The sequence below is a fragment of the Aegilops tauschii genome, chromosome 2 (genome assembly GCF_002575655.3).
Source record: "Aegilops tauschii subsp. strangulata cultivar AL8/78 chromosome 2, Aet v6.0, whole genome shotgun sequence".
Lineage (NCBI taxonomy): Eukaryota > Viridiplantae > Streptophyta > Magnoliopsida > Poales > Poaceae > Aegilops > Aegilops tauschii.
In genome coordinates, this window is record NC_053036.3 from 572,587,204 (window position 1) to 572,731,382 (window position 144,179).

At 44.3% G+C, this 144,179-nt stretch overlaps 4 protein-coding genes and 1 pseudogene across 4 annotated transcripts; 2 read left to right on the top strand and 3 right to left on the bottom strand.

The window, feature by feature from the left end:
- Window positions 1–11,259: 11,259 nt before the first annotated feature.
- Window positions 11,260–15,843, top strand: LOC109765339 (uncharacterized). Its single transcript, XM_073509046.1, has 5 exons — window positions 11,260–11,587; window positions 11,737–12,034; window positions 12,133–12,372; window positions 12,479–13,055; window positions 13,365–15,843. Exons 1-5 carry the CDS (start codon window positions 11,263–11,265, stop codon window positions 15,813–15,815), a joined length of 3,891 nt encoding a protein of 1,296 aa, XP_073365147.1. The 5' UTR covers window positions 11,260–11,262; the 3' UTR covers window positions 15,816–15,843.
- Window positions 15,844–76,728: 60,885 nt separating this feature from the next.
- LOC109768954 (uncharacterized) lies at window positions 76,729–86,499 on the top strand (annotated as a pseudogene).
- Window positions 86,500–87,360: 861 nt separating this feature from the next.
- On the bottom strand, window positions 87,361–88,526 carry LOC120973745 (uncharacterized). Its single transcript, XM_040399789.3, has 3 exons — window positions 88,130–88,526; window positions 87,859–87,985; window positions 87,361–87,756 (listed from the first exon to the last, which is right to left on the bottom strand). The coding sequence occupies exons 1-3, from the start codon at window positions 88,265–88,267 to the stop codon at window positions 87,692–87,694; spliced, it is 330 nt and encodes a 109-aa protein (XP_040255723.1). The 5' UTR covers window positions 88,268–88,526; the 3' UTR covers window positions 87,361–87,691.
- Window positions 88,527–88,650: 124 nt separating this feature from the next.
- Window positions 88,651–90,854, bottom strand: LOC109768953 (transcription factor GTE7). The gene is made up of 3 exons (XM_020327688.4): window positions 89,411–90,854; window positions 89,146–89,311; window positions 88,651–89,043 (listed from the first exon to the last, which is right to left on the bottom strand). The coding sequence occupies exons 1-3, from the start codon at window positions 90,590–90,592 to the stop codon at window positions 88,979–88,981; spliced, it is 1,413 nt and encodes a 470-aa protein (XP_020183277.1). The 5' UTR covers window positions 90,593–90,854; the 3' UTR covers window positions 88,651–88,978.
- Window positions 90,855–94,122: 3,268 nt separating this feature from the next.
- LOC109768952 (probable nucleoredoxin 1-2) lies at window positions 94,123–98,453 on the bottom strand. Its single transcript, XM_020327687.4, has 4 exons — window positions 98,098–98,453; window positions 96,307–96,792; window positions 95,724–96,212; window positions 94,123–94,953 (listed from the first exon to the last, which is right to left on the bottom strand). The coding sequence occupies exons 1-4, from the start codon at window positions 98,389–98,391 to the stop codon at window positions 94,288–94,290; spliced, it is 1,935 nt and encodes a 644-aa protein (XP_020183276.2). The 5' UTR covers window positions 98,392–98,453; the 3' UTR covers window positions 94,123–94,287.
- Between the last annotated feature and the right edge of the window lie 45,726 nt (window positions 98,454–144,179).

Below are 144,179 nucleotides of genomic sequence, written 5' to 3' on the forward strand. Positions count from 1 at the left end.
CCATAGCCATTCCGAGATATATTGCCATGCAACTTTCCACCGTTCTATTTATTATGACACGCTTCATCATTGTCATATTGCCTTGCATAATCATGTAGTTGACATCGTATTTCTGGCAAAGCCACCGCTCATAATTTTTTATACATGTCACTCTTGGATCATTGCACATCCCGGTACACCGCCGGAGGCACTCATATAGAGTCATATTTTGTTCTAGTATCGAGTTTTAATTCTTGAGTTGTAAATAAATAGAAGTGTGATGATCATCATTATTAGAGCATTGTCCCGTGTGAGGAAAAAAAGAGAAAGGCCAAATAAAAAAAAGAAGGTCCAAAAAAATGAGAGATAAAGAGAGAAGGGGCAATGTTACTATCCTTTTTTCCACACTTGTGCTTCAAAGTAGCACCATGATCTTCATGATAGAGAGTCTCTTATTTTGTCACTTTCATATACTAGTGAGAATTTTTCATTATAGAACTTGGCTTGTATATTCCAACGATGGGCTTCCTCAAAATGCCGTAGGTCTTCGTGAGCAAGCAAGTTGGATGCACACCCACTTAGTTTCTTTTGTTGAGCTTTCATACATTTATAGCTCTAGTGCATCCTTTGCATGGCAATCCCTACTCCTCGCATTGACATCAATTGATGGGCATCTCCATAGCCCGTTGATTAGTCGCGTCGATGTGAGACTTTCTCCTTTTTTTGTCTTCTCCACACAAACTCCATCATCATATTCTTTTCCACCTATAGTGCTATGTCCATGGCTCGTGCTCATGTATTGCATGAAAGTTGAAAAAGTTTGAGAATACTAAAGTATGAAACAATTGCTTGGCTTGTCATCGGGGTTGTGCATGATTTGAGCATTTTGTGTGACGAAGATGGAGCATGGCCAAAGTATATGATTTTGTAGGGATGAGCTTTCTTTCGCTATGTTATATTGAGAAGACATAATTACTTCGTTAGTATGCCTGAAGTATTATTATTTTTATGTCAATATTAAACTTTTGTCTTGAATCTTTCGGATCTGAACATTCATGCCACAGTAAAGAAAATTACAATGAAAACTATGTTAGGTAGCATTCCACATAAAAAATTATGTTTTTATCATTACCTACTCGAGGACGAGCAGGAATTAAGCTTGGGGATGTTGATACGTCTCCAACGTATCTATAATTTTTTATCATTCTATGCTATTATATTATATGTTTTGGATGTTTAATGGGCTTTAATATGCTCTTTTATATTATTTTTGGGACTAACCTATTAACCGGAGGCCCAGTGTCAGTTGCTATTTTTTGCCTATATCAGTGTTTCGTAGAAAAAGAATATCAAACGGAATCCAAATGGAACGAAACCTTCGCGAGGATCTTTCTTGGAACAAACACAATCCAGGAGACTTGGAGTGGAAGTCAGAGACGCAACGAGGCGGCCACGAGGTAGGAGGGCGCGCCCAGGGGGGTAGGCGCGCCCCCTCCCCACGTGGGCCTCTCGTAGCTCCACCGACGTACTTCTTTCGCCTATATATAATCTTATACCCTGAAAACATCCAGGGGAGCCACGAAACCACTTTTCCACCGCCGCAACCTTCTGTACCCATGAGATCCCATCTTGGGGCCTTTTCCGGCGATCTGCCCGAGGGGGATTTGATCACGGAGGGTTTCTACATCAACACCATAGCCTCTCCGATGATGTGTGAGTAGTTTACCTCAGACCTTCGGGTCCATAGTTATTAGCTAGATGGCTTCTTGTCTCTCTTTGGTTCTCAATACAAAGTTCTCCTCGATGTTCTTGGAGATCTATTTGATGTAATATTCTTTTGCGGTGTGTTTGCCGAGATCCGATGAATTGTGGGTTTATGATCAAGATTATCTATGAACAATATTTGGTTCTTCTCTGAATTCTTATATGCATGATTTGATATCTTTGCAAGTCTCTTCGAATTATCGGTTTAGTTTGGCCTACTAGATTGATCTTTCTTGCAATGTGGGAAGTGCTTAGCTTTGGGTTCAATCTTGCGGTATCCTTTCCCAGTGACTGTAGGGGCAACAAGGCACGTATTGTATTGTTCCCATCGAGGATAAAAAGATGAGGTTTATATCATATTGCTTGAGTTTATCCATCTACATCATGTCATCTTGCCTAATGCGTTACTCTGTTCTTATGAACTTAATACTCTAGATGCATGCTGGATATCGATCGATGTGTGGAGTAATAGTAGTAGATGAAGAATCATTTCGGTCTACTTGACACGGATGTGATGCCTATGTTCATGATCATGCCTAGATATTCTCATAACTATGCGCTTTTCTATGAATTGCTCGGCGGTAATTTGTTCACCCACCGTAATATATGCTATCTTGAGAGAAGCCACTAGTGAAACCTATGGCCCCAGGGGCTACTTTATATCATATAAGTTTCTGATCTACAATTCTAGTTTACTATCTATTTTATTTTGCAATCTTTATTTTCCAATCTATACAACAAAAATACCAAAAATATTTATCTTATTATCTTTATCAGATCTCATTGTTGCAAGTGGCCGTGAAGGGATTGACAACCCGTTTATCACGTTGGTTGCAAGGTTCTTGATTGTTTGTGCAGGTACTAGGTGACTTGCGTGTAGTCTCCTACTGGATTGATACCTTGGTTCTCAAAAACTGAGGGAAATACTTACGCTACTTTGCTGCATCACCCTTTTCTCTTCAAGGGAAAACCAACGCATGCTCAAGAGGTAGCAGATCCCATCTCATATTTCATGGCCTCAAGCCATTTTGCGGAATCTGGGCTCAGCATCGCTTCCTCATAGTTCGTAGGTTCGTCATGGTCTTGTAACATGACTTCCGGAACAGGATTACCGTACCACTCTCGTGCGGACCGTACTCTGATTGACCTACGCGGTTCGGTAGTAACTTGATATGAAGTTTCATGATCATCATCATTAGCTTCCTCACTAATTGTTGTAGGAATCACTGGAACTGATTTCTGTGATGAACTACTTTCCAATTCGGGGGAAGGTACAATTACCTCATCAAGTTCTACTTTCCTCCTACTCACTTCCTTCGAGAGAAACTCCTTCTCTAGAAAGGATCCATTCTTAGCAACGAATATCTTTCCTTTCAGATCTGTGATAGAAGGTGTACCCAACAATCTCCTTTGGGTATCCTATGAAGACACATTTCTCCGATTTGGGTTCGAGCTTATCAGGTTTGAAACTTTTTCACATAAGCATCGCAACCCCAAACTATTAAGAAACGACAGCTTAGTTTCTTGCCAAACCACAGTTTATATGGTGTCGTCTCAACGGATTTAGATGGTGCCCTATTTAACATGAATGCAGCTGTCTCTAATGCATAAACCCAAAACGATGGTGGTAAATCGGTAAGAGACATCATAGATCGCACCATATCTAATAAAGTACGGTTATGACGTTCGGACACACCATTACGCTGTGGTGTTCCAGGTGGCGTGAGTTGTGAAACTATTCCACAATGTTTTAAATGAAGGCCAAAACTCGTAACTCAAAAATTTGCCTCTGTGATCAGATCGCAGAAAGTTTATTTTTCTTGTTATGATGATTATCCACTTCACTCTGAAATTCTTTGAACTTTTCAAAATGATTCAGACTTGTGTTTCATTAAGTAGATATACCCATATCAGCTTAAATCATCTGTGAAGATCAGAAAATAACGATACCCGCCGCGAGCCTCAACACTCATCGGACCGCATATATTAGTATGTATTATTTCCGACAAGTCTGTTGCTCGCTCCATTGTTCCGAAGAATGGAGTCTTAGTCATCTTGCCCATGAGGCATGGTTCGCAACCATCAAGTGATTCATAATCAAGTGATTCCAAAATCCCATCAGCGTGGAGTTTCTTCATGCGCTTTACACCAATATGACCTAAACGGCAATGCCACAAATATGTTGCACTATCATTATCAACTTTGCACCTTTTGGCATCAGTATTGTGAATATGTGTATCATTACGATCGAGATTCAATAAACCATTTATATTAAGTGTATGACCATAGAAGGTTTTATTCATGTAAAAAGAACAATGATTATTCTTTGACTTAAATGAATAACCGTATTGCAATAAACATGATCCAATCATATTCATGCTCAACGCAAACACCAAATAACATTTATTTTGGTCCAACGCTAATCTCGAAGGTAGAGGGAGTGTGCGATGGTGATCTTATCAACCTTGGAATCATTTCCAACACACATCGTCACTTCGCCCATAACTAGTCTGTGTTCATTCTGCAACTCATGTTTTTAGTTACTACTATTAGCAACTAAACCAGTATCAAATACTGAGGGGTTGCTATAAACACTAGTAAAGTACACATCAATAACATGTATATCAAATATACTTTTGTTCACTTTGCCATCCTTCTTATCCGCCAAGTATCTCGGGTAGTTCCACTTCCAGTGACCATTTCCTTTGTAGTAGAAGCACTCAGTTCCAGGCTTGGGTCTAGCTTTCAGCTTCTTCATGAGAGCAGCAACTTGCTTGCTATTCTTCTTTGAAGTTCCTCTTTCTTTCCCTTTGCCCTTTTCTTGAAACTAGTGGTCTTGTTAACCATCAACACTTGATGCTATTCTTGATTTCTACCTTCGCCGATTTCAACATCGCGAAGAGCTTGGGAATCGTTTATGTTATCCCTTGCATATTATAGTTCATCACAAAGTTCTAGTAACTCGGTGATAGTGACTAGAGAACTCTGTCAATCACTATTTTATCTGGAAGATTAACTCCCACTTGATTCAAGCGATTGTAGTACTCAGACAATCTAAGCACATGCTCACTGCTTGAGCTATTCTCCTCCATCTTGTAGGCAAAGTACTTGTCAGAGGTCTCATACCTCTCGACTCGGGCATGGGTCTGAAATACCAATTTCAGCTCCTGGAACATCTCATATGCTCCGTGACATTTCAGAACATTTTTTAAGTCCCGGTTCTAAGCCGTAAAGCATGGTGCACTAAACTATCAAGTAGTCATCATACCGAGCTTGTCGAACGTTCATAACGTCTGCACTTGCTCCTGCAATAGTTCTGTCACCTAGCGGTGCATCAAGGACATAATTCTTATGTGCAGCAATGAGGATAATCCTCAGACCACGGACCTAGTCCGCATCATTGCTACTATCAACTTTCAACTTAGTTTTTCTCTAGGAACATATCAAAAATAAACTGGGAGCTACATCGCGAGCTATTGATCTACAACATAGTTATGCAAATACTATCAGGACTAAGTTCATGATAAATTAACTTCAATTAATCATATTACTTAAGAACTCCCACTTAGATAGACATCCCTCTGATCATCTAAGTGATCACGTGATCCATATCAACTAAACCATGTCCGATCATCACGTGAGATGGAGTAGTTTTCAATGGTAAACATCACTATGTTGATCATATCTACTATATGATTCACGCTCGACCTTTCGGTCTCAGTATTCCGAGGCCATATCTGCATATGCTAGGCTCGTCAAGTTTAACCCGAGTATTCTGCCTGTGCAAAATTGGCTTGCACCCGTTGTATGTGAACGTAGAGCTTATCACACCCGATCATCACGTGGTGTCTCAACACGAAGAACTGTCGCAACGGTGCATACTCCGGGAGAACACTTATACCTTGAAATTTAGTGATGGATCATCTTATAATGCTACCGACGTACTAAGAAAAATAAGATGCATAAAGGATAAACATCACATGCAATCAAAATATATGACATGATATGGCCATCATCATCTTGTGCCTTTGATCTCTATCTCCAAAGTACCGTCATGATCTCCATCGACACCGGCATGACACCATGATCTCCATCATCTTGATCTCTATCAATGTGTCATCACTTGGTCGTCTCGTCAACTCTTGCTTATGCAACTATTGCAATCGTATAGCGATAAAGTAAAGCAATTATATGGTGCTTGCATCTTATGCAATAAAGAGACAACCATCAGGCTCCTGCCAGTTGCAGATAACTTCAACAAAACATGATCATCTCATACAACAAATTATATCTCATCACGTCTTGACCATATCACATCACAACATGCCCTGCAAAAACAAGTTAGACGTCCTCTACTTTGTTGTTGCAAGTTTTACGTGGCTGCTACAGGCTTAGCAAGAACCGTTCTTACCTACGCATCAAAACCACAACGATTTTTCGTCAAGTTTGTTGTCTTAACCTTCAACAAGGACCGGGCGTAGTCACACTCGATTCAACTAAAGTTGGAGAAACAGACACCCACTAGTCACCTGTGTGCGAAGCACGTCGGTAGAACCAGTCTCGCGTAAGCGTACGCGTAATGTCGGTCTGAGCCGCTTCATCCAACAATACCGCAGAATCAAAGTATGACATGTTGGCAAGCAGTATGACTATTATCGCCCACAACTCTCTCTGTTCTACTCGTGCATATAACATCTACGCATAGACCTGGCTCGGATGCCACTGTTGGGGAACGCAGTAATTTCAAAAAAAAACCTACGCACACGCAAGATCTATCCAGGTGATACATAGCAACGAGAGGGAAGAGTATTGTTCACGTACCCTCGTAGACCATGAGCGGAAGCATTATGACAACGCTGTTGATGTAGTCGTACGTCTTCACGATCCAACCAATCCTAGCACCGAAGGTACGGCACCTCCGTGATCTGCACACGTTCAGCTCGGTGACGTCCCACGAACTCTAGATCCAGCTGAGGTCGAGGGAGAGTTTCGTCAGCACGACGGCGTGATGACGGTGATGATGAAGCTACCGGTGCAGGGCTTCACCTAAGCACTTCAACGATATGACCGAGGTGGAAATCTGTGGAGGGGGGCACCGCACACAGCTAAACAATCAACTTATGTATCTATGAGGTGCCCCCTCCCCGTATATAAAGGAGTGGAGGAGCGGAGGGTCGGCCCTCTCTATGGTGCGCCCTAGGGGGAGTCCTACTCCCACCGGGAGTAGGATTCCCCCCTTTCCCTAGTTGGAGTAGGAGAGGAAGGAAGGAGGAAAGAGGGAGAAGGAAAGGGGGGCGCCGCCCCCCTTCCCTAGTCCAATTCGGACCCAAGGGGGAGGGGGCGCGGCCTGCTCTCGCCGCCCCTCTCTCTTTCCACTAAGGCCCAATAAGGCCCATATACTCCCCGGGGGTTCCGGTAACCCCCCGGTACTCCGGTAAATGCCTGAACTCACCCGGAACCATTCCGATGTCCAAACATAGGCTTCCAATATATCGATCTTTATGTCTCGACCATTTCGAGACTCCTCTTCATTCCCGTGATCACATCCAGGACTCCGAACAACCTTCGGTACATCAAAACACATAAACTCGTAATATCGATCGTCATCGAACGTTAAGCGTGCGGACCCTACGGGTTCGAGAACTATGTAGACATGACCGAGACACATCTCTGGTCAATAACCAATAATGGAACTTGGATGCTCATATTGGCTCCAACATATTCTACGAAGACCTTTGTCGGTCAAACCGCATAACAACATATGTTGTTCCCTTTGTCATCGATATGTTACTTGCCCGAGATTCGATCGTCGGTATCATCATACCTAGTTCAATCTCATTACCGGCATGTCTCTTTACTCGTTTCGTAATGCACCGTCTCGCAACTAACTCCTTAGTCACATTGCTTGCAAGGCTCATAGTGATGTACATTACCGAGAGGGCCCAGAGATACCTCTCCGATAGACGGAGTGACAAATCCTAATCTCGATCTATGCCAACTCAACAAACACCATCGGAGACACCTATAGAGCATCTTTATAATCACCCAGTTATGTTGTGACGTTTGATAGCACACAAGGTGTTCCTCCGGTATTCGGGAGTTGCATAATCTCGTAGTCAGAGGAACATGTATAAGTCATGAAGAAAGCAGTAGCAATAAAACTGAACGATCATTATGCTAAGCTAACGGATGGGTCTTGTCCATCACATCATTCTCTAATGATGTGATCCCGTTCATCAAATGACAACACATGTCCATGGCTAGGAAACTTAACCATCTTTGATTAACGAGCTAGTCAAGTAGAGCCATACTAGGGACACTCTGTTTGTCTATGTATTCACACATGTACTAAGTTTCTGGTTAATACAATTCTAGCATGAATAATAAACATTTATCATGATATAAGAAAATATAAATAACAACTTTATAATTGCCTCTAGGGCATATTTCCTTCACCAATTACGTTTTTCCAAGTTATCCTTAGTCCGCACCACCTCCTTGTGAACAAACCACACAAAGACTTTGATTCTTAATGGGACTTTGATCTTCCAAACATGTAGCGATTTTGGAATCAGACCAGAATCAATTAGGTCCAAATATATATATTTCACTGAGAAAATGCCATTCGTAGTTAATTTCCAGTGAATACTATCAGACTCATCAGAGAGGTTAACATCCATCAACCTTCTGACCAGATATAGCCATGCTTCCTACTGGTCTCCTGCCAAAGGTCTCCGGAATTGAATATTTAGAGGGTTGGACTGTAACACTATAGCAACGTAAGCCTCCTTACGCTATATAATGTTATAGAGAGATGGATATTGAGTGACCAAAGGCATCTCCCCTAACCACGTATCCTCTCAGAATCTCGTCGAATTACCGTTTCCAATGGTGAATTTAGTTCTATGGAAGAAAGCTAATTTCGTTCTCATCAAGCCTTCCAGAAAGGTGAATCACTGGGTGTGATGGTAACCTGGGCCAAGGTCTTAGATTCTAAGTACTTATTACATAAAATTTGTATCCATGTGCCTTCGGTTTCCACAAAAAGCCTGTACAACCATTTACTGAGCAGACATCTGTTCTTTACCTCTAAATTCTCAATCCCAAGACCACCCTGGTCCTTCCGCCTACAAATGATGTCCCATTTAGTAAGCCTGTACTTCCTCTTTATTTCATCACTCTGCCAAAAGAATCATGATCGATAGAAGTCTAGTCTTTTCCGTACCCCTACAGGTACCTCAAAGAAGGACAAGAGGAACATCGGCATACTCGTGAGCACTGAGTTTATTAGTATTAGCCGACATCTGTATGACATAAGCTTTCCCTTCCAGCATCTTAGTTTCTTTTCAAATCGAAATCTACCTCGACGTGAAGAATATTACAGCCCATCTCATTTGCCAGTAGTAGTCCGTCTCTTAATCCTCAGGCTTCTGATGTGCTGCATATTCTTCAAAGGTGATGCCACTGCATGAGGCTGCCAAGAAAGAACCCATGGTGTCCTGAACAATAGCTCTAGTGCTACCTGATCCACTATCACCATCAAAACCAGCATCAATATTAAGCTTTACAGTAGCCTTGGGTGGTTTCTGCCAACCATGCCTCCTGAATTTTGCATTCTTCGGTTTTGCCATCCGTTGGAGCAGGCCTTTGGGTTCTCAAGAAAGTTTCTAGAATCCACATCCTCTTTTGTCGTAGCTTGACGGAGGTAGGGCTGAGAACCTTCCCTATCACAAGGTCCCGTCCATCGTTTTTCAGGATCATGAACAATGATTTGAAGTACCCGGGCAAAAAGAAAAATATTTCTTGCTTCTTAGGATGGCCCTTCCTTGTGATGAGTCTCTCGATTCCACAACAATCAGATCTGCCAATTAATCATGAGAGGTCATACCACCAATCTCCGTGTCAATTGATGCATGCAATTTATTGCTTTTCCTTTCAGCGCAAATGCGGGAAAGCATACATAATAGAACACCCAAGTCATGTATCCCCTATACTATTACTGATACACCACCTAAAATGGGTTTTTAGGGGTAAAGACAAGTTTATTTATCAAAACCATAGAGTGTGTGATACAATTCAGATCATGTGGTTGGCCAAAACACATGTGGCTCCCCTGACCTAAAGATTTGGCTAGACGATGTGCTTCAACATTAACAACATGACCTTCGAAAGTAAAATTATAATGATAGAGCTGCTTGAACACTAATCTCGCTAATAATGACACCGTAGATCCCTCAAGTTGTTGAAAATATGCCCTGCAGGCAACACTAAGTGTATTGTTTATTTTTCATATTTATACTCTATCCTATAACTTCTATGGTTTTTGAATATGTGACTCAGAGGAAAACCATAAGCACGTATAGAGTCGTAAACGGTAAAACTGGATTCCTAGTCTCGCCTCTAGGACTAACTCAAGTGTTGCATGATGGTTATGTTTGACTAGTATCCGTAGAACCATGCGAAGAAAAAATTGTTCACTTTTCAAGCCTAGACTAGGCAGAGAGCCCAGGTCACAAACCAAACAACCCTGTGTGCCGCCAGCTATGCACATTTGTAAGCATTGGGATCCCCTCCGGTAGGTGTCAGGTTCTCGGAGTTTGATCTTTTGTGCTCTCGGTCTTCTTTATCCGTCGATGTGTTAGACATAAAACCTTCCGTTAACATAAATTGGATCTTGAACTCTTAACTATACCACCAAATGCGGAAATAGGGGTACTAAGCAAACTTGGGTGAGTCACCACGGGTGCAGAGTAAATAACATAAACCTACCACGATGAAGCTAGGGTTCCAAAAACTACCACTTTAAAAAAAATCCAAAAGACTTCCACAAAGTTGGTTGGTTGTTTAAAAAAACATTAATGACCGATTCGGTTAAAATTAACCATGTTTATGATAGGTCGGGCCCGCATGTTTTCTTGACCTTTAAGTCTTATGTTATAATAGGTTGGCCAACATGCAACCTTCTTCTTTACCCCCCTTCTTCTCTAGCACTGGTGACCCCATTCTCCTCCGGCGTCGTATCAATGGCCGTCATCAAGGGGAACCGCGTGAGGCTGTCGGGAGGGAAGGCATGCCGGGGAAGGAGCTGCACTTGATGTCGTTGGGAGGGGAGGATGAGCTCATCGGCTCGAGCCCCGGCAGCATAGTCGCGTGCATCTGTTGTCCAGTTATCTCGGGATTTGCTTTGTATAAGAGACGGCCTCACTACTATCGTTTGGCTGTGTACTTTAATATGTGCTTTATTTATGGAGCGAGATCGAGAGCTTGTTTTGTACGGGAGACTTTGGAAAATCTTGACATAATCTTTGTTGACCATTTTTTATTTCACTTTGTTTGATCTGGTATACTTTGTTCAATAAATCAAAAAGTCAGACCTCTCAGCTTTTATTTTAAGTCCTACCTACCGGCTAGGCGGCTACCACATTGTATATCATATTGTGTTACTTCTGTTCCGCTTGGCTGCCCCTTCACTGTATTCTCCTCCATTGACCATCGTTCAAACTGCTTCTGCTGGATCTGATGGAGGCCGCCGCGATTGCATGGCTGGTGCAAACCACCCTTGCAACCCTCCTGATCGACAAGCTGGACGAGTGGATTCGGCAAGTCGGGCTTGCCGATGACATTGAAAAGCTCAAGTTAGAGGTCAGGAGAGTCAAGGTGGTGGTCTCTGCTGTGAAGGGTGGAGCGATCGGGAACGAGCGGCTGGCTAAATCTCTCGCTCTTCTCAAGGAGCGGCTGTATGAAGCCGACGACGTGGTGGACGAGCTCGACTACTACAGGCTCCAGCAGCAGGTCCAAGCAGACCCAAGTGTGCTAGTTCCTTCCAACTTTGTTGTTCAAGGAGGTACGTATATATATATACTACCTTAAAGATCTGATCTAAGTGGTTATAATTATTAATTTGATCTTATCATCTTGCTTCAAATTTTCCTTTTGTTCTTACCTGATCAAGGACCACCGTGCTTTGCTGGTCCATGTTTTCTTTTGGGACAGTTACCTCGGACGAGCCTGAAGTTATGGCTGTAGCTGAGCGAGTCAATGACATGTCAAGGGGTGATGATGATGCACAGAATAACAGTGTTCGCAAATTACGGTCTGCAGTATGGAAACACTTTGAAATCACAAGAAAAGTTAACGGAAAGCCTAAAGCAGAATGTAGACACTGTAGGAAAGAGTTTAACTGTGATACGAAGATGAACGGGACATCATCTATGAAAAAACATTTGGAGAAAGAGCATCCCGAGACTTGTACCAAGAAACCTCCTGGAGCACATCCGCCGAACCCTTCAAGGTACCTAAATGAGAAATGCCTTGCATGAGCACATTCTTGGAAACGGTTTATATACTATGTCTGTTTATATCCAACCCAGCATCTTTTTCTTACTGCAGCACCAGTGAACTTATTGTTACTGGCAGCTCATCCATGAGAAGAGGAAAGAAACGATGGTCCAAGGCATGGGAACATTTTGATGACATAGATGAAGAAAACAGAGGGCCTATTGCGAGATGTAAATATTGTCTCACTGAGATCAAGTGCGGAACCAAGAACGGGACATCAGGAATGCTCGCCCATAACAGGAAATGTAAGAAGAAATCTGCACTACATAACCAGCCACCAAATCCGTCACGGTATGTAAAGAATCTATACCTTCCATCAACACATGTTTAGAAGTCATTAACTAAGATCGATCCAGCTCTCGTTCTACCAGCCAACTCAGTCTTTTTCTTCTTGCAGCACTCGTGATGTAATAGCAAACGTGACACCCATTGTAATCGGCGATCCTTCTAGCAGAAAAAGAATGAGAGGTGTTGAGGAGCCAGCACAAATCACCTCAGCTGACACACACACCAATTGGGACAAAAACGAATTATCCAGTAGGATACAAAATATAACTAGTCAGTTACAAAACATCCGAGGGGAAGTGGGTGAGGTTCTCAAGCGACATGAATCGGACTCTCCTTCAAGTTCACATCCGAGTGGAGGCAGCCCACATCCTTTGAAGGATAATTATGATGATCTGCCATACCATTTACAACAATGTTTCTCATATTGTTCTATATTTCCCAACAAATATAGGTTTCTTGGTAAGGATTTGGTCTATATTTGGATTTCTCAGGGATTTGTGAACTGCACCAATTTATCTAAGAGATTGGAGGAGACAGGATGGGAATATCTGGATTATTTGGTGAGCCGGGGATTCTTTCAGAAAGTTGAAGAACATCAGGAAGAGGAAGCAGACGAAGAAGAATTGCCTCCAGGTGGCCAAATTTGGTATTCCATGTGTGGTCCCACGCACGCTTTTGCGAGGATGGTTTCAAGGACTGAATGTGCAACTATAGATGGTCTATAGTGGAATAAAATGTTGCCAACCATACATCATTTGTCAATATTAACTGATTCGGCATATATGAAAGATCAGCATGGTAACATTTCTCGTAATGAGCAGTTTGAAGAAATTTTTACAAATACAGTTACATCAGTTAGCAAGTTGAGGACGTTGTTGTTACTTGGGCAGTACGACTCTTCCTTCTTTCAATTGTTCCAAGATAGAGTCCAAAAGGCACGTAATTTACGCCTGCTGCAATTGTCTGCAACAACTACTGGTTTTATTTCCTTCCAGTGTGATTTGGCAACCCATGCACATCTTCGTTATCTGAAATGTGAGCCTCAGTCTGATGGGCTGGACGGGGCTTCACCAAAAAAAGTTACTGGACTTTTTCATCTTCAAGTATTAGATGTTGGCTCATATAACGACCTTCACATGTGTGATGGTATTAATAGTCTTGTTAGCCTGCGACATCTTGTTGCAGGCAAGGGAGCATACTCTTCCGTTGCGAGCATTGGTAGTATGACATCTCTTCAGGAGCTACATGATTTTACAGTTGAAATTTCTTGCGGATTTGAAATAACACAGCTCCAGTTTATGAATGAGCTTGTACAACTTGGGGTGTCTCAACTTAATAATGTCAGAACTCGGGAGGAGGCATACGGAGCGAGATTGAGAGCCAAAGAACACTTACAAAAGCTGCACTTGTCCTGGGACGGAAGTGGCACAAGTTATGAACCTTTTATGGAGAGAGCAAGAGAGGTGCTAGAGGGCCTCGAACCACATCGAGACTTAAAGCATCTCCATATATCTGGCTATTATGGTGTTACCTCCCCAGCTTGGCTTGCAAGCAATATCTCAATTACCACCTTGCAGACTCTTCACTTAGAATATTGTGGACAATTGCAAATACTTCCATTTCTGGAAAAAATTCCGTTTCTAAGAAAACTGAAGTTGAGTAACCTGCCGAAAGTAAAAGAGGTACTGGTTTCTAGTCGTACATTGGAAGAGCTAGTTTTAGTTCAAATGATGAAGTTGCAAAGATGTTCCTGCACTTTTGTGGAGGGTATGAGATCTAGCTTAAGGACACTGCAGATTGAGAAGTGTGAAGCACTGAGGACGTTTGATGTTTTTATGAACCATCGTGAATTCATGATCGAACAACGGTCATGGTTGCCTGGTCTTACAAAACTCATAATCCGAGATTGTCCTCGTTTGCAAGTACTAAAACCTCTTCCACCTTCAAGCACCCTTCATAGGTTACTCATCAGTAGAGTTTCCACATTTCCACGTATGGAAGGTTCATCCAGGGAAACGTTACACACGTTGCATATTGGGTCTTTTGCTGAGGCTGATTCGTTCTATTATGAATATCCAAGCAAGTTCTATAATGAATCTTACCATGAGTTCAGTATATTGGATGATAAAATTGTGGCATTCCATAACCTAACGAGCCTCAAGTCCATGATAATATTTGGTTTGCAAAATCTGATGTATATTTCGTTCTGTGGTCTTAGTCAGCTTGTCTCCTTGAAGAGTTTGGAAATATACAAGTGCAAAAATCTTTTCTCTTCATATATTTTGCCAGAGCATGACATGCCAGCTGCAAATTTTAATCTATTCCCGTCTCTTGAAAGTCTCAGTATCAAGTCATGTGGAATAGCGGGGAAGTGTCTATCTCTGATGTTGCGACATGCGCCACGCCTAGAAGAATTGATCTTGGAGGAGTGCCCATATATAACAACATTGTTATCGATAGAAGAGGAAGAAAACAGTGCACCAAATCTTATCCCAGACTGGGAGTACTTGTCATCAGGAAATCTACATGATGCATTGACAGCGTTAGCTCAAGATGGACTCTTGCGCGTTCCATTAAATCTCCTGTCTTCTCTCAGAAGGGCAACTTTTCAGGATTTCCCTCGTCTAACATTTCAAGGGAGCAAGAAAGGATTCTCCGGATTCACCTCCCTCGGGAAGCTAAATATCTGGGGATGCCCGGAACTGCTCTCGTCTTTGGTATATAAAGATGGAAGTCATGGCTGGGCTAATGGGACATGGCTCCTCCCAGGATCACTTGAAGAGCTTCACATTGCTAACTATTCCCAGCAAACGTTGCGGCCCTGCTTCCCCAGTGACCTCACTAGGCTTGAAAAATTATGGGTATGGAGAAGCCCAGGTTTGGAATCTCTACAGCTGTGCTCATGCACGGCACTGGAAGAGTTGGAAACTGGAAACTGTGGATCGCTTACCACACTAGAGGGATTGCAACACCTTGGCAGCCTCAGGTATTTGAGTCTACACAACTGCCCTGGCTTGCCTCCATATTTTGAGAGCGTTTCAAGGCGGCGGGGCGATGAGCTATGCTGTCGTCTAGAAAGGCTTGACCTCAGTGTCACATCTGTCCTTACCACATCATTCTGCGAGCACCTCACCTCCCTCAAACTCGTAGAACTTCGAGAATTGGTGCTAACAAGTGAGCAAGGGGGAGCGCTTGTGCTCCTCAGGTCCATGCAAGAGCTAGGATTTTATTGCTGTTCTGATCTCGTAGAACTTCCTGCGGGGCTGCACACTCTTCCTTCCCTCAAGAGGTTGGAGATACTTTCGTGTCCGGGCATCTTGAGACTGCCAGAAACAGGCCTCCCACTTTCGCTTGAAAAACTGGAGATCCTGTATTGCAGCAAGGAGCTAGCTGATGAATGCATGCTCCTAGCAACAAGCAAGCTAAATGTCAGAATTGTTCGATAAACATGTTTCTGCATGCACAGCGTATACACCTGGGTTGTTTTTCAGGTATGAACTTGTGCCATATATATATTACTCCCTCCGTTCACTTTTGTAAGTCGTTTCAGACAACTCAAAATGAGCTGCTTTGCACATTGTCTGAAATGTCTTCAAGGTCTTATAAAAGTGAACAGAGGGAGTACCATTTTATATTGGGAGTTGACATACTACCTAAATATACAGTGTGCTCGTTCTAAAACATGGTGTGTTTGCAGGAATCCAAGCCGCTTCATGTTTCGTTGTTGGTTCAGTGTGATGATTATTCTCATCTCCTTGACTCTAGGGAGAACTACAAAAAAGAAGCGCAGATGCATTGGGTTGTTCTGTCACTACTTTGTTTATTGGCCCTTTCCAAATATTCCTTGCTACCCCATGCTCCAGGCTCATACGCACTGCAGCTACAATGCGCTTCGGAGATCAGAATCCTAGCTCTATGTGATGAACAGATCAGATAAACATTTTGTGGTCGACAGAGCTCACATGTCGCAACATCAGAAATCAGGATGGATTCCAAAGCAGACACCTAAATTCTGTACATAGATTTGAATACACAAGGTTGCAACCTATTGTTTTGTTGCTGATTACTAATTCTTGATGTGATACAGATGAATATTGATGCTACCTCTGCCATCTCTCTGTGTGTAGTACCATCTTTTCTCTGTATGTTCAAAGTATTACTCTTTTTAGTCTGTTTGTGATGCTGGACAAGTCATGTTGTACTTCGAACTGTGCATGAATAATTTTGCTCCTGATCTGGATCACTTGCATCAAGTGGTAGCTTGCTTTGATGTGTGCATTAAAAAAGGATTAGAAAAATGTACATTATACCTGATGGCGTAATAAATCTTCTCTGTTGTGCTCTAGTTGTTGTCGACTCTGCTCATCGTTTTCAGACTACCTGAGCTGGCCGGCCTGTGAATGCGCTAAGCAAACAAATTTTCTCGTCAATGAGAGGCACAAGTAAATGGCAGGACAAGTTAACTTAATCCAAGGCAACCTGCACATCTCAGAAACAAGTACTCACTCAAATCATATACTGTTCAAGTAAGACGCTACAGGAAGTTAAGCTAGCCATCCTCTGAAACCAGCATAGGATGCTCTCTTAACTCAAATCATACGGTTAAAGCAAGCTCCTCTGCAATGCAAGAACTTCAGTTCATGGAGAATAAACCGGGAGCTCGACAGTACCGCTGGATGGTGAGGAGCCACTGCCCACCAGAGATTGGTAGGTTGCGGTTGGATCTGGCCACAGCGCCTCCGCACCGACGCCCAGAGGTTCGACAGGGCTGCGGGCGGTTGGCGAGCTCGTCTGCGAGGCGTTCACTGAGCGCACTGCCATCACGGCGGGCCAGCCCCCGCTGGCAGGAACGTCGGGCATCCCGAGCGGCGGCGTCTTGCAACTACCGGCGCGTGGCGTGGGAGGGCAAGCCTGAAATGTTTTTAAAAAAAATTGAGGGTAAATGGGCAGGAGTCCCTTCCGGGACATCCGATAAAATTGGAACGAAACTAAATGGGCCGGACATTGGCACAGGCCATTATATTTATATAATTTTCTAAAAAAAGTATACATATTAAAAAATATATTCAGTATTCACTTTAATACTACTCAAAAAAGTAACCACTTTAATCAACGACATATTAGTGAATAATTTAACAGGTCAATAAAAATGTTTCATCTCATATTTAATTTTGTTCATACGAACCTTAGAATTGTAAAAAAGTGTTCAAAAACCCATATTATAAGTGAAATAATGTTTTCCTTCTAATTTGAAAATATTCATTCATTTCAAATATATAAGTTTTGCATATCTTAAAAAATTGCTTAAATATTTCAGACCAAAATGTCCGTATGTGTGAAAATTAATGTCGACACATCTATGATGAAATAATAGTAAAAAATGGAAATAAATAATAAAATAAGTCAATTAATAGAAAAAAGGCTCATGTCATAACGATAAAAATAGAACACTAAAACATAAAACTTTAAAATATAATGTGAAATTTTTAAATTGAAGAGGAAAAGAATAAAATATAAGAAGACATAATAAAATAACGCGACTGCTAGGCGCCGGCGCACCGGCCGAAATTTTGGCCGTCGACTGCCTAGCGTTCGATCGAGCACGCATTAAGGGCCTCGATTAGCGCACGGGCTAGGCGCATTCGTCTTCCACCCCATGGCCCACACAGGCTTGGAGAAAAAAAAACACCTCGTCCCCCCAGCTCCGGTCGCCCTCGCGCTCGCCCCGCACTTGCCATATGCAGCTCCGCCGCCAACTGCATATATCTGCCGCCGGCCAGACGCAGCTCCGCCCTCGTCCCCTCCCCCTAACCCCGGCCCACTTGCAGCTCCGGCGATTGATGGTCGCAACACCTCGTCCCCCCAGCTCTGGTATGCACTAGGAGTCGTCGCCGACGATGCCATTACAGCATTGCGCAAGGACATAGGGTTGTAGCTTTTTTACTTTAGCGGTTGCAGCAAAACACAACTACGGTTCCAGCTCTTCTAATCGTGGTTCCAACTCGGCCTGGTAACCGGCGCAGATGGCCGCGACCATGGATGAAACTCCATCGTGGTAGCCATTGCAGCTCGCCGCGGGCGCAGTTGCAGCACGCCGAGTCGTGGTTGCAGCCCCCCCCCCCCCAGGCCACAATCCCAACTCACGGTCCCCATCGGTTCCAGCAAAAATGAGTCACAGTTGCAGCTCCCCCGCAAAATGGTTGCAGCATCAAGTAGTCGCCATCGCGCCTTGCCGTCGAGATAGTAACAAAAACAATTGCCGGTTGCATCTCGCCGCAAGCTACTTGCAGCTCCTCAGTACGTCGGTTGCAACCCCAGCCGCATGAATTGAACACATGTCCTTGGTTGTAGCATTCGTCGTCGCCTGCTGTCGTCTATGGTTGTAACATTCGCCGTCCAGGATTGTAGCATATGTCAAAGAGCTTGTAGCTTCTCCATACTTCAATTGCAACCCTCGTCATCGTTTCAGCAAGAAAGATGTTTGTTGTCGTTGCAGCAAAAATCTACAGTGTTTGCACCCCCGACTTCAGGAGGTTCCAGCAAAAAATCACCATGTTTGTAGCTCCGACGCCGCCGCGTTCCAGCGCACGGCGCCACATCTCCAATCCTCGGGTTGCCGGCCGCAGCTCCGGCCGTCGCAGCTCGCATCGCTTTGCTTGCTAGTCGCAGCATCCAGTGCTCGGTCCCCTCGAACGCGGCCATGGCGATCGCCCCCAGCCGTCATCTCTTTGCACGAAAAGCAAACGGATTCGTTCTGTGCTGTGGGCGCGCGGCGGCGCGTGAGGTCGCTGGGCGGTGATGCTCGTCGGCAGGGAGGGGGAGGATGAAAGGAGGAGGTTCGTCAAGCGGTGGAAGAAATAAGAAGATAAGGGAAAGGAAAACAACGAAGGCGAGGATGTGCGACAAATGCAGGATCCATGTGGATCGAACGCGAGTGACGCGACCGGCCCAAAGCTTCGGCCGGCGCACCGGGAGGATGTTGGAGAACGTAGTAATTTCAAAAAAATTCCTACGCACACACAGGATCATGGTGATGCATAGCAACGAGAGGGGAGAGTATGTCCACGTACCCTCGTAGACCGAAAGCGGAAGCGTTAGCACAACGCGGTTGATGTAGTCGTACGTGTAACGCCCACGATGCGGCTATATCTCCCACGTGTCGAGGCACGACTTAGAGGCATAACCGCATAGTGGTTTTGTCGCAAGAAGGGTCATCTTCACACAATCCCATGTAATGAACAAGAATGGGATAAAGAGTTGGCTTACAATCGCCACTTCACACAAAACATAAATAAATATCATACATCATCCAAAATACAAGCATATAGACCGACTACGTTCAAAATCCAGATGAAGACAAGACAACCCCAAATGCTAGATCCCCGATCGTCCCAACTGGGCTCCACTACTGATCATCAGGAAAGGACACATAGTAACGAGCACGTTCCTCGTCGAACTCCCACTTGAGATCGACGCCATCATCTGCACTGGCATCGTCGGCACCTGCAACTGTTTTGGTAGAATCTGTGAGTCACGGGGACTCAGCAATCTCACACCCGCGAGATCAAGACTATTTAAGCTGGTAGGGAAGGATGGTGCAATGAGGTGGAGCTGCAGCGGCAAAAGCATATATGGTGGCTAACTTGCGCAAATGAGAGCGAGAAGAGAAGCAACGGAACGGACGTCAACTAGCAATGACCAAGAAGTGGTCCTGAACACCTACTTACGTCATACATAACTCAGACCGTGTTCACTTCCCGGACTCCGCCGAGAAGAGACCATCACGGCTACACACGCACTTGATGTATTTTAATTGGGTCAAGTGACAAGTTATCTACAACCGGACATTAACAAATTCCCATCTGCCTCATAACCGCGGGCACGGCTTTCGAAAGATAATACCCTGCAGGGGTGTCCCAACTTAGCCCATCATAAGCTCTCACGGTCAACGAAGGATAAACCTTCTCCCGGAAAAACCCGATCAGTCTCGGAATCCTGGTTTACAAGACATCTCGACAATGGTAAAACAAGACCAGCAAAGCCGCCCGAATGTGCCGACAAATCCCGATAGGAGCTGCACATATCTCGTTCTCAGGGCACACCGGATAAGCGAAGCGTACAGGTACCAACATAACCCAAGTTGCCAAGGGACCGTCCCGCATGGTGCTCTAGTTTGGACCAGCACTCAGAGGAACACTGGCCCGGGGGTTAAAATAAGATGACCCTCGGGCTCGCGAAAACCCGGGGGGAAAAGGCTTAGGCGGCAAATGGTAAAACCAAAGTTGGGCCTTGCTGGAGGAGTTTTATTCAAGGCGAACTGTCAAGGGGGTCCCATAAATCACCCGACCACGTAAGGAACGCAAACTCAAGGAACATAATCCCGGTATAACAGTAACTAGGGCGGCAAGAGTGGAACAAAACACCAGGCATAAGGCCGAGCCTTCCACCCTTTACCAAAATATATAGATGCATTAATTAAATAAGAGATATTGTGATATCCCAACATAACCATGTTCCGACATGGAACAAACTTCAACTTCACCTGCAACTAGCAACGCTATAAGAGGGGCTGAGCAAAAGCGGTAACTTAGCCAAACAACGGTTGCTAGGAAAGGATGGTTAGGGGCTGACATGGCTGAAATAGGAGACATGATATAGCAAGTGATAGGTAGCGGAGCATGGCAATAGAGAGAACAAATAGCATAGCAAAGATAGAAGTGATTTCGAGGGGTGGTCATCTTGCCTGCAAGATTCTCAGAGTTGTCGAAAGCTTGATCCTCGTAAGCGTACTCGACAGGTTCCTCGTTCACGAACTCGTCTCCCGGCTCTACCCAAGATAAGAACACAAACAAACGGAACCACAATCAACAACGAGAAATGCACAAGCAACATGATGCAAAACATGTATGATATGCGAGATATGATATGTGATGCATATGCGTGCTCCGAAAGGAAAATGATGAACATGGCAGTAACTTGGCAAACCAAGCATGCCACTGGAAAGGTGAGATGATTTCGGTCGAAATCGATATAAAGATCACCGGAATCGGATGCACGGTTTGCAAATGGCAAGCAAAACAAGTGACACGAATCTGCGATAAACAGCAAGATAGCACTTAAAATGCAACAAGTAATAATGCTACAGCACCCCAAAATAGCAACAAAGCACATGGAAGTAATCTACAGGAGATGCTTGACAAAAGATAAACACTGAGCTATGGCTAGTTCACAACATATCAAGCTCAAACAAGCATGGCAAAAGTGCAAAAGATTACAGGTTCACAGACTTGGTGAAAAACTGGACATGGCAGAAATCAGCATCAGGTAGCAATGTTCAGAGCATGAAATCAACATGCTACAGGAACTTAACATAGCAAAACAAGGCATGGCAGTGTTCTACTAAATGCACATGACAAAAGTCCCTTACTGACCATAAGCCAACAAGGACCAGAAGATATGATGGCAAGCATATAAACATAGCAAGTTCCGTTATCAGGTTTCAGACTTAGCAGAAAACAGAGCATGGCAGAAATATTAATATGTAGGCCTCTTTGTGAGCTTGATGCACTCACTACAGAGAAATTCATGACAAACCAAGCATACCTACAGCAAGATGGCATGTTTATGAAGCTAGCCATGGCAAGAACAATTTCATAGCATGTATGGATCAACTACAATAAGCTTGGCAAAAATGCATATCATGTTAAGAATCTGCCAGGAATATTTTATAGCAACAGTAGAGTAAGATTGAGTCATGCTATGGCACTCCATAATTGCAAACAATTGCAGGAATGGATCAATTACAACTATAGCTACAAAACATCCTTACTGAACATCTCCAAAATATGAATGGATCTCTCTGTAGCATCAAGTTTACATGGCAACAAAATTACAGCAGACAAGGACTTAGAGAATTCACTGTCCCTGAAATCAGAAATATTACGGGGTCTACTTTGCATGCTTGTGCTAGTCACCACAGAGACCACACAACTACATGGACTACTCCACTGGAAAGATGGCATGGCATACTTCAAAACACATGTAGAGCTCATGCCCAAAAGATGCACAGATTAAATGATACAAAAATGACAAATCTCCAAGTTCTGTTAAGAACCAGAGAATAACAGTAACTAGCTCTCTTCCAATGAAGATTTGGGTATCAAGATGACCTCTAATGAACATGGTGCAATACAACAAAATTAAGAGCATCATGAGGCGAACAATTTGACATATTACACGCGCGAATTGGAGCTACATGCAAGAAGTTATAGCATCGGGAACAGGAGCACTTGCTGAAAAAGTTTCATGACTTAGAGAAAAAAAGGGGGCGAGAAAGTCAACGGGCACGTGCGTTCCAGATCGGATCGAGGCTCCTCGAGCTCGACGGCGCTCGGGCTGCCGGCGCTCGCCGGAGGGAAGGAGGAGGCGAGGCCGAAGGAGAGGAGCGCGGCGGCGGGGAGGGACCGGTCGCCGGCGGGCGGGGCACGGCGGGGCCGGGCCAGTGGCGGCGGCGGCGGCGGGCGGCTCGGCGGCGGCGGTGATGGCGGCGGCGGCGGCCGGCGCGGGAGGCGAGGCGGCGGCGGGCGCGCGCTGCGCGGGCAGCGGCCATGCGGGCCGGCGTGGGAGGCGAGGCGGCGGCGGGCGCGCCCTGCGCGAGCGGCGACGATGCGGGCCGGCCGCGGGCCCGCGGGCCGGCGGGGTGGAGAGGCCGGCGGGACACGTGGCGCTCAACGATTGGACGGGGCGCGGCGGCGGACGTTGTCCGGCGCGGGCGGACGCGTCCGGCGCGGCGCGGAGGGAGGAGCTAGGGTTCGTCTGTAGTTGTAATTCGGGATGCCCACCTATTTATAGGTAGAGGGAGCTAGGAGGCTCCAAATGAGGTGCGGTTTTCGCCCACACGATCGTGATCGAACGACCTAGAGCATGGAAGAGAGTTTGGTGGGTTTTGGGCTGGTTTTTGAGGGGGTTTTTGCTGGATACTCAAATGGACTTTGCGGATGCCCGGTTAACCGTTGGAGTATCAAACGACCTCCGAATGGAACGAAACTTGACCGGTAGTGTCCGGGTGGTATATTAAGGCCACTTGACAAGCCTCGGTCCATTCCAAGAAAGTTTGACACACGCACACGAAAAAAAACTAGAGGGGTGCACCGGAGGAGATAGGAGCGCCGGATTGGAAAACGGACAACGGGGAAAATGCTCGGATGCATGAGACGAACACGTATGCGAATGCAATGCACATGATGACATGATATGAAAATGCATGACATGACAAAATACAAAACGAAAGACAAAACCCGACAACGGAGGGAAAAACATATCACATAGCCGGAAATGGCAAGAGTCGGAGTTACAAATATGGCAAGATACATGCGGGGTGTTACAACACTCCACCACTATGAGAGGATCTCGTCCCGAGATCTAGGACTGAAAGAACTCCGGATATTCGGAAGGGAGATGGTCCTCGCGTTCCCAGGTGGCTTCCCGGTCGGAATGATGCGACCACTTCACTTTCAGGAATTTGATAGACTTGTTGCGAGTCTTGCGCTCAGTTTCTTCAAGAATAGCAGCTGGGTGCTCATGATAAGACAAATCTTCTTGGAGGTCAATCTCTTCGAAGTTGATAGTGCACTCAGGCGTCTTGAAGCACTTGCGGAGCTGTGACACGTGGAACACATCGTGCACGTTCGCGAAGTTGGAAGGAAGCTCAAGTTGATAGGCGAGGTCGCCTCTTTTGCCAATGATCTTGAAAGGACCCACGTATCTAGGGGCAAGCTTCCCTTTGATACCGAAGCGATGAGTGCCTTTCATTGGAGAGACGTGGAGGTAGACATGGTCTCCGATCTCGAAAGCCAAATCACGATGCTTACTATCATAGTAGCTCTTCTGACGCGATTGCGCGGCTTTGAGATTATCACGGATGACTTTACACATTTCTTCAGCTTCAGTGATTAAGTCATTGCCAAGAAGTTGGCGTTCACCAGTCTCTGACCAATTGAGAGGAGTACGGCACTTTATGCCATATAGAATCTCGAATGGGGCCTTGCCTGAACTCGCTTGGAAGCTGTTGTTGTAGGAGAATTCAGCATAAGGAAGACAATCTTACCATTTTATGCCAAAGGAAATGACACAAGCCCTGAGCATATCTTCAAGAATTTGATTGACTCGCTCGACTTGGCCACTAGTTTGAGGGTGGAAAGCTGTGCTGAAGCGAATGTTTGTGCCCATGGCCTTCTGGAAGGAGTCCCAGAACTTAGAGGTGAAGATGCTTCCACGATCTGAAGAAATCAATTGTGGAATGCCGTGCAAGGAGACAATTCTGGAGGTGTAAAGCTCTGCCAGCTGAGCTGCTGTGATGGATTCTTTGATAGGAAGGAAATGAGCCACTTTAGAGAGCTTGCCAATGACAACGAAGATAGCATCATTTCCGCGCTTGGACTTGGGAAATCCAGTCACGAAGTCCATTTCGATATGATCAAACTTCCATTCTGGGATAGCAAGAGGTTGGAGGAGACCAGCTGGTTGTTGGTGTTCTGCTTTCACTCTTCGGCAGACATCACATTCATTCACGAATTGAGCAATTTCTCGCTTCATTCGGGTCCACCAATACGACTGCTTGAGATCATGATACATCTTCGTACTTCCAGGATGAATGGAAAGGAGAGAATTATGCGCCTCGTTCATTATGACTTTCCTTAGATCACCTTTCGTAACCACAATCCGGTCCTCGAAGAACAAAGTGTCTCTGTCATCAATGTGATAGCACTTGTATTTAGAAAGACCCTTGTCGATACCACGTTTCACCTTCTTCACCATGGCATCAAGGAGTTGTGCCTCACGAATTTGATCTTCCAAAGTAGGAGATACTATGAGGTTGGCAAGAACGCCTTGAGGAACAACTTGGAGATTCAGTTTGCGGAAAGCTTCACAAAGATCCGGTTGGAAAGGCTTGAGAATTAAGCTGTTGCAATAAGCTTTCCTGCTTAAAGCATCTGCAATGACATTTGCTTTGCCTGGAGTATATTCGATACTCGGATTGTACTCTTGAATCATTTCGACCCATCGAGTCTGCCTGAGGTTGAGGTTGGGCTGAGTGAAGATATACTTGAGACTCTTGTGATCAGTGAAAATGTCCACTTGTCTTCCCAACAAGAGATGTCTCCACGTAATCAATGCATGGACAACTGCCGCCAACTCAAGATCATGAGTGGGGTAGTTCTTCTCGTTGGGCTTCAACTGCCGAGAGGTATAAGCCACAACTTTCTTCTCTTGCATTAACACAGCACCGAGACCTTGGAGAGAAGCATCACAGAAAACTTCATACGGCTTGGATTCATCAGGAGGAGTCAAGACAGGAGTTGTGACTAGTTCCTCTTTGAGAGTGTTGAAAGCAACGTCACACTCAGGAGACCAGACATACTTCACATGCTTCTGAAGGAGGTTGGAAAGAGGTTTTGCAATCTTGGAGAAATTCTCAACGAATCTTCGGCAATAGCTTGCAAGACCCAGAAAACTGCGGAGCTGCTTGACATTTTGAGGAGGTTCCCAATCCAGAACTGCGGACACCTTCTCGGGGTTAACAGCAATGCCCTTGGCAGAGATGATGTGACCAAGGAAAAGAACTTCATCGAGCCAAAACTCACATTTAGAGAACTTCGCATAGAATTGATACTCTCTGAGCTTGTCGAGCACCAATCGCAAATGTTTGGCATGATCCTGCTTGTTCTTGGAGAAGACCAAGATATCATCGAGATACACCAGAACGAATTCATTGGTATAGGGGTTGAAGATGAAATTCATCATCCGAGAGAACACTGGAGGAGCATTGACAAGGCCGAAAGACACGACAGTATATTCATAAGAACCAAAGCTTGTTCTGAATGCTGTCTTGGGAATATCTTCTTCACGAATGCCAATCTGATGATAACCCATACGAAGGTCAAGCTTCGAGAATACTTTAGCCCCTTTGAGTTGCTCAAATAGCTCATTGATGTTGGGAAGTGGATACTTGTTCTTGATAGTCTTCTTGTTCAATGGACGGTAGTCGACACAAAGTCGGTCCATGCCATCCTTCTTCTTGACAAAAAGAACACCACAACCCCATGGAGAAGAACTCGGTCTGATCAAACCCAGACGTTCTTGTTCATCGAGCTGCTTCTTCAATTCCTTCAGCTCGTTAGGTCCAAGCTTGTATGGACGCTTGCAAACGGGTTCAATGCCAGGCTCCAGTTCGATAACGAACTCAACTGGCCGATGAGGAGGCATACCCGGAAGCTCTTCTGGGAAGACATCTTGATACTCGCAAACGACTGGAATTTGAGAGATGGCATTCAATTCGCCCTTCTCATTGAGAGAGAAAAACCGAATGGTTTCATCACGAGCGGCATAGATAATCACATCCTCAGACGAGTGTGTCAATTGAATTTCCCTGGCAGCACAATCAAGTTGAGCCTTGTGCTTAGAAAGCCAGTCCATCCCGAGAATAAGATCAATATCCGAGTCACCAAGAACAATTGGAGAAGACTGAAATTTATAGTCGCCTATCTTGATGGAAACATTCGGAACCATCGAGTTGGCCCCCTTGACAGTTCGCCTTGAATAAAACTCCTCCAGCAAGGCCCAACTTTGGTTTTACCATTTGCCGCCTAAGCCTTTTTCCCCCGGGTTTTCGCGAGCCCGAGGGTCATCTTATTTTAACCCCCGGGCCAGTGTTCCTCTGAGTGCTGGTCCAAACTAGAGCACCGTGCGGGACCGTCCCTTGGCAACTTGGGTTATGTTGGTACCTGTACGCTTCGCTTATCCGGTGTGCCCTGAGAACGAGATATGTGCAGCTCCTATCGGGATTTGTCGGCACATTCGGGCGGCTTTGCTGGTCTTGTTTTACCATTGTCGAGATGTCTTGTAAACCGGGATTCCGAGACTGATCGGGTTTTTCCGGGAGAAGGTTTATCCTTCGTTGACCGTGAGAGCTTATGATGGGCTAAGTTGGGACACCCCTGCAGGGTATTATCTTTCGAAAGCCGTGCCCGCGGTTATGAGGCAGATGGGAATTTGTTAATGTCCGGTTGTAGATAACTTGTCACTTGACCCAATTAAAATACATCAAGTGCGTGTGTAGCCGTGATGGTCTCTTCTCGGCGGAGTCCGGGAAGTGAACACGGTCTGAGTTATGTATGACGTAAGTAGGTGTTCAGGACCACTTCTTGGTCATTGCTAGTTGACGTCCGTTCCGTTGCTTCTCTTCTCGCTCTCATTTGCGCAAGTTAGCCACCATATATGCTTTTGCCGCTGCAGCTCCACCTCATTGCACCATCCTTTCCTACCAGCTTAAATAGTCTTGATCTCACGGGTGTGAGATTGCTGAGTCCCCGTGACTCACAGATTCTACCAAAACAGTTGCAGGTGCCGACGATGCCAGTGCAGATGATGGCGTCGATCTCAAGTGGGAGTTCGACGAGGAACGTGGTTGTTACTATGTGTCCTTTCCTGATGATCAGTAGTGGAGCCCAGTTGGGACGATCGGGGATCTAGCATTTGGGGTTGTCTTGTCTTCATCTGGATTTTGAACGTAGTCGGTCTATATGCTTGTATTTTGGATGATGTATGATATTTATTTATGTTTTGTGTGAAGTGGCGATTGTAAGCCAACTCTTTATCCCATTCTTGTTCATTACATGGGATTGTGTGAAGATGACCCTTCTTGCGACAAAACCACTATGCGGTTATGCCTCTAAGTCGTGCCTCGACACGTGGGAGATATAGCCGCATCGTGGGCGTTACAAGTTGGTAATCAGAGCCATCCCCGACTTAGGAGCCCCCTGCTTGATCGAATCGCTGACGTTGTTGAGTCTAGAACAAAAATGTTTTGAGTCTTAGGATTATATATATCGGAGAGTAGGATTCTTTTACTCCTCAGTCCCTTCGTCGCTCTGGTGAGGTCTCCTGACGTAGAAGTTTTGACTACTCTCTCCTCAAATTTCACTAAAAAAAATTTAGGATCACGCGGGTATCTTGGAATCGTTCCGATCGATTTGTGACGAGAACATTGTTCTTGGTGCCTCCTGTCATTTAGGGGTTGTGGCAGTGTCCCGGGGAGTTGAGCTCCGAGGTGTTGTCGTCACAATTTTATCGTTGCAGTTCTGGAATACCTGAGTTTCGCCGACATCGAAATCTCTTTTATGCAGTTGTTGGTGAGATCACCTCGACGCCACCCAGTACTGGGGCGGGAGTTCGGGAGTATTGCCATAACTTGTATAACGGATGTTTTTCGAAGGTTGAGGTAAACGATTTCCGAAGGTTTCTTGGTTATGTGTTGACGGATGGATACAGCTGGATCTAGGGATTGCTAGTTTGGGTGATATATATTTGTGTCCCCTTATCCCCTACACCAGATTGCATAACCAGAAAGTTTCGGGAGTTTATAAGTGGGAATTCTAGTAGCCTTAGGATATCTTTCCGACAGACGCATGATATGAGATTGGGGTTCGACGTCTAGTGGTCCGCCTTTCCACGGTTGATTTTACAGTGGTCTCGTTGTGTCTTAAAGAGTCCATGGCTTTGCCGACTCGGGGACGCTTCGTATGTCATGTGCACAGCCTTGTACATGATGGTGTTGTACGATTGAGCCCGTGTGGGCCCCACCACGAAAACTTCGGACGAAATATCTATCATATGTTTGTTCCGGCTTATTTTGAAAGCCAATACTTTGTTTTATTTTGTATTGTGGTATTCGAGTTGCTTCGAATTCATATGATCATTCCATATCTTTTTCAAGTGGCTTCTCAACTTATGGAAGTGTGATGTTTTACTACGGAATTCATTCGTTCATCTTCGTTCGAATGTTTATTGTGAAGACTATATGTTGCAATTTCTATCCGTTGATTCTACTTATCTATTTGTCTATCAAGATGCTAACGGATGTCACCCTCTTCAGGATGGCTCCGCCAACGCGTCAGAATCCGGATCGCAATGAAGGGAGTCAAGCGAACCCTCCGCCGCCACCTCCGGAGGCATGGCAAGCAATCATGGCAGCCACCAACGCCAATGCTCAGATGATTCTGCAACTCTTGCAAGAACGTACTCAAGGGCAAGGCAATCAAGGAAATCAAGGTCAAGGCAACAATCAGTTTCACTTTGCCACTCTCAACCAGTTTCTCGCAAATCAGCCCAAGTCTTTCAGCTACTGTGCCGAGGCCACGGATGCCGATTATTGGCTCGTGGACATCAACAAGCATTTTGAATGTAGCAATGTCAGGCCTGAGGACTATGTCAAGTTCGCTTCTTTCCAGCTCAAGGACCAAGCTGCTGATTGGTTTCAACAATACAAAGATTCCAGAGGAGGTCATGTGATCACTTGGACTGACTTCTGTCGGGACTTCAAAGCGCACCACATTCCACAAAGTGTTGTTGAGAGCAAGCGTGAGGAGTTCCGCAATCTCAAGCAAGGCAACATGTCTGTGTATCAATACAACATTCAGTTTCAGAAACTTGCTCGCTTCGCTAAACAAGACGTTCCTGATGAGAAGAGCATGATCTATCACTTCAGAGGTGGCCTTAAAGAGGATCTGTAGTTAGCTCTCGTTCTTGTTGAGCCTACTCACTTTGATCAATTCTACAATATGGCATTGAAGCAAGAGGCTGCTCAGCTCAAGTGTGAGGCTTCTAAGAAGAGAGTCAGAGACGCAGTTCAGTCTTCTTCTTCCTCACTTGTGACAGCTAAGCAACAGAAGTTCTGGTTGCCTCCTCCTCCTCCGTTTCGTCAGCCTTACCAGCAGAAGAACAAAGGTGGCCATGGTTCTTCAAACTCTTCCAACTCTGGCTATCAGAACAAGTCTCAGAATCAAGCTCCAAAGTCCAATGCTCCTTATCACCGTCCACTCTCAGAGGTGACTTGCAACAAATGTCAGCAGAAAGGTCACTATGCTAACAAGTGCTTCAACCAGAGGCGTCTTCCTCCTCCTCCTCCTGTCAGATCTTGCAGCAATGCAGTGGTCAAGCATAATCCAAAGTCTGCAAAGGTGAACATGATGAATGCAGCTCAAGTGGAGGAATCTACTGATGTGATAATGGGTAATCTTCCTGTTAACGATATTCCTGCAAAAGTTCTTTTTGATACTGGTGCATCGCTTTGTTTCATGTCAAGACCGTTTTTTGCCAAGCATGAGTTTTCCTGGTCTTATCTGGATAAACCTTTGGGTGTTATTTCTCCGGGGAAGGCAATGAGAGCCAACTCTTTATCCCATTCTTGTTCATTACATGGGATTGTGTGAAGATGACCCTTCTTGCGACAAAACCACTATGCGGTTATGCCTCTAAGTCGTGCCTCGACACGTCGGAGATATAGCCGCATCGTGGGCGTTACAGTACGTCTTCACGATCTGACCGATCCAAGTACCGAACGTACGACACCTCCGAGTTCAGCACACGTTCAGCTCGATGACGTCCCGCGAACTCCGATCCAGCAGAGCTTCACGGGAGAGTTCCGTCAGCACGACGGTGTCGTGACGGTGATGATGTTGCTACCGACGCAGGGCTTCGCCTAAGCACCGCTACGATATGACCGAGGTGGAATATGGTGGAGGGGGGCACCGCACACGGCTGGAATAGATCAACAGATCAACTTGTGTGTCCATGGGGTGCCCCCTGCCCCCGTATATAAAGGAGGGAGGGAGAGGCCGGCCCTAGAGGGGGCGCGCTAAGTGTGGGGAGTCCTACTAGGACTCCCAAGTCCTAGTAGGATTCCCCTTTCCTTTCCGGAGTAGGAGAGAAGGAAAGAGGGGGAGAGGGAGAAGGAAAAGGGGGCTGCACCCCTTGTCCAATTCGGACTAGAGGGGGGGGGGGGCGCGCCTCCTTCCTTTTAACCTCTCTCCTCTATTCCCGTATGGCCCAATAAGGCCCAATACTTCTCCCGGTGAATTCCCGTAACTCCCCGGTACTCCGAAAATACCCGAATCACTCAGAACCTTTCCGATGTCCGAATATAGTCGTCCAATATATCGATATTTACGTCTCGACCATTTCGAGACTCCTCATCATGTCCCCGATATCATCCGGGACTCCGAACTACCTTCGGTACATCAAAACACATAAACTCATAATATAACCGTCATCGAACTTTAAGCGTGCGGACCCTACGGGTTCGAGAACTATGTAGACATGACCGAGACACTTCTCCGGTCAATAACCAATAGCGGAACCTGGATGCTCATATTGGCTCCCACATATTCTACGAAGATCTTTATCGGTCAAACCGCATAACAACATACGTTGTTCCCTTTGTCATCGGTATGTTACTTGCCCGAGATTCGATCGTCGGTATCTTCAATACCTAGTTCAATCTCGTTATCGGCAAGTCTCTTTACTCGTTCTGTGACACATCATCCTGCAACTAACTCATTAGTTACAATGCTTGCAAGGCTTATAGTGATGTGTATTACCGAGTGGGCCCAGAGATACCTCTCCGACAATCGGAGTGACAAATCCTAATCTCGAAATACGCCAACCCAACAAGTACCTTTGGAGACACCTGTAGAGCACCTTTATAATCACCCAGTTACGTTGTGATGTTTGGTAGCACACAAAGTGTTCCTCCGGTAAACGGGAGTTGCATAATCTCATAGTCATAGGAACATGTATAAGTCATGAAGAAAGCAATAGCAGAATACTAAACGATCAAGTGCTAAGCTAACGGAATGGGTCAAGTCAATCACATCATTCTCCTAATGATGTGATCCCGTTAATCAAATGACAACTCATGTCTATGGCGAGGAAACATAACCATCTTTGATCAACGAGCTAGTCAAGTAGAGCCATACTAGTGACACTCTGTTTGTCTATGTATTCACACATGTATTATGTTTCCGGTTAATACAATTCTAGCATGAATAATAAACATTTATCATGATATAAGGAAATAAATAATAACTTTATTATTGCCTCTAGGGCATATTTCCTTCAGTCTCCCACTTGCACTAGAGTCAATAATCTAGCTCACATCGCCATGTGATTTAACAACAATAGTTCACATCACCATGTGATTAACACCCATAGTTCACATCGTTATGTGACCAACACTCGAAAGGTTTACTAGAGTCAGTAATCTAGTTTACACAGTAATGATTCTAACACCCATGGAGCCTTGGTGCTGATCATGTTTTGCTCGTGGAAGAGGCTTAGTCAACGGGTCTGCAACATTCAGATCTGTATGTATCTTGCAAATCTCTATGTCTCCCACCTGGACTTGATCCCGAATGGAGTTGAAGCGTCTCTTGATGTGCTTGGTTCTCTTGTGAAATCCGGATTCCTTTGCTAAGGCAATTGCACCAGTATTGTCACAAAAGATTTTCATTGGACCCGATCCACTAGGTATGACACCTAGATCGGATATGAACTCCTTCATCCAGACTCCTTCATTCGCTGCTTCCGAAGCAGATATGTACTCCGCTTCACACGTAGATCCCGCCACGACGCTTTGTTTAGAACTGCTCCAACTGACAGCTCCATCGTTCAATATAAACACGTATCCGGTTTGCGATTTAGAATCGTCCGGATCAGTGTCAAAGCTTGCATCAACGTAACCATTTACGACGAGCTCTTTGTCACCTCCATAAATGAGAAATATATCCTTAGTCCTTTTCAGGTATTTCAAGATGTTCTTGACCGCTGTCCAGTGATCCACTCCTGGATTACTTTGGTACCTCCCTGCCAAACTAATAGCAAAGCACACATCAGGTCTGGTACACAGCATTGCATACATGATAGAGCCTATGGCTGAAGCATAGGGAACATCTTTCATCTTCTCTCTATCTTCTGCAGTGGTCGGGCATTGAGTCTTACTCAACTTCACACCTTGTAACACAGGCAAGAACCCTTTCTTTGCTTGATCCATTTTGAACTTCTTCAAAACTTTGTCAAGGTATGTACTTTGTGAAAGTCCAATTAAGCGTCTTGATCTATCTCTATAGATCTTAATGCCCAATATATAAGCAGCTTCACCGAGGTCCTTCATTGAAAAACTCTTGTTCAAATATCCCTTTATGCTATCCAGAAATTCTATATCATTTCCAATCAACAATATGTCATCCACATATAATATCAGAAATGCTACAGAGCTCCCACTCACTTTCTTGTAAATACAGGCTTCTCCAAAAGTCTGTATAAAACCGTATGCTTTGATCACACTATCAAAATGTTTATTCCAACTCCGAGATGCTTGCACCAGTCCATAAATGGATCGCTGGATCTTACACACTTTGTTAGCGCCCTTTGGATTGATAAAACCTTCAGGTTGCATCATATACAACTCTTCTTCCAGAAATCCATTCAGGAATGCAGTCTTTACATCCATTTGCCAAATTTCATAATCATAAAATGCGGCAATTGCTAACATGATTCGGACGGACTTAAGCATCGCTACGGGTGAGAAGGTCTCATCGTAGTCAACTCCTTGAACTTGTCAAAAACCTTTCGCAACAAGTCGAGCTTTGTAGACATTAACATTACCGTCAGCATCTGTCTTCTTCTTGAAAATCCATTTATTCTCGATGGCTTGCCGATCATCGGGCAAGTCAACCAAAGTCCACACTTTGTTCTCATACATGGATCCCATCTCAGGTTTCATGGCCTCAAGCCATTTTGCGGAATCTGGGCTCACCATCGCTTCTTCATAGTTCGTAGGTTCATCATGGTCTAGTAACATAACCTCCAGAATAGGATTACCGTCCCACTCTGGTGCGGATCTTACTCTGGTTGACCTACGAGGTTCGGTAGCAACTTGATCTGAAGTTTTATGATCATCATCATTAGTTTCCTCACTAATTGGTGTAGTTGTCACAGGAACCGGTTTCTGTGAAGAACTACTTTCCAATAAGGGAGCAGGTACTGTTACCTCATCAAGTTCTACCTTCCTCCCACTCACTTCTTTCGAGAGGAACTCCTTCTCTAGAAAGGATCCATCTTAGCAACGAATATTTTGCCTTCGGATCTGCGATAGAAGGTGTACCCAATAGTTTCCTTTGGGTATCCTATGAAGACACATTTCTCCGATTTGGTTTCGAGCTTATCAGGTTGAAGTTTTTTCACATCAGCATCGCAGCCCCAAACTTTAAGAAATGACAACTTTGGTTTCTTGCCAAACCACAGTTCATAAGGCGTCGTCTCAACGGATTTTGATGGTGCCATTTTTAACGTGAATGCAGCTGTCTCTAATGCATAACCCCAAAACTATAGTGGTAAATCGGTCAGAAACATCATAGATTGCACTATATCCAATAAAGTACGGTTATGACGTTCGGACACAACATTATGCTGTGGTGTTCTAGGTGGCATGAATTTGTGAAACTATTCCGCATTGTTTTAATTGAAGACCAAACTCGTAACTCAAATATTCATCTCTGCGATAAGATCGTAGAAACTTTATTTCTTGTCACGATGATTTTCCACTTCACTCTGAAATTCTTTGAACTTTCAAATGTTTCAGACTTATGTTTCATCAAGTAGATATACCCATATCTGCTCAAATCATCTGTGAAGGTCAGAAAATAACAAAACTTGTCGTGAGCCTTAACACTCATCGGACCGCATACATCAGTATGTATTATATCCAATAAGTCAGTTGCTCGCTCCATTGTTCCGGAGAACGGAGTCTTAGTCATCTTGCCCATGAGGCATGGTTCACAAGCATCAAATGATTCATAATCAAGTGATTCCAAAAGCCCATCAGCATGGAGTTTTTTTTCATGCGCTTTACACCAATATGATCTAAACGGCAGTGCCACAAATAAGTTGCACTATCATTATTAACTTTGCATCTTTTGGCTTCAATATTATGAATATGTGTATCACTACGATCGAGATCCAACAAACTATTTTCATTGGCTGTATGATCATCGAAGGTTTTATTCATGTAAACAGAACAACAATTATTCTCTGACTTTAAATGAATAACCATATTGCAATAAACATGATCACATCATATTTATGCTCAACGCAAACGCCAAATAACATTTATTTAGGTTTAACACTAATCTCGAAAGTATAGGGAGTGTGCGATGATGATTACATCAATCTTGGAACCACTTCCAACACACATCGTCACTTCACCCTTAACTAGTCTCTGTTTATTTTGTAACTCCCGTTTCGAGTTACTACTCTTAGCAACTGAACCAGTATCAAATACCCAGGGGCTACTATAAACACTAGTAAGGTACACATCAATAACCTGTATATCAAATATACCCTTGTTCACTTTTCCATCCTACTTATCCGCCAAATACTTGGGGTAGTTCCGCTTCCAGTGACCAGTCCCTTTGCAGTAGAAGCACTCAGTTTCAGGCTTAGGTCCAGATTTGGGCTTCTTCACTTGAGCAGCAACTTGCTTGTCGTTCTTCTTGAAGTTCCCCTTCTTCCCTTTGCCCTTTTCTTGAAACTAGTGGTCTTTGTCAACCATCAACACTTGATGCTCTTTCTTGATTTCTACCTTCGCCGATTTCATCATCACAAAGAGCTTGGGAATCGTTTCCGTTATCCCTTGCATATTATAGTTCATCACGAAGTTCTAGTAACTTGGTGATGGTGACTAGAGAACTCTGTCAATCACTATCTTATCTGGAAGATTAACTTCCACTTGATTCAAGTGATTGTAGTACCCAGACATTCTGAGCACATGCTCACTAGTTGAGCAATTCTCCTCCATCTTACAGCTGTAGAACTTATTGGAGACTTCATATTTCTCAATCCGGGCATTTGTTTGAAATATTAACTTCAACTCCTGGAACATCTCATATGCTCCATGACGTTCAAAACATTTTTAAGTCCCGGTTCTAAGCCGTAAAGAATGGTGCACTAAACTATCAAGTAGTCATCATACCGAGCTTTGCCAAACGTTCATAACGTCTGCATATGCTCCTGCAATAGGTCTATCACCTAGCGGTGCATTAAGGACATAATTCTTCTGTGCAGCAATGAGGATAATCCTCAGATCACGGATCTAATCCGCATCATTGCTACTAACATTTTTCAATTTTGCTTTCTCAAGGAACGCATTAAAATTCAACGGAACAACAGCACGGGCCATCTATCTACAACAACATAGACATGCAAAATACTATCATGTACTAAGTTCATGATAAATTAAAGTTCAATTAATCATATTACTTAAGAACTCCCACTTAGATAGACATCCCTCTAATCCTCTAAGTGATCACGTGATCCATATCAACTAAACCATGTCCGATCATCACGTGAGATGGAGTAGTTTCAATGGTGAACATCACTATGTTGATCATATCTACTATATGATTCACGCTCGACCTTTCGGTCTCAGTGTTCCGAGGCCATATCTGTTATATGCTAGGCTCGTCAAGTTTAACCTGAGTATTCCGCGTGTGCAACTGTTTTGCACCCGTTGTATTTGAACGTAGAGCCTATCACACCCGATCATCACGTGGTGTCTCAGCACGAAGAACTTTCGCAACGGTGCATACTCAGGGAGAACACTTATACCTTGAAATTTAGTGAGAGATCATCTTATAATGCTACCGTCAATCAAAGCAAAATAAGATGCATAAAAGATAAACCTCACATGCAATCAATATAAGTGATATGATATGGCCATCATCATCTTGTGCTTGTGATCTCCATCTCCGAAGCACTGTCATGATCACCATCGTCACCGGCGCGACACCTTGATCTCCATCGTAGCATCGTTGTCGTCTCGCCAACTATTGCTTCTACGACTATCGCTACCGCTTAGTAATAAAGTAAAGCAATTACAGGGTGATTGCATTGCATACAATAAAATGACAACCATATGGCTCCTGCCAGTTGCCGATAACTCGGTTACAAAACATGATCATCTCATACAATAAAATATAGCATCATGCCTTGACCATATCACATCACAACATTGTTGAGGAACGTAGTAATTTCAAAACATTCCTACGCACACACAAGATCATGGTGATGCATAGCAACGAGAGGGGAGAGTGTTGTCTACGTACCCTCGTAGACCGAAAGCGGAAGCGTTAGCATAACGCGGTTGATGTAGTCGTACGTCTTCACGATCCGACCGATCAAGTACCGAACGCACGGCACCTCCGAGTTCTACACATGTTCAACTCGATGACGTCCCTCAAACTCCGATCCAGCCGAGCTTTGAGGGAGAGTTCCGTCAGCACGACGGTGTGGTGACGATGATGATGTTCTACCGACGCAGGGCTTCGCCTAAGCACCGCTACGATCAGATCGTAGAAACTTTATTTTCTTGTTACGATGATTTTCTACTTCACTCTGAAATTATATGAACTTTTCAAATGTTTCAGACTTTATGTTTCATCAAGTAGATATACCCATATCTGCTCAAATCATGTGTGAAGGTCTGAAAATAACGATACCTGCCGCGAGCCTCAATATTCATCGGACCACATACATCAGTATGTATGATTTCCAACAAATCTGTTGCTCGCTCCTTTGTTCCGGAGAACGGCGTTTTAGTCATCTTGCCCAAGAGGCATGGTTCACCAGCATCAAGTGATTCGTAATCAAGTGATTCTAAAAGCCCATCAGCATGGAGTTTCTTCATGCGCTTTACACCAATATGACCTAAACGGCAGTGCCACAAATAAGTTGCACTATCATTATTAACTTTGCATCTTTTGGCTTCAATATTATGAACATGTGTATCACTACGATCGAGATCCAATGAACCATTTTCATCGGGTGTGTAACCATATAAGGTTTTATTCATGTAAACAGAACAACAATTATTCTCTAACTTAAATGAATAACCGTATTGCAATAAACATGGTGAAATCATATTCATGCTCAACGCAAACACCAAATAACACTTGTTTAGGTTCAACACTAATCCCGAAAGTATAGGGAGTGTGCGATGATGATCATATCAATCTTGGAACTACTTCCAACACACATCGTCACTTCACACTTAACTAGTTTCTGTTCATTCTGCAACTCACGCTTCGAGTTACTACTCTTAGCAACTGAACCAGTATCAAATACTGAAGGGTATCTACGAACACTAGTAAAATACACATCAATAATCTGTATATCAAATATACCTTTGTTCACTTTGCCATCCTTCTTATCTGCCAATTACTTGGGGGAGTTCCGCTTCCAGTCACCAGTTCCTTTGCAGCATAAGCACTTAGTCTCAGGCTTAGGTCCAGACTTGGGCTTCTTCACTTGAGCAGCAACTTGCTTGCCGTTCTTCTTGAAGTTCCCCTTCTTCCCTTTGCCCCTTTTCTTGAAACTAGTGGTCTTGTCAACCATCAACACTTGATGTTTTTCTTGATTTCTACCTTCGCCGATTTTAGCATTGCGAAGAGCTTGGGAATTGTTTTCGTCATCCCTTGCATACTATAGTTCATCACGAAGTTCTACTAACTTGGTGATGGTGACTAGAGAATTATGTCAATCACTATTTTATCTAGAAGATTAACTCCCATGATTCAAGCGATTGTAGTACCCAGACAATCTGAGCACATGCTCACTGCTTGAGCTATTCTCCTCCATCTTTTAGCTATAGAACTTGTTGGAGACCTCATATCTCTCAACTCGGGTATTTGCTTGAAATATTAACTTCAACTCCTGGAACATCTCATATGGTCCATGACGTTCAAAACGTCTTTGAAGTCCCGATTCTAAGCCTTTAAGCATGGTGCACTCAACTATCAAGTAGTCATCATATTGAGCTAGCCAAACCTTCATAACGTCTGCATTTGCTCCTGCAATAGGTCTGTCACCTAGCGGTGCATCAAGGACATAATTCTTCTATGCAGCAATGAGGATAATCCCCAGATCACGGATCCAATCCGCATCATTGCTACTAACATCTTTCAACTTAGTTTTCTCTAGGAACATATCAAAATAAACATGGGAGCTAAACGCGAGCTATCGATCTACAACATAGATATGCTAATACTACCAGGACTAAGTTCATGATAAATTAAAGTTCAATTAATCATATTACTTAAGAACTCCCACTTAGATAGACATCCCTCTAATCCTCTAAGTGATCACGTGATCCATATCAACTAAACCATGTCCGATCATCACGTGAGATGGAGTAGTTTCAATGGTGAACATCACTATGTTGATCATATCTACTATATGATTCACGCTCGACCTTTTGGTCTCAGTGTTCCGAGGCCATATATGTTATATGCTAGGCTCGTCAAGTTTAACCTGAGTATTCCGCGTGTGCAACTGTTTTGCACCCGTTGTATTTGAACGTAGAGCCTATCACACCCGATCATCACGTGGTGTCTCAGCACGAAGAACTTTCGCAATGGTGCATACTCAGTGAGAACACTTATACCTTGATAATTTAGTGAGAGATCATCTTATAATGCTACCGTCAATCAAAGCAAGATAAGATGTATAAAAGATAAACATCACATGCAATCATAATATGTGACATGATATGGCCATCATCATCTTGTGCCTTTGATCTCCATCTCCAAAGCATCGTCATGATCTCCATCGTCACGGGCATGACACCATGATCTCCATCATCTTGATCTATATCAATGTGTCGTCACATGGCCGTCTCGCCAACTATTGCTCTTGCAACTATTGTTATCGCATAGCGATAAAGTAAAGCAATTATTTGGCGCTTGCATCTTATGCAATAAAGAGACAACCATAAAACTTTTGCCAGTTGCCAATAACTTCAACAAAACATGATCATCTCATACAACAACTTATATCTCATCACGTCTTGACCATATCACATCACAACACGCCCTGCAAAAATAAGTTAGATGTCCTCTAGTTTGTTGTTGCAAGTTTTACGTGGCTGCTACGGGCTGAGCAAGAACCGTTCTTACCTACGCATCAAAACCACGACGATAGTTTGTCAAGTTGGTGCTGTTTTAACCTTTGCAAGGACCGGGCGTAGCCACACTCGGTTAACCTAAAGTTGGAGATACTCACATCCGCCAGCCACCTGTGTGCAAAGCACGTCGGTAGAACCAGTCTCGCGTAAGCGTACGCGTAATGTCGGTCCGGGCCGCTTCATCCAACAATACCGCCGAACCAAAGTATGACATGCTGGTAAGCAGTATGACTTATATCGCCCACAACTTACTTGTGTTCTACTCGTGCATATGACATCTACGCATAAAACCATGCTCGGATGCCACTGTTGGGGAACATAGTAATTTCAAAAAAATTCATACGCACACGCAAGATCATGGTGATGCATGGCAACGAGAGGGTAGAGTGTTGTCCACGTACCCTCGTAGACCGAAAGCGGAAGCGTTAGCACAACGCGGTTGATGTAATCGTACGTCTTCACGATCCGACCGATCAAGTACCGAACGCACGGCACCTCCGAGTTCTGCACACGTTCAACCCGATGACGTCCCTCGAACTCCGATCCAGCCGAGCTTTGAGGGAGAGTTCCGTCAGCACGACGGCGTGGTGACGATGATGATGTTCTACCAACGCAGGGCTTCGCCTAAGCACCGCTACGATATTATCGAGGTGGATTATGGTGGAGGGGGGGCACCGCACACGGCTAAGAGATCCAAGAGATCAATTGTTGTGTCTATGGGGTGCCCCCCTGCCCCGTATATAAAGGAGCAAGGGAGAGGCTGGCCCTAGAGGGGGCGTGCCAAGTGTGGGGAGTCCTACTAGGACTCCCAATTCCTAGTAGGATTCCCCTTTCCTTTCCGGAGTAGGAGAGAAGGAAAGAGGGGGAGAGGGAGAAGGAAAAGGGCTGCACCCCTTGTCCAATTCGGACCAGAGGGGGGGGCGCGCCTCCTTACTTTCGGCCTCTCTCCTCTATTCCCGTATGTCCCAATAAGGCCCAATACTTCTCCCGGTGAATTCCCTTAACTCCCCGGTACTCCGAAAATACCCGAATCACTCGGAACCTTTCCGATGTCCGAATATAGTCATCCAATATATCGATCTTTACGTCTCGACCATTTCGAGACTCCTCGTCATGTCCCTGATCTCATCTGGGACTCTGAACTACCTTCGGTACATCAAAACACATAAACGCATAATATAACCGTCATCGAACTTTAAGCGTGCGGACCCTACGGGTTCGAGAACTATGTAGACATGACCAAGACACGTCTCCGGCAATAACCAATAGCGGAAACTGGATGCTCATATTGGCTCCCACATATTCTACAAAGATCTTTATCGGTCAAACCGCATAACAACATACGTTGTTCCCTTTGTCATCGGTATGTTACTTGCCCGAGATTCGATCATCGGTATCTCAATACCTAGTTCAATCTCGTTACCGGCAAGTCTCTTTACTCGTTCCGTAATACATCATCCCGCAAATAACTCATTAGTTACAATGCTTGCAAGGCTTATAGTGATGTGCATTACTGAGTGGGCCCAGAGATACCTCTCCGACAATCGGAGTGACGAATCCTAATCTCGAAATACGCCAACCCAACAAGTACCTTCGGAGACACCTGTAGAGCACCTTTATAATCACCCAGTTACGTTGTGACGTTTGGTAGCACACAAAGTGTTCCTCCGGTAAACGGGAGTTGCATAATCTCATAGTCATAGGAACATGTATAAGTCATGAAGAAAGCAATAGCAGAATACTAAACGATCAAGTGCTAAGCTAACGGAATGGGTCAAGTCAATCACATCATTCTCCTAATGATGTGATCCTGTTAATCAAATGACAACTCATGTCTATGGCTAGGAAACATAACCATCTTTGATCAACGAGCTAGTCAAGTAGAGGCATACTAGTGACACTCTGTTTGTCTATGTACTCACACATGTATTATGTTTCCGGTTAATACAATTCTAGCATGAATAATAAACATTTATCATGAAATAAGGAAATAAATAATAACTTTATTATTGCCTCTAGGGCACATTTCCTTCAGTCTCCCACTTGCACTAGAGTCAATAATGTAGATCACATCGCCATGTGATTTAACATCAATAGTTCACATCACCATGTGATTAACACCCATAGTTCACATCGTCATGTGACCAACACCCAAAGGGTTTACTAGACTCAATAATCTTGTTCACATCGTTATGTGATTAACACCCAAAGAGTACTAAGGTGTGATCATGTTTTGCTTGTGAGAGAAGTTTAGTCAACGAGTCTGCCATATTCAGATCCGTATGTATTTTGCAAATTTCTATGTCTACAATGCTCTGCTCGGAGCTACTTTAGCTAATTGCTCCCACTTTCAATATGTATCCAGATTAAGACTTAGAGTCATCTGGGTCAGTGCCAAAACTTGTATTGACGTAACCCTTTACGACGAACCTTTTTGTCACCTCCATAATCGAGAAACATATCCTTATTCCACTAAGGATAATTTTGACCGCTCTCCAGTGATCTACTCCTAGATCACTATTGTACTCCCTTGCCAAAATCAGTGTAGGGTATACAATAGATCTGGTACATAGCATGGCATACTTTATAGAACCTATGGTTGAGGCATAGGGAATGACTTTCATTCTCTTTCTATCTTCTGCCGTGGTCGGGTTTTGAGTCTTACTCAATTTCACACTTTGTAACACAGGCAAGAACTCTTTCTTTGACTGTTCCATTTTGAACTACTTCAAAATCTTGTCAAGGTATGTACTCATTGAAAAAACTTATCAAGTGTTTTGATCTATCTCTATAGATCTTGATGCTCAATATGTAAGCAGCTTCACCGAGGTCTTTCTTTGAAAAACTCCTTTCAAACACTCCTTTATGCTTTGCAGAATAATTCTACATTATTTCCGATCAACAATATGTCATTCACATATACTTATCAGAAATATTGTAGTGCTCCCACTCACTTTCTTGTAAATACAGGCTTCACCGCAAGTCTGTATAAAACTATATGCTTTGATCAATTCATCAAAGCGTATATTCCAACTCCGAGATGCTTGCACCAGTCCATAGATGGATCGCTGGAGCTTGCACATTTTGTCAAAACCTTTAGTATCGACAAAACCTTCTGGTTGCATCATATACAACTCTTCTTTAATAAATCCATTAAGGAATGCAGTTTTGTTTATCCATTTGCCAGATGTCATAAAATGCGGCAATTGCTAACATGATTCGGACAGACTTAAGCATAGATACGAGTGAGAAACTCTCATCGTAGTCAACACCTTGAACTTGTCGAAAACCTTTTGCGACAATTCTAGCTTTGTAGATAGTAACACAGTCTGAAGGAAATATGCCCTAGAGGCAATAATAAAGTATTATTTATTTCCTTGTATCATGATAAATGTTTATTATTCATGCTAGAATTGTATTAACCGGAAACATAATACATGTGTGAATATATAGACAAACAGAGTGTCACTAGTATGCCTCTACTAGACTAGCTCATTAATCAAAGATGGTTATGTTTCCTAGCCATAGACATAAGTTGTCATTTGATTAACGAGATCACCTCATTAGAAGAATGACATGATTGACTTGACCCATTCCGTTAGCTTAGCACTCGATCATTTAGTATTCTGCTATTCCTTTCTTCATGACTTATACATGTTCCTATGACTATGAGATTATGCAACTCCCGTTTACCGGAGGAACACTTTGTGTGCTACCAAACGTCACAACGTAAATGGGTGATTATAAAGGTGCTCTACAGGTGTCTCCAAAGGTACTTGTTGGGTTGGCGTATTTCGAGATTAGGATTTGTCACTCCAATTGTCGGAGAGGTATCACTGGGCCCACTCGATAATGCACATCACTATAAGCCTTGCAAGCATTGTGACTAATGAGTTAGTTGCGGGATGATGTGTTACGGAACGAGTAAAGAGACTTGCCGGTAACGAGATTGAACTAGGTATCGAGATACCGACGATCAAATCTCGGGCAAGTAACATACCGGTGACAAAGGGAACAACGTATGTTGTTATGCGGTCTGACCGATAAAGATCTTCGTAGAATATGTGGGAGCCAATATGGGCATCCAGGTCCCGCTATTGGTTATTGACCGGAGACGTGTCTCGGTCATGTCTACATAGTTCTCGAACCCGTAGGGTCCGCACGCTTAACGTTATGATGACAGTTTTATTGAGTTTTGATGTACCGAAGGAGTTCGGAGTCCCGGATGAGATCGGGGATATGACGAGGAGTCTCGAAATGGTCGTGACGTAAAAATCGATATATTGGACGACTATATTCGGACTTCGGAAAGGTTCCGAGTGATTCGGTTATTTTTCGGAGTACCGGAGAGTTACGGGAATTCGTATTGGGCCTTAATGGGCCATACGGGAAAGGAGAGAAAGGCCTCAAAAGGTGGCCGCACCCCTCCCCATGGTCTGGTCCGAATTGGACTAGGGAAGGGGGGCGCACCCTTCCTTCTTTCTCCTTCCCCCTTCCCTTCTCCTACTCCCACAAGGAAAGGAGGAGTCCTACTCCCGGTGGGAGTAGGACTCCCCCCTATGGCGTGCCTCTCCCCTTGGCCAGCTGCCTCCCCCTTGCTCCTTTATATACGGGGGCAGGGGGCACCCCATAGACACAACAATTGATCCTTGAGATCTCTTAGCCGTGTGCGGTGCCCCCCTCCACCATATTACACCTCGAGAATACCGTTGCGGAGCTTAGGCGAAGCCCTGCGTCGGTGGAACATCATCATCGTCACCACGCCGTCGTGCTGACGAATCTCTCCCTCAACACTCGGCTGGATCGGAGTTCGAGGGACGTCATCGAGCTGAACGTGTGTAGAACTCGGAGGTGATGTACGTTCGGTACTTGATCGGTCGGATCGTGAAGACGTACGACTACATCAACCGCGTTGTGATAACGCTTCCGCTGTCGGTCTACGAGGGTACGTGGACAACACTCTCCCCTCTCGTTGCTATGCATCACCATGATCTTGCGTGTGCGTAGGAAATTTTTTGAAATTACTACGTTCCCCAACAGTGGCATCCGAGCCTGGTTTTATGCGTTGATGCTATGCACGAGTAGAACACAAGTGAGTTGTGGGCGATATAAGTCATACTGCTTACCAGCATGTCATACTTTGGTTCAGCGGTATTGTGAGATGAAGCGGCCCGGACCGACATTACGCGTACGCTTACGCGAGACTGGTTTCACCGTTGCGAGCACTCGTTGCTTAAAGGTGACTGGCGGGTGTCTGTCTCTCTCACTTTAGTTGAATCGAGTGTGGCTACGCCCGGTCCTTGCGAAGGTTAAAACAGCACCAACCTGACAAACTATCGTTGTGGTTTTGATGCGTAGGTAAGAACGGTTCTTGCTAAGCCCGTAGCAGCCACGTAAAACTTGCAACAACAAAGTAGAGGACGTCTAACTTGTTTTTGCAGGGCATGTTCTGATGTGATATGGTCAAGACATGTGATTTGTTGTATGAGATGATCATGTTTTGTAACCGAGTTATCGGCAACTGGCAGGAGCCATATGGTTGTCGTTTTATTGTATGCAATGCAATCGCCATGTAATGCTTTACTTTATCACTAAGCGGTAGCGATAGTCGTAGAAGCATAAGATTGACGAGACGACAACGATGCTACGATGGAGATCAAGGGGTCGCGCCGGTGACGATGGTGATCATGACGGTGCTTCGGAGATGGAGATCATAAGCACGGTGCTTCGGAGATGGAGATCACAAGCACAAGATGATGATGGCCATATCATATCACTTATATTGATTGCATGTGATGTTAATCCTTTATGCATCTTATCTTGCTTTGTTTGACGGTAGCATTATAAGATGATCCTTCACTAAATTATCAAAGTATAAGTGTTCTCCCTGAGTATGCACCGTTGCGAAAGTTCTTCGTGCTGAGACACCACGTGATGATCGGGTGTGATAGGCTCTACGTTCAAATACAACGGGTGCAAAACAGTTGCACACGCGGAATACTCACGTTAAACTTGACGAGCCTAGCATATAACAGATATGGCCTCGGAACACGGAGACCGAAAGGTCGAGCGTGAATCATATAGTAGATATGATCAACATAGTGATGTTCACCATTGAAACTACTCCATCTCACGTGATGATCGGACATGGTTTAGTTGATATGGATCACGTGATCACTTAGAGGATTAGAGGGATGTCTATCTAAGTGGGAGTTCTTAAGTAATATGATTAATTGAACTTGAATTTATCATGAACTTAGTACCTGATAGTATTATGCTTGTCTATGTTAATTGTAGATAGATGGCCCGTGTTGTTGTTCCGTTGAATTTTAATGCGTTTCTTGAGAAAGCAAAGTTGAAAGATGATGGTAGCAATTACACGGACTGGGTCCGTAACTTGAGGATTATCCTCATTGCTGCACAGAAGAATTACGTCCTGGAAGCACCGTTGGGTGCCAGGCCTGCTGCAGGAGCAACACCAGATGTTATGAACGTCTGGCAGAGCAAAGCTGATGACTACTCGATAGTTCAGTGTGCCATGCTTTACGGCTTAGAACCGGGTCTTCAACGACGTTTTGAACGTCATGGAGCATATGAGATGTTCCAGGAGTTGAAGTTAATATTTCAAGCAAATGCCCGAATTGAGAGATATGAAGTCTCCAATAAGTTCTTCAGCTGCAAGATGGAAGAGAATAGTTCTGTCAGTGAGCATATACTCAAAATGTCTGGGTATAACAATCACTTGATTCAACTGGGAGTTAATCTTCCGGATGATAGCGTTATTGACAGAATTCTTCAATCACTGCCACCAAGCTACAACAGCTTCGTGATGAACTATAATATGCAAGGGATGAGTAAGACAATTCCCGAGCTCTTCACAATGCTAAAGGCTGCGGAGGTAGAAATCAAAAAGGAGCATCAAGTGTTGATGGTCAATAAGACTACCAGTTTCAAGAAAAAGGGTAAAGGGAAGAAAGGGAACTTCAAGAAGAACAGCAAACAAGTTGCTGCTCAGGAGAAGAAACCCAAGTCTGGACCTAAGCCTGAAACTGAGTGCTTCTACTAGAAGCAAACTGGTCACTGGAAGCAGAACTGCCCAAAGTATTTGGCGGATAAGAAGGATGGCAAGGTGAACAAAGGTATATGTGATATACATGTTATTGATGTGTACCTTACTAATGCTCGCAGAAGCACCTGGGTATTTGATACTGGTTCTGCTGCTAATATTTGCAACTTGAAACAGGGGCTACGGATTAAGCAAAGATTGGCTAAGGACGAGGTGACGATGCGCGTGGGAAATGGTTCCAAAGTCGATGTGATCGCGGTCGGCACGCTACCTCTACATCTACCTTCGGGATTAGTTTTAGACCTAAATAATTGTTATTTGGTGCCAGCGTTGAGCATGAACATTATATCTAGATCTTGTTTGATGCGAGACGGTTATTCATTTAAATCAGAGAATAATGGTTGTTCTATTTATATGAGTAATATCTTTTATGGTCATGCACCCTTGAAGAGTGGTCTATTTTTGTTGAATCTCGATAGTAGTGATACACATATTCATAAAATTGAAACCAAAAGATGCAGAGTTGATAATGATAGTGCAACTTATTTGTGGCACTGCCGTTTAGGTCATATCAGTGTAAAGCGCATGAAGAAACTCCATACTGATGGACTTTTGGAACCACTTGATTATGAATCACTTGGTACTTGCGAACCGTGCCTCATGGGCAAGATGACTAAAACACCGTTCTCCGGAACTATGGAGAGAGCAACAGATTTGTTGGAAATCATACATACATATGTATGTGGTCCGATGAATGTTGAGGCTCGTGGCGGATATCGTTATTTTCTCACCTTCACAGATGATTTAAGCAGATATGGGTATATCTACTTAATGAAACATAAGTCTGAAACATTTGAAAAGTTCAAAGAATTTCAGAGTGAAGTTGAAAATCATCGTAACAAGAAAATAAAGTTTCTACGATCAGATCGTGGAGGAGAATATTTGAGTTACGAGTTTGGTCTACATTTGAAACAATGCGGAATAGTTTCGCAACTCACGCCACCCGGAACACCACAGCGTAATGGTGTGTCCGAACGTCGTAATCGCACTTTACTAGATATGGTGCAATCTATGATGTCTCTTACTGATTTACCGCTATCGTTTTGGGGTTATGCTTTAGAGACGGCTGCATTCACGTTAAATAGGGCACCATCAAAATCCGTTGAGACGACGCCTTATGAACTGTGGTTTGGCAAGAAACCAAAGTTGTCGTTTCTTAAAGTTTGGGGCTGCGATGCTTATGTGAAGAAACTTCAACCTGATAAGCTCGAACCCAAATCGGAGAAATGTGTCTTCATAGGATACCCAAAGGAGACTGTTGGGTATACCTTCTATCACAGATCCGAAGGAAAAACTTTTGTTGCTAAATTCGGAAATTTTCTAGAGAAGGAGTTTCTCTCGAAAGAAGTGAGTGGGAGGAAAGTAGAACTTGATGAGGTAACTATACCTGCTCCCTTATTGGAAAGTAGTTCATCACAGAAACCTGTTTCTGAGACACCTACACCAATTAGTGAGGAAGTTAATGATGATGATCATGAAACTTCCAATCAAGTTATTACTGAACCTCGTAGATCAACCAGAGTAAGATCCGCACCAGAGTGGTACGGTAATCCTGTTCTGGAAGTTATGTTACTAGACCATGACGAACCTACGAACTATGAAGAAGCGATGGTGAGCCCAGATTCCGCAAAATGGCTTGAGGCCATGAAATCGGAGATGGGATCCATGTATGAGAAAAAAGTATGGACTTTGGTTGACTTGCCCAATGATCAGCAAGCCATTGAGAATAAATGGATCTTCAAGAAGAAGACTGACGCTGATGGTAATGTTACTGTCTATAAAGCTCGAATTGTTGCGAAAGGTTTTCGATAAGTTCAAGGGATTGACTACGATGAGACCTTCTCACCCGTAGCGATGCTTAAGTCTGTCCGAATCATGTTAGCAATTGCCGCATTTTATGATTATGAAATTTGGCAAATGGATGTCAAAACTGCATTCCTGAATGGATTTTTGGAAGAAGAGTTGTATATGATGCAACCAGAAGGTTTTGTCGATCCAAAGGGAGCTAACAAAGTGTGCAAGCTCCAGCGATCCATTTATGGACTGGTGCAAGCCTCTCGGAGTTGGAATAAACGCTTTGATAGTGTGATCAAAGCATTTGGTTTTATACAGACTTTTGGAGAAGCCTGTATTTACAAGAAAGTGAGTGGGAGCTCTGTAGCATTTCTGATATTATATGTGGATGACATATTACTGATTCGAAATGATATAGAATTTCTGGATAGCATAAAGGGATACTTGAATAAGAGTTTTTCAATGAAAGACCTCGGTGAAGCTGCGTATATATTGGGCATCAAGATCTATAGAGATAGATCAAGACGCTTAATTGGACTTTCACAAAGCACATACCTTGACAAAGTTTTGAAGAAGTTCAAAATGGATCAAGCAAAGAAAGGATTCTTGCCTGTGTTGCAAGGTGTGAAGTTGAGTAAGACTCAATGCCCGACCACTGCAGAAGATAGAGAGAAGATGAAAGATGTCCCCTATGCTTCAGCCATAGGCTCTATCATGTATGCAATGCTGTGTACCAGACCTGATGTATGCCTTGCTATAAGTCTAGCAGGAAGGTACCAAAGTAATCCAGGAGTGGATCACTGGACAGCGGTCAAGAACATCCTGAAATACCTGAAAAGGACTAAGGATATGTTTCTCGTATATGGAGGTGACAAAGAGCTCATCGTAAATGGTTACGTTGATGCAAGCTTTGACACTGATCCGGACGATTCTAAATCGCAAACCGGATACGTATTTACATTGAACGGTGGAGCTGTCAGTTGGTGCAGTTCTAAACAAAGCGTCGTGGCGGGATCTACATGTGAAGCGGAGTACATAGCTGCTTCGGAAGCAGCAAATGAAGGAGTCTGGATGAAGGAGTTCATATCCGATCTAGGTGTCATACCTAGTGCATCGGGTCCTATGAAAATCTTTTGTGACAATACTGGTGCAATTGCCTTGGCAAAGGAATCCAGATTTCACAAGAGAACCAAGCACATCAAAAGACGCTTCAATTCCATCCGGGATTTAGTCCAGGTGGGAGACATAGAAATTTGCAAGATACATACGGATCTGAATGTTGCTGACCCGTTGACTAAGCCTCTTCCACGAGCAAAACATGATCAGCACCAAGGCTCCATGGGTGTAAGAATCATTACTGTGTAATCTAGATTATTGACTCTAGTGCAAGTGGGAGACTAAAGGAAATATGCCCTAGAGGCAATAATAAAGTATTATTTATTTCCTTGTATCATGATAAATGTTTATTATTCATGCTAGAATTGTATTAACCGGAAACATAATACATGTGTGAATATATAGACAAACAGAGTGTCACTAGTATGCCTCTACTTGACTAGCTCATTAATCAAAGATGGTTATGTTTCCTAGCCATAGACATAAGTTGTCATTTGATTAACGAGATCACCTCATTAGGAGAATGACGTGATTGACTTGACCCATTCCGTTAGCTTAGCACTCGATCATTTAGTATTCTGCTATTCCTTTCTTCATGACTTATACATGTTCCTATGACTATGAGATTATGCAACTCCCGTTTACCGGAGGAACACTTTGTGTGCTACCAAATGTCACAACATAAATGGGTGATTATAAAGGTGCTCTACAGGTGTCTCCAAAGGTACTTGTTGGGTTGGCGTATTTCGAGATTAGGATTGTCACTCCAATTGTCGGAGAGGTATCACTGGGCCCACTCGATAATGCACATCACTATAAGCCTTGCAAGCATTGTGACTAATGAGTTAGTTGCGGGATGATGTGTTACGGAACGAGTAAAGAGACTTGCCGGTAACGAGATTGAACTAGGTATCGAGATACCGACGATCAAATCTCGGGCAAGTAACATACCGGTGACAAAGGGAACAACGTATGTTGTTATGTGGTCTGACCGATAAAGATCTTCGTAGAATATGTGGGAGCCAATATGGGCATCCAGGTCCCGCTATTGGTTATTGACCGGAGACGTGTCTCGGTCATGTCTACATAGTTCTCGAACCCGTAGGGTCCGCACGCTTAATGTTACGATGACAGTTTTATTGAGTATTGATGTACCGAAGGAGTTCGGAGTCCCGGATGAGATCGGGGATATGACGAGGAGTCTCGAAATGGTCGAGACATAAAAATCGATATATTGGATGTACCGAAGGAGTTCGGAGTACCGGAGAGTTACGGGAATTCGTATTGGGCCTTAATAGGCCATAGGGGAAAGGAGAGAAAGGCCTCAAAAGGTGGCCGCACCCCTCCCCATGGTCTGGTCCGAATTGGACTAGGGAAGGGGGGCGCACCCTTCCATCTTTCTCCTTCCCCCTTCCCTTCTCCTACTCCCACAAGGAAAGGAGGAGTCCTACTCCCGGTGGGAGTAGGACTCCCCCCTATGGCGCGCCTCTCCCCTTGGCCGGCTGCCTCCCCCTTGCTCCTTTATATACGGGGGCAGGGGGCACCCCATAGACACAAAAATTGATCCTTGAGATCTCTTAGCCGTGTGCGGTGCCCCCCTCCACCATATTACACCTCGAGAATACCGTTGCGGAGCTTAGGCGAAGCCCTGCGTCGGTGGAACATCATCATCGTCACCACGCCGTCGTGCTGACGAAACTCTCCCTCAACACTCGGCTGGATCGGAGTTCGAGGGACGTCATCGAGCTGAACGTGTGTAGAACTCGGAGGTGCCGTACGTTCGGTACTTGATTGGTCGGATCGTGAAGACGTACGACTACATCAACCGCGTTGTGATAACGCTTTCGCTGTCGGTCTACGAGGGTACGTGGACAACACTCTCCCCTCTCGTTGCTATGCATCACCATGATCTTGCGTGTGCGTAGGAAATTTTTTGAAATTACTACGTTCCCCAACACAGTCTCCTTTGGGTATCCTATGAAGACACATTTTTCCGATTTGGGTTTGAGCTTATCAGGATGAAACTTTTTCACGTAAGCATCGCAACCCCAAACTTTAAGAAACGACAACTTTGGTTTCTTGCCAAACCACAGTTCATAAGGTGTCATCTCAACGGATTTAGATGGTGCCCTTTTTAACGTGAATGGAGCTGTCTCTAATGCGTAACCCCAAAACTATAGTGGTAGATTGGTAAGAAACATCATAGATCGCACCATATCTAATAAAGTACGGTTATGACGTCCGGACACACCATTACGCTGTGGTGTTCCAGGTGGCGTGAGTTGCGAAACTATTCCGCATTGTTTCAAATGAAGACCAAACTCGTAACTCAAATATTCTCCTCCACGATCAGAACGTAGAAACTTTATTTTCTTGTTACGATGATTTTCTACTTCACTCTGAAATTATATGAACTTTTCAAATGTTTCAGACTTTATGTTTCATCAAGTAGATATACCCATATCTACTCAAATCATCTGTGAAGGTCTGAAAATAACGATACCTGCCGTGAGCCTCAATATTCATCGGACCACATACATCAGTATGTATGATTTCCAACAAATCTATTGCTAGCTCCATTGTTCCGGAGAACGGCGTTTTAGTCATCTTGCCCAAGAGGCATGGTTCGCAATCATCAAGTGATTCGTAATCAAGTGATTCTAAAAGCCCATCAGCATGGAGTTTCTTCATGCGCTTTACACCAATATGACCTAAACGGCAGTGCCACAAATAAATTGCACTATCATTATTAACTTTGCATCTTTTGGCTTCAATATTACGAATATGTGTATCACTACGATCGAGATCCAACGAACCATTTACATTGGGTGTGTAACCATATAAGGTTTTATTCATGTAAACAGAACAACAATTATTCTCTAACTTAAATGAATAACCGTATTGCAATAAACATGATCAAATCATATTCATGCTCAACGCAAACACCAAATAACACTTGTTTAGGTTCAACACTAATCCCGAAAGTATAGTGAGTGTGTGATGATGATCATATCAATCTTGGAACTACTTCCAACACACATCGTCACTTCACCCTTAACTAGTTTATGTTCATTCTGCAACTCCCGCTTCGAGTTACTACTCTTAGCAACTGAACCAGTATCAAATACCGAAGGGTTGCTACGAACACTAGTAAAATACACATCAATAATCTGTATATCAATTATACCTTTGTTCACTTTGCCATCCTTCTTATCTGCCAATTACTTGGGGTAGTTCCGCTTCCAGTGACCAGTTCCTTTGCAGCATAAGCACTTAGTCTCAGGCTTAGGTCCAGACTTGGGCTTCTTCACTTGAGCAGCAACTTGCTTGCCGTTCTTCTTGAAGTTCCCCTTCTTCCCTTTGCCCCTTTTCTTGAAACTAGTGGTCTTGTCAACCATCAACACTTGATGTTTTTCTTGATTTCTACCTTCGCCGATTTTAGCATTGCGAAGAGCTTGGGAATTGTTTTCGTCATCCCTTGCATACTATAGTTCATCACGAAGTTCTACTAATTTGGTGATGGTGACTAGAGAATTCTATCAATCACTATTTTATCTGGAAGATTAACTCCCATGATTCAAGCGATTGTAGTACCCAGACAATCTGAGCACATGCTCACTGCTTGAGCTATTCTCCTCCATCTTTTAGCTATAGAACTTGTTGGAGACCTCATATCTCTCAACTCGGGTATTTGCTTGAAATATTAACTTCAACTCCTGGAACATCTCATATGGTCCATGACGTTCAAAACGTCTTTGAAGTCCCGATTCTAAGCCTTTAAGCATGGTGCACTCAACTATCAAGTAGTCATCATATTGAGCTAGCCAAACCATCATAACGTCTGCATTTGCTCCTGCAATAGGTCTGTCACCTAGCGGTGCATCAAGGACATAATTCTTCTGTGCAGCAATGAGGATAATCCCCAGATCACGGATCCAATCCGCATCATTGCTACTAACATCTTTCAACTTAGTTTTCTCTAGGAACATATCAAAATAAACATGGGAGCTAAACGCGAGCTATCGATCTACAACATAGATATGCTAATACTACCAGGACTAAGTTCATGATAAATTAAAGTTCAATTAATCATATTACTTAAGAACTCCCACTTAGATAGACATCCCTCTAATCCTCTAAGTGATCACGTGATCCATATCAACTAAACCATGTCCGATCATCACGTGAGATGGAGTAGTTTCAATGGTGAACATCACTATGTTGATCATATCTACTATATGATTAACGCTCGACCTTTCGGTCTCAGTGTTCCGAGGCCATATATGTTATATGCTAGGCTCGTCAAGTTTAACCTGAGTATTCCGCGTGTGCAACTGTTTTGCACCCGTTGTATTTGAACGTAGAGCCTATCACACCCGATCATCACGTGGTGTCTCAGCACGAAGAACTTTCGCAACGGTGCATACTCAGGGAGAACACTTATACCTTGATAATTTAGTGAGAGATCATCTTATAATGCTACCGCCGAACTAAGCAAAATAAGATGTATAAAAGATAAACATCACATGCAATCATAATATGTGACATGATATGGCCATCATCATCTTGTGCCTTTGATCTCCATCTCCAAAGCATCGTCATGATCTCCATCGTCACCGGCATCACACCATGATCTCCATCATCTTGATCTATATCAATGTGTCGTCACATGGTCGTCTCGCCAACTATTGCTCTTGCAACTATTGGTATCGCATAGCGATAAAGTAAAGCAATTATTTGGCGCTTGCATCTTATGCAATAAAGAGACAACCATAAGGCTTCTGCCAGTTGCCAATAACTTCAACAAAACATGATCATCTCATACAACAACTTATATCTCATCACATCTTGACCATATCACATCACTACATGCCCTGCAAAAACAAGTTAAACGTCCTCTACTTTGTTGTTGCAAGTTTTACGTGGCTGCTACGGGCTGAGCAAGAACCGTTCTTACCTACGCATCAAAACCACAACGATAGTTTGTCAAGTTGATGTTTTTTTAACCTTCGCAAGGACCGGGCGTAGCCACACTCGGTTTAACTAAAGTTGGAGAAACTGACACCCACTAGTCACCTGTGTGCACAGCACGGCGGTAAAACCAGGCTCGCCTAAGCGTACGCGTAATGTCGGTCCGGGCCGCTTCATTCAACAATACCGCCAAACCAAAGTATGACATGCTGGTAAGCAGTATGACTTGTATCGCCCACAACTCACTTATGTTCTACTCGTGCATATAACATCTACGCATAAAACCAGGCTCTGATACTACTGTTGGGGAACGTAGTAATTTCAAAAAAATTACTACGCACACGCAAGATCATGGTGATGCATAGCAATGAGAGGGTAGAGTGTTGTCCACGTACCCTCGTAGACCGAAAGCGGAAGCGTTAGCACAACGCGGTTGATGTAGTCGTACATCTTCACGATCCGACCGATCAAGTACCGAACGCACGGCACCTCCGAGTTCAGCACACGTTCAGCCCGACGACGTCCCTCGAACTCCGATCCAGCCGAGTGTTGAGGGAGAGTTTCGTCAGCACGAGGGCGTGGTGACGATGATGATGTTCTACCGACGCAGGGTTTCGCCTAAGCACTGCTACGATATTATCGAGGTGGATTATGATGGAGGGGGGCACCGCACACGGCTAAGAGATCCAAGAGATCAATTGTTGTGTCTATGGGGTGCCCCCCTCCCCCCGTATATAAAGGAGCAAGGGAGAGGCCAGCCCTAGAGGGTGCGCGCCAAGTGTGGCGAGTCCTACTAGGACTCCCAAGTCCTAGTAGGATTCCCCTTTCCTTTCCGGAGTAGGAGAGAAGGAAAGAGGGGGAGAGGGAGAAGGAAAAGGGGGCTGCACCCCTTGTCCAATTCGGGCCAGAGGGGGGGCGTGCACCTCCTTCCTTTCGGCCTCTCTCCTCTATTCCCGTATGGCCTAATAAGGCCCAATACTTCTCCCGGTGAATTCCCGTAACTCCCCGGTACTCCGAAAATACCCGAATCACTCGGAACCTTTCCGATGTCCGAATATAGTCGTCCAATATATCGATCTTTACGTCTCGACCATTTCGAGACTCCTTGTCATGTCCCCGATCTCATCTGGGACTCCGAACTACCTTCAGTACATCAAATTACATAACTCATAATACAAATCGTCACCGAACTTTAAGCGTGCCTACCCTATGGGTTCGAGAACTATGTAGACATGACCGAGACACTTCTCCGGTCAATAACCAATAGCGGAACCTGGATGCTCATATTGGCTCACACATATTCTATGAAGATCTTTATCGGTCAAACCGCATAACAACATACGTTGTTCCCTTTGTCATCGGTATGTTACTTGCCCGAGATTCGATCGTCGGTATCTTCAATACCTAGTTCAATCTAGTTATCGGCAAGTCTCTTTACTCGTTCCATAACACATCATCCCACAACTAACTCATTAGTTACAATGCTTGCAAGGCTTATAGTGATGTGTATTACCGAGTGGGCCCAGAGATACCTCTCCGACAATCGGAGTGACAAATCCTAATCTCGAAATACGCCAACCCAACATGTACCTTTGGAGACACTTGTAGAGCACCTTTATAATCACCCAGTTACGTTGTGACGTTTGGTAGCACACAAAGTGTTCCTCCGGTAAACGGGAGTTGCATAATCTCATAGTCATAGGAACATGTATAAGTCATGAAGAAAGCAATAGCAGAATACTAAACGATCAAGTGCTAAGCTAACGGAATGGGTCAAGTCAATCACATCATTCTCCTAATGATGTGATCCCATCAATCAAATGACAACTCATGTCTATGGCTAGGAAACATAACCATCTTTGATCAACGAGCTAGTCCAGTAGAGGCATACTAGTGACACTCTGTTTGTCTATGTACTCACACATGTATTATGTTTCCGGTTAATACAATTCTAGCATGATAATAAACATTTATCATGAAATAAGGAAATAAATAATAACTTTATTATTGCCTCTAGGGCATATTTCCTTCAGTCTGCAAAAACAAGTTAGACGTCCTCTACTTTGTTGTTGCAAGTTTTACGTGGCTGCTACGGGCTGAGCAAGAACCGTTCTTACCTACGCATCAAAACCACAACGATAGTTCGTCAAGTTGGTGTTGTTTAAACCTTCTCAAGGACCGGGCGTAGCCACACTCGGTTCTACTAAAGTTGGAGAAACTGACACCCGTCAGCCACCTGTGTGCAAAGCACGTCTGTAGAACCAGTCTCGCGTAAGCGTACGCGTAATGTCGGTACGGGCCGCTTCATCCAACAATACCGCCGAACGAAAGTATGACATGCTGGTAAGCTGTATGACTTGTATCGCCCACAACTCACTTGTGTTCTACTCGTGCATATAACATCTACGCATAAAACCTGGCTCGGATGCCACTGTTGGGGAACGTAGTAATTTCAAAAAAATCATACGCACACACAGGATCATGGTGATGCATAGCAACGAGAGGGGAGAGTATGTCCACGTACCCTCGTAGACCGAAAGCGGAAGCGTTAGCACAACGCGGTTGATGTAGTCGTACGTCTTCACGATCCGACCGATCCAAGTACCGAACGTACGGCACCTCCGAGTTCAGCACACGTTCAGCTCGATGACGTCCCACGAACTCCGATCCAGCAGAGCTTCACGGGAGAGTTCCGTCAGCACGACGGCGTGGTGACGGTGATGATGTTGCTACCAACGCAGGGCTTCTCCTAAGCACCGCTACGATATGACCGAGGTGGAATATGGTGGAGGGGGGCACCGCACACGGCTGGTATAGATCAACAGATCAACTTGTGTGTCCATGGGGTGCCCCCCTGCCCCCGTATATAAAGGAGGAAGGGAGAGGCCGGCCCTAGAGGGGGCGCGCCAAGTGTGGGGAGTCCTACTAGGACTCCCAAGTCGTAGTAGGATTCCCCTTTCCTTTCCGGAGTAGGAGAGAAAGAAAGAGGGGGAGAGGGAGAAGGAAAAGGGGGCTGCACCCCTTGTCCAATTCGGACCAGAGGGGGGCGCGCGCCTCCTTCCTTTTGGCCTCTCTCCTCTATTCCCGTATGGCCCAATAAGGCCCAACACTTCTCCCGGTTAATTCCCGTAACTCCCCGGTACTCCGAAAATACCCGAATCACTCGGAACATTTCCGATGTCTGAATATAGTCGTCCAATATATCGATCTTTACGTCTCGACCATTTCGAGACTCCTCGTCATGTCCCCGATCTCATCTGGGACTCCGAACTACCTTCGGTACATCAAATTACATAACTCATAATACAAATCGTCACCGAACTTTAAGCGTGCGGACCCTACGGGTTCGAGAACTATGTAGACATGACCGAGACACTTCTCCGGTCAATAACCAATAGCGGAACCTGGATGCTCATATTGGCTCCCACATATTCTACGAAGATCTTTATCGGTCAAACCGCATAACAACATACGTTGTTCCCTTTGTCATCGGTATGTTATTTGCCCGAGATTCGATCGTCGGTATCTCAATACCTAGTTCAATCTCGTTACCAGCAAGTCTCTTTACTCGTTCCATAATACATCATCCCGCAACTAACTCATTAGTTACAATGCTTGCAAGGCTTATAGTGATGTGTATTACCGAGTGGGCCCAGAGATACCTCTCCGACAATCGGAGTGACAAATCCTAATCTCGAAATACGCCAACCCAACAAGTATCTTTGGAGACACCTGTAGAGCACCTTTATAATCACCCAGTTACGTTGTGACGTTTGGTAGCACACAAAGTGTTCCTCCGGTAAACGGGAGTTGCATAATCTCATAGTCATAGGAACATGTATAAGTCATGAAGAAAGCAATAGAAAAATACTAAACGATCAAGTGCTAAGCTAACGGAATGGGTCAAGTCAATCACATCATTCTCCTAATGATGTGATCCCGTTAATCAAATGACAACTCATGTCTATGGCTAGGAAACATAACCATCTTTGATCAACGAGCTAGTCAAGTAGAGGCATACTAGTGACACTCTGTTTGTCTATGTATTCACACATGTATTATGTTTCCGGTTAATACAATTCTAGCATGAATAATAAATATTTATCATGATATAAGGAAATAAATAATAACTTTATTATTGCCTCTAGGGCATATTTCCTTCAGTGGAAACGTTTCCCTAAAAATAATGCAATTGAGAAAAGAAAAATAACTAAATAACAAAGAAAAAAAGATTAATCTAAGCTTCACGAGAGGCATCTCTTTAGTGAAGGGAGCAAGGGCATTTGTTCGTCAAGACTCAAAGAACAAGGCGACACGTTTGTTTCAATTGAGGGCATAGGTTGGCTTCGACCCGTTCATGGAGTTTAGCAACCCCACACCTCCCACCCCAAGGGTATGAACTTCGGGATAAACGTGTTGCTATGTATTTTATCATATATGTTGTTCCACTTAGCAACATGGAGAAACTTAATTCCGCTATCCCTAAAATCAACTAAGAAAAGGTTAAAATTTAAGTCGCCTATTCAACCCCTGCCCCTCCCTTTGGTTGACAACTTTGATCCTTCATCCTAACTTAGGCATTGTCATGTATTTGGTTGGTTGTGAGACATGGACACCATATTGAGGTGAATTTTAACTTAACGAGGAAAGGGTAGCTCACTGTAAATTATAAATTCGATTCATTCTGTCCTAGGATCAATTGGCTGGTGGGTTTACTAAATTAGTTCGATTCGATTAATAGTTTAATACATACACACGCAACACCCTACATGGGTGTAGATACGCTTCGTCGGATGTTGTAGTCCTCTATTCTAGCAACAGGGTTGTGATTTTCGACCCCGTTTTGACATTGTCGATTATGTCCTTGAAGATGCTCTCTGATCTGAACATCCTCTGGTTTGAAAGCCCACCTCCAAAGCAGAGAGGTGAGACGATGAGCAGGTACATGATGAGCGCTTATTCTGCTGATAGGTGAGAGAGTAGTGCCGAGGTGAGGGAGGTGAAGTCGATGCATAGGTCTAAGAGGTAGTCCAACATTGTGAGTTGTGTGAATTGGTAACTTTAACGGCCTCATGTGTGCAACATTTGGAGCGTCCAATTTTATGACCATATTACCTGCTTCCTATATTGATAACTGGCAAATATATAAGTGTTGACCTAAACCCATGCGGAATGGTTCGGCTCCCAAACCGTGCTGAGCAATCTATTATGGCTTTTCCTAAGATGGCCGAAACCCCCAAGTAGTGTGAATTGACAACCTCCATGACCTCCTGCGTGCAACATGTGAAGTGTCCGCTCATATAGGTCGCGGCACAACCACTTCACATGAACTGTGGGGATGGGCCGATTAGGATTTTTCTTCTAAACCGGATAGCTTTCTTGCGAACCGTTCAAAACCATCTCCTAAATGTGAACTTGTTGTGGACCGGCCAGTCGCAATGTGCAACAAATGACAATGACTGGTCCAAACTGCAACAACTGCCACTTTACCAGGTATAAATTACAATTTATAATATTTATTACTAAATTGGAGATCAAGGTTGATTATGTATCTACTCCATTAGTTAGCTTGTTGCAAATTTTGAAAACGGTATGCAATAATCCACATTTCAAGATGAGGTTGCAGCAAAGCCCTTTTATAATTGTAGGCTTGATGTTGTACAACTTGGCCAACTCAAAAATAAACCAACTGAAAAATAGTGAAGTCAAAAAGGAAAATCGATGGAACTTGACTGCAGCTTATCGCTGTTGTTGTTGCAGTGTTTTTCTTCTGCAAATGGGTGCATGTGCTTAGTGCTTATGAAGGATGATGACGACCGGGAGAGCTGAGTTTTTAGACAGCCGCATCGAGAAAAGAATGTGTTTCAGGACCCAGTTCCGGTTTCGCAAACTATAGATTTGACGATATGCAACTATACACATTTGAAGATGAGGCTGCACCACCTTATACTTTTAATTATAACGGTAGACTTTGCAACAACCGAGAAATCAAGCAACCGAAAAATAGTGAATCCAACGGAAAAATCTGAAGAACTTGACTGCAGTTTGTTGTTGTTGCTCTGTTATTTGTCTGCCAAAGGAGTGCTTATGCTTACGAGGGATGATGACGACAGGGAGTACTGAGTTTTTGCACCAGGCTAGGCTCGATCCGGCGGACCCACAGCATGACACCACCCCTAAGACAAAATCCTACTCGCCCGCTCTGTGTGGAAATTATTATACTCCAACATGCGTGTGTGAGTGTGACGATGCTTTCGAGTTCTGACTATCGTAGCTCAGGTGGCAACTCTTTCTGCCAATCATCTTGGGCGTAAACCGAAATGGCGTTGATCGGCTTCGGTCTGGTTTGGTTTCGGTTTCGGTTTCCGGCCTCTGGCCCGGCCATGTCGCTGTAGTTGCTTTGGTCAGAGTACATTTTTTTAGAGTATTTGAGCAGACTTAGATTTAGGGAGTAGCGATGTGTCCATTCTGAGAAATGATAGGCGGCAGCTCTGAGAAATAACTTCCAAGACGATCGAGTACTAGCAGATCCGAAAGAAGAATCCAAAAAGGAACGAGGCTGCACTTCGCTGTTGTCACCGGCCAGTGCATGTGCTTACGGAGGATGATCACGACAGGGCAAGCTCAGAGTGTAATCGTCTCGGGAAACCCTGTGTTTTGGTTCGGTTCCGGTCTGGTTTCGGGAGGGGACTAAACTGTTTTATTCTCACGCCGCCTTTATATATCTTCGCCGTCTCAGAGCTCTAAACCTCGAAGCAAACCCATTTCTCCACACGCACGAGACGCACAATGGACTCCGTGGCCACCGTCACGGAAGTCGGCACCTTGATCTCCGACGCATGCCGCGACGCGGAGAAGCTTCCCGGTGCTCTTATCTCGTGCGGCGTCGTCCAAGCCGCCGTGGCACTCTGCTTCATCATCTTCAAGGCGCCCGGAGGTTTGTTTCTCCACCATGGCAAAGCACCATTCGTCTTGTACTACGGCATCCTCGTCGCCGTGTTCATCTTCGGGCTCCTCGAGGCGTCGGCCGGCTTCTGGGTGTCAGTCGACCTGGTCGGACGTCGTGCGGCCGGAAAGACGATCCTGTGGCTGGGCCTTCTGCCCATCGTCTTCGTGGCAGCCCTTGGAGGCTGTGTCATTCTGAACATGAAATAATTGATCCTGTCATCCTGTGTCATGCGTGTGTCTGTGCGCTCGAGGTATATGGTTGTGAGAATGAGATTTGGGTTATTACTCTGTACAATTTTATTTTGTGAGGCGTGTATAAATTTTCTTTTGCAAACATACTCTGCAATCATAACAGAGGCACATTTAACTGTAAGTATGGGCCGAACTTGCAGCAACATAAAACACCAAATGTTTAAGAGATGTGCAATCGGGATTCCACAAAAAAAAATTGAACTTGGGCTTCCACAAACTTCGAAGAACGGCTTTCGTCGGAGATACTTTTGGTCCAGGCGAGCGGACGTCGGACCTTCAGAAGTTTTCTCTTCTTCGTCGGCGCCTTGTGAATAATAAAGTTATTTTATTCTTTTTATGGGAAGTTCTGTTTTTTTTCTTGTGCCACAATTTTTTTTGAGAAAATTTTCAATCCATTCACTATCAATCATGATAGTACAACGAATATCAGAAATAATAAAAATTGTATTCAGATCCATAGACCACCTAGCGAAGTAAGCCGAAGGCGCGCCGCCGTCATCACCCCTCCATTTCTGGAGCCAGGCAAAACTTATTGTACTAGACAATCGAAAAATCGTTGTGCTAAGACTCTATGGGATCAGCGTCGGTGCCACAAAGTATCTATTTGTGTCCTCACATATTTGACTATTCAGTTATGATTGAGTTTATATTACTCCTTCCGTCCTAAAATTCTTGTCTTAGATTTGTCTAGATACGGATGTATCTAATGCTAAAATGTGACTTGATACATCCGTATTTAGACAAATCTAAGATAAGAATTTTGGGACGGAGGGAGTATGTGGCATGCTATTTTTATTGGCTCGCTTCTTGGTGCAATTCAAATCTTTCCTCGTAACTATAGCGAAGATCTTGTGATTCAACGGTCTGTACTTGGTTCATACCCGGCCAGAGTCCATTCATCTTGGCTTCCCGTCTTTTTGATATTTAATTTCATGCGGGTGAACAAGTGGCGCAGCTGCTCCCATTGAGTTGCAGTTTTTTTTTTCTAATATTTCGTCTTTCAAAGATCGATACCGCAGAGAATATGTCTTCAAGCAATATCATTGTAATTCCTTTTTTTTACGAGAAATTTTCAATCTATTCATCTTCAATCATGGCAATCATGGCAGTACAAGAACAATAGAGGTAATGAAAATTACAACCATGTCCGTGGACCACCTAGCGACGACTACAAACACTGGAGCGAGCCGAAGGCGCGCCACTGTCATCGCCCCTCCCTCACCGGAGCCGGGTAAACCTTGTTGTAGTAGATAGTCGGAAAGTCGTCGTGCTAAGGCCTCATAGGACCAGCGCATCAGAGTAGCAACCAACGCCGATAAGAAAGTCGTAGATTAGAAAGATCAAATATGTAAACACCCAAACAAAGATGAACGAAAACCAGATCCAAACAGATCCACCGAAGACCAGCACCGACCGAACCCCGCGAGACCCGACAGAGACAAACCTCCACATGCCCTCCAATGATGCTAGACGAACCATCAGGACGGGGATAGAATGTGAGAGACATTATTTCTACTAAGAGACATCGTCGTCGCGACACAGCCCCAACCAAGACGCTGAATCTAAACAAGAACGAGAACAGGTCCCTCCCACCGGCGGGGGGCCGAGATCCTCCGCGCCTCCATGGCCTAGAGGCCATCGGGGATGGGGCAGACCGGCGGCGGCGCCTGGCGAGAGGAGAAGAGCTTTTCTTGTGGAGGAGGAAAGAGATATATTTTGATCATATCATTGCAATTCTTGGTTGGATGGTTTATTATTTATTTTCTTGGATCTTAATAAGTCATCAATAAAACTTGTTCGATTCGAACATTAGAATTCGTACAAGCACAAATAGATGAGGGTGGTAAAGTCTTCATCAGATGACTGTGTGCAAATACAAATGGATGATAATTTTTTAATTTTTATGAAGAAGACACTGAGATCTCTTATGAAAATTCATCAGAAGTATAAATAGATGATAATTTTGATTGTCTTTATCCAATGACTACCACCTATAGCAAAGAAATACTCCCTCTGTAAACTAATATAAGAGCGTTTAGATCACTAGAGTAGTAATCTAAACACTCTTATATTAGTTTACGGAGGGAGTAGTTATTTCGTGAACTAACCTGTGGTTGGATGGTTAGAACAACAGTGGTATCTCTAGCCCACGAGAGTTCAAGTTCTAGACTTGATATTGGTGTTCGTATTTTTCTGAATTTATTTTAGGCTTTCCGACGATGTGCATTCAGTGGAAGGAGATGTTCCCGCCGACTACGATGGCGCCTATGGCGATTTCGTCAATTTCATGATGATGTGTCAACTCAATCTCTCAGAGGTGCTCATAGGATTAGGATATGCGTATAGCGTTCATATGGATAAGTGTATGAGCGTATGCATGTATACTGTGTTAAAAAAAGACATAGTTACTTGTAAGTCAATAGCCCTATAGTCACTTGCCAAAAAATAAAAAAATGGAAAAATATCAAAATACTAAGGAAAGAAAAGAGAAATAAAACATATCTTCTCTACGTATACTACTTAAAAAGAATGTAACGTTTCATATTTTACTTTTCTTCCGCCGTCTCTTTATCCAACCTCCTCTATCTCTACTTCTAATGTCTCAGTTGGTAGTCCGCGTTCCGGGTTTATTTTTCGTCTCACCATTTTCGTCCCACCATTTTGGTCCGGTTTTTTTCGTTGGTTTTTTTCGTCGGTTTTCTCGTCCCTTCCCCGCACATAGCAAAAGAACAGCCAGGTGATCCTCATCCCCCTCGGCCCCCGCGTCGCCTACCCCAGGCGACACGGGCGGCAGCCCCCAACCGCACCGCCGCCGGCTCTTCTCCTCCAGCTACCCCCCTCGCCGCCGCCGGAGGCCACCACCGGGCGAAGCCCGCGCCGTGGCGGCGGCGGCGGGGTCTCCCTCCTTGGCGTTGATCCCCTCGCGCGGGGCCCCACGGCTGGCGGCCGCCTCCTGATGGTTCGTCGGCGCCCCTCCCGGCGGCCTGGCGGCCAGCGGCGCTTCTCCTGGTAGCGGATCCGGTGGCTCCCCCCCCCCCTCCCCCCCCCCCCCCCGCGCCCCATGGTGGCCGTCCCGGCGGCGTCCGTCCGGCGTCAGATCTGGCGCCGCCTCCGCAGTCCCTCCCCGCCGTCGTCACCGGTGCTGCCCTGGCGCGGCGCGTCCCCCTCCCTCTCCCCCGCCCTCCCCTGCGCTCCATCTCGCCTGGCTACCCCCCTGCCCCTGGCTGGTCGGCGTCCTCCCGGCTGCAGGGCCTTGTCCCGGCCGTGCCTCCTCTCTGGTTGGCCACGGTGGGGCTCTCCAAGGGAATGCAGTGGCGCCTGCATGAGGCGTAGCAGATGTACATGGATGCGTGGAAAGCCAACATCCCAGAATTCAAGAATCCCTTTGCTCCATCGAGGACACCATCACAGGTACGTCAATCTCTGTCCTCTCCTGCGTTGTCATTGTATTATACCCGTGTGTGTAGTGCATATTGCTATGACGTTATAGAATTTTTGGTAGATTGTGCGTCTCTTCTTTTCTTGACAAATTCTTTGCCCTGGTGATCACGTCTAGATTTATTCAGCTCATGTATCTATACCATGTACTATTTGCTACTATAATATATATGGTATTGATTGTAAAAAAGGTGCATATTGCAATTTTAATGAAGAATGAATGATTGTTTAAATCAAGTGGAGAATAAATGTTCATTAGCATATTGTTATCTGACACAAATATATGCAGTGGGTTTGATGGCAGGATAATTAAAACCATGGTAAACAATCGACATTGAGAATCCCCGGATCGATGTATTTTCGTGTGTGAATTGGAAAAAAATCCTTATTATAGTCATAACAGTGATAAGGACTGTTAGACAATTAATGCTCTTTATTTATTTGTTTATTTTAGTTTCCACACAGGATGTTCTAAAACATGTTCGTCTTACCTGAAAGAGCACTGCTATGCACACGAGTATCGACGCACGATCCACAGATGACAAGTCAGGTAGACTATAGGATTAACTGGGTTTTTTTAAATCTGTGTGGCTCCTAATCCCGTCGAGCGAAATCATCCTGGAGCCAATCGTGTGCAGAGCGCTTTCGTACCTGAAATGCCTACTTGTTATGAAGAGATCTAACATGTATCATGTACTCCCTATGTTTTAAATTACTCGTCGTAGTTTTAATTCAAATTTGAACTAAAACCACGACGAGTAATTTGGAACGGAGGGAGTATGAAGTAATAGGTGGATCATGTGTCCCTCTTACATAAGGGTCATGTTAAATTTTCAAACACTCAGATGATCTTTGATCGAGATATATAAACCACTAGCATATGTATATTTCTGAAACCAGTATTTCAGCTGTCACGTGTCTTTGGCCGACGGCAAATTGCAAACACAGCAAAGCTGGCTTCCCTTGAGAGAGATCAAACTTGGGTAGCAGCATAGCTCGAATAAGTGTATTGACTGATTGACTAGCAACACATGCGCACACAGAAGATAGTTGATTGGATAGCCACTAGCATGTAAACATGCATGTTGTTTATATTTCTTCAACACACTGTGATTGTGAAGCTATCTCTATATTTCTACAATTCGCTGTTGATCTTTTATAGATGTTCATCTCCCGACCTTATCTATATTAACTACTGGTCAATTTTATGAATTACTTGTTGGTGAGAATTCTTCTGCATCTGTTGTTGTCTTCTTGGCATCATCATTCAATCATATTTTCTAGACTATTGAGTTCAGGAATATTTGTTGTTGCCTCAATATGTTGTAGATTATCTCATTTTATAGTTTCTTTTGTTGAGTGAATATCTCCAAAGTATCGAACTTACACTGTCTGCTCACAGAGAGGAAAAGAGGGGCTGACTGTAGGATTCTAAAATCTTTCTTTGCTGCCAAACTTTAGTGATTGCCCTGCTGGAGATTGTCATATTTTTAAAAAGGAAAGGTATTAACCACTTAGCCATATATTTATTATTTAGATGATTTAGGGACTTTTCTGGTCCTGGGCCACCTTGCAATTCCTAAAAACATTGCCATTTATTTGTGTCGATTACATAGGCACACTTGATTGTATACTTAAACAGAAGTTTTCTTTTTTGGAACAAGACCATGTTTAATGTTGAATATCTGGTGCATCGCGTATGTTGAGCAACTGCAAAATGTACTATGCCCCAGCGGATCCGTTCGCCGCCGCTGATCTCATCGCTACGTCGACGACAACCATTTGACGCCGCCGAACCCCTTACCATCGAGTGTCTCCTCCATTATGAGTGCAAGCAACAGGAGGTGTCCTCTTGGCACAACGACGTGGTCAACTGGTCACTCCTTCATCGACAGGTTCTTGCGCTCGGTGGATTACTTCCACGGTTCCACAGTGGGAGGACACACTCAAGCTACGGTACGTATCTCTTCCCCTTGGAGGCCCGCACTCTTCATGTGCTGCTGGTACTGGAGGATCCACAAGCGTCAATGATACAGATTAAGTAACGTGCACGTGTAATATTTGTAGGTTCAGGCAACGTCTCCACCCACTCGCAAGTTCAACTACATTGGCTGAGTGCAAGCAGTATCTGTAGTAATACTGAGTACTTACAAATGCACAAAGCTCTGTCTACGTCTGCACAAGGTAGAATCACAATGAACTTGGCCCTTGATTATTTTTGTCATGAGTTGTATTTCAGTGGATTGACCTGTGGTCGGAAGTGTGCCTTGTATACCACACCTTTGAAACTTTGTTAAATCTGAATTGTGTGGATGGCAAGCAGTACATCAGGCTTTGTTTCCTTTGTACTGATTTAATATACCTGCTGGTTCGGCTGATTAGTGCTACGCTGTGTGGATGGCGCAAGCAGTACGTCAGGCTTTGTTTCCCTTTTACTGATTTAATATACGTGCTGGCCCGGCTAATTAGTGCTACGCTGTATAAGTTCACAGTGGACTTGCAATTGCTTAGTAACTGTAGTAGATGGAAATGTACCAACATGTCATAGTTATGTTGTTAACTTGCTATATTGCTCCTGTCCTTTTGTAAGGTATCTCAGACTGTGGGATTTTTTGTTCAACATTAGACGAAATATTCTGCTCAATTTTTATATTCTACCATTTGTTTCCCACACTTGTCTTTTGAATTGTCCATTTGTTATTTGGATTTTTTTAGATTTAACTGTGTATCCGACACACGTACAATAATAATTTTGTTTAGATATGAAAATTATAATATCATTGTCAGGAACTTCTACACCCGATTATTTCTCATATATTTGGGGTCTGATGCAGCAAAGGTAATATCTGCTTTGTGTTTTTAGATTGATAACAATGAATTATTCCAGATGTAAAAGGAATTGCTAAAATCAACTAGAACTGATGCTACATAAGTTTTTGCTTTTCATAATTAAATTATTTCCCTCTTGATTAAAAAAACCATACTATTCTAGAGAACTTAGTTCACAAGACAGAAAAGAAGCAAAGGTGTATTATGCAACTTTCAATAAGGTGGAAATAAACAAGACTAGAGGTGGGTGGAGAGAGAAATAGAGATGTTACACATGATTCATTCCTGAACCACTAGAACTTGTTGTTTTTTCTCTCATCCGTTGGCCATGCCCATCCTTAGATTGGGCTTGATTTGTATTTATGCGTAACTGTGCACATTTTGGTCAGCTATGTGTCATGTTTAGGCTTTTCTGCGCTGTCTCGGCTGAAAGCCATTTTTATCGGAATGTTGGTTGGTGCATATAGTTTTACTGCCATGTAGAAGAATGAAGTACTTAAGTGCTATTTGTTTCTCTGTGAACGAAACTAGGTGTCTTTGTTACAAGTAAATCAGGATAAGAATGGAAATGACCCTGTTAGATCCCCATAAGTGGTACTGCAGTAGCCAGGAACAGATTGGCGTAATCAACGGATGAATTGGTGTGTGTTAACCATTTAATTTGAACATGGTATGGCAATTGTTGCACTCTGTTTTAGTTAGTTGAAACTGATAGCCAGGAACGCATCTTTGTAGTACTTTTCCGTTAAATTTGTAAATATACATTTTGCTTCAAGCAATTTGCTAGCTATTCAAGTTGGCAACTAGCTGGCATCATGTGATGTTTCTTTTCCATGTTATTAAGACTTATACATAACTTATTTATTTACATGGTGGTCCATTATAACTATTGTAAACTAAATTTTTTCAACAAGGATATGTCTGCATATAACACCTTCATAATTGTTATTACATGACTATATGTTGTGAAATCATTTTTCATATGTCTATTTTTTTTTCATCACCCCCATTTAGAAATGAGCCTTCTGTTAACTCCTGATCTTCCAAGTCATTTTCTGTTCTGACAAACTTGTACCTTTTCAGACAGATCATTGTCAGCGAGTAAACAATTGTTCAATTAAATACTGGCATTATGTGCTCTATATTGGGAATTTCGAATGAATAGTTTTGACATATTTTCTTCAGGAGAATTTTTCGGAGCTTGAGTAAGCAACTGTATCTACTTATTTTGTTAATCAGATTTGTAGCACCCGATATGTTTAGGCAGTAGACTTATTGGTCCAGAGAAGGATTCCCATGATTCACCAAAAAATTGTTGTACTAGGGAGTTTGCTTGTTTTGATAGAAATAGTAGTAAGGTGTGTATTTGTACGTATAACATGTTTGGTGAGAGAGAGACTTGGATATTTCTCCATCCATATTTTACTTGTTCTGATGTAGACATGCAAACAAGCCAAAAATGATCTCTATGGAATAATGTTCCTGACAAGAGATAGGGCTTTGTTCCTATATTACTATTTTTGGGACCCTACATTCTTTTATCTATAGCATTTATGCTTTATGAGCTGCATTTATAAATGGATTATATCAGTGATATTAGCTATGTGTGTGGACGGATATACATATGTGTGAGATAATTTGGGGTTGATAGGAAATCATTATTTTGATGTTTTGTTAATTGAAGTTTGATCTTATGTTCTAACTGCAAACATGTGTGCCACGTTTCCTCAATGTGAAGCGAAAGAAGGTCGTCGCGGTGGTCGGCTACCAGGAAGTATCTTGTTTGGCCTTGTACCATGTCGGATTGTCACTATTTTTAAAATCTACTTATGACTATTTTGTAAAGGTATGTTGCAGAACCATCTATTTTTAAAATCAATATAATGCCGTTGAGATTGGTGAATGAGGCTTTGAATAAATTTGAATTCAAATAAATTTTCTAAGCACATAGCTTTGTTGGCATATAATATATTGGTCAAATTGATTATCTAGGAACATGTGCACACCCCATGCACTCGTAGTAGTTATATTTTCCTCTTGCATTTGTTAATTTAGGGATTCGCTTTAACATAGTCACGTTGGACCTTTTTTGCCAAACACAGCAACTTAGATACTCCATTGAATAACTTACCATGTGTTGGTATTTATTGCTATAACTAACACTGAGCCTTGTTCATCACAAATCTGTATTGATATGTGTTGTGCTCTCTTTGAGAGGAGTGAACTCTGAAAACCCTCCTCATTCCGAACAATGAAAATTCTCAGGCTGAAAGTACAAACTTTGTAGGACAAATTGACAGATTTGGCGAAAAATGGGCGTATTTGGAGCCGGATGGAAAGATTGGCAGATTTGGAGCAGGGTGACGATGGAGCAGACTGTTGTCACAATAACAAAAGAGCTGAAGTGGAAGGGCTCATGGAAGAAGAGATGGAATGACAATGATGCAACCTTGACGTGTGGCTGTTGTATGTATTTGAGGTATGTAGGAAAAGAACTCTTAATGAGGTAAAGTGATGGGGACTCATCTAAGGCGGAGATGGCAACTGAGCCCAGAGGCAAACATGGCATTGTTCATAGTCAGTTTGTGAATGAACATGTGGTGGAAAGAATGTTTCCATGTCCATATGCCTCCTTTTCTTATTATTCGTACTAAGGTGAGGTGCCTTATATCTCATCAGTTGTCGATATGGAGTTCCCCATGGTGTCCTATTTGGAGCTCTATTTATGATCATCTCATAATTCAGCATCAGCCTTACATTTATCCTTCCAATCTTAAAGATCTATGGAAACCTAACAATAAAGCTTGGAATGAAAATCTTATTTACTCTCTGTTTGATGCTGAGGCAGCAAGCATTATTATCCAAACCCCCATAATTCAAACGGAGGGTAAAGATATCATGTGTTGGAAACACACCCCAACAGGTAAGTGCACTACTAAGAGTGCATACAAGCTATGTGTACAGGTTCTTCATCAAGAATGAGCTCCTCAACGAAGGCAGGTGTTTACTCTTGGAAAAACACTTTTTTGCTAGGTTTGGAAAGACAATAGCATTGCTCCGAGAATTCAGACGTTTGCTTGGAGGCTTCTTGAGAGAGCAGTTCCAACAGGCATGCGGGCTGGTATGTATTGCAGACACATCTCCAAATACTGCTCCATGTGTGAGGCGGAGGAAGATGACATTCATTTATTTTTCTCATGCCCATTTGCTAAAGCTGCTTAGTTCTTAGAACCATGGTTTCTTAGGTCTGATTACTTTGTGCAACATTACAGATCAATTCCTAATATTATTAAAGCAATCTTAAGTTCAGGACACCACTATGCTTCCATATGCAATCTAATGACTTTTTCTGGTGTATATAGAAGGCGGGAAATGACAAACATTTTGGAAGAAAATAGGGACATCCAACTCAGGTGCATCAAGCTGCTCAAGCTATAATGAAAGGGCTTCAGGTAGAGTCCAAAGTTATAGGTTTTATCGGTCCACCCTTCTGACAGATAATCAGGTACTTGCAAGAGCTGCAAATGCTGGCGAATTTCAAACCAGGGACATTGTGAAATCCATTCACAGATAGCAGAATACTTCATTGTTTCCAAGTCTCTTATGTTAAAGATATATCACATCAAAAGAGATTTGAATGGTGTTGCTCATAACTGTGCAAAGGACTCACTGAAAAAGCTTTGTATTAGCTACCACATACTATATTAGCTCATACTGTACTGTATCCCCTACCACATACTGTATTAGCTCAACTGATAGGAGTATCCAGTGTCCAGTGTTGCTCGCTTTGAGCAACTTTGTAATCTATGGATTTCGTATCCTTGATGTAAGATGTGTATGAAAGATCAATGAATAGCGCCCTCGGGCGCTCCTTCTGTTAAAAAAATTGCATGGCGTATGTAGTAGAATGAGACAACAAAACAAAGGCATAGAAGCCACATGAAGAGTCAAGGGGCAATGAGATGATGATTTATGTATGGACAAAGAAGGCGATGAACGGCATGTTCAATGGAGAAGAGAGGCTAGAGGGGTGCATGGTGTTAGTTGAAATACATAGAAGATACTTGTGTTTGTGTTGTGGTTGAACATTACGTGCAATGAGTTTGTTCGTAGGGAGTAAAATGAGCATTGTTTACAAATTCATTTATTGGCCCGTGGCAACGCACGGGCAATCTATTATTTTTAAGTATGGCACCCAAATAATTCATCCATGACATGTCTTGAAATTAATGTATTCTACTGATTATTCAGAACATGAGTTTTAGATTTTGTAGTCCAAAAAGATGATAACGAAATTGAGAGAAGAGAGTATGCCTAGGATCTATGAACATGATGTGTGACAAGAGATGGTATGACTTCTTCAGAGAACCATCTTGATCCTTCTTTTTTCTTCATATATGGCCAACCATTGATTATTGTGGTGCGGAAACTCGTGAGCGCTAGAGATTGTGGCACTATTTAGAGGGTTGGGCGGCAACTTGGGTAGAGGGAGGTAGTGCGTGACAACATTTGCTGACTGTTGATGGTGGAGGCAAGCGGTTTCGTAGGTAGAGGTGGGCGGGTGAATAGACTGGACGAAGAAAAAGGTATGAAAAGGGAGGAAGAAGAGTAGTAGCAGCAGCGGGTGTTGGCGGCGGAGGAGAGGCAAGGGGTTAGTGGTCTCGAGTGCGGGGTGCGGGAGGTCGTGGGCACCAAAATGGTGGTAGGTTTTAGAGGAACGACTGGCGTCAGCGTTGACGGAGGTGGTGACTTGAGCAAGTGGCGACGTGTGGCAACACTCGCTGGCTGTAGGGTGGCGGTGGTAGGTGCTTAGGCAGGGAGAGGCGGGCGGGTCGATAAAGTGGTCAAATAAAAAAAATATGCGGCTACGGGAGGAAGACAAAGAATTAGAGGCAGGTCATCGTTGGATGAGAAGGGGCAGGGGATTAACGGATTTTAAGGCGGGGTACAGGATATCTCAGGTGGCGGAGATGGTGGTGGTGTTTAGAGGGATAGCCGACACATCATGTTAGAGCATTTCGTTTGCACCATCCATCCCGAACAATCACGGAAAATAGAAGAAATTGCTGGAACTATGTTATAAAGATCTATTTGGGTGAAGAGATGAGGAATAATGTAGTTCATGACGGTCATTTTCAACGTCTACATATTTTCAGCCTTGTCGGCACAGGAACACATAGAGTGAGGGGTGCGTGGGTTGAAAGAGTGAGAGGGCTGGTTGTGGTGAGAGAGTGACTGAGGTCAGAATAAGGCTAGGCGGTAAGCTAAAAAAAACTGGATAGACAACATTTCTGATTGTGAGAGAATTTCTTAAGTGCATCAAGTAAATTTTAATTTGTAACATATTTTTAGTTAGATAATCGCTCTATATGCATACATCATCAAATTGTTTTTTTAATCAATTTACATTGCAAGTAAAGTAGACTTCAATTATTACCCAATTACGCCCATGCTATCTTTTCTCGACACGTGAAATTTAACTTGCGTTATGTTTATATAACTTCAGCAAAATATTTCAAAAGTCCGTGGCAACGCACGGGCATTATACTAGTATATAATAATCAATCACATTAATTTACTTACCTTCTAAATCATTCCACTTTAAATTACTTAGGCATCTTCAAAGTTGACCCGTAAATTGCCTCCCGCATCCTCCGCGGAACGGATGCTGGAGGCGGCCATCCAATGCTGCCCGCATACATTTCGACAATTTTTTGAACCAAACGGACGAAATTCATGCATGTATTATATTTTGGACATTTTTTCAACTAAAAACCTATATCAGACTAAGTTAAGACTATTCTACGGCCGACGCCGGCGGATATCCCTGCGCACGACACAGATACCCTTGACTAACCTACAGCCGGCTGCGACGGATCTCCATTTTCTTCTCCATGTTCAGCAGCCCGCTCGTTGGACTACCGTGAGCCCCAAAGGTATATGTTTCAGCGCAAAGGGTGGCCCACTTCCCCATGTTCGGCAGCGCTGCTCATCAGAGTGGAACCCCCACGATGTGCTTTAGCCAGAGGGGAAGGGGACGATGATGGCCTATGACCGAGTAAGACACCGACTGTGTACGCCGACGTCGCCTCCGTGGTAGCTTTCATGGGACCTAGGCAGCGGCGGCCTCCTGTGTTCTACTTCTACTTGATGATGGCGGCGGCACGGACGTGCTGGCCACCATTTCGTCTATCTCCGCGAAGCCGGCTTCTTTCTTCGCCGGTAGGGTGTGGTTATGTGTACGTTGACAGCGGATGGTGCGATCCCAGGCACGGGAGGAGCGGTACGACACGACATCGTCCATGGCAGCCACGATGCCCGTGCCGCAATGCTCCCCGGCGAGCTGGCTTGGAGCGGCGAGTTGCTGAATGACGCGCCGGCTTAGAGCTTCTGCATCCGCGAGCTGGCCTGCAGCGGCCTGGATTGTCGAGGGTGGTGGAGCAGAGCATTGGCTGGCTCGTATCCGGCGGGCTCGATGGGCCGCCCAACCAGCTTTTATGCCAGAGAACTCCTCTTCCTGCTCGCCGTATGCCATGGAGATTATGGAGAAAATGATACGAGGAGGAGATGGGAGTGGAGTGTGGTGTGTTTTTTGCCCAGCGTCTGGCACCGTTTAAATAGCGGGCGGATGGCCAGAACCAACCGGCGTTGTGTTTAACGATGGGTGGCTCATGAACGGACGTGTGGCCGGAGTAGGTTTCTCGGTGCACGCGAGGGGTTTAATGGATGAAGGCGGGGAATCTGTGGCTATTTGAATGCGGCGAGGAAGCGTGTTCAGCAGGGCATGCAGCAGGCGACGCTCTTTCGTCCGGCGTGCCGCTTTAGTTCTGACAGTGAGAGGTCGCGTCCGTCAGCGCCGCCCCCCTTCCGGTCAAATCACGGGCATCAATGTCGGCTGCTACTTTCTCTGGGCCGCCACGAATGCGGCGCGAGCGTCCGATGAAAATCGCGAGAGAGGCGGGTGGGGTTTTTTTGGTGGCCAGGGCGGTCAGATGAGGGTGTGACAATTATCCGAACGCCCGCAGAGTCCCCCACGTTTGTCTCCAGTTTACGAAAAAAAACAGGTCTGGACCGTCAAGCGGACCGACACAGGACCGCGTTGGATGGATTCGCAGTCTGAACCGCGTGGGCTGGACGTATACATGCAATTTGAGGGTCACCATTGGAGAACCAAACTTCTCATCAAACTATAGGTAAATCTCGAGCATGATTTGATAGACACTTATTTACACAATCGTATTAATGTGTGCAGATAATCACAAATTATACTATAGAATATTTATAACCCGTTACAAAACACATACATTGTCTTAGTCTCTACTACTTAATCTCTGCTACTTAAAAAGAATGTAAGATTTTCATTTCATCTTTCTTCCCACCATCCCCTTGGTCCAACCTTTCGTGTATGATAATCAATCAACTTAATCTACTTATCTTCTAAATTAATTTAACTTTAATTTACTTACCAAACTTCTGATCAAAATGTAAGGTAATTCACGAGCAGAATTTGATAAACATTTACTTACACAATTGCATTATTATGAACAGGTAAACCACAAACGAACATAATAGAATATTTATATCTCGTTGCAACGCATGTGCATTGTTCTTAGTAGATATAAATAAAATGAGCCTCCAAAAAAAGTGAACAGAAAAAATATACTCCCTTCATTTCATAATGTAGTGCGTCCAAAGAGGAGGTTTTTCGAGAGTCATTTTTATCATTAATTAGACCAATAATACATAAATCATTTTACTGAAAAATTATACCTTTGAAAACATTTTACGAATATGAATTCAAAGGTATCTATCATGCTTCCGCCGCAGTTGACCATGTTATTTAAATTTATGATCAAAGTTAAATTTCGAAAACATAAACACACTACGTTATGGAATGAAGAGAGTACGAAATAAAAGTGCCACTTTTACTTGGCGGGCCCAAAGAGGAGAAACGGGTGGGCGGGCGGAAGCTACCAAATCCGGTTTGTTCCACTCAGCCACCTACCGCATCCACTCATCCACTCAAAAATACCGCCTTGTATATTGTTTCTTCTCTGCTAAGCTAGCCGCTTCTCTTCACATCCCTTGTACTGTTGTACAGTTGTACTTTCCCCCCATTTGATGGAGGCCGCGATCGCGTGGCTGGTGGAGACCATCCTTGCAACACTCCTGATCGACAAGCTTGATGCTTGGATTCGCCAAGCCGGGCTTGCCGATGACATCGAGAAGCTCAAGTCGGAGATCAGGAGAATCAAGATGGTGATCTCTGCTCTCAAGGGCAGAGGGATCCGGAAAGAGGCACTGGCTGAATCTCTCGCCCTTCTGGAGGATCACCTCTACGTACGACGCCGGCGACGTGGTGGACGAGCTCGACTACTACAGGCTCCAACAGCAGGTCCGGGGACAAGGGGGCACTCCCACTGCCTGGCCGCCTGCAGATCCAAGCGTGCATGGTACGCGTACTAGTGCTCGTAGATCCAAATCAAAGTGTGCTAATTATTACTAGTTCGGTCTAATATATCTTGCTTCAAAAGACAAATTGATCTTATCTTATCAAGAATATGCATTTCTTTCCTGGGCATGTGTTTTTGGGCACAGTTGCAAGCGACGAGCGGCAAGGTGTGGATGGAGCCGAGCGAGTCAATGAGATACCGAGGGGCGATGCTGCTACACGTAATAGCAGTGTTGGCAAATTACGGTCGCTCGTATGGGAGCACTTCACGATCACACAAAAGGATGACGGAAAGCCTGTGAAAGCAAAATGTACATACTGTACAGAAGAGTTCAGATGCGAAACAAAGACGAATGGCACGTCATCTATGAGGAACCATTTGGAGAAAGAGCATTCCGTGATTTGTACGAAGAGACCTGGAGCGCATCCACCAAATCTTTCAAGGTACCTTCAAAAGGACTTTTGTTTTTCGAAAATGAGGTTGAATCTTCTGTCTCTGCATTGAACGATGCACACGGCCATTTTATTATATTATTCAAAATGCCTTATACAAGATACTAAAACATTGATCCTTCAGAATCCACCTTCTAGACGATAAAAGTCGCACCACCTACAAGCTTGAGGATAATGGTGGTCATGATCAGGGCCACATGCCCTGACCTCACCCCTACACAAATCATCCAAAACCGAAACGCCGGTCCAGCGGACCCTTAGCGCATCACATGCGCACACTCCGAAAGTCGCCACCGGCGCCTTTTGCGAACCCATCTTCGATGTAGGGATCAATGAAAAGACCTTGTCAGGCATGCCGTTGACGCCACCGCGAAGCCAGACCGCGTCACCGCCCTGCACGCGTCCATCATCGAGAGTCCGCCACCGAGACTTGTCGTCTTCGACTCGTAAGACCACACAACTCCACCTCAGGATCCCTTCGGCCAGCACATGCTCCAGAAAAACGATGCCTCGGGAGGGTAAACGGCGCCGCGCGCCGCTATCATCCGATCCGGGAGACCCGGATCTAGGGTTTCTCCCAGTGCGGCCTGGGCGGGAAGACAACAACTACATCAATGATGCCTCTAACAAGAAAATGACGCCGTCATCGTCCACCATGACGGAAGTCGGCGTGTTTTTCACGGATAGCCTAACCTCCTCGAACACATGGCTGGCTTCCGATCCACAAATCCCGTAGGGTTGCGGATCTCCCACATCAAGCGTCGTAGACGCCGGAGAAAACTCCAGCCGCCACACGCCTCCAGCAACGAACTCGGGTATATGATCCCTTGATCCACCGCCCTCGACACAGCCACTTGAAGCTGTCTCCTGGCCCGTCATCCCCGCCAGAGGGGCCGCTGCCGCCGCCGTGTCCGGAGCCACCGCTCCAGGGCCCCTGCGCCGTAGATTGCTCACTAGAATTAATTGCATTGTGAGATTTTTGTTAGTATACCTTGTGTTGTTGTTTGATCGCGATTCTTCTGCTCTGTGTTCTCATCTTTGCTACTCCCTCTGTTCCTAAATATTTGTCTTTCTAGAGATTTTAACAAATGACTACATACGAAGCAAAATGAGTGAACCTACACTCTAAAAAACGTCTACATACATCCGTATGTTGTAACCATTTGAAATGTCTAGAAAGACAAATATATTTAGGAACGGAGGGAGTAGTATACACATACAAGGAATTGATTTTTGCGAGAACTATAAAGTGCAGGTTCCGGAAGCGTTTTCATTGGGATCGATCTAACCACACTGGTAACAATGATTGACCACAGACTGCTCGGGCTTCATGCCGGGCCTTGGGCTTCGGGCTTTCATGCCGGGCCAGACTCGGGCTTGCATTTAGACAAAATGTCAGGCTTCATGGCCAGGCTCGGGCTTGAGATACGATGGTCGGGCTTTTTAAAGCTGAGCCCAAAACACTCATTGCATATAATATGTTAGCTCTTGTGTGCCACAAATAGATGAATCGACCTACAGGCTACAGGACGCTAGTATGGATCTCCTGATCCAGTGTGGTGTTGATAGCTCTCTCTATCAACAGGATCTCCTGATTTATCACAACTACAGATTTTGCTCTACTGAAACTGAAACAACCCGACACCCAAGCATATGGCTTGCTGAGGGGTCAAATGCATACCCTCATCGAGAGAGAACTGAACCTTTGGGAGATCTTGGAATCTTGATGCCACCAAAAAAAATACTTGAGTTGACCCAAATTCTTAACCTCAAATCTGTTGCTAAACCTCACCTTCAGGCGACTTACCTCCACATTTACATCTCCCATGATAATAATATTGTCCACATTAATAACAAGGATGTTAATTTGTTTCTTAATGCTGACATAATATCGTATGATCTCCATTTCATTGTTTGTGGCTCACCGAAACCTGTCAAACCTCGCTCTTTGTAACTGCTTGTGACCTCCCGCAAAAAAAAAACTGCTTGTGACCATACAAAGACTTCTTCAATTTGCACACCTTTCCATTGGTTCTGGGGTACTAAAACTAGACGGGGTCTCCAAATAACGCTCCATGCAGATATGCATTCTTGACATCCAAGTATCCAACTGATCCAATGGCCAACCAAAGTTAGCGGTGCAAGAAATAAGTGATCTTTTTTGCGAGAAAATTTTCAATCTATTCATTTTCAATCATGCAGTACAACGAATACCAGAAATAATAGAATTACATCCAGATCTGTAGACCATCTAGTGACGACTACCAACACTGACGCGAGCTGAAGGCGCGCCGCTGTCATCGCCCCTCCATTGGCGGAGTTGGGCACAACTTGTTGTAGTAGACAGCCGGGAAGTCGTCGTGCTAAGACCCCGTAGGACCAGCGCACCAGAACAGCAGTCGCCGCAGCTGAAGAATAACGTAGACCAGAAGGATCCAATCCGAAGACACACGAACGTAGACGAACAACGACGAGATCCGAGCAAATCCACCAAAGATAGATCCGCCGGAGACACACCTCCACACGCCCACCAACGGTGCTAGACGCACTGCCGGAAGGGGGCTAGGCGGGGAGACCTTTATTCCATCTTCAGGAAGCCGATGCCGTCTCGTCTTCCTTAGCAGGAACAAACCCTAGCAAAACTGAAAGAAACGACTAAAAACGGATCCCTCCCGCCGGCCCTTGCCGAGATCCACCGTGCCCCTAGGGCCATCGGAGAGGAGGCGGACCTGCGGCGGCGTCGGCGCGAGGCAGAAACCCCAACTTTTTTGTGGAGGAGGAGGAGGCGGCTAGAAAGGCTTCCGTGTCCGTAATAGTCAATCCCATAGATTTATGGACTTGGAATGTGTTTGGTTGACATCTTTGTTTTTGGGCATTTTGCATACTTTTCCCAGTTGAGCCTGTTTGAGCTAATGCATGCAAAAAACCAACATCTGCATGTAGTTTGGTTGCCTACATTTAGGCTACCTGCATCAGGGAAGCAATTTTTACCATGGTATTTGGTTGCTTGCATCGCAGTTGTTAGACAAACTACATGCTGTTAATTTGGTTGCAAATGGCATAAGGTCTGATCACTTCTCACTAGTGATGACCTTGCCACACACGGGTTGAACATTGCCTCGGTCCTAACTTGGAAAGATATGGCAATTTATCCTAGCTACTAACAAATAGCATACAAATTAAGAGCCATATGCCTGAATAAGGGAAAGTTCATCGATGCTAAATAGGGTGAAGTCCATCCTCATCCTTTGTTCTTCCAGGCTTCGCTGTCAAATGCCTCCACACCATGACTGGAGCTGACAACATCATCAGGCTTCACATCTTTCTCCTCCAGCACAAGTTCATCACAACCTCATTGTAGGATCCAGTTATGAAGGATGCAACATGCAAGAACAAGTTTACCCTGGGTAGGGTAAGGGTGGAATGACTTTTGATCCAGGATCTTAAACATATTCTTCATAGCTCTAAATGCCCTCTCAACCATAACTCTAAGGCTGGAGTATCAGAGATTAAAAAGTTTATGTGGAGTCGTAGGATAGTTTCTACCAGAGAACTCGTTCAGATGGTACCTGGTTTTCCTGAGAGGTGGAAGAGCACCCGGCCGACATGCATAGCCAACATCTCCTAGGTAGAACTTGCCATCGGGGATATTGATGCCATCAGGTCTACTCATGTTGTCACTTAGAATGTTAGCATCAGTGCTGATCCTTCCCAACCAGCTAGCACATATGTGAACTTCAGATCGAAGTCAACAGCACCAAGAACATTCTGGCTTATAGAAGAAATTAGTGGTGTTGGTATTACCCTTATAGAAGAAAGAAAATGAAACAACAATTAAAAACAAATGATGAAAAACTTGCACACAGTTTGTACTGAAATTGCATATTTTTATGAATGCAAAAATAGGCAGATAATAATGCAATTTTGCACTACAGTATAATTTATACACATTGTATAATACTTTTGTATATATTTACACACGCACACCTAATATTTACACATACGCATAAAGAAAAAGAAAAACTGACTAGAAATACTTGATAAACAATAATAAATACTAAAACTAGTACGAAGCTAAAAGACAAAAACTGAATTTTCCCTAAGGTAGAATGAATTAGGTGCATTGGTTTCCCCTCTAAAAAAGAAATAAAGAAAACTTGAAACAGACGACAATAGAAAATTTTGCACATGAAATGCGCGGTTGCACAATATGCAAAAACAAGTATACCGTAATTTTCAGATAACAAAGACACATGCATGTGCATACATGCACATGGCTGCAATGCACGAAGAGCATACACAAAGTCACTCACAACACCAGCACCAGCACATGCAGGTCCCTTGCAAGCAGGCAAGACACACACATGCACGCACACAAAATCTGACACATAAGAAAAGAAAAAAACAGACAAAATATTTAGTAGAAGAAAAGAGTGACTGACCCAAAAGTAAATTTCAGAAGACTTAAATGTAGCAAAACTGATATACATCAGCTTGAGAGCCCATGGTTTTCCTAATAGCCAGCCCACCATCTTTTTCTGACTGCAGCACCGGCGAGCCTATTGTAATTGGCAGCTCATCCAAGGGAAAAGGAAAGAAACGACGGTCCAAGGCATGGGATTCTTTTGATGTCATAAAAGAAGTAAACGGACAGCCTATCAAAGCAAGATGTAAATACTGTCCCACAGAGATCAAGTGCGGAACCGGGAACGGGACAGCAGGTATGCTCAACCATAACAAGATTTGTAAGAAGAAACCTGGACTAGATGACCAGCCACCAAACTCGTCAAGGTAGCTGATGAATCTTTGCACCGTGACATTTTTAGGGGGTTGTTTAAATAAGAGCCCCATTGTGGTTCTATTTTCCAATTGACGGTCTCTTCCTTACTGCAGCACCAATGATACTACCGCAAATGATGCTACCACAAATGCAAGGCCTAATCTAATTGGTGATTCATCTAGCAGAAAAAGAAGGAGAGTTGATGAGGAATCCGCACAAAATATCGCAGCTAACACAAGTACCCCTTGGAACAAGGCTGAATTATCAAACAGAATACAACAAATAATTAGTCGGTTACAGGACATCCGAGGGGAAGTGAGTGAGGTTTTCAAGCTACATGAATCAGACTCTGCTTCAAGTTTAGATCACAACCGGAGTACAACCTCGGATCAGCATCTGAGAACATCAAGTCTTATTTCAAGGCAATTGTATGGGAGAGTTGCAGAAAAGAAATCCATCTTGAAGTTGATGATGTCAGATGACACATCTAATAGCATAATTGTTCTGCCTATTGTAGGCGTTGCAGGTGTTGGAAAGACAGCTCTCACTCAACTTGTATACAATGAACCAAACGTGGAGAGTCGATTTCAGCACAGGGTATGGATTTGGGTGTCTCGAAACTTTGATGAAGTGAGGATAACAAGGGAGATGTTAAACTTTGTTTCTAGAGAAAAACATGAAGAAATAAACTGCTTTGTGAAGCTTCAGGAGATCTTGAAAATTCATGTAAAATCAAAGAGGGTTTTAATAATTTTAGATGATGTCTGGGATGACATGAACGACTGCCGATGGAACCAATTGTTGGCTCCTTTTAAGTTTAATAGTGCTAATGGCAATGTGATTCTTGTGACAACAAGAAAACTATCTGTTGCAAAAATGGTTGGAACAACTGAGCCAATTAAGATAGGTGCTTTGGAAGAGGACGATTTCTGGTTATTGTTTAAATCATGTGCACTTGGTGATAGAGCCTCTGAAAATCCTGGAAATCTATGCACTATTGGACGACAAATAGCAGGCAAGTTAAAGGGCAATCCGTTAGCAGCAGTAACTGCAGGGGCACTATTACGAGATCATCTTACTGTTGATCATTGGAGTAACATTCTCAAGAAAGAAGACTGGAAATCGTTGGGTCTCAGCGGAGGCATCATGCCTGCTTTGAAGCTTAGCTATGATGAACTGCCATACCATTTACAAAGATGCCTATCATATTGTTCTATATTTCCTAACAAGCATAAGTTCTCGGGTAAGGATTTGATTTATATATGGATTTCCCAAGGATTTGTGAGTTGCGCCAATTTAAGTAAGAGCTTGGAGGAGATAGGATGGCAATATTTAATTGATATGACGAACATGGGCTTATTTCAGCAAGTCAGAGGAGAAGAGTCGTCTTCATTCTTTCACTCAAATTGCCAAACATGGTATGTTATGTGTGGTCTTATGCATGATTTTGCAAGGATGATCTCAAGAACTGAGTGTGCAACTATAGATGGTTTACAGTGCAATGGGATGATGTCAACTGTGCGACATTTATCGATAGTAACTGACTCTGCATACAAGAAAGATCAGCATGGGAATATTCTTCGTAATGAGAAGTTCGAAGAATATCTAAGGAGTACAGTTACATCAGTTGGTAAATTAAGGACGTTGATTTTACTTGGGCACTATGACTCTTTCTTCTCACAGTTGTTCAAAGATATTTTCAAAGAGGCACATAATTTACACCTGCTGCAGATGTCTGCAACATCTGCTGATTTTAGTTCCTTCCTATGTGGTTTGGCAAGCGCGGTGCATCTTCGTTATCTAAAACTTGAGTCAGATGGGTTGGAGGGGGATTTTCCACAAGTTTTGGTCAATCTTTTTCATCTTCAGGTATTAGATGTTGGCTCAAACACCGATCCTATTTTACCTAATGGCATGCATAATCTTGTGAACCTGCGGTATCTTGTTGCAGAAAAGGGAGTATACTCTTCCATTGCTAGCATTGGTAGCATGACATCACTTCAACAACTTCATAATATTAAGGTTCAATTTTCTTGTATCGGCTTTGAGATAACACAACTCCAGTCTATGAACGAGCTTGTACAACTTGGTGTGTCTGAACTTGAAAATGTCAAAACTAGATATGAGGCTAATGGAGCAAAACTGAGAGACAAAAGACACTTAGAAGAGTTGCGCTTGTTGTGGACGCATACTCCGTCACGAGATGAATATGCCACTGACACGAGCTTTCAACATCCAGTGGACAATGTAGAAAGAGATGTAGAGCTCTTGCCAATGGTTGAAAGAGGGCCAAGTTCCGAGCCTTGTCTGGACAGAGCAAGAGAGGTGCTAGAGGGTCTTGAACCACATCAAGACTTAAAACATCTTCAGATATCTGGGTACTATGGTGCTACATCCCCAACTTGGCTTGCCAACAATATCTCAGTTACCTCCCTGCGAACCCTTCATCTAGACAGTTGTGGAGAATGGGAAATACTTCCGTTTATGGAAAGGTTTCCACTTCTGATAAAACTGAAGTTGACCAACCTGCGGAAAGTAATCGAAGTATTGGTTCCTTCACTGGAGGAGCTAGTTTTAGTTGAAATGCCAAAGTTGCAAAGATGTTTGTGCATTTCCGTGGGGGGTCTGAGCTCTAGCTTAAGGGCATTGCACATCGATAAGTGTCAAGCACTAAAGACGTTTGATCTGTTTATGAACGATCATAAAATCAAACTAGAGCAGAGGCCATGGTTGTCTGGTCTTAGGAAATTAATTATGCGTGATTGCCCTCATTTAAAAGTATTGAACCCTCTTCCACCTTCAGCCACCTTTTCTGAGTTACTCATCAGTGGAGTTTCAACACTTCCAAGTATGAAGGGGTCATCTAGTGAAACGTTACATATTGGATCTTTCAATTGGTTTATTGATCACTCTTCTGGTGAGTTGACGGTACTGGATGATAAAATATTGGCATTCCACAACCTGAGGAGAATCAAATTGATGAGAATATATGGTTGCCGGAATCTAACTTCTATTTCATTCGAAGGTTTTAGTCATCTCGTCTCTTTAGAGAGGTTGGAAATACACTGGTGCGAAAAACTGTTCTCTTCACATGTTTTTCCAGAGCATATCCTTGAAGATGTGCCGACTGCAAATTGCAAGGCCTTCCCTTCTCTTGAAAGTCTCACTATTGAGTTCTGTGGAATAGCAGGGAAGTGGCTATCTCTGATGCTGCAACATGCGCCAAACCTAGAAGAATTGATTTTAGAGAATTGCCCCCGTATAATCTTATCATGGACAGGGGGTACTCGTCATCAGGAAATCTAGATGACGCATTGGCAGGGTTAGCTCAAGACGAACTCTTGCACGTTCCATCAAATCCCGTCTCCTCTCTTAGGAAGATAACTATTCAGGGCTGCCCTTGTCTGACATTTAATGGGAGCAAGAACGGCTTCTCTAGATTTACCTCCCTTGAGGAGATAACGATCTACAACTGCCCCGAGCTGTTCTCGCCTTTGGTGCATAAAGCCGGAAATGATGACCGCACAAACGGAAGATGGCTATTCCCAACATCACTTGGGGAACTTGACATCGACGGCTATTCCCAAGAGACGCTGCAGCCGTGTTTTCCAAGTCCTCTCACCAGCCTTAAAAAGTTGGAGGTACTGAGCAGCCCAGGTTTGGAATCTCTGCAGCTTCAGTCATGCACGGCACTTGAAGAGCTGATAATTGGAGGCTGTGGATCACTCACCGCACTAGAGGGCTTGCAATCCATTGGCAACCTCAGGCATTTGAAAGTATCTGATTGCCCTGGCCTGCCTCCATATTTAGAGAGCTTGTCAAGGCAGGGCTATGAGATCTGCCCTCGACTGGAAGGACTTCACATCGATGACCCATCTGTCCTTACCAAGTCATTCTGCAAGCATCTCACCTCCCTCCAACGCCTAGAACTGGGTCATTTGAGCATGGAAGCGACAACACTGACTGATGAGCAAGAGAGCGCTTCTGCTGCTTAAGTCCCTGCAAGAGCTCGACATTTGTGGTTGTTATCATCTCGTAGATCTTCCTGCGAGGCTGGACACCCTTACTTCCCTCAATAGGTTCAAGATACATTCCTGCTCCATCATCTCAAGGCTCCCACTAGCATTTTAGCAGTACACATGTATTCCTGATGTTTTGTAATCAATAATTTGCCACAGACCTGCATGCACTAGGCTGCCCAGATTCTGTGACCACTGTCCCTCTGCTCTCCTAAACTTGGGCCATACATTATGTTATATTCAGAATTGATATACCCTCATAAATGTGCACTATGCTCAATGTAAAAAAGACCGTCTCTCTGCATATGATTCGGTCTTCAGACAATTTTCCTAAAGCCCTTCTATCAGTTGTAGCATGCTTTGCCGTATGCGTTAACAAAAGATTAACAAATGTACATGATAGCTGATGGTCTAATCAATCTTTCTATTGTGATCAGGATGTTATATGGACTTGTGGTAATTGAGCTTACTATCCCGTGCGGCTATGCTGGAGCCGTGGTCAACAATGTGACAAGTTGTCTGGGTGAACGCATGTAGAACCATCTCAAGCACGCATTGGAACTGCATCAACCATGTAGGCACTTGACAGACATTAGCAGCTAGCAAGGCCCTAATTTGCTGCACCTGACAAACACAAGAAATTTAACTTATTAGAAACTGAAACAGCACGCCGACACCATTTACTGGTTTGTCCACAGTCATGCGTCAAGAAAAGCTTCCGACAGGAGGAAATTCTTAAATTATCCGACAATAACAGGCCGGTTTAATGTCTTGTCGTGTCAGACAACATAACGGCACAAAGACTTGTTAAAATCAAAAGATACAATTTCCACAAAAAGCAAGCAATATCACTGGGACAAAAAATCATAATATACTCAGATTTGCGTGGCTACTGAAATTTATCACTCATATGCCATTCTCATATCAGTAGGCATCACCAGACAAAGACGCCAGGGAGGATTTCGATATTTTCTTACTCCTTTGCCATAGTTACGTTGCCCATAAGCATATATAGAATTTCATACACAATGGATGTGCTAGAGAAAACACATCAGTACAAAAGCCACCTTCAGATCAGAAGGCCAGATGAAGTGATGAGCTACCACATGCCTCGGTACCCTCCACTTTTTCACTTATATAGACATAGTCGGGCTGAGCTATCAGATTACCCACAAAGCCAGCTATCCACTAGGAACTAAATTAACTAAAATCCAAGCTGACATGCACATCCCAGAAATAAGTACTCACATCCTCCACCTAGTCAAATCCTACTGTTAGAACAACCTCCCCTCTACACCAGAGGACGAGCATTGGCAGCTTCTGAGGTGCTGTCCCCTGAGCTCCCTGACCCTGAACCTGTAAAGAAAATTGGATGGGAAACATTGTAGGAAGTTTAATTCATGAGAATAAACGATGTTTCTTAAAAAGGAAAATAATAAACAGTAGGTTCGACAGTACCACTGGATGATGAAGAACCACTTCCCGAACCACCAGAGACACTCGTGGCCTCAGTGCCCTTCTTGATCTCCACTGATTGGTAAGTTGCGGTTGGCATCTCATCATTAATATCTACATACTCATCCACCTGCACACACACTACAGTGTTACCAGGATTCTCGCTCTTCTGTAAATAATAACAAAACAAACAACACCCCGTGAGAGTTCAATTTGCATATCCAGTACTGCAAACAAGAACAACACATGTTGTTTCCTCTACGGCCATTACCACCTCAGCATTGTCAACCAAAATAGGCACAGCACCATTCACAGTTTCAGCTCCATCAGCATTGTTGACATCAGCAATGTCCCCATTCATCATCACGGCTCGTCGGCTCTTTTTGAGCGCCTTGTTGAACATTTCAACCATGTAAGCACTTGATGAACCATAGCAATCCCTGCAAAGAAAAGAAGAACATTCGCAAGGGGCAAATTTGCCACTGGAAAACACAAGCTAAGTAACCTCAGAAATATTTGAATGTAAAATTAACTCAGAAATTTGCACCAGCACACCAAACACGTTTTACTGGCACTCCAGTTAAATGTTGGGAAAAGCTTGCAGCAACAGGAAGTTCTCTTACCCAGTAATAACAAGCCAGTTAAAAATAATTCATACTCTAACTGAAATCAAGGGTATAATTTCAGAAAAGGCGAGCAGCGTCAACTCAGGTTTGCATGGCTACTGATATTTTTTTTCATTCATATACCTCTGAGAAAGATTAAACCATTCTCATATCCATATAAGTCACCAGATAAAGATGAAAACCATGATTTCAACATTTTCTTACTCGGATGCGATAGTTATGTCGCCCATAAGCATCAAGTACACAACAGATGTGCTAGAGAAAACACATCAATACAAAAGCCACCTTCAGATAGAAGGCCAGATGAACTACAACATGACTCGGTACCCTCCACTTTTCACTTCTATAGACATAGTCGAGCTGAGCTATCAGATTACCCACAAAGCCAGCCATCCACTAGGAACTAAGTTAACTAAAATCCAAGCAGACATGAACATCCCAGAAATAAGTACTCACATCCTCCACCTACTCAAATCCTACTGTTAGAACAACCTCCTCTAAACAAGAGAACGAGCATCGCCAGCTTCTGAGGCGCTGTCCCCTGAGCTCCCTGACCCTGAACCTGTAAAGAAAATTGGACAAGAAACATTGTAGGAAGTTTAATTCATGAGAATAAATGATGTTTCCCAAAAAGGAAAATAATAAACAGTAAGTTCGACAGTACCACTGGATGATGAAGAACCACTTCCCGAACCACCAGAGACACTTGTGGCCTCAGCGCCCTTCTCGATCTCCACTGATTGGTAAGTTGCGGTTGGCATCTCATCATCAATATCTACATACTCATCCACCTGCTCAGGCACTACAGTGTTCTCAGGATTCTCACTCTCCTGTAAATAACAAAACAAACAACACCCATGAGAGTCCAATTTGCATATCCACTAACTGCAAACAAGAAGAACACATGATGTTTCCTCTACGGCCATTACCACATCAGCATGATCAACCAAAACAGGCACAGCACCATTCACAGCTCCAGCTCCATCAGCATTATTGACATCAGCAATGTCCCCATTTATCATTGCAGCTCGTCGGCTCTTTTTGAGAGCCTTGTTGAAGTTGTTGACGAATCGATCAAGCTCCCACTGCGTCTCGATGTCCATTTCGTCGATATCCAGCTCAATCTCATCCCCAAGCAGCTCTGGGTTATTGACATTCCTCTTGCGCACAATCTGCAGCACATTATGCATCTTCTCTTCAGGCAAGCTCTCCAGCCCCGCCCTAAGCATGTTCTTCTCCTCCAAGCTCATCTGCCTCTTGTTCAGCTCCCTCGCCTTGGGTTTCGGCATCCTCACCGCCCTCGGCTTGACCTGTGCTGGGAGTGGGACAACCGGAGGTGGAAGTTCCGCTCGCACTGGCACTGGCACCGGCACCGGCACCGGCACCGGTGATGGAAGGCGCCTGCATTCCTCCTCGAACCAAGAGACGGCCGCTGCGTACATCTTCTCGAACGAGGCGAGGAGGTCGCCGGCGAAGGTGTGGACGGTGTGGCCGGCCGGGTTGTACCGCAGCGCGTTGGAGAAGGTGAGGCGGACGTCGGTGGCGAAGGCGTCGTGCGAGGGGTACTTCCTGGCGGCGAGGTTGGCCTTGACGGTGCCGAGGTCCATGGGGCTCTTGATGACGGCGTGGTAGTCGTGGAGGCCGAGGGTCTCGACCTCCACGGGCGCGTTGAACCAGATGCTCCGCTTGTCCTTGCGCAGCTTGGACAGGATCTGCGCGCACCGCTTCCGCATCGCCGCCCGCAGCTTCGGCGGGGGCGCGGGGAGGCCGTCCTCCCTCGCCTGGCCCCGCCGCGGCGGCTGCGGCCGCTGCTGCTCGAGCTCCAGCTCCTGCTGCCACGCGTCGATGCGGGAGAGGAGGGCGCGGACCTGGCCGAGCTCGCCGGCGAGGCGGTCCCGGAGCGCGCCGGCCTCGCGGTGCGTGAGCCCCGACGGCCGGAACGTGACGTAGCCAACCCCCGGCGAGGCCAGCGGGTGCTGCGCCCTCGAGCCGTCGGCGGGCGGGAGGGCGCGGTGGCCGGGGTTAGGGCTCGGGGCGGGCGCGAGCGGGCCGCGATTGTCCCCCCAGTGGTGGCTCTGCGCGCGGCGGCCGGCGATGAGCGCGGAGGCCATGGCCGCCGGTGCCGGGATCGGTGGTGGGCTCTGCCAGTTGGATCCGGTCCCCGTCCCCGTCCCCGAGAGCGCACGGCACGGCAGCCGAGGAGGGGGGGAGGGGAGATTTTTTTTCCGCTGCGCGGCTGGTGGATCCGCCCGGCGATGGGGAAGGAAGGCAGCATCCACGCCGTTAGTTGGCTTCTGGACGGCCCGGATTCGGCCCGAGGCGGGGGAACGGAGGGAGAGGGTGGACGGCGGGGATCTCTGACACGTGGGGCGCGCGCGCTGGGTGGGCCGTGGGGCCGGGCTGGCAGCGGGACGTGAAGAGCGGGTGGACCGGAATGCGGGCCTCCGCGGGAACTTTGACTTGCACGGCTCTCTCGTGGCGCGAACCAATTGTTCCCTTCTGGACCAACGTACACGAATCCAGTGAAGCCAATTTACCCTGCTTGTTTTGTTCCGGGGTAGATTGAAAAAAAAAAAATTCTTTCTCTGGGCCAACGTACAGGCATTTGAAGATTGGGATGCTGCATTTTACGTCCCGATACGGCAGCAAATGCGTATGGGAGCCCTGCCATGCGTCCCCCCATGTTGGATTGCTTTCGAATCTATGCCTGCCTTTATATGCGAGGCCAAAGCGAGGGAGCGAGCGACGTTACGTTTGGAGGGAGCCACCATGTGCCCCAGCCTAACCCCGTCCCGTCCCGTCCTGTGAGGCAGAAAAGCATGATTTTGATCCGCGGAGTGCTTTGGCCGTCTTGAATGCCGGCCTACCTGTGGGCCGGCTGTGGCCGCTTTCCTTTTGCTTGTAGGACGACAGAACCGACGCGATCTGTGCGGACTGTGCGTGGTCTCTTTTCTGGTTGCGGCATTCACGAACCGTCACCGTGCGTGACGGATTGTCGCAGCTGGAGAGGTGGGCGCGGCTAGTGTGACGTCGTGGAACTGTTTTGGCGCGGCTGGCTGCTGACTATGGCTGCGGGGCAGTGAAGTGAAGCCCGCGCGTGTGGTCTGTGGAGTAGACTGTGGTGCCGCTGCCACGGACCGGTCCACGCTGGGAGTCGGCGCAGAGCGGCGTCGAGGCCGAGTGATACACGCGCGGCTGCCTCAGGCGAGATCGCGCGCCATACGCATTGGCAGCGCATGGGGGAATTAGGCTAGCACGACGCCTTCGATTGGGTTCCAACTTCCAATAGTGCTGAAACTGGGCAACGTTCCCTTTGACGCATCAGACCATCGACATCATGTTTCTCACTGTGACAGAGAAGTCGGAGCTGTGTGCGCCGGGGCCCTGCGGCAATGATGACTACATGAGGGTGGTTTCAGTGGTCGGTGCACTTTGGAGGTTGTGTTGGACTAGGTCGGTGCGAGGCTTGCAACTTTCTTCTATGAAGCTCATTAGCAAAATCGAAGCTGCCTTGTCCTCGACGCTTGTGGCCGATTGTTTGGTAGGTGGTCGACGGGATTCTCGTGTTTCATTCGTTCGGAGGGGTCTCAACGGGTTGCCAGCAGTGGAGTCGAAGTTGCTTGCTCGAGAAGAGGTGATGACGATGACATGGCTGTCATCCTTGACGGTTTCTCTCCTCGGCGGGGTTCATGTGGGTCTTGTGGGTAGTCAGGTTAATCAGGTACCCTATCATATGGGCATGTTGTAACGGTTTTCGTCCGGATTTCCGTTAATTAACGGGGCAATTCTCTTCTATCTTTTTTCAAGAATTGGACTCTTAAGGCACCGTGTTTCAAAAAAAACTGGGCAACGTTACTATGTGCCTGGTGAGTCGGCTAGCCTAGGACAGACGTGATTTATTATCCTGAGAGGCACGGAACATTTAACAGCTGGAATTTTCTGAGGCACCACATGACATGCTACGAGGCGGTGCCGCCGTTGGTCGCGAAGACGGTATGTTTAGAGCATCTCTAGCATATCCGCTAAAACCTCACCGGCACGTAAAATTACGGTTGTTTTTCAGGTTTTTGCCTTTTTACAGCCCGAATAGATCTGCTAAAAGCCCATCGGTCTGTAAATTTTTTTAGGCAACCCGCAAATCTGCCTCTCGGCTACTATACATACAAGGCCGGCGGTCTTTTAGGGTTAGCAAACCGGATAAGCTCCGCCGCGAAAATACTCCTCCGTCGCTAGGTTTAAAGAGCTGGGGCGAGCAATTAACCATGCATCTCCTACCCTTTTTCGTCGTCAACGACAGATCCATGACCGGCAGATCCACCTACGGCCGTGGCTGGTGGAGGCCGAGGTGGGCACAGAAGCACGGCAAGCAAGCAACACCGCCACGACGTTGGGCAAGCAAGCTCGAGCCCGCGCAGCTCGAGCTCGCTTGCCCGGCATTGTGGCGGCGTCGCTTGCTCGCCGCACGAGGGGTTCTGTTTGGAATACTTGTCGTGGTTCCAAAAGCTCTCTATTTTGTTTGGCCACGTATGCAGCCTACGAGACCTGGTCGACGCAAGTGACTTCAACGGACGCCTTGATGGCGAGATGTTCCTCGGGGTTTTTTGGTTGGCATGAGCGGCAAAAATGACGGTCTCGACGACACAATGCCCCTTGAGCATCATATTGTCATCCATCTCTTGCGCGTGTCAAGAAAATGTTTGTGTAATTCAGAAAAAAGTTTCTTTCCATTTTAAAAAATGCTACGAGTTTCAAAAATGTGTGTTACAAAAAAATACACACATAGTTTGAAAAGAAATTGTATCATTCAAAAAAATGGTTCAATGTGTATTTGGAAAATGTTTAACTTGTATTCAAAAAAATATTCAACAATATGTACTGGAGAAAATGTTAATGATGTATTTGAAAAATGTTTAAACATGTATAAAAAATATTTTACTTGTATAAAAAATGTACAATGTATATGAAAAAAATAGAAATCAAAACATATGTTTGAAAAAAAATTAATTGCTTGAAAATATTAAAAGTGTATAAAAATGTTCTCTATGTATACGAAAAATGTACATTGTGTATGAAAAATATAGACATGTGTTAAAAAATGAAAATGAGAAAAACCCAAAGAAAACCGATAAAAGAAACAATAAAAATAAAAAACCCGAAGAAAGAAACAAAGAAAACAAAAAAAAATAAAAACCGACGCAAACAGTGAAAAAACGAAAGGAATACTACAAAGGAAAAAAAAACTTGCGGCTCAGTAGCGCCGCTTATGGAACTACCGTCTCACAACGGGCAAGAAATAGCCCTGTCGTAATTTGGTTCGCCTTTTCTTGTTCGCTTGAGGCTGCAGGGGTTTCAAATGGGCTAAAGATATATGCCTCTCGTCTCTGAAATCTCATGGTGTTCCTAGATGAGAATTTGAAAGTTCTAATTTCTGAAATATTCATCCTCAAATTTTGGAAACCTTCTCTACAATTTTCAAACCGCTTCTGAAATTTCCAGAACATCATCAGAGAACAGTGGACGGGTGAAGGAATAGGAGCAGGGGTAACTGGGACAGTCATCTCTCTACTTGCTGGGTGAACCGACAGAAACAGAACACAAAGATAAATAAATAAAAAGAGCAAATGCCAAAAACGCAAAGATCTGAAACCATATACTTGGACGATTTTGCACATAATAAATGTCACCACGACAAATACTTCACAAGCCAAATCATCGGATGCAAGATTTATTTATCATCACACCACACAGCACATGATTCAGACACGCTTCAGCTGGCAAGGAACACGCACAACACAACGCTACCTACCTAGGCCTTCCTGCAGACGTCTCCCTCGCACACGTACCCAGCTGGGGCAGCAGCATGCTCCTGCCCATTCACCTCCTCTCCCTTCTTCTCCTCACCCAGCGCGCACTTGGCGTGCAGATCGAAGTCGCACTCCGCGCAGTTGTAGGACCAGGAGGTGCCCATCTCTTCGCACCCGTCGCAGCCGTACGGCCTGGGGCGGCGGACCAGCACGAGCTCGTGCTCGTGCAGCTCGTGCTTCACCTTCTCAGGCCACCCCTTCGCCATCTCGTCGATCTTCTTCTCCAGCTCCTGGATCCTCTCGCTGGTGAACGGAAACGCGTCGGCGCCATGGACCGCCAGCGAAGTCTTCGCGTCCGTGTTGACCGTCTTTCCATCAGGACCAATGGCGACGAGAGACGGGATTCCGCGGATCTTGAACTTCTTTTTCAGGTACGCCTTCCTTTCGTCTTCCAAGGGGATGGCGAGCCATGGCATGCCAGAGAAGAAGTCGTCGAATGAGCTCTGGTCCCTGTCGCTGGAGATGAAGACGATCTCGAAATCGCTGTTCTTCTCCTTGATCTTGTTGTAAACATCCACAAGTGTAGGCAGGAAGGCTCTGCATGGCCCACACCATTTAGCTGAAAAGTAGAGGAGGACAGTCTTCCCAACAAGTTCTGCTACAGGAACCTGACACAATACATTACAAAGTATATTTCAGTCTTCTCATACTTATCACATCAGAAGTGTAGAACACCTCAACAATATGCTCATTCTGAAATTACTACTATATGCTCATCGTCAATGATTTAAGAATTGTAGTGATACATTTAGGCTACCTGATAAATGGCTCTTTATCATTTCCTTTGTTCCTGGACCCTAGCAAAATATTTTGTCCATTCTTCATCTATTCCTACACTGGTCCTTCAAATCTGCCCTTTTTGTATGGCTCAGAAATCTGGACGCTATATCTATGATTTGTTTCTTTTGGTCCAAAGAACATTTATGATTGTTTTTCAACTTTTTTGGACAAATTGAGATGAACAAACTAGAGGTGCAGCAACTAGTTGCAACAAATATGCATTCAATTTCGTAGTGCTAGTTAGAAAATGTAAGATCTTGGTGAGCATGATATGGTGGGTCTAAATGACCACCTAAGCTCTTGAAATAAATAAGATGTCAACATGATATGGAGGGTCTAAATGTCTACCTAATACAAACCATAACATAAATAAGAGGGCCAGGCAAGTACAGATGTGAGAACGTTTATCACGAAATCAACTAACAAAAAATTGGATATTTCTACTCTTTAAAATTGTGCATGAAAGTCAACATTCAGATCAATATGGTTAATTTACTCCAATGCAATACTCTAAGATACTTCAAACAGATAGTGTTGATATATTCTTGCCAACAAAAAGAGTCTTTAATCTATGGAATCAAGCATATATAAGAAATACCTTTGCTCCATCTTTCCCAATGACAAAGTCTACGTCACCAGTAACCAGAAGGGACTCCAATGTCTGTGACGCTGCTTTAGCCTTTGCCTTCTCTGCTAGAATTTCCAGCTTCTCTGCATTGAAGGGGAACCCCTCCCATGCATCCAAACCATGCTCATTAATTATGTCTGCAATATTGCTGCTCAGTGTCTTCCCATCAGGACCAATCAGCACTAGTGTAGGAAGATCACTAAGCTCAAAGTAACTGACAAGCTTCTGACACATCTTGTCGCCCTGGGGAATGGCAAGCCAAGGCATGCTTGAAAAACTGTTATTGAATGATTCCTCGTCACTGTCCAAGGATACAGCTACAACTTCAAACTTCTCCCCCACTTCTTTGAGTTTCGCATATATCTTGGCAAGCACTGGGGTAAATTCCTCAACTGGAGGATAGCCGTTCACTACAAAGCATATACCAACATACTTCCCCTCAAGATCAACGATGGGTACCTGGGTACAAGTAACATTGCAAATTAGATCATAAGAATGTCTAGATCTGTAAAAGCGTGAATAGACAATAAAAGAACTGTGATTGATCAGTTACCTTCTCCCCCGTGTTTGAAATTACATAGTTACGATTTGGTGTAGCAAGCACACTATGAATAGTTTGGTTATCCTTAGCAGCCTTTTCTTGTTCCTTCAATTCATTGATCCTCTCAGTTGTAAAAGGATAAGCTTCTATTCCATATTCACTCACAAACTCAACTCCTTCATCAGTAAGAACTTCGCCAGTTTTTGCATCAAGGAAAACAAGGTGTGGAATACCGTTGACCTCAAACCGCTCATCAAGGCTTTTACGGCCTTCAGAGTCGGAGAAAGGAACTGCCAACCACGGCATCTTTGCAAAATAGGCATTGAATGCTTCCTCATCTTGGTCGCCTGAAACAAAGATCACCTCAAAGCTCTTGCCATGTGAGGTAAGTTCTTTGTATGCTTCAATAAGCTTTGGCGTAAACCGCTGGCATGGCGGGCACCATGAGGCCGAGAAATAGATAGCTACAGTGTCTCCCTCAATGCTGCTGATCTTCACCTGAAATATGACAGAAGGAACAGTTGCAGAGCGTCAGGTTCAGCTACTACAGGCTGGTCCATGCGAACAAGTTAGTTACACATGTTTTCATTCATATCATGTAACTGTCTTTCTTTGCTTTTGCTTACACAAATTTAAAGAATCTGATGCACACTGCCTAATAATAACAAAATTGAGTATCCACCATGTAACTCATCCCCTACAACCTGACCACTTTGCATCACTTTTGTGATCAATTTAATGTACTTCCTATGAAATATCATAACCGACCTCCTTTTTCAAATCGGGGTTATGGTAATGAAATTGCCAACTATCATTCACAACACAAGAGAAAATTGAACTGAACAAAACTATTCCGAAAGACCATTACATATACACCAAATCTCTATCCATAGAAGGAAACATGCCAATCTCTGTCCCAGAATGTAAGGTGTATGCTGAATCGCTATGGAAAGACTTTGACCAACAATAAGTTTGTTAATATGTGATATATGTAACATAAAACTGATGCCATCATATTTCAATTAAAATTAGTTGCTTATGATTGCAACTTTGTTTCACATAAACCACATACTAATCTAATAGTTGTGGCCTTGTTGGTAAAAATTCCTAGTAGTCGCCCGTGACAGATGGAGTATTACTTTTAGACAAATCGAGTCAACTCTGGAGTCTAGATTGAAATAGAAAACTAAGATAAGACAGACACGAAGGAACAGAATTACAACAACCCACCCGTGAAAGTTGACCATAGTGCAGCTATTTCAAGCCAATGAGATACCACCAATATAAGATATTATCTGATAATCAATTGACCTCGATCAAGCCGAATCGTGCACTCTAGTAGTACTATTTATTCAATAGAATCTTTTTTCTAAACAAAAGTGCCCATCTCATCTTATTTGCACTAGCGGTTGATAAATACAGCTCGAACTCTAAATCGACCAATCAAACGAAATAAACAAGCGAGATGCTATTTCAAGTTAGAACAAGCCAGTCACATACCACCGACACCATCGCAGATATTATTTAATAATCAATTGACACCTCGATCAAGCCGAATCGTTCACTCTAGTACTGTTAATCCGACAGAATCCTTGCTGAAAAAGAGAACCCGTCTCATCCTATTTGCGCTAGCTAGGTGTTGATAACTACAGCCCGAGCTCTAAATCGACCAATCAAACGAAATAAACAGGAGAGATGCTAAACACGGAGCGCGATGCGACTAGCATCGGGCCAAGGGGAAGGGACTAATCGCGAGATCGCACAGGAAGAGCCATGTGAGAGAGAGGGGGGAACGGAGCAGACCTGCTCGCCGGAGTTGCGGATGAGGTAGTCCCTGTCGCCGGCGGCGAGGATGGCCCCGAGGCCGCCGCCGGGGGTGGGGGAGGACGCCGCCATCCGGTGCCTTCGCTTGAGGGGTGGGTCGGAGGGGAAGTGGACTGGAAGTGGGGGGAGCGGAGACGGAGCGGGTCGAGGCCGTGGTTTATGCCGTTTGTTTTGGGAGAGGGATTTGGGTGGCACGGTTGGGGGGTTTATATACAGGGGCGTGACCGCGTGAGGGACGGTGGTGGGTCTCCGTCTACGACGACTTGGCGTCATGCCTCGGATGCCAAGTGCGGATGCTTCCTTCGCACCGAAGGTTGGAGAACCGCCACAGGGCTGCTCTGTCCAAAATTATTGCGCCGTCCAAGTGTGAAATGGAGCGGGTGTGCACCAGAATTCATTTAAAAAAAGGTTGTACACGGGAAAATAAATTAAATATTTCTACAATGAAGAGACCTATAACTTCCCCCGTTGTGCTTAGAGCAACTTCAACAACTCCTCTTTCTCTAAATAACCGTTGTTTACTGGAAGCTGGGGCAAAAAAAAAACTCGCCATCATTTTCTGTGAAGTGTCCATACACTAGTAACATTACTAGGGAAAAAAACTATTAGTAGCACAAGATAAAGGGCTAGCAATAGCGCGGGTGTCCGTGTTATTGCTAGCGCGCTGCAGCTAACTTTTAGCAGTAGCGTTGGGTACAGCTCCGTGCTACTGCTACACAAACTTAGCAGTAACGCGGGTCCATCCAGCGCTACTGCTAACTATCTGCAGCGCTGGTATGAATCTCGTGTCATTGCTAAGTCTGTGCAGCAGTACTCCCTTACCCCGCGTCACTGCTAAGATTTTCTGTATTTTTTCTTTTTCTACATATTTACATAGTATTTATATAGATTTTATACAATAACAATGTACACATACATTGAAACTAATATGAGACAAGAATGTCTCATCATCATCATCGAAGTGCTACAACATAGCCTCATCATCATAATGATCCAATACAAATGTCTCGTCATCATCTCGAAATAGTGATACAAATTATTACAAGTCTCGAATACATGCAACTACATGGTCACATACACATGTTTCATCACCGATCTAAACTATGATATACAAAAGACGAGCGATCACTATGAGCAAGAGCGGGATTATGAAGTAGTTCTTAAGCCGGTTATGATTCCTCTCTCGTGCTAGCGTGAACCTCAAGTAATTAGCTTCCGCTTGGATTCTACTTTGAAACCCTTTGTGGCTGCTGCCTGGGAAGCGGTCGACTTGCGCCTGACACTCTGGCCACTCATCGTACACTCCTGGAATCCTTCCTATGTACATGGCCTAGCACTTCTTCAATATCGATCTATATCCCTGACAGAGATGCATCGTCATCAGGAAAATTCATTGATAATATGCAACATAATATACGTAAGCAACACAAAGAGAAAGAGTTAGCAAATAGAAGCAACATATAGTAAACATAATTAACGAAGTTCATTGTACCCAAACTAATTAACTAGAGCGCTACACAAGTTTAGGAGGACCGTTTACATCACAAAGTTTCGTCATACAGAAATTCAAAGTTTCATCCTACAGAAAGTACTAACTGGGTGGACATCATCATCGTCATTGTCAATCACTATAGGTCTGTTCGTCCATATCCGGGAGGATGCACCCTATTTTTGTGAAAGGCGTCATGTCCTGACGTTGTAGGCCTATGCGAGTTCGGACTTCAGCCCGCAATACAGGGCCGCCATGGAACATCCCATTTTCTTCGACGACGTCTTTGATGATGATCATCACAATGTCATGTTGGATGCGATGAAAGTCATTTCTGAGTTTTTCATCCGGTTCGGCTCCTAAGGTTGCAACCCATTTGCGGATATGCGATACGTCTCCAACGTATCTATAATTTTTGATTGTTCCATGCTATTATATTATCTATCTTGGATGTTTTATATGATTTTTGGGACTAACCTATTAACCTAGAGCCCAGTGCCAGTTTCTGTTTTTCCTTATTTTTTAGTTTCGCAGAAAAGGAATATCAAACGGAGTCCAACTGACCTGAAAATTTACGGATATTATTTTTGGAAAATATAAAAAATGCTGGAACGAAAAGATATCAGAGAAGAGTCCCGAGGCCACCACAAAGGGTGGAGGGCACCCCCCCCCCCGTCCTTGTCGTCGCCTCATGGGTCCCCCTGACTTGTTCCCGACGCCAACACCTCTTATATATCCCTAAACCTCCAGAACAGAACCTAGCTCAGGAGTTCCGCCGCCGCAAGCCTCTGTAGCCATGAAAAATAATCGGGAGCCCGTTCCGGCACCCTGCCGGAGGGAAAACCATCACCGGTGGTCATCTTCATCATCCCGGCGCTCTCCATGACGAGGAGGGAGTAGTTCACCCTCGGGGCTGAGGGTATGTACTAGTAGCTATGTGTTTGATCTCTCTCTCTCTCGTGTTCTTGATTTGGCGCGGTCTTGATGTACCGCGAGCTTTGCTATTATAGTTGGATATTATGATGTTTCTCCCCCACTACCTTCTTGTAATGGATTGAGTTTTCCCTTTGAAGTTATCTTATCGGATTGAGTCTTTAAGTATTTGAGAACACTTGATGTATGTCTTGCATGTGTTTATCTGTGGTGACAACGGGATATTGACGTGATCTACTTGATGTATGTTTTGGTGATCAACTTGCGGGTTCTGTGACCTTGTGAATTATGCATAGGGGTTGGCACACATTTTCGTCTTAACTCTCCGGTAGAAACTTTGGGGCACTCTTTGAAGTTCTTTGTGTTGGTTTGAATAGATGAATCTGAGATTGTGTGATGCATATCGTATAATCGAACCCGCGGATACTTGTGGTGACATTGGAGTATCTAGGTGACATTAGGGTTTTCGTTGATGTGTGTCTTAAGGTGTTATTTTAGTACGAACTCTAGGGTTGTTTGTGACACTTATAGGAATAGCCCAATAGATCGATCGCAACAGTTTTCGAGGGTAGAGTATTCAACCCAAGTTTATCGATTCGACACAAGGGGAGCCAAAGAATATTCTCAAGTATTAGCAGCTAAGTTGTCAATTCAACCACACCTGGAAGACTTAATATCTACAGCAAAGTATTTAGTAGCAAAGTAGTATGGAAGTAACGGTAACGATGGTAAAAGTAACAGTAGCAGTTTTCTAGTAATTGTAACCGTGGCAACGGAAAAGTAACTAAGCAAAGATCAATATGTGAAAAGCTCATAGGCATTGGATCAGTGATGGATAATTATGTCGGATGCGATTCCTCATGCAACAGTTATAACATAGGGTGATACAGAACTAGCTCCAGTTCATCAATGTAATGTAGGCATGTATTCCGAATATAGTCATACGTGCTTATGGAAAAGAACTTGCATGACATCTTTTGTCCTACCCTCCCGTGGCAGCAGGGTCCTATTATAAACTAAGGGATATTAAGGCCTCCTTTTAATAGAGTACCGGACCAAAGCATTAACACTTAGTGAATACATGAACTCCTCAAACTACGGTCATCACCGGGAGTGGTCCCGATTATTGTCACTTCGGGGTTACCAGATCATAACACATAGTAGGTGACTATTGACTTGCAAGATAGGTTCAAGAACTCACATATATTCATGAAAACATAATAGGTTCAGATCTGAAATCATGGCACTCGGGCCCTAGTGACAAGCATTAAGCATAGCAAAGTCGTAGCAACATCAATCTCAGAACATAATGGATACTAGGGATCAAACCCTAACAAAACTAACTCGATTACATGGTAAATCTCATCCAACCCATCACCGTCCAGCAAGCCTACGATGGAATTACTCACGCACGGCGGTGAGCATCATGAAATTGGTGATGGAGGATGGTTGATGATGACGACGGCGATGGATTCCCCTCTCTGGAGCCCCGAACGGACTCCAGATCAGCCCTCCCGAGGGAGATTAGGGCTTGGCGGCGGCTCTGTATCGTAAAACGTGATGAATCCTTCTCTTTGGTTTTTTTCTCCCCGAACGTGAATATATAGAGTTGGAGTTAACATCGGTGGAGCCTCAGGGGGGCCACGAGGCAGGGGGGCGCGCCCTCCACCCTCGTGGACAGGGTGTGGGCCCCCTAGTGCTGATTCTTTCGCCAGTATTTTTTATTTATTCCAAAAATATTCTCCATGAAGTTTCAGGTCATTCCAAGAACTTTTATTTCTGCACAAAAATAACACCATGGCAATTCTGCTGAAAACAGCGTCAGTCCGGGTTAGTTCCATTCAAATCATGCAAGTTAGATCCAAAACAAGCGCAAAAGTGTTTGGAAAGGTAGATACGTTGGAGACGTATCAACTCCCCCAAGCTTAAACATTTGCTTGTCCTCAAGCAATTCAATTGACAAACTGAAAGTGATAAAGAAAAACTTTTACAAACTCTGTTTGATCTTGTTGTTGCAAATATGTAAAGCCAGCATTCAAGTTTTCAGCAAAGATTATGAACTAGCCATATTCACAATAACATTTAGGTCTCATGTTTACTCATATCAATGTCATAATCAACTAGCGGGCAATAATAATAAATCTCGGATGACAACACTTTCTCAAAACAATCATAATATGATATAACAAGATGGTATCTCGCTAGCCCTTTCTGAGACCGCAAAACATAAATGCAGAGCACCTTTGAAGATCAAGGACTGACTAGACATTGTAATTCATGGTAAAAGAAATCCAGTCACAGTCATACTCAATGTAAATTAATAGTAATGCATGCAAATGACAGCGGTGCTCTCCAACTGGTGCTTTTAATAAGAGGATGATGACTCAACATAAAAGTAAATAGATAGGCCTTTCCCAGAGGGAAGCAGGGATTTGTAGAGGTGCCAGAGCTCGAGTTTTGAAATAGAGATAAATAATATTTTGAGTGGCATACTTTCATTGTCAACATAACAACTGAGAGATCTCGATATCTTCCATGCTACACACATTATAGGCGGTTCCCAAACAGAATGGTAAAGTTTATACTCCCCCACCGCCAACAAGCATCAATCCATGGGTTGCCCGAAACAACGGGTGCCTCCAACTAACAAAAGTTCTGGGGGAATTTTGTTTGCAATTATTTTAATTTGATTTAAGCATGGGACTGGGCATCCCGGTTACTGGCCATTTTCTCGTGAGTGATGAGCGGAGTCCACTCATCGTGAGAATAACCCACCTAGCATGGAAGATATAGACAGCCCTAGTTGATACATGAGCTATTCAAGCATACAAAACAGAATTTCATTTGAAGGTTTATAGTTTGGCACATACAAATTTACTTGGAACGGCAGTTAAATACCACATATAGGAAGGTATGGTGGACTCATATGGAATAACTTTGGGGTTTCTGGAAGTGGATGCACAAGCAGTATTCCCGCTTAGTACAAGTGAAGGCTAGAAAGAGACTGAGAAGCGACCAACTAGAGAGAGACAACAATCATGAACATGCATTAAAATTAATCAACAATGAGTGCAAGCATGAGTAGGATATAAATCACCATGAACATAAATATCATGGAGGCTATGTTGATTTTGTTTCAACTACATGCATGAACATGTGCCAAGTCAAGCCACTCGAATCGTTCAAAGGAGGATACCACCCTATCATACCACATCACAACCATTTTAATAGCATGTTGGCACGCAAGGTAAACCATTATAAACTCCTAGCAAATTAAGCATGGCATGAGCAACTATAATCTCTAATTGTCATTGCAAACATGTTTCATTCATAATAGGCTGAATCAGGAACGACGAACTAATCATATTTACAAAAACAAGATAGGTCGAGTGACGGTGTCCTGGATTGGGGGTACTCACCACGTCGTCTCCCGACCAGCTGGATCGGGCCGAGGACCCCCATGGCGGTTCACTCATGGGCCACTTCAGGCAGCCCATGCCGCACATGAGGAAGATTCCACAAGACTTGATGATCAAGACAAGGACTCCTCTCCACCAACGTATTCGACTAGGACTCTTGTTATCCTAGGCCTCCGGTACATTATATAAGCCGAGGCTAGGCTAGTCGATAGATGATTATGACATTATTCATCACACCCTCAGGTTTTAGACCACAACATATGATCTCGAGGTAGATCAACTCTGTAATCATACACATAGAATATAATCAAGCAGGAGTAGGGTTTTACCTCTTAGAGAGGGCCCAAACTTGGGTAAACACCGTGTCCCTCGCCTCCTGTTAACATTGATCCACAGACGCACAGTCTGGGACCCCCTACCCGAGATCTGCCGGTTTTGACACCGACAATGGTGCTTTCATTGAGAGTTCGGTTGTGTGATCGGCAAAAGATCAATGGCTCGCCTGCAGATCAACTGCGACATCGGCGTCTTCGTCGCCGGCTCGACTGGTCACCTTGGCTTGACCAAGGACTGTGCCCTGCTTCCAATCGTCATGTTTGGACGAGGGCCTTCATCAACATCAACTCCGATCTCTATCATGATCGTGGAGGAATCATCCATGGAGCTCGGGGGCTCAACGTCAACCTTGCCCTCGGGCGACCGTGCTATTTTTTCCGAACAACGAACTTATAACCGCTACCACCACCTCCTCGAGCATCGCTTTGATGATTCCTTCGGTGGAATTGTGCGGAATTGAGTCTACAACAACACTGTAAAATTTCGTCGCGTTCCGATGGAGCAATCTCCGCCGATCTCCGATATACCGGAGCCCTGTCGAATCTGGACGAGAACCTGGACGAGTTTGGAGCATGGTGTACAACATCTAGCTCGGACGTCCTTTGGAAAATCCAACCGTTGATCGGCTGTGGAATTCCTATATCTACCACCTCTCAAAATTTCAGCCCGATCGGACCGTCCAAACTCCGGGAACTTCGGCGTCACCAGCCGACCAGCTTCGTCACGTTAGCTGGACCGGGGGCTTTGCCTCGGCGAGCCAACCTTTGCCAGCATCGCCATGCCGTTGCTTCGTCGCCCATCAGGCAGTGGGTGTGCGAATCGAGTCCCAGTCTTGGGAGTAACCTTTCTTTGTATTGCTACAACAGATAAACCAGGTGCTATTAATCCTACTAATTTTTTCTTGCTTGGGTTTATTTTTCCCGATGAATTATTACTCTGGTTTGTTCCATCATCTATACACAGGTCTGTCAAATGGTGGCTGCATTAACGACGGTCGCGTGGTGGTTCGGTCAGTTTCCGTATACCACTACTAGAAAAAGGGCTATAGATGGGATTGACACTAATGGCGCACCAGACAAGGGGTGCGCCATTAGTATATACTAATGGCGCACCACCTTCTGATACGCCATTAGAGTTGAAACTACTAATGGCGCACCAGGCGCAGGGTGCGCCATTAGTATCAATTTTTTTTAACTAGTGCGCCTGTCCAAACATACTAATGGCGCATCCAGACACAGTGCGCCATTACTAGTTGTAACTAGTAATGGCGCACCTGGCCCAGGGTGCGCCATTAGTATCAATTTTTTTTAACTAGTGCGCCTGTCCAAACATACTAATGGCGCATCCAGACACAGTGCGCCATTACTAGTTGTAACTAGTAATGGCGCACCTGTCCCAGTGTGCGCCATTAGTATCAATTTTTTTTAAATAGTGCGCCTGTCCAAACATACTAATGGCGCATCCAGACACAGTGCGCCATTAGTATCAATTTTTTAAACTAGTGCGCCTGTCCAAACATACTAATGGCGCATCCAGACACAGTGCGCCATTACTAGTTGTAACTAGTAATGGCGCACCTGTCCCAGAGTGCGCCATTAGTATCAATTTTTTTTAACTAGTGCGCCTGTCCAAACATACTAATGGCGCATCCAGACACAGTGCGCCATTACTAGTTGTAACTAGTAATGGCGCACCTGGCCCAGGGTGCGCCATTAGTATCAAAAGTTTTTTTTTAACTAGTGCGCCTGTCCAAACATACTAATGGCGCACCACCAAAAGGTGCGCCATTAGTAACCTGGATTACTAATGGCGCATTTAGAGTTGGTGCGCCATTAGTAAGTGGGCAGCAACAAGATATTTTGGACAGCCTCTCCTACCCACACTCACTTTCTCCCCACTTCATTCTCTCCACCTCCTCCTTGTCTCGGGTGCCTCCTCTTTTTCACCTCATTTCCACCATAGATTCATTCAATTTAAGTGGTTAAATTACCTTGTTTTGATAGGTAAGTAAGGGGGGAAGCTATATTTATGTTGTTCTCCCTACAACAATGTGCACATGCACTTTTTATGGCCTAGCTAGATCTATGTATGTTCGTGGTGTTGCATATGTTTGTGGTGTTGCATATGTGTTTGTGTTTGGAGGTGTACCGGTATTTGAAATGCGATAGTTGCCAATATTTTGCCGGAATGTTGATTCATTTCCGTTTCGGCGAGAATTTTGGCATTAAGCATTCTTTTTGGTCCTATTTTTAGGGAAAGTCATGCCAAATTTTTTCTTGGTTCTAAAATATCATTTTGCTCTACCCCGCAGGCGACCATGGTCCGCATGATGACCGAAGGCATCGTGAATAGGTTTTTGAGGTCCGCGAAGGCCGAGATGCTTCAAAAGAACGAGACGGAGATAAGATGTCCGTGTCGAAGATGCAAGCTGAAGAGCCTTATTGCGGACCCGGAATCCTGGCAGGTGTGGGACCACCTGCTCTTGCGTGGTTTCATGGATGGCTATCGGTGGCAAGGTGATGAAGATGACTACGAAGTCGTCCATGGGGGCCGGGCAAGAAATGAGGAAGGGCAGCAAGACAACCACCGCGGCTCGGGCGGGTGAGAAGACGAAGAATCCCTAGGAGATGATCACGACGGTGATGCTGTACACAGTCATCATGTAGAAGATGCAGGACATGATGATGAGGAAGATGCCGGAGCAGACGACGGGCATGATCATGAAGATGATGATGCCGGCGGAGCAGACGACGCTGGACCATCGATGGGCTGGGTGCAGGACCCTCATATTCAAGAGCTGCTTCTCAAGCAGACGGATAACGCAAGAGCTGCCGCCCGAGAGAAAGCCAAGATGGATCAACTTGAGTTAGACGCGGTTACTCCATTGTATGAAGGATGCAGGCCCGAGGATACCCGCCTGAAAGTAACGCTCATGGCTCTGGAGATGAAGGTAAAACACAAAATGACCGACGCATGCTTCGACGAGAACATGTCATTCTGGCACGAACGTCTTCCCAAGGGGAACAAGTGCCCGACCAGTTTGGAGGAGGCGAAGAAAATCGTGTGTCCTCTGGATTTACCGCACGTGAAATACCATGTGTGCATGAACAATTGCATCATTTATCGGGACGAGCACGCGGAGTCTACCATATGTCCGGTGTGCGGCGTCACTCGATACAAGAAGAGGAAGAAAGCTCCTCGAAAAGTGGTGTGGTACTTTCCGATCACTCCTCGTCTGCAGCGGTATTTCGCGGACCCTAAGGTAGCAAAGCTCCTGCGTTGGCACGCGGATAGGGAGGAGAAGAAGCGAGAAGATGACGCAAATGATCCGGAGATAGATAAAAAAGACAAGATGCTGAGTCACCCTAAGGATGCGAGCCAGTGGCAAGCGTTGAACTTTGAAGACCTAGAATTTGGGAACGATCCAAGGAACATCGTGCTGGGCGCGAGCACCGATGGAGTCAATCCGTTTGGCAACCAGAGAAGCACACATAGCACCTGGCCTGTGTTTGTGTGGATGTACAACCTTCCCCCCTGGTTGTGCATGAAGAGGAAGTACATTCACATGAGTATGCTAATTGAAGGACCGAAAAAACCAGGGAACGACATCAATCTGTATCTGGGGCTGCTGAAAGAGGAGCTTGACACGCTGTGGAAAACGCCAGCCAATACGTGGGACGCCGCAGAGAAAGAATATTTCCCTATGAGAGCCGCGCTGCTCACGACGGTGCACGACTATCTCGGTTACGGATATCTCGCGGGGCAGGTGGTCCACGGATTTTCTGGATGCGTCAGGTGCATGGATGACACAACGTATCGCCAGCTAGATAGAGATCCCGGGTCTTCGAAAACCGTGTTCATGGGACATCGAAGGTGGCTTCGCGAGGATGACCCGTGGAGAAAACGCAAGGATCTATTCGATGGTGAAACCGAACCCCGAGGACGCCCGCGTACGAGGAGCGGCGAGGAAATAGACGAGCTGTTGAAAAATTGGAAAGACTGCCCACTGCCGGGAAAGAAGCAAAAGGCGCCAGAGCCGGGAAAGAAGCGAAAGGCGCCAGAGCCGCTGCTGAAGGTATGGAAAACGAGGTCTGTTTTCTGGGACTTGCCGTACTGGAAGATCCACCGTGTGCCTCACAGCCTTGATGTCATGCATATCACGAAGAACGTGTGCGAGAGTCTGCTTGGTACCCTGCTCAACATGCCAGAGAGGACCAAAGATGGGCCGAAAGCAAGGGAAGACTTGAAATCAATGGGCATCAGGCAGGAGCTTCACGCTATATATGATGATGATGATGATGATGAGGCGAAGCAGGACACGGAAAGTCGTCGCAAAGGCAAAAAGGCCAAGAAGACCGGAAATGACTACCCTCCCGCGTGCTTCACTCTAAGTCAGGAGGAGATCGAGCAGTTTTTCACCTGCCTCGTAGGAGTAAAACTTCCTTACGGTTACGCGGGGAAGATAAGCAGATACCTAGACCTAGCGAAGCTGAAGTTCAGTGGGATGAAGTCTCACGACTGTCACGTGCTGATGACGCAGATACTTCTAGTTGCAATCCGTGGGATCATGGACGCGCACGTCCATGAAACGCTATTTGGCCTATGCAACTTTTTCGACGTCATCTCTCGGAAGTCTGTTGGCGTGAGGCAACTCAGAAGGCTACAGGAAGAGATCGTGGTGATACTATGAGAGCTTGAGATGTACTTCCCGCCCGCATTCTTCGACGTTATGGTGCATCTGCTGGTCCATATCGTGGACGATATCATCCAACTCGGGCCGACGTTCCTGCACAGCATGATGCCGTTCGAAAGGATGAATGGTGTCATCAAAGGATACGTTCGCAACATGTCACGTCCAGAGGGAAGCATAGCCAGGGGCTTTCTGACCGAAGAGTGCATCTCCTACTGCACGAGCTATCTAGGCATCGAGAACCCCGTTGGTCTGCCCGTCAACAGGCACCTCGGCAGGCTCGCTGGATGGGGTCACCGTGAGGGTCGCCGCGAAATGCATGTCGACTTCGAGGGTCGACTCGCCGACTTTGAAAGAGCAAACCTAGTCGCGCTACAACACATAGACGTGGTCGATCCTTGGGTGGTAGAGCACAAAACCTTTATTAAGAAGACGTACAATGACCGAGGCCAACAGAGGACGGACGGAGATATACTCAAAGAGCACAACTCATGTTTCACGCGTTGGTTCAACCAGAAGCTTCTGTCGTACCCTTTACATGAGGATTCTTCCGCGGAAGAACAACTCATATTCGCCTTGTCACAGGGCGCCGAGCACAACCTGATGACCTATGAGGCGTACGATATCAACGGCTACACATTCTACACCGAGGCCAAGGACATGAAGAGCGATGGTTATCAGAACTCCGGTGTAACGATGGAATCCTACACCGGTAACGACAAGGACAGATACTACGGAAGGATCTAGGAGATCTGGGAGCTGAGCTACGCTGGAGAGAAGGTCCCGATGTTCCGTGTCAGATGGGCCAAGAGCGTCCTAAAAGAAGACCGGTATTTCATCACCATGGTTATACCTGAAGCCAAATCCAAGACCGCAGGCGCAAATGTCACCGCGAAAAATGAGCCATGGGTACTGGCTTCCCAAGTGGACCAATGCTTCTTCATTACCGACCCGTCAAAGCCCAGTCGTGTTGTCGTGAGGAGAGGCAAAAGGAAGATCATCGGAATGGATGGAGTAGCCAATGAGCAAGACTTCGACAAGTACGGCGACCCGAGAATCGAACATGACGACGATGATGAAGTAGCAGCATACACCACAAGAAGAAGCAGGACCACCCTACCTAAAGGACGTCCGTTCCACAGAAGAACTCCATTTGCGAAAAAGAAGGGCAAGAAGATTGTGAACAGATAGCTAGCTAAGATCGATTGTATTTAAATCGTAGCCTTCATTTCTCGATTGTATTTCATGGGCACTTTTTGAACTATCATGAATATTTTTAAATTTCATGGACACTCGATCTCGATCCCCCTCCATCTCGATCGCTAGCTATCCCACCTCGCTAGATCCGGTCCCCCTCGCCGCCGAGCACCCCCCGGTCCACCGGCCCCCCGCACCCCGCGCACCCTCCCCCGCTCCACCGGCATTACTGTTTGATGACATTTTTAAAAAAATTATTACTGTCTTATAAAAAATATTACTGTTATGATTTAAACAAGTTTGAACATATTTAAACACAAATAAATATCAAACAGCATTTTAAATGCATAAAAAAAATTGTGGAGCCTGGGAATCGAAACCAAGACCTCCTGGTGTGAGAACTGGCTGCTGACCAGTCAAGCTAGTAGAGGGAACTTGGTGTGGATCAGGTAAGGTGGAAGATAACCTGTTGGCTCGAGAAGAAATAAAAAAAAATACTAATGGCGCACCAGGGTGAGGTGCGCCATTAGTATGGATGTACTTATGGCGCACTAGGGTGAGGTGCGCCATTAGTATGGATGTACCTGTTGGATAACCTATCCCCTCTCTCTCCCTCGCCCTCGCCCTCGATCCCCTTCCCCTCTCCTCTCCCGACGCCGCTGCCCCGCCGCCTCGACGCCGCCCCGTCGTCCTCGTCTCCGCCCCGACGCCCCGACGCCGCCCTCTCCTCTCCCGACGCCGCCGCCCCGCCGCCCCGTCGTCCTCGTCTCCTCGGCGCCGCTCTCCTCGTCTCCTCGGAGCACCACCACCACCCGGACCTCGTCGCCTCCCGGACCTCGTCGCACCACCACCAACATCCACAGCGTCGACGTCTTCGTCCCCGACGACGCCCCCGTCTTCTACGCCCGCAGGTACCCCATCCAAATCACCCCCGCCTCCATTTCCCTAAAATTCATTTAATGAATTCCTTAAAATGTTCTAGTCACAGTCCATTTGTAAATACTGAATTGAGTGCTGTTTGATTTTTGAAAAAAAAGTCATAGGTGTCTGATATTAGCCAAACTTATTTGATGAATCCTTGCATCCCTCTTTGGATTTTTATTTACACTTTCTGTTGGAGTTAATTTTGTTCAGCAGTCTTAAGATGCTCTGCTTACCATCTAAGATATAAGATAAATATTTGATCTCACCGTCCAAGGTCACGGATGAATATTTTAGTCAAAATGAAAATAAGAACCATAGCTTTTTTGTGTAGTCTAGCCAAATAGAAACCTAGATAGCATTAGTTAAAATTATATCTTTATTTATTTACCATTGTGCTTTAATGGCAATATATGATATACCTTCTCATTTCAACAGCCTGCAAATTTCATATTTTTAGCCCTATATAGTCATTTATAGGCTTTCACCTATTAATAGTACGCACGAGTCATTGGATCATCAAAAATTAACGGCTAATATTAACTCAGTAGTGTCTTAAAATTTCTCAATTTTGTTTGCCAAAAAATAACCTCTGGGTGTAATGAGCAGATAATGAAGAACATATTTGTGTTTCCAAGTAAATACAGTACCTCCTGCTGTAACTGCTGAGTTCTGAGACAGCACTCTTTTCTTTTAATTTTCAGAACATTTACAGTCTTGCTCACTACTCTGATTCTTCTTTATCAGTGGATGCAAAGTCAAAAACAAGAGCTTTTAGGACTTCATGTTTTGAAACCAGTTAAATCATATAGTTTCTGTTATTTTTTCTCATGCTCCTGTTCTCTGAACATATTAGCTGGAAGCATCACATAGTTTGTTAGCTTTTTACAGACAAGTGTGCTTTGATTTTTGTTTAAGATTGCAGCTATCTTCATGTTGTTTGTTCCATAAATATTCTTATATACCATCAAAATAACTTCTGTTAATTATGTTCAGTACTGATGAATTTTTCATTGACTATTTTGAACACTGTCATTCTCAAGTTAAGTTTGTACTCTGTAACCTCATAACCTCATAAAGAGCAATATATTTGTATGGCTGTCTTCTGTTAACAATATTTACCCCTGTTCTTTCATGTGCAATTTGTAATCATCTATCTAACCATGTTTTCCATTAGAAGTTAGAACGTGTCTGTTTGTCTATTCTAAAACTAAGGTGTAGCATCCAAGAGCTTGTCTTCATTTAGTATGCTTCAGTTTATCTATTGTGGATTACTCTCTCCATTCCAAATTAATTGAAGTTCTAGCTTTGTCCTTATTCAAATTTGACCAAGTCCATAAGAAAAATATATCAAGACCTACAACGCCAAATTAGTTTCATTACACTGAAAACTAAGTTTCTGATTTATTTTGTTATAGAAGTGTATGTAGTTAGTTACTTACTCCTGGTAGCTAATAAGTGGTTACTCTTTGGACTTTGGTGGTGTATGTATAAAAAAACAGTAGCAAATAAAAAAAAGCAGTAGCAAATTAAAAAAACAGTAGCAAAAAATTAGGTATAAAAACAGTAGCAAATATAGCTAGGGCAATTTTGTTTAGGTATAAAAAACAGTAGCTACAATTTGTAAAAAGCATGAGCAACTGAAAAATCATCCTGAAATATAGCTAGGACAAACTTCAGTCTTTTTTTTGTTTGTAACAGAAACTACAGTAGTAAATATTTCCTGAAGTAAATATTTTCAGTCATTACAAATATGATACTGCTTGGAGATGCATATATTGTTTCACCTCTTCACATGCCAATGTATTTTCCATGTTGTGATGGAGGCCTTTTTTGCCTTGTCCACCCGAGAGGCCCTTGAGTTTGCCTGAATGTCGATTAACTTCCGTTCCGGCAAATTCGGGTACTCCATATGTCCTATTTTCAGCAAAGGTCATGCTGAAATTTTCCGTGAATTTTAGCATGACTTTGCTAAAAATAGGACATATGGGGTACTTGTGACTAATGCATGGGCCGGGGTATCTTAGTAGGTACCAACTTTTTGACCAAACTTTGTTCCTATTTAGAGAGAAACATGGCCAACAACGATGAGGCCGGGGGTTCGAGCGTCAAGCCATTCTGGAAGCTGTCCCAGGAGATGGAGGAACAACCTCACTTGTATGAGGACGCCGCCTTCCCCACCGATCCTGAGACCACTGATGGTATCGCCGAGGATGACCCCACTGATGCCACCACTGATGGTGCCGCCGAGGATGCCACCACTGATGATGGCGGCGCATGCACAGATGGCAGCCAACCGAAGAGGCAACGGAAGGACCGGCGCCCGACCGTGCTCCGCACCCTCAAGGAGGAAGTTACTGAAGTGGACTCCGACGGGAATCCAACGGCGCCCGAACGAATAGTCAAGGGGTACTCGCTTCAGCTCGGGTGCATTCTCCGGAGCACCGTCTCGATCAACACCGAGAACCTGAGGCATCCTGACCGAGGGAATTTGCGCAACCTCCTCTTCACGAAGCTGCACGAACGATACAAGTTCCCCGCTGAATTTGAAAACACAAGCCTCAAAGGGAATAAAGTGAACAATGCTGCCCTCACGAAGATGAGCAAGGCCCTGTCTACTTGGAAAAGCAATGTGAAGAGAATGATCGAGAAAGGTGAGAGTTATGAGAAGATCAAGGAGAAAAATCCTTCGATCACCGAAGATGACTACAACGACTTCAAGATCAATTGCTCGAGCACCGCAAACTCCGAATCAAGTAAGTGGGGGAAAGAAATGCGGGAGCTGAACTTAGGGGAACACACACTCGGTCCCGGCGGTTACAGAGTGGCGGAGCCTATATGGGACAAGGAGGAGGCGGACCGTGCCGAGCAAGGCCTACCGCCCCTCTTCAATAAATACGGTGACAAGCAGACCAGGAACTTTGTCAGGGCCCGGTACAAGAAGGACCCGAAAACAAAGGAGCTTACCACAGATCCGAAGACCAGGGCGCTTGAGCTTGTTCTGGTAAGGAATACACCCCCTCGTAATTAGCTCCATATGGTTGCATTCTAATTAATGAAGCCAAATTTCTAAATGGTTCACATTCCTTCCGCAGGCGACTGAAAGCAGTAGCGTGGGGTCGACTAAGAGCAACCCTTGGGACACCACTCTAAATAGGGCGTTGAATGTAATGAAGAACAAGGATAAGCTCAGTAAGCCGACGTCAGCTGGTCGTGTGGCCGGCAAAGGCTTGTCGACAAAATGATCGTCATACTATGACACTGCTGGGCGAAAGGAGAAAAAGACCAGCTCGGAAAGCCAGGCGCGCGAGGTTCAAGAACTCAGGGCACAGGTGGCGCGGATTCCGAAGATTGTCCAAGAGCAAGTGCAACAACAACTCGGAGCGATGATCACCGCCATTGTGCCTACCTTGATCCAGGGGATTAGTGCGTGGATTGCGGGCGGCCAACAGGGGCCGCCCCCGATTCCTAGCTTCACGGCCAGCAACTCGCACAACGCGATGGCGGGGCCATTGGTGTCTCCGGCGGAGGCGGCATTGGTGTCTCCGACGCCGGCACGGGAGCTTAATGCACCCGGGTGTACGCCGGCCGGCACCTCTGCAGCAAGCGGCCCCTCCGTCAACTGCACGCCCGCTATTGGCGGTGCCTCGACATTAGCCGAGCTCGACGCCATCATCACGGTAACTAATTAAGCCTCTCTCGGCCGAGGACTTCATCTCCTTGCCTTTGACTGGGCATCCCTAACGCCCTACATGTTTTCGCAGGGCGCCGCCGACGTTCCGTGCACTCTCCTGCACTTCGTGAACAACGAGTTGGTCGATGTCGCCAAGGGCAAAATCGTTCAACCGGGCAACCCCTTGTTCCACGGTACCCAGATGCCACCCAACTTGTTTAGGGTTCAACTGGTTCGGGTGCTGCCAGGCTGCGACGAGGTGTTACCTCCGATTCGACCCATCGGGGCCGACGATGATGACGTGATGAACCTCAGCGCCTGCCAGAGCTGGCCCCTGCTTTGGCCGAAGAGCCAGATTCGTTTGGGGGCGGGGGACACCACCCCAAAGACAACACCGCCAGTCGTGCCGGCGCCAAGTCGGCCCCATGGCAAGACCACCGCAACGGTGCCGGACATCCCTATGCCACTGGATCCAAACATGCATATGGCACAGGATCAGAACGACGACGACGACGATACATTTGCCAACGTCGATCAGTACTTTGCCGATCATGGGGATGGTGGCGACTTCATGGGGCCTCCTTCTCAAGAACCCAACCCAACAAAAGACGTGTGCGATCTAGCTGGTACCACGGAGAAGCCAAGTTGCAACAGGCGTCGTCTGCAGTTCAGCTCTCAGGAGACGCCTCCAGCTGCCGACTTCACCGAGCCTCAGATAGGCGAGGTGCCAAATATGATCAGCCCCAACACACTCAAGAAGGCGGTCTGTGAGCAGAACTCGGTCCCATTACAGGAGATCAAGAAGAAGGCACGCAAAAGAAAGACTAACAAGGGTGCGGGCCAGCCGGCACCGAGTACGATCCGTGCTCAGGACGGGCCACCTTCAACTGCGGATATCTCGGGGAGGGTGAATGTGGCGGGTAGGCCGATGCTACCGAGAAATATGCTCGATGCTGCAACCGGTGCTATGCGGAGTCTGCATGACAGTGTTCTTTCTTTGGAGAAGCGGCGTCTCCGAGAGAAGGATGTGGCATACCCGGTTTTCGCGGCCAAGGTGCCAGAGGGCAAGGGCTTTGTGGATAACTCCATCAGGGGTACGATCGTCCTGCGGTTTGATGACATCCACGCTATGTTGAACCTTCATCCGCTGCACTACACCTTCGTTCGGCTATTTTTGCTGAGTATGGAGATGCGGATCATTCGCGACAAGACCCCGGACATTGTGATAGTCGACCCCTTCTACATGCGTGCCAAGATCTTGGGCAGCACTAGGGACTGGCAAGTCGCGAGTTCTTACCTCGAAGGCGTCATTCTGGCAAACCAAGATAAGGATAACTTCCTCGTGCCTTACTTTCCCGAGTATGTCCTCCCCTCAACCGCACCATAACATATGAATTCTTAGATTTCGATCGTTTTTCTTTTAACATTCCGTGTTTTCTGCAGTGACACACATTGCACGCTCATCCTCCTAAGCCCCAAATATTCCATGGCCACGTATTTCAACCCGGACCGTCAGTCGAACGTAGACTACACAAATGTCAAGAAGGTTCTTGATGATGTTCTCCCCGGCTACGTCAAATCTAGAGGCACCTTCACCAGGCCTATTCGTAAGTACGACAAGCACGTGTTCTCCCACAATACGACGTTCTGCTGCGTCAAGCAGCCGCCTGGCGGTCAGAAGGGTGCCTACTACGCCATCCATCACATGCGGGCGATCGTACGGGACCATCATCAACTACTGCTACCGAGTAGACTCAAAGATTGGGCCGCGAGCGTGTCGGCAATCCAGGACGCGGACATCAGACAAGAATTCTTTCGCATCCAGTCGGAGTTTGCGGAAATCATCCATCAAGATGTCCTTCGTACCTCGGGGTAGTTCTACCTCAGAAATCAACCGTCCAACAGCGACATCGACACAATCCTACAAATGCAGGCTGACAACGCCCGTTGTTTCATGACTCCCACGATAGACGGCGGCTTCATCCACGCTCCGGTCCCTTGAGTCGAGTCGAAAGCAATGATGCTGTGTCTAGTTCTGAAACATCGATTGGCTCATGTTGTAATTAAACTTTAATGAACTTGTAGTATGTCTCTTTGGTTTTGAGAGTCCTTCAACTTAGATGTAATCGATGCTATTAATGTCTTGCTTTTCTCTTCCGATCGTTCTGTTGCATACTTATATATTGCTTATGTATTGTCTGTGAATTGGTACTAACGTTTCGTTTGGCTACTGCATAGCGATGCCGTGGTATGTCGTGTACAAGGGTAAGGTTCCCGGAGTCTACGACGACTGGGAGGAGTGTCGGAGACAGGTTCACCGATTCAGCGGTAACAGTTACAAAGGGTACGCCACTAGGGCCGAGGCCGAATCTAGATACGCCCGCTATCTAGCGGGAGAGGGGAGGGAGCGTTGGAGGAACCGGATGAAGACGAGTTTCATCGTGATGATGCTCATCGTGATGACCGCAGCTCTCTTCTATGTGATGGTAGTTTAGATGATCGATATCGACTTGTAATGTGAAGACAAACTCGCGGTCTGGAGACTTGTAATATAATGTTCTATCTTTGTTCGGTCTTTTCAATTCGGAGACTAATATGATGAATTGTATTCGAAGACTAAAATGATGAATTGTATTCAGAGACTAATCTTCTATTGTATTCCATGAATCTGTTGTTGATGTGTGCTGTCTATATTTTGTCCAATTATACATTTTGTAACCTGTGCAAAAAACAGAAAATAAAAAAATAAAAAAACCTAATATTCATACTAATGGCGCATCACATCATAGTGCGCCATTAGTATGCCAAAGGATACTAATGGCGCATCACTAAACAGTGCGCCATTAGTATGCCGAAGTTACTAATGGCGCATCCTGTTGTAGTGCGCCATTAGTATGCCAAAGCACCTGGGTATACATGGCCCCCTGGGAGGCATACTAATGGCACACTGTTGTATATACTAATGGCGCATCTGGGGTGCGCCATTAGTATACCAGATACTAATGGCGCACCAGTGGTGCGCCATTAGTAAAATATACTAATGGCGTGCTACTAATGGCGCACCACTAATGCGCCATTAATGGCCAGATTAGGTGCGCCATTAGTAGGCCTTTTTCTAGTAGTGTACAGTTCGGCGAACGCCACATCTGGAACTCGGACCGGCCTGTGAATTCAGGCTTTGCCATGCCTTCACCGCGTCGCGCCGATGCCCTGCATCGACATTGACTTCGGTGATCGACTTCAACTGCGGCACGCGGTCACTTCGGCAAGCCGACGTCGTCGTCCCAATTGGCATAAACCGTCTCGCATGATCACCTTGTTGATCGAATTGCCATACCGACATGTTCGGTTGCCTCGGGGACTTCGGCGTCATCAAGAGGGTCCTACCTCATCGGGTGTTCGGCGCATGGGCCATATTTCTTTTATTACTCACTTTGCATAACTTATTAATCATGCAACTTTTTTAATTTATTATTATTATTATTATTATTACTATTATCTCCAGCTTGCACTATCTTTTGTGCACAGGTAAATGATCCTGGTCGGGCAGCGCTGTCACCTCGGCGTACCGACGTACCACGTCACCTCGGCTGGACCAGGGGCTTCGTCATCACTTCATTAACCCGCACTGGGGACTTCGGCGTCACATTGCCGGCCTGCATTGGCCGTGCTATGTCGCCACTTCGGAGTGCTGAGCTCTTCGCTCCGCCACCTCGGGACCGGCTTGGGGGCTGGGACCTTGTCCCGCCGTAAGCTCGGGCCGCGAATCGACACCGAGCACGTTAACCAGCTAAGTCGCTTTCATGCTGAGAATTTTAAATTTTAAATTTGTGTTCGGTTGGACCGTGCTCACATACGTTGTTTGTTAAAACAAACTCCCTTTACCCATGTTAACTGGGAGCTCTTAAAATTTATATGAGCCGCTTTGTAATAAATGTCTTTTCTTCTTGTTCGTTGCAAAGTCTTTTTCTATCACTCCTTCCTCGACTCGAGTGTGTGGTCAATAGCCGGATAGCCTGTTTTCTCTCTAATGTTGCTCGAGTTTAGTTCGCTAAACTGGGTTAACGAGCAGTACTCCGCCTTCGGGATAGGAGGTTGCAGCCGTAGGCTGAGCCGCTTGAAGTCTTGAGATCGGATGTGTCATATTAATGCATGACAGAAGCACAAAAGTAAGACCAATTTTCGGATTGGCACCAAATGACTTGATTTAGTTCGGGCGTAAAGTTTTTAATGAAGTTTTTTTGGTTTTCCAAGCCTATGGCACTTTTAAACTATTTGTGTGTTTCCAGCATTAGTCTCGTAGTGCAACGCCGGCACCTTTAGAGATTCGGCAAAAACATCCTCGGATATTTCTATATATGCATCGGTTTCGAATTGTGTCTTCGGTCAATAGTTGGGTTGCCCGGCTCCTGTGCTTGTCTCCTACGTTCCGCTTTGTTCGGCTAGGTGCGCAAAGGGAGAACCACTGCGATTGTGCTTCCAGCTAGCATGGTTAAGCGGCTTAGTGGAAAAAGCCGAAAACTGACTGTGACAATAAGCGTAAACTGGTCAGCGATCCGATGACTGTATTAAACTATAAGATCGATAGAGGTCACCCCGTGTTAAATGACGGTGTGTTCATAACATGGGCCGAAGTGTTTATGGCTTGACCTCGACTGTCGCCGAGCGCTAACCGGGGGCTAGTAACTGGCCTCCCAACTTTAAGCTCCTATGACTAAATGAAAATTATAAAGCCCGCATATCTGATTGCCTTGTTTCTGCTAGCACAACCGCCTCCAGGCACCGAGACGTCGGCTAAGGGTTGCCTTGTTATTTCGGAAACACCCTGCGTAGCATCTACAAAGGGGTAGAAGCCGATGATGGACCACTTTCAAATGATAAACGGTCACAACGGAGTCAAAATAAACATATATCATCAGTGTTTGTATTCATTACACATGCGTTGCCTTCCGTAATTATCGTTATAAAGGCATAAATATGCATCAATTTGACTTAAGATTTTGGCCAAGCTGGGTTGCCTGGCTCCCGTGCTTACCCCTACGTTCCCGATCGTTCGGCTAGGTGGTAAAGGGAGCACCTCTGTGATTGTTACTACCGAGTCATCTGAGTTAGTACCTCAGACTGGGTGAAGCCGAAAGCTAGCCATCTTAAAGGATATAATTGGTCGGCAACGACGGAAGTGAAAATTTAGGTTCGCTATAGACCACATAGTTCGGGAACTTTCCCCAAACTAAATCCTCAATATTTTCCTCCCACATTGATCGGAGGTGAGGTTTCATGATCATGATCAGCATGACAAACCAAAGAAAGGAACCGATAGCGGGACTATTTTCTTTGGAAGATGTTTTTACATTTAATAGCAATATAGCATATCTCTCTGCATACCTTTGTTTATAAAACCATATGGCCGGATTGCCTTGTTTGTCGTAAAACTTTGCCCTTGGAAAGGCTTTATAAAGTAGCACAAACACTCCCCAGCTACTGGCCGAGGAGGTTGAAGCCGATTGTCGGTCAACAAAGTTTTGTACAATGCGGATCCGAGCATTAATGATATAAAGTACTTGGATACATAGAATCATTACACATTAAAATTACGAGTAAAATCCATTTACTGCAACCCATCTTTTAAACCCCTTGGGGCCTACCTTGGCGAGCTCGGATTTCGATCAGCTCTAAGCTCCTTTAAGAGATCTTATTCTCTTTTTGAGAAGTTTGTGTTGAACACAACAAATTTTTCTGTCAAACGGATATCAATCCTTAACTCGGCCACCCGTGCCCACATTAAGGCTCGGGGGCTACTGGGCTTCGCGCTCATTATTTGTAAAATATTAAAGGGGCACATCGATCCCCTGATCTGGTGTTGCCACCCGACCAGTGCCTGGGGCTACTGCATTGCCTATTCAATGCAGAAAATTCAAAGTGCTCAGTGTTCGGCATGACCGAACTATGGGCAGACGCATCTTCGGACAACAATAGGTACCATCTGGACCTATCCGGCATCAATCTAATATATTACGGCAACTTCTCAAGACCCTCTCTCAAGGGCCCGTTCGCTGATCACTATTTCCTCTAATATATTACACCGCGTTTCTATTCCTAAGTATGCTGCCGAGCTGGGAATTGATCCTCAGGCTGATTTTACGAATTGACCTGAGTCTCAGGGACTACTAGGGTCAGCGGTTTGATTTTATCCTTCAGGTGCATCCCGAATATTAGGCCAACACGCACCTTGAGGGCTACTAGCTATACATCTCGGCAGAGAATATATTGCACAATTCGGAAATTAAATTCATAACAATCAGCCCATGGCCGGGGTGGTGCACCACCTCGGATACAGTCCGGCATTGGTGCTCGACCGCAAAAGATACCTCAGAAGCAGTTCGGCATAAAGCTCGGTTGCTAGTGGCTGGCTCCATAGAGGGCATCTCCGGCATTAAGCCCGTTTGAACCCTTTTAACTTTTTTAAGATCAAGGTAATTTATGACACCTCGGATACAGTCCGGCGTTGGAGCTCGTATACATTCTGGCGTTGGAGCTCGAAAGCAGTCCGGCATTGGTGCTCGGCTGCAAAAGATACCTCGAATGCATTCCGGTGATGGAGCTCAAACGCGAGAGGACACTGACGCACGGGAAACACTTCAAACCCGAGGTGGGCGTAAAAATAAAAAGGCATTGATAAAGGCCGATAATTTAAAGGGGCTCCTCAGATACCCGACGTGTAAACTCTTCAGATTACTTCGGCGATCCTCAAGATCGAAGATAAGAAGATTTGTTGAACCAGTTTTCAAGACCGATGATCGAAGATGAAGAACAGTTCGGAAGAATCGAGGAGCGTCCCCAACTTGAAGACCAGTTCAGGGGGCTACTGACGGTGTCCTGGACTAGGGGGTACTCACCACGTCGTCTCCCGACCAGCTGGATCGGGCCCGAGGACCCCCATGGCGGTTCACTCATGGGCCACTTCAGGCAGCCCATGCCGCACACGAGGAAGATTTCACAAGACTTGATGATCAAGACAAGGACTCCTCTCCACCAACGTATTCGACTAGGACTCTTGTTATCCTAGGCCTCCGGTACATTATATAAGCCGAGGCCAGGCTAGTCGATAGATCATTATGACATTATTCATCATACCTCAGGTTTTAGACCACAACATATGATCTTGAGGTAGATCAACTCTGTAATCATACACATCAAATATAATCAAGCGGGAGTAGGGTTTTACCTCTTAGAGTGGGACCGAACCTGGGTAAACACTGTGTCCCTTGCCTCCTGTTACCATTGATCCACAGACGCACAGTCCGGGACCCCCTACCCGAGATCTGCCGGTTTTGATACCGACATCGAGTTCATACCAGCTTCTCTCATCTCAATCAGTCCATTATATATCGTCATTATTGCCTTTCACTCGCACGACCGAACGGTGTGGATAATAATAATAGTGCACGTGCATTGGACTAAGCTGGAATCGGCAAGCATTTAATACAAAGGAGAAGACAAGGTGATATGGGCTCTTGGTTAAATCAACAATAATGCATATGAGAGCCCCTCAACATTTTCATCATGGTCTTCTCCTCTTGACCCCCAAAGAAAAGAAATAAAATAGAACTATTTACACGGGAAAGCTCCCAACAAGCAAAAGAAGAACGAGAAATCTTTTTTTTTTGGGTTTTCATTTAATTACTACTACTACAGGCATGGAAAGTAAACTAGCTAAAAGCTACAACTAAATTGTTTTGGTTTTTCTTAAGGTTTTTCAAACACACAAGAAGAAGGCTTAGAAAAGAAAATAAACTAGCATGGATAGTACAATGAAAAAGTATGAGCACTAAGAACTGGCATGAGTGTGTGAACATGAATGTAATGTCGGTGAGAAATACGTACTCCCCGAAGCTTAGGCTTTTGGCCTAAGTTGGTCTAGGGCCACGGCTGGCCTGGCGGATATCCAAAGTTGTAACTGGGGTCGTACTGAGATGCAGCGGCTACTGCCTGACGAGCTGCAGCTTGGAGGCGAGCTGCCTCCGTCCTCCTCTCATACTCAGTCGCCTCCTCCCTGGTGATAACATATCTCCTTTTTGCCTGAAAGTCAAAGAAAGTAGGAGCTGGGAGAGCAACATGGACAGTACGCTGTCTGTCAAAGATTAGTCGGTACTGGAGGAACCGTTCATTCCTCTCAACAAACTGATGGCGAACCATAGCATCATAATCTAGATAAGCAGGAGGCAATTCCATATCATTTGCATGTATGGGTACATCAAGATATTTAGCTACACAAGTTGCATAAATTCCACCAAACAAATCTCCACTTATACCGTTAAGATGCAACCTACGTGCGACAATGGCCCCCAAGTTATATTGTTTATCACCTAATACCGCACTTTTGAGGACATAAAGATCTGGAATGCACATGTGACAAGCTTCATCCTTACCGTTAATGCATCTTCCTATAAAGAGAGCAAAATAATGAATGGAAGGAAAATGAATGCTCCCTATGGTAGCTTGTGTGATTTCTCTAGATTCCCCCACAGTGATACTAGCAAGAAAGTCTTTATATTCAGATTTGCGAGGTTCACTAACATTGCCCCACTACGGGAGTTTACAAGCAGTATTAAAATCTTCTAGGTCCATGGTGTATGATTTATCATAAAGATCAAATAAAACAGTGTGAGAATTGCGCGAGGATGTAAATTTAAACCTTCTTCACAAAGGAATCAGTTAGGTAGTGATATTACGGGCACTTATCTGACACAAAGCCCTCGAGATCAGCATTATGCACATTGATACGTCTCCAACGTATCTATAATTTTTGATTGTTCCATGCTATTATATTATCTGTTTTGGATGTTTAATGGGCTTTAATATGCTATTTTACATTATTTTTTGGGACTAACCTATTAACCGGAGGCCCAGTGCCAGTTGCTATTTTTTGCCTATTTCAGTGTTTTGCAGAAAAGGAATATCAAACGGAATCCAAACGGAACGAACCCTTCGAGAGGATCTTTCTTGGAACAAACGTAATCCAGGAGACTTGGAGTGGAAGTCAGATACGCAACGAGGCGGCCACGAGGCAGGAGGGCGCGCCCCCCACCCTCGTGGGCCCTCATAGCTCCACCGACCTACTTCTTTCGCCTATATATACTCTTATACCCTGAAAACATCCAGGGGAGCCACGAAACCACTTTTCCACCAGTGCAACCTTCTGTACCCGTGAGATCGCATCTTGGGGACTTTTCCGGCGATCTGCCGGAGGGGGATTCGATCACGGAGGGCTTCTACATCAACACCATAGCCTCTCCGATGATGTGTGAGTAGTTTACCACAGACCTTCGGGTCCATAGTTATTAGCTAGATGGCTTCTTCTCTCTCTTTGGTTCTCAATACAAAGTTCTCCTCGATGTTCTTGGTGATCTATTCAATGTAATACTTTTTGCGGTGTGTTTGTCGAGATCCGATGAATTATGGGTTTATGATCAAGATTATCTATGAACAATATTTGATTCTTCTCTGAATTCTTATATGCATGATTTGATATCTTTGCAAGTCTCTTTGAATTATCGGTTTAGTTTGGCCTACTAGATTGATCTTTCTTGCAATGGGAGAAGTGCTTAGTTTTGGGTTAAATCTTGTGGTGCTCGATCCCAGTGACAGAAAGGGAACCGACACGTATTTTATTGTAGCCATCGAGGATAAAAAGATGGGGTTTATATCATATTGCTTGTGTTTATCCCTCTACATCATGTCATCTTGCCTAATGCATTACTCTGTTCTTATGAACTTAATACTCTAGATGCATGCTGGATAGCGGTCGATGTGTGGAGTAATAGTAGTAGATGCAGAATCGTTTCGGTCTACTTGACACAGACGTGATGCCTATGTTCATGATCAAGCCTAGATATTCTCATAACTATGCGCTTTTCTATCAATTACTCGGCAGTAATTTGTTCACCCATCTTAATATATGCTATCATGAGAGAAGCCACTAGTGAAACCTATGGCCCCCGGGTCTACTTTACATCATATAAGTTTCCGATTTATAATTCTAGTTTACTATTTATTTTTTGCAATCTTTACTTTTCAATCTATACAACAAAAATACAAAAAATATTTATCTTATTATCTTTATCAGATCTCACTTTTGCAAGTGGCCGTGAAGGGATTGACAACCCCTTTATCGCGTTGGTTGCAAGGTTCTTGATTGTTTGTGCAGGTACTAGGCGATTTGCGTGTAGTCTCCTACTGGATTGATACCTTGGTTCTCAAAAGCTGAGGGAAATACTTACGCTACTTTGCTGCATCACCCTTTCGTCTTCAAGGGAAACCAACACATGCTTAAGAGGTAGCAAGAAGGATTTGTGGCGCCGTTGCCGGGGAGATCTACGCTCAAGTCAAGACATACCAAGTAACCATCACAAACTCTTCTCCCTCGCATTACATTATTTTCCATTCGCCTCTCGTTTTCCTCTCCCCCACTTCTAAAACGATTTTCGAAAACCTTTGCCTTTTCTTCGCCCTCCTTCCGTTCGATCTTGTGTTACCATGTGCCTTCTTTTTGCTTGCATCTTTGCTTGCTAAAAGTTTATGGATCCTCATCCCCTTGCTAATCTTTTTAAGAGATCCAATTATGATGAACCAATTTCTAGTGATTTGAGTGCACTAGATTATCTTTATGAGGTTTTGCTTGAAATTCGTGAATCTGAAAATTGTGATGAAGAAATTTATGAAGAGATCCACGATAGCTCCTTGAATAAAAAGCATGATTGCAATAATTTCACTATAAATTCTCTTGATGTCAATTGTGCTAATAATATGCAAAACCCTAAGCTTGGGGATGCTAGTTTTGCTATGTCTACTACTAGTTGCAATGATCATGATTGGGGTGATTCTTCTTATGATCTTGAAAATTTATTTAAGCCCCATGATGAATATGAGATTGATAATAGTGTTTGCAATAATATTGAAAGTTGGTTTGGAAGAGTGTCAAATTTAGATCCCACATATTTGGATGATTTTCAATCTTATGAATTTTTTGATAAAAGTGGGTTTGGAGAGGTCATGACTTTAGTTAATGATAATCCCACTATTTTGGAGGAGTGTCAACTTCGCATGCATGTGGACCGTGTTGAGAATATGTTATGTGATAGCTATTTTGTTGAATTTGCCTATGATCCTACATGTAATTATTATGAGAGAGGAAAATATGGTTGCAGAAATTTTCATATTACTAAATTACCTCTCTTCATGTTGAGATTGCTATTTTCTCTTTCTTCTTCCTTGCATATGCTAGTTTTTTCTTGCCTGGATAATTTGTTTTCCTATACTATGCCTATGCATAGGAAGTATGTTAGACTTAGATGTGTTTGTCACGTGTTTTATGATGCTCTCGTTGTGCTTCAATTCTTGTCTTTCATGTGAGCATCATCGAAATCTCAATGCCTAGCTGGGGGCGTTAAACAATAGCGCTTATGGGAGGCAACCCAATTTTATTTTTGTTCCTTGATTTTTGTTCCTGTTTAGTAATAAATAATTCATCTAGCCTCTGTATATATGTGGTTTTATGTTTTAATTAGTGTTTGTGCCAAGTAGAACCTTTGGGAAGACATGGGTGAAGTCTTTGCGATCTTGCTGTAAAAAACAGAAACTTATCGCTCACGAGATTAGATGCCATTTTTTTACTGGAGAGTGATTTTAGGTTGATTATTTTTGCAGATGATAAATAGATAAATTTCTCACGTCCACCAGTTTATTTCATAATTTTTGGAGTTCCAGAAGTATACGTTTGATACAGATTACTACAGACTGTTCTGTTTTGGACAGATTCTGTTTTTCGTGTGTTATTTGCTTATTTTGATGAGTCTATGGCTAGTATCGGGGGAGGGGGGGGGTATGAACCATAGAGAAGTTGGAATACAGTAGGTGTAACACCAATATAAATAAAGAATGAGTTCATTACAGTACCTTAAAGTGGTGATTTGTTTTCTTATACTAACGGAGCTGATGAGATTTTCTGTTCAAGTTTTGTGTTGTGAAGTTTTCAAGTTTTCGGGTAAAGATTTGATGGATTTTGGAATAAGGAGTGGCAAGAGCCTAAGCTTGGGGATGACAAGGCACCCCAAGGTAAAATTCAAGGACAACCAAAAGCCTAAGCTTGGGGATGCCCCGGAAGGCATCCCCTCTTTCGTCTTCGTCTATCGGTAACTTTACTTGATGCTATATTTTTATTCACCACATGATATGTGTTTTGCTTGGAGCGTCTTGTATGATTTGAGTCTTTGCTTTTTATTTTACCACAATCATCCTTGCTGTACACACCTTTTGGGAGACACACACATGACTCGGAATTTATTAGAATACTCTATGTGCTTCACTTATGTCTTTTGAGCTAGTTAATTTTGCTCTAGTGCTTCACTTATACCTTTTAGAGCACTGTAACATCCCAAAATTCTAAATTTTGGAATGTTATATTAAATAAATTATATGATTGTTTGTTTGATTGATTGACTAAAAGTGAGTGGAATTTGAAACTTTTGAAAGTGGAATGAGAGGGAATAAAAGGACTTTCCCAAAACTTTCATCTTTGCAATTTGATGTCCATGAATTCAAATTCATTTCAACACAAAACCCTAGAGTGAAGATGACATGACTTCTTCCATTTGAATTGCAATGGGTTTTCGAAAAGATTTGAATTCCATTTGGAAATATTTCAAATTCTAAAACTTTATGCAGCTCAATGATTTTCATGAGAGAAGATAAAATGACTTCTCCAATTATATGAAATATGAGTTGGAAGTTAAAAAAGAATCGAATTGAAAGTCATGTGAAAGTATTTTGAAACTCCCTTTCAAATTTGGAATTATTTGGATTTTATTCAAAATTATTTTTCTCCTAAAAATAAATAAATGGAAATAAGCGTAAAATGATTCCCTTCAATGGAAAATTAGGAGAAAATAATTTTGAAATAATTTTGGTATTTTAAAAATGATTTTTGTTGAGTTTTATTGCAATAGTAGCACTGTTTGCCTTTTTGTGTATTTTATTTGAACCTGGAAAATAGTTCATGTTTTAGGAAATGTTTTTATGAAAATTTTGATATATTATATGTCCTATATAATTTTTTTCTCTATATCTTATTTTCTCCCTGTCTTATTCCAAAAAAAAGGGAAAACCTAGCGCTAGCCAGGCCAGGCGGCCCAGGAGCCAGCCAGCCACTTGAGCCGCGGCCCAGCCAGCGCCGTCGCCCGAAGCCCCTCTCCTTCGGTCGCCCGCTCCTCTCTCTCTCGCCCTTGTGCCACTGACCGCTGGGCCCCACTGCCCGATCGCCCTCGCCCGCTGCTTCTTCTTCCTCTCCACGCCAAACCACGCCGCCGCCACCGCCGAATCCCGCGATCCTCGGGATAGTCTCCACGATCTTCCCCCTCCTCCAAGTCGACCCCGCCCTATAAATACCCCTCCCCTCACCCCGTTTCGCCCCTTCCCGACCCCCGAACCCCTCTCCGCTCGCCGCCATTTCTTGCCGGAGCCCGAGCTCCGCCGCCCGCCATTGCTGCTGCAGCGCCCGACCCCGACCACCTCATCGTCGCCCGAAACCACCATCGAACTCCACTCACCTTCCCGCATCGCCTGAGACGCTCCTCCGTCGCCAAAGACCCCTGGAGCTGTCGCATCCTTCAACCACCGAACGCCACCCGCCGCCGTCGATCTCGCTCCGCTCGAGTCCGTCTTCCCTGAGCTCACTGCCGACTACCATCGTCATCTCCATCGTCTTCCGCGTCTCCTGGAGCAGCCTACACCGCCGGAGGACCACCGGAGGCCTCACCAGCAATGCCGCCCGAGCGCCACCACCGTCGACACCGTCGCCGGAGTTCCTCGCCACCGCGGTGAGTTTCTCCTCCCTCCGATCTAATTTCAACGGCCCAAATTACTTTACGCGAACAGTTAGGTTTTATTTTATTAGGCGGTTTTTGTGCGGTTTTATTTACGGTTTAGCTTGGTTCAGATCGAACAGAGCCCCTCTGGTTTTTTTAGTCGCACACTCCCGTTCTGTTGAAAATCGGCCGAGCGCCATTTATCTTCGGATCGCCCACACTCTGGCCCGATAGCAGTAGGCCACGTAGCTAGTGACCGATTGTTTTTTTCGTTTCTGTTTAAAAAAAATAGAATAGTTCTGATTTTATATTGCTTATAACTTTTATGTTTTAGATCCGAATTTAGTGTTTATTTTTGCATTAGTTTTATAATTTCTTGAAGTATAGTGCAATTGGATTCCATATTTGAGTTGTTTAAAATTGAATTTGATGAAATTTGTTCAAATCACCAATTTGGTCGTATCTTGAGTTTTATAAAATATTTTTGATTGATTCTTTTTGCTACTGTTTTGTTATAGTTTTGTCTATCCAGTAGCATATAGTGATTTATTTTTAGTTTATTTTAAATTAGGGTTTTAGGCAAAACAGTACTGTTTTCGATGTAGTTTTGTTTTGTTTGTAACTTAGTGAGTTTGATTTAGATTTAATTAGTTATTTTTGCAAAGTTTTGTTCAATGTAATATACTTCTGTTAGAATTCAGTAGATATTTTTAGAAATTATTTTTATTAGTTTTGCTACTGTTTAGGATTTCAGTTTAGCAGAGTTAGTGTATAGTGTATGTAATAGCTAGTATTGTAGTTATTTTGCTAGAAATTATTTTAGATAATTTCTTTCTGTTGTTTTGATGAAAATAGATTTTATTTTCTGTTAAGTAATTTATTAGATTAATTTAGTGTGGTTATGAAAGTTATTGGTTGATATTTTGTGTGTTGGTTTTCCCTAGTTTTCTTTAAAGTTTTCTTTGGATATTTTTTTGGCCTTCTTTGATTTCATTATTGTTTTATTTATCTATTTTATTTAGTTGAGTGTTATTTTGATTGATAGTATTGATTGCTAGGACTGATTGCTTATGTGAATACTACGTTTGATTATATAGATTTCAACGGACTGACAAATAGTTCTACCAAGTCATTATTCTGAGGGTGTTGTTATCTTCATCAAGTAATACCAGGCAAGTTCACTTTGACCATGTTTTTCATACCTATGTTTTATTGCATTTAGTGTCATCTTTGCAACAATCCCTCCAGTAGTGATATTGAATTCTTGTAGTTGAGTAGTATGCATGAGGTAGGAACCCATCACCCTGTTACCAAGCCCGGGACGTTATTTATTTTAATGCTACGCTATAGTAGACGGGGTTTGGTATGAGTGCACGAGAGTGGTGTGAAGAAGGAGGACTCTACGTCAATGACGACAACTCCATGATGGCATATGCGAGGACTGCATCTTCAAGGCTTCAAGACTTCAAGACTCGAGACAAGAATTCAATACACACTACTGGGTGAAGGACGGTTGACGGGCACCCTGGAGAAACCAGTGGATGGCCGGGATGCATGGAGAAGCGCCATGACATCTTGCGGAAAGCTTCACCCAGACTCAAAGAGACGGAAGAATACTTCATGCCCGGAAGCTTACCTGTGCAATCGCAAGTCACTATGGGCTCTGGCTTGGTTGACCTTAGTTGTGACTTTGGCTGGGACGGTGCTAGCAGATGTAGAACGACGGTAGGATTGGATGAGCACCGGACAGTGGTCAGGGGAACTCTTTGGAAGACCATGTTTCGGTCGTCTTGTTCTCAAACACCCTGAAGTGCGAGAACGTAAAAAGAGGGATCGAATCTTGCGGGTAAAGTGTACAAACCTCTGCAGAGGGTTAAAACCTAATCGATTAGCCGTGTCCCCGGTTACGGACAATTTGAGCCTCTGGACTTGGATCTATCTCGGAACTCTCAACAACAGACTGATAACATAATTGTGGGCAACTTATGATGATTTGGGTATGAGACATCGGTTGGCGGAACCATGTCATGATAGTAAACTCCGTAGTATAGACTCCTGATATTTCTTTGATGTAGGGAAAATAAAACCAGCTTTACGCAAACAAAACTCAGATACAGAGCCAGAAAGCCATATTGCATATAGTATAGTTTATCATCTGTTTTTCTTACAGTGATCTTGCCGGTACATTCAATGTACTGACCTACACGGCTGCAACGTATCATGTTGCAGATATTTTCTTCGACGATTAAGAGTTACGATACAGGGTTACGGTCTACACTCAACCTGCCGATGGCGTTGATGGGACTCCACACCCGTTGATTGTTTCCGCTGAGACATATGAGGTATATATATCAGTTTTACGTTATTTATACATGTGATTGCACTTTGATATATACATTGATGTACTATGTGTGCCAGCATACTGATCCAGGGATGGCACAGATACACAGAGACTTGACCGTCTGAGGTCGAGTCGCTACAGATATGGTATCAGAGCACATGTTGACTGTAGGACGTGACCCTAGAAATTGGAAAGCCACCAGGACAGGAAATCTCTAAAATTTTACTTTTAAAAAGACCCCTACTTCTCATCTTTTCTGATTTTATCAAATAGTCCCTCTTACCTCAAATAGTTAGAACATACCATATCCCCTTTTGACCACTCGGAGGATCAACTGAAGCCACTCCATGAAGGACTAGATATCGGACAACTGATAACCACTTCAGAGTAAAGAGGATTTCATCATTTGAAGACTCCGAAGACTCGATCAATTTGAAGACTAAAGATTTATTTGACCTTTAGAAGACCAAACTCCTGTTATATACTTACGTTAGATGCGACGATTTGTGAGCTGTCATTTGTTTGATGTTTTTCCGACAGCCACAAAAATAAAACCGTCAAAACTATTGTTTGTATTGTGTGTATCCCTCCCCACCTCTCTCATATCTCACCCCAAAACCCTTAGAACCAATAGATGAATGAAGATGGACTTGTGTTCTCTGGACCGACGACTCAGTTGGAGGCAGAGCTATGGACTCAGAACATGGAGAATCACTTGGGGAGCAATTTGGTTTCAAGGAAGAATGAAGTATCGCACGCTCTTCAGTACTTTGAAGGAAGTGCTGCAACATGGTGGCAGATGCATCAAGCCATACAAGGATGGAATGGAGCAAAGACTTGCAAGAATTCAAGAAGACTCTGACAAGATCTGGTCTTATCCGGAAGCACCATGATAACCCGAAGAAGAAACCTTGTGCATGCAAGATTTGTAGAGAAATAGGACACACCCAGGAGGAACACAAGGATGGATGCCCTCATTGTGAGGAGAATCACCTAGCTGAAGAATGCCCGACTGGGCAGGTTACGTGTTTCCTGTGTGAAGGAGTTACTCATTTCCCGGCTCAGTGCCAAATTTACCCCAAGGTACAGGAAATTACCAAGCAGCAGAAAGAAGCCCTTAGGAAATGTTTGGAAGAATCCATGATGGAGGAAGTCATTGCTATTCATGTGGAGAAGAAGGACATTATTCCCAGTATTGCACGAAGGAAAGAGAAGAGTATCTCGGAGACTTCCCGACAGCAGAAGTGAAGTTTGACCCTCGGGAAATAGAATCTCTGATCATTACGGAGAAATCCAGGAAGAGGAAACGAAGGCATCCCCAGAACAACCCAATTTCTGTAGAGAAGGACCTGAGTAATATCACTTGTTACAGGTGCAAGGATTTAGATCATTACGTTGGTAAATGTCTAGAGAAGAAGCCAAGAACCCAAAGAGTAGACGCCATCTCCAAGAAGCCCAAAGACTTATCAAAAGTTATTTGTTTTCATTGCAAGGAAGCAGGAAATTATGCTACTAAATGTTCCGACAAGATGAAAGCTGGAGCTGAGTAGTTGGAATTTTGATATTGGTAGTAAGTGTAGTAGAAAGTAATTTTATTTTCATGAGTTCGATGAGTTGGATTATGTAATGGAAGTCTCAGAGTTTGTAATGGATTCATGAATCAATAAAGTTAATGTGTTATGATTTCATATGTTGAATTATATGAGTTGTTACTCCATGAAGAAAGAGCTTTGACCATTTTCGAGGATATGAGAAAATATGGTCCATGGAAGAATTTGTGCATTTCAAGGGTTAGTACCCTATGAGGACACTCACAAATGGAAAGTAAAATGTATTCCGCAGAGTGGAGTCTGGACAATAGGAGTATGAGTTTTATTCCGATACATTGATTGCACCAAGAGTATGAAGGAATGAAGTATTATCGGAATTAAATGGAGGTGTAATGTTGGAATATGGAACAATATAACTCAAAAGGATGAGTTAAAGTTGTGCAACTATTGAAGTGGGCCCACAACCCACAGGCCCAAGAGTTAATAAGGATCAAGCAATACCTTGTTAAAAGAAGAAATTTGGAAGAAGCTGTTATTTGATCAGCAGACGTTTCTTAGGAGGATACTATAACCCGAGAGTTGTGAAGAAACGTTAGATGTCTTGTTTAGCTTGCAGAAATAATGGATTTACCCGAACCCAGTTCGGCGACAAGAGAAATTCTGCAATGCTCGTGAGGATGCCCAAGTGTTAGAAGACGTGATTCACCGTTAGTGTATGAAGTAATGGTTCAAGTACGGGATGGATTGGCCCCCATACCGGAGACTTCTATCATGAACTATCATATGTTGATGGAAAATCAGAGAGACTCGAAAACCTTAGAAGAGTGTCAATACGACAAGCCAAAAACCTTAGAATGGTAGGAGGATTGATCCCTGTAATAGGCAACCATTGCCAATCGTAGGTTATACGGTGAGACTCAACCCTGACCATTTTCCCGCAGGAGAAACCATAAATTGTTGACCACCATGAGATCTTGATAGTTGTTTAGTATTGGCGACAGACCCGTCAGATAAGAAGACAGTCTCGGAAGAACCTCACCAAGATGAAAGGACACGTGTTTGGAGAAGAGGTTATGCCCTTACCGGACGAGCACATGTGAAAGAGTTATTCCGAAGAATATGAGAAGACCGACAACGTCAACCCAAAGGATGGAGTACACGAGTTTTGTTGGAACCGTAACCCTGCCTTTAAGTGTGGTAGCCCACTAGACCATTCCGATCAATGGTATTGCTAGAAGACCCCCCAAACCCTAACCTTTTCTTGCTAGCCTCTTCGAATCTCGAGGACGAGATTCATTTTAAGTGTGGTAGGTTTGTAACATCCCAAAATTCTAAATTTTGGAATGTTATATTAAATAAATTATATGATTGTTTGTTTGATTGATTGACTGAAAGTGAGTGGAATTTGAAACTTTTGAAAGTTGAATGAGAGGGCATAAAAGGACTTTCCCAAAACTTTCATCCTTGCAATTTGATGTCCATGAATTCAAATTCATTTCAACACAAAACCCTAGAGTGAAGATGACATGACTTCTTCCATTTGAATTCCAAAGGGTTTTCGAAAAGATTTGAATTCCATTTGGAAATATTTCAAATTCTAAAACTTTATGCAGCTCAATGATTTTCATGAGAAGATAAAATGACTTCTCCAATTATATGAAATATGAGTTGGAAGTTAAAAAAGAATCAAATTGAAAGTCATCTGAAAGTATTTTGTAACTCCCTTTCAAATTTGGAATTATTTGGATTTTATTCAAAATTATTTTTCTCCTAAAAATAAATAAATGGAAATAAGGGTAAAATGATTCCCTTCAACGGAAAATTAGGAGAAAGTAATTTTGAAATAATTTTGGCATTTTAAAAATGATTTTTGTTGAGTTTTATTGCAATAGTAGCACTGTTTGCCTTTTTGTGTATTTTATTTGAACCTGGAAAATAGTTCATGTTTTAGGAAATGTTTTTCTGAAAATTTTGATATATTATATGTCCTATATAATTTTTTTCTCTATATCTTATTTTCTCCCTGTCTTATTCCAAAAAAAGGGGAAAACCTAGCGCTAGCCAGGCCAGGCGGCCCAGGAGCCAGGCGACCCAGCCAGCCAGCCACTCGAGCCGCGGCCCAGCCAGCGCCGTCGCCCGAAGCCCCTCTCCTTCGGTCGCCCGCTCCTCTCTCTCTCGCCCTTGTGCCACTGACCGCTGGGCCCCACTGCCCGATCGCCCTCGCCCGCTGCTTCTTCTTCCTCTCCATGCCAAACCGCGCCGCCGCCACCGCCGAATCCCGCGATCCTCGGGATACTCTCCACGATCTCCCCCCTCCTCCAAGTCGACCCCGCCCCTATAAATACCCCTCCCCTCACCCCGTTCCTCCCTTCCCAACCCCCGAACCCCTCTCCGCTCGCCGCCATTTCTTGCCGGAGCCCGAGCTCCGCCGCCCGCCATTGCTGCTGCAACGCCCAACCCCGACCACCTCATCGTCGCCCGAAACCACCATCGAACTCCACTCACCTTCCCGCATTGCCTGAGACGCTCCTCCGTCGCCAAAGACCCCTGGAGCTGTCGCACCCTTCAACCACCGAACGCCACCCGCCGCCGTCGATCTCGCTCCGCTCGAGTCCGTCTTCCCTGAGCTCACTGCCGACTACCATCGTCATCGCCATCATCTTCCGCGTCTCCTGGAGCAGCCTACACCGCCAGAGGACCACCGGAGGCCTCACCAGCAACGCCGCCCGAGCGCCACCAACGTCGACACCGTCGCCGGAGTTCGTCGCCACCGCAGTGAGTTTCTCCTCCCTCCGATCTAATTTCAACGGCCCAGATTACTTTATGCGAACACTTAGGTTTTATTTTATTAGGCGGTTTTTGTGCGGTTTTATTTACGGTTTAGCTTGGTTCAGATCGAACAGAGCCCCTCTGGTTTTTTTAGTCGCACACTCCCGTTCTGTTAAAAATCGGCCGAGCGCCGTTTATCTTCGGATTGCCCACACTCTGGCCCGATAGCAGTAGGCCACGTAGCTAGTGACCGATTGTTTTTTTTGTTTTTTCGTTTCTTTTTAAAAAAATAGAATAGTTCTGATTTCATATTGCTTATAACTTTTATGTTTTAGATCCGAATTTAGTGTTTATTTTTGCATTAGTTTTATCATTTCTTGAAGTTTCTGATAGTGCAATTGGATTCCATATTTGAGTTGTTTAAAATTGAATTTGATGAAATTTGTTCAAATCACCAATTTGGTCGTATCTTGAGTTTTATAAAATATTTTTGATTGATTCTTTTTGCTACTGTTTTGTTATAGTTTTGTATATCCAGTAGCATATAGTGATTTATTTTTAGTTTATCTTAAATTAGGGTTTTAGGCAAAACAGTACTGTTTTCGATGTAGTTTTGTTTTGTTTGTAACTTAGTGAGTTTTATTTAGATTTAATTAGTTATTTTTGCAAAGTTTTGTTCAATGTAATATACTTCTGTTAGAATTCAGTAGATAATTTTAGAAATTATTTTTATTAGTTTTGCTACTGTTTAGGATTTCAGTTTAGCAGAGTTAGTGTATAGTGTATGTAATAGCTAGTATTGTAGTTATTTTGCTAGAAATTATTTTAGATAATTTCTTTCTGTTGTTTTGATGAAAATAGATTTTATTTTCTGTTAAGTAATTTCTTAGATTAATTTAGTGTGGTTATGAAAGTTATTGGTTGATATTGTGTGTGTTGGTTTTCCCTAGTTTTCTTTAAATTTCTCTTTGGATATTTTTTTGGCCTTCTTTGATTTCATTATTGTTTTATTTATCTATTTTATTTAGTTGAGTGTTATTTTGATTGATAGTATTGATTGCTAGGACTGATTGCTTATGTGAATACTACGTTTGATTATATAGATTTCAACGGACTGACGAATAGTTCTACCAAGTCATTATTCTGAGAGTGTTGTTATCTTCATCAAGTAATACCAGGCAAGTTCACTTTGACCATGTTTTTCATACCTATGTTTTATTGCATTTAGTGTCATCTTTGCAACAATCCCTCCAGTAGTGATATTGAATTCTTGTAGTTGAGTAGTATGCATGAGGTAGGAACCCATCACCCTGTTAAAAAGCCCGGGACGTTATTTATTTTAATGCTACGCTATAGTAGACGGGGTTTGGTATGAGTGCATGAGAGTGGTGTGAAGAAGGAGGACTCTACGTCAATGACGACAACTCCATGATGGCATATGCGAGGACTGCATCTTCAAGGCCTCAAGACTTCAAGACTCGAGACAAGAATTCAATACACACTATTGGGTGAAGGACGGTTGACGGGCACCCTGGAGAAACTAGTGGATGGCCGGGATGCATGGAGAAGCGCCATGACATCTTGCGGAAAGCTTCACCCAGACTCAAAGAGACGGAAGAATACTTCATGCCCGGAAGCTTACCTGTGCAACCGCAAGTCACTATGGGCTCTGGCTTGGTTGACCTTAGTTGTGACTCTGGCTGGGACGGTGCTAGCAGATGTAGAACGACGATAGGATTGGATGAGCACCGGACAGTGGTCAGGGGAACTCTTTGGAAGACCATGTTTCGGTCGTCTTGTTCTCAAACACCCTGAAGTGCGAGAACGTAAAAAGAGGGATCGAATCTTGCGGGTAAAGTGTACAAACCTCTGCAGAGGGTTAAAACCTAATCGATTAGCCGTGTCCCCGGTTACGGACAATTTGAGCCTCTGGACTTGGATCTATCTCGGAACTCTCAACACCGGACTGATAACATAATTGTGGGCAACTTATGATGATTTGGGTATGAGACATCGGTTGGCGGAACCATGTTATGATAGTAAACTCCGTAGTATAGACTCCTGATATTTCTTTGATGTAGGGAAAATAAAACCAGCTTTACGCAAACAAAACTCAGATACAGAGCCAGAAAGCCATATTGCATATAGTATAGTTTATCATCTGTTTTTCTTACAGTGATCTTGCCGGTACATTCAATGTACTGACCTACACGGCTGCAACGTATCATGTTGCAGATATTTTCTTCGACGAGTAAGAGTTACGATACAGGGTTACGGTCTACACTCAACCTGCCGATGGCGTTGATGGGACTCCACACCCGTTGATTGTTTCCGCTGAGACATATGAGGTATATATCAGTTTTACGTTATTTATACATGTGATTGCACTTTGATATATACATTGATGTACTGTGTGTGCCAGCATACTGATCCAGGGATGGCACAGATACACAGAGATTTGACCGTCTGAGGTCGAGTCGCTACAAGCACGGTGGTGGTTTTATTTTATATAAATTATTGATCTCTCATGCTTCACTTATATTTTTTTGAGAGTCTTTTAGAACATCATGGTAATTTGCTTTGGCTATAAAATTAGTCCTAATATGATAGGCATCCAGGATAGGTATAATAAAAACTTGCATATAGAGTGCATTGAATACTATGAGAAGTTTGATACTTGATGATTGTTTTGAGATATGAAGATGGTAATATTAGAGTCGTGCTAGTTGAGTAATTGTGAATTTGAGAAATACTTGTGTTGAAGTTTGCAAGTCCCGTAGCATGCATGTATGGTAACCGTTGTGTGACAAATTTGAAGCATGAGGTGTTCTTTGATTGCTTTCCTTATGAGTGGCGGTCGGGGATGAGCGATGGTATTTTCCTACCAATCTATCCCCCTAGGAGCATGCGCGTAGTGCTTGGTTTTGATGACTTGTAGATTTTTGCAATAAGTATGTGAGTTCATTATGACTAATGTTGAGTCCATGGATTATACGCACTCTCACCCTTCCATCATTGCTAGCCTCTTCGGTACCGTGCATTGCCCTTTCTCACCTCGAGAGTTGGTGCAAACTTCGCCAGTGCATCCAAACCCCGTGATATGATACGCTCTATCACACATAAGCCTCCTTATATTTTCCTCAAAACAGCCACCATACCTACCTATTATGGCATTTCCATAGCCATTCCGAGATATATTGGCATGCAACTTTCCACCGTACCATTTATTATGACACGCTTCATCATTGTCATATTGCCTTGCATGATCATGTAGTTGACATCGTATTTGTGGCAAGGCCACCATGCATAATTTTTCATACATGTCACTATTGATTCCTTGCCCATCCCGGTACATCGCCGTAGGCACTCATATAGAGTCATATTTGTTCTAGTATCGAGTTGTAATCCTTGAGTTGTAAATAAATAGAAGTGTGCTGATCATCATTATTAGAGCATTGTCCCGTGTGAGGAAAAAAAGAGAAAGGCCAAAAAAAGGCAAAATAAAAAAAGAGAAAGGCCAAATAAAAAAAGAGAAGGCCCAATAAAAATTAGAGAAAAAGAGAGAAGGGGCAACGCTACTATCCTTTTTCCACACTTGTGCTTCAAAGTAGCACCATGATCTTCATGATAGAGAGTCTCTTATTTTGTCACTTTCATATACTAGTGGGAATTTTTCATTATAGAACTTGGCTTGTATATTCCAACAATGGGCTTCCTCAAATGCCCTAGGTCTTCATGAGCAAGCAAGTTGGATGCACACCCACTTAGTTTCTTTTGTTGAGTTTTCATACATTTATAGCTCTAGTGCATCTGTTGCATGGCAATCCCTACTCCTCGCATTGACATCAATTGATGGGCATCTCCATAGCCCGTTGATTAGCCGCGTCGATGTGAGACTTTCTTTTTTTGTCTTCTCTACACAACCTCCATCATCATATTCTATTCCACCCATAGTGCTATGTCCATGGCTCGCGCTCATGTATTGCCTGAAAGTTGAAAAAGTTTGAGAATACTAAAGTATGAAACAATTGCTTGGCTTGTCATCAGAGTTGTGCATGATGAGAGCATTTTGTGTGACGAAGATGGAGCATGGCCAAACTATATGATTTTGTAGGGATGGGCTTTCTTTGGCTATGTTATTTTGAGAAGACATAATTGCTTAGTTAGTATGCTTGAAGTATTATTATTTTTATGTCAATATTACACTTTTGTCTTGAATCTTTCGGATCTGAACATTCATGCCACAATAAAGAAGATTATATTGAAAATTATGTTAGGTAGCATTCCACATCAAAAATTCTGTTTTTATCATTTACCTACTCGAGGACGAGCAGGAATTAAGCTTGGGGATGCTGATACGTCTCCAACGTATCTATAATTTTTTATATTTCCATCCTATTAAATTATCTGTTTTGTATGTTTAATGGGCTTTAATATTCTATTTAATATTATTTTTTGGGACTAACCTATTAACCGGAGGCCCAGTGCCAGTTGTTGTTTTTTTTGCCTATTTTAGTGTTTCACAGAAAAGGAATATCAAACGGAATCCAAACGGAATGAAACCTTTGCGAGGATCTTTCTTGGAATAAACGCAATCCAGGAGACTTGGAGTGGAAGTTAGAGACGCAACAAGGCGGCCACAAGGCAGGAGGGCGCACCCAGGGGGGTAGGCATGCCCCCACCCTCATGGGCCCCTCGTAGCTCCACCGACCTACTTCTTTCACCCATATATACTCTTATACCCTGAAAACATCCAGGGGAGCCACGAAACCACTTTTCCACCGCCGCAACCTTCTGTACCCGTGAGATCCCATCTTGCGGCGTTTTCCGGCGATCTGCCGGAGGGGGATTCGATCACGGAGGGCTTCTACATCAACACCATAGCCTCTCCGATGATGTGTGAGTAGTTTACCACAGACCTTCGGGTCCATAGTTATTAGCTAGATGGCTTCTTCTCTCTCTTTGGTTCTCAATACAAAGTTCTCCTTGATGTTCTTGGAGATCTATTCGATGTAATACTTTTTGCGGTGTGTTTGTCGAGATCCGATGAATTGTAGGTTTATGATCAAGATTATCTATGAACAATATTTGATTCTTCTCTGAATTCTTAGATGCATGATTTGATATCACTGCAAGTCTCTTCGAATTATTGCTTTAGTTTGGCCTACTAGATTGATCTTTCTTGCAATGGGAGAAGTGCTTAGCTTTGGGTTAAATCTTGCGGTGCTCGATCCCAGTGACAGAAAGGGAACCGACACATATTGTATTGTTGCCATCGAGGATAAAAATATGGGGTTTATATCATATTTCTTGAGTTTATCCCTCTACATCATGTCATCTTGCCTAATGCGTTACTCTGTTCTTATGAACTTAATACTCTAGATGCATGCTGGATAGCGGTCGATGTGTGGAGTAATAGTAGTAGATGCAGAATTGTTTCGGTCTACTTGACACGGACGTGATGCCTATGTTCATGATCATGCCTAGATATTCTCATAAGTATGCGCTTTTCTATCAATTGCTCGACAGTAATTTGTTCACCCATCATAATATATGCTATCATGAGAGAAGCCACTAGTGAAACCTGTGGCCCCCGGATCTACTTTGCATCATATAAGTTTCCGATTTATAATTCTAGTTTACTATTTATTTTGCAATCTTTACTTTTCAATCTATACAACAAAAATACCAAAAATATTTATCTTATTATCTTTATCAGATCTCACTTTTGCAAGTGGTCGTGAAGGGATTGACAACCCCTTTATCGCGTTGGTTGCAAGGTTCTTGATTGTTTGTGCAGGTACTAGGCGATTTGCGTGTAGTCTTCTACTGTATTCATACCTTGGTTCTCAAAAATTGAGGGAAATACTTACGCTACTTTGCTGCATCACCCTTTCCTCTTCAAGGGAAAACCAACGCATGCTCAAGAGGTAGCAGCATGTCGCCATGACCTACCATAAGACGGACCAATGAATCTATCATTTGGTCAAATGACAGTTGTTGTTGTCGATAAACCGCTTGGGCGAATAGATTGAACCATCATAAAAATCGCACGAGAGGGACCACAAAACCAGCACCTCTTGCATGCGGTCCAAAATGATGTACGTTGGGAAGCGGTGATGTGTGTTTTCAATATAGACTAATGTACAATTTAGATGTGGTGCCTACCTCTCGATACAGACAACAACCATGAAGGCAAGGTAGTTAAGGACGAGATACACATGGTTTGATGTAGGTCGTGTTAGGATGATCTCCAACGTGTGGGCCCAACGGCCCACCGGGCCCTTAGATCCATGCCCTGATTGGGGGCCCTCAACCCACTATGGTTGACGGGCCCCCGTCACCTGCTCTGTATAAAGTGGTGGGGGTCGCGGCTTGTAATATGAGGTTCGTCGCGACGCCGTACACTCCACCTACATTCCCTACCGATCTAGGGTTAGTGCAGTGCTGATGGGAAGCACCTCCACCACCACTCTCTGCCATCACCGGCACCGGCACCATGGCCGGCACCGGGAGCTCCTCGAGCCATAAGGAAAAGGTAATACCTATCACCACTACCGGAATCCCCATGCCCACTGGATCAATAGGTCCTATCAATGGTATCAGCCCAGGTTGGCGTTGTGGATTTTCGGTAGCAACAAAAATCCTTCCCTCCCCAAAGAACTCTAATTGACAGGGCAAACAAAGTTTCCTCACTAGAGAAAGTAGCGCCGCCGTCATGGCCGCGCCGTTCCTCTCGATCCCCACACGCATCGGCAAGCCGAGGTGCAGGGAAGAAGAACAACCCCACGGGGCAAAGGGCACCACCACCGAGCCGTTTGACGGCAGCGCGTTCACCCTAGAGGTGCTTGCACACGTCGGCAAAGGGGTCAGCGAGGGCACCGCATCGGAAACACTACAGGAAACAGCTACTTTGCCGTCTGCCACGGCGGACGGCAAAGGCTCGAAAGGCGGACGGCAAAGACCTTTGCCGTCAGCCGCGGACGGCAAAAGGCTCCGGCAAAGAACGCTACGGTAAACAGCTCCTTTGCCGTCTGCTTCCTGGCGGCGGACGGCAAAGAGGGTGGACGGCAATAATTGCGCTGTCAGTCCGTTAAGTGGCTAACGGCAGACCTTTGCCGTCCGCCGCAGACGGCAAAATTTCTCTGGTCTTTGCCGTCCGCCGTATGATGTCATCTACACGTCACTAGATGGCAGGTTCTTTGCCGTCCGCCACTGATGGCAAAGTGCAGGTTCTTTGCCGTCTGCCACGGACGGCAAAGTCTTTGCCGTCTGCCACTGTAGGCAAACTGACCAAATGGGTCAGCTCCCAGGAAGCACAGTTGGCTGCCACGTGGCTTCTTTGCCGTCGGTGGCAGACGGCAAAGAGCCTGCATATTGGCTGTTTTTTCTGTTTTTTATTAAATCCCACAATTTGCACAGAAAATATCACATATATAGATATATTGTTCATACACATTGTTCATACATATCCAGCACATAAGTTTCATATCACATATCACATCAGTTTCATCTATACACATTGTTCATACATAAGCAAGTTCCATCCATACACATTGTTCCATCCATGTATATATTACAATGCAAAGTTTCATCAAGATAGCAAGCTAGATACAATGCAAAGTTTCATCAAAGGAAAAGCAAGCACTCCATCATAGCAAGCTAGCTTCCATGAAGTGAATGAAATCTGCAAAATGGTAAATAAGAAAGTTAGAAATAGGTGACTAAGTTGAAATGGGTTGTTTACGAGCTAACTTAGTTGAAATGGATCATTTATGAGCTAACTTAGTTGAAATGGGTCGTTTATGAGCTAACTAAGGTGAAGGGCATCGTTTTTGAGCTAAGTAAGGTGAAATGGGTCATTTTGGAGCTAACCTAGGTGAAATGGGTCATTTTGGAGCTAACCTAGGTGAAATGGGTCATTTTGGAGCTAACCTAGGTGAAATGGGTCATTTTGAAGCTAACGTAGGTAAAATGGATCATTTAGGAGCTCATCTACGTAAAATGGGTCATTTTAGAGCTAATTTAGTTGAAATGGATATTTTTGAGCTAACTTAGGTGAAATGGATCATTTAAGAGCTAATTTAGGTGAAATGGATCATTTTTTAGCTCACTTAGGTCAAATGGATCATTTATGAGCTAAATTAGTTGAAATGGATCGTTTATGAGATAACCTAGGTAAGATGGGTCATTTGTGAGTTAACCTAGGTGAAATGGGCCATTTTAAAGCTAACGTAGGTAAAATGGATCATTTAGGAGCTAATCTAGGTAAAATGGGTCATTTTTGAGGTAACTTGGATGAACTGCATCATTTATAAGCTAACCTAGGTAAAATGGGTCATTTTGGAGGAAAATAAGCTAACTCTAGGTCATTATGGTAAGCATATTGGAGGAAATAAAGCTAAGTCTAGGTCTTTATGCATTTGTTAAGCAAAACACTAGAGAAACTTACCGTGATCAGGGAGGTGTAGGAGCGGGGTGGCTAGTGCCGCTACCTGGAGAAGGATCGTGCGATGCGTTTCTGGAGTTAAGCTGCACCAAAGATCATTTCCAATGTCTCGTTAGCATTACGACACTCAAATGTTAAGACTACCAAGTAATGTCCATTCAAACTAAACTCACCGTGCTCCCAGGAGCAATCACTGGCATCGGCGGAGCGGGCTGACCGGACTTCTCGCACACAGACTGCACATTTGGTTTTCAGAACAGAGTCATACTAGTTAGTAATGAGACTCAAATGTTAAGACTAGCAAGTAATCTGCAGAAGAAACTTACCACAAGGAGCTCGTACATGGCCCTTGCCTGCATGTCATTCCGTGCCCTCTCCTCCTCCATCATCTTTCTCGTCCTCTCCTCCATCTCCCGCTGCCTCTCCGCCGCC

Coding starts and splice junctions, on each gene's coding strand:
- LOC109765339 (XM_073509046.1), top strand. CDS start 11,263: ATGGAGGCCGCCGCGATTGCATGGCTGGTGCAAACCACCCTTGCAACC. Junction 12,035..12,132: donor CATCCGCCGAACCCTTCAAG/GTACCTAAATGA, acceptor TTCTTACTGCAG/CACCAGTGAACTTATTGTTA. Junction 13,056..13,364: donor CGCACGCTTTTGCGAGGATG/GTTTCAAGGACT, acceptor ATTTCCTTCCAG/TGTGATTTGGCAACCCATGC.
- LOC120973745 (XM_040399789.3), bottom strand. CDS start 88,267: ATGGTTGAAATGTTCAACAAGGCGCTCAAAAAGAGCCGACGAGCCGTG. Junction 87,986..88,129: donor TTTTGGTTGACAATGCTGAG/GTGGTAATGGCC, acceptor GTGTGTGTGCAG/GTGGATGAGTATGTAGATAT. Junction 87,757..87,858: donor TGGTTCTTCATCATCCAGTG/GTACTGTCGAAC, acceptor TTTTCTTTACAG/GTTCAGGGTCAGGGAGCTCA.
- LOC109768953 (XM_020327688.4), bottom strand. CDS start 90,592: ATGGCCTCCGCGCTCATCGCCGGCCGCCGCGCGCAGAGCCACCACTGG. Junction 89,312..89,410: donor TGGTTGATCATGCTGATGTG/GTAATGGCCGTA, acceptor TGTTATTTACAG/GAGAGTGAGAATCCTGAGAA. Junction 89,044..89,145: donor TGGTTCTTCATCATCCAGTG/GTACTGTCGAAC, acceptor TTTTCTTTACAG/GTTCAGGGTCAGGGAGCTCA.
- LOC109768952 (XM_020327687.4), bottom strand. CDS start 98,391: ATGACGCCAAGTCGTCGTAGACGGAGACCCACCACCGTCCCTCACGCG. Junction 96,793..98,097: donor TCCGCAACTCCGGCGAGCAG/GTCTGCTCCGTT, acceptor GTCATATTTCAG/GTGAAGATCAGCAGCATTGA. Junction 94,954..95,723: donor TTGGGAAAGATGGAGCAAAG/GTATTTCTTATA, acceptor GTATTGTGTCAG/GTTCCTGTAGCAGAACTTGT.